Below are 121,896 nucleotides of genomic sequence, written 5' to 3' on the forward strand. Positions count from 1 at the left end.
CTTTAAAAAAAAAAAGAAGTACTCTAGACGATGCCATATATGGGGAGTGGGGGTTCAGGGAGGGAATTCCAGCACTGCCCACACAATTTTCCACTCTAACAATATTAAAATGTTTGCAGTTCCACAAACATGTAATGGTCTCTAATCATCATGATCTTTCTACGTGCTCTTTCTACATGTTCTTTTCTCTACCTCATCACTCACTCCCACCCTATTCTGTTTAACTGCTTCTCAAAAACTCAAGGGTTGCCTTTCAAGATGTGATCTATTTTGTCTTCCCCACCCCCCACACACCTCAAGTTCATCTCTCTTAACATATTTGTCATGCTGTCCTAGAATTACTTGCATTTTTATCTCTTATATGACTTAACCAAGCACTCCTCAAGTACAGGGACTATATTGTGATTATTTTTGTTTTGAGCTTCTGTTCCTATCATAGTACCTAACGTACAGTAGATATTATAAATATTAGTTGAAGGAATCGATGTAAAGTGATGAAAGAACTGGTGATTTGTTTTTCATTGGTAAGCTTTAGAAAGCACATTTAGGAATTATAGTAAATGTTGTTAGTTGCTTACTCAGTAGCTACTTCCCCTTCTTTTTTATCACCAAAACTTTGGACCACAGCCAGTACTACATTGTCTATTAAATACAGATTTGGGGTCTTTTTGTGAGATGATTCAAATGTGTGTCTACATCTTAAGACCCAGAAGCTGTGAATGTGACCTTATTTGGAAATAGGGTCTTTGCAGATATAATTGAGTTAAAGATCTTAAGATCATCCTGGATTATCTGGGTTGGTGCTAAATCCCAGTGATAAGTGTCCTCAGAGACACAGAGAGGAGAAACACAAGGGGAAGAGGATAAAATGGGCACAGAAGGAGGAAATATGGAGACAGACCAGAAATTGGGATTTTGCAGTGATAATCCAAGGAACATCTGGATCCACCAGAAGGTGGAAAGGTAAGAAAGGACCCTCTAGAGCTTCTGAGAGGAGAAGCCCTGATGACACCTTGATTTTGGGCTTTGACTGCCAAATTTATGATAAAATTATGTTGCTTTAAACAACCCAGTTTGTGGTAATTTGTAATAGCAACCTCAGAAAATTAATGCAAATTTGGTTGCAACCAGATATCTTTTTTTTTTTTTTAAGATTTATTTATTTATACACGCACTGGGTACAGTCAGAAGCGTGGGAGAGTGAGAGGATTCACCGGAGCCTGAGCGAGGAGCAGAACAGGCAGAAGGACCGAAGTACACTGCTGAGGGGAGCAGCGGGCGGCAGGAGAGGTCTGTGTGCCATGTGGGACCCTCCTCCGGTGGCCGGGGAGTAGCCGGGGATCGAACCGGCACTGCAGAGGCTGCGGGCAGCTTTGCAACCCAGCACTCAACCGTCGCGCCACCGGGAAGGCCTGCAACCAGATATCTTAACTAATATAATGGTTTTTAAAAGTTCAAACTAAATATATGAAATAAAAATATAGGTGATAATTCAGGAAATGATCCTGGATTTCCTAAGTATTCTTTCCATAGTGCTTCAAACTAAGTTCAATACTAATGTTCAGGGTGGGTGGGGGGGAATAAGAATACATCTTTGCACCTTTATATGAAAAATATGGGACATTCATGTTCAAACTAAATAAAATTCAGCAATTCTGGGAATCCATTAAAAAAATAACCAAGTGCACAAGGATAGAGATAGATAAATGAAGATATAGATGCTACAGTAAATATCTGTATTAAAAACAAACTTGGCGACCGCACTAATTATTTTTACAGATGTTCTCCTTTCTAATTAACCATTAGTAGGAGACTGAATATTTTTGTTGACCAGAGTATCATAAACAGTGATACTCTATGCCAAAAATACTATGCGATCTTCTGTTTTCCAACTTTATAGCATCTACTGATATATAACATTTGAATTCAGGATGTACAATGTGATGATTTTATACACATCTATATCATAAAAAGATTACCTCCATCCACTCACATAATTGCTTTGTGTTGTGTGTGTGTGTGTGTGTTGGTAACTTATTTTCTGAACTTTCAAGTATATAAGTTGTTATATATTTATATATTTATATATATTTCAAGTTATATATTTCAAGTTATATATTTCAAGTATATAACTTTCAAGTATATAAGTTGCAGTATTGTTATAATCACCACACTATATGTTAGATCCTCAGCACGTACTTATGGAAATGTGTACCCTTTAACCAATACTTCTCCATTTTCTCTACATCAAGCCCCTGGCAATCACCATTGTATTCCTATTTTTTTGAGTTCAGCTCTTTTAAATTCCACATATAACTGAGAATATACAGTATTTATCTTTCTTCCTGGTTTATTTCAGTTGGCATAATCCTCTCAAAACCTTCATAAGTTTTCTCAAAAGGCAGGATGTCCTCTTAAGGCTGAATAGTATTCCATTGCATATGTTGCACATTTTATCCATTCATCCATTGATGAGTGTTTAGGTTATTTCCATGTCTTGTACTATGTGACCTTTTCAAAGTGGAAAATTGGTGTGGGAGGTAGGTGTACCATAGAACAGGATGTTTACCATCTTTTTGTCAAATCAAAACCTATTATTCAGGCGTGAGCCCAGTTCCAGTGATGAGGCCACACCAGTTACAGCAGTGGTGGTGGAGTCAGTGCTCCAAGTTGTGGACAAGCTGCATGCAAGCATGTCCAAGACTCTGGACCCAAGGAGTTTGGTTTAGTGGCAGTGGTAGAATCAAAGGAGAGTGTTAGTGGCACTCTGGGGCAAGAAGAAACACAGGCATGATGCCCACAAACTTGTTGAGTCCCTCCTTGCCCTTTCCAAGGACTCTGGGATGGATGTATTCTGGGACAATTTTATTTTCTTCTTCTTTTTCCTTTTGTTTTTTGCAGACAGAGACAATAGGACAAGATTTAGGAGAAACAGAGAAGGGACTTGGAAAAGAAATAGGAGAAGGGACCTCCCCTGGTGGCGCAGCGGTTGAGCACTGGGCTGCAAAGCTGCCCGCAGCCTCTGCAGCGCAGGTTCCATCCCCGGCCACCGGCAAGGGTACCACATGGTGCAACAGACCTCTCCTGCCATGCCCGCTGCTTCCCTCAGCAGTGTACTTCGGTCCTTCTGCCTGCTCTGCTCCCCGCTCTGGCTCTGGTGAATTCTCTCACCCTCCTGCCCTTTTGACTATACCCAGTACATGTATAAATAAATAAATAAATCTTTAAAAAAAAAAAAAAAGAAAATAGGAGAAGCAAAACTTTAAGAGTAGAGTCAATGTGCTTACTGCAAGGAAGAGGAAAATTGGAAGGACTGGTGTCCCAGATTAGACCAAGAAAGGTGAGAAGGAATGAGAAAGAGGGAAGGAAAGAGGGAAGCAGATGACGGCACAGAATGAGGACGTGGGTTGCTGAAAGGAATAGAGAGTAGGAGGAATGAAGAATCAAGGAGGAAAGAAAGTAGTAAGAAGGTAGTTAAGAGTGGGGGTTCAGATTAAGAATGGGGTGCCCAGGAACTCCCTAATCTGAATTTAAAATTAGTACACTTGATCAAAATTTTAAAAGAAAATGAAGTGGACTGTCTCTCTGTCTGTTTTTGTATCTTTTTCCTCTCAATGGTAATATTAGAATTTATTCATATCATTGGTTTAAAAATGGTACCTATAAAAATTCTAATAAAATGAAAATGAACGTGAATCTTTTAAATAAATAGTGATCTAGGATAATTTTTGGTTAATGAGAATCATTAACTAAATCATTATCAAAATCTAATGGTTCAGTGAAAAGCATGTTGTCTTTGGGATTGTAATAGTGGGTGCTAATACTTTCATTTTGTGTTTAAATATGTTTGGATCATGATTGGGTCATGGTATTCCTGAAGGAAGGACAGCTGACTTAGTCTCAAAGTTTCCTGGCTAGCACTAAAGGAAACAGGCCCAATATGGAGTTATTTGTGTTAAGCCTAATGTCAGAAATGACAGCCTGAAAATAGAAGTTTGATGTAAAGGTTTAAGCAAATGTGATCGGAATCTTTGGCAATTATTAGTCTTACACCTTTTTTTGTAACTTGAAATCTTAGAACCAGGTTAAATTAAATAATGGGTTGAAGTAAAAAAATAGTGTTATTCCAGGGGAAAAATAACTTTACTCGTTCAATTTTAGATTGATTAGGATAATTTTCTTCTTCTTCTTTTTAAAAAGATTTATTTATTTATGCATACAAGAACTGGGGTACAGGCTAGAGGTGCAGGGGGCGAGAGGATTCATCAGAGACAAAGTGGGGAACAGAACAGGCAGATTGACTGAAATACACTGCTGAGGGCAGCAGCGGTAGAATCAGCAGAGGTCTGCTGTGCCATGTGGGTGGCTCCCTGGATGGGGATAGAACTCCTACTGCAATGGCTGCAAACAGCTTCATAGGTTGCATCTTAACCCTTTGCACCACGAGGGAGGCCCCTGATTGGGATAATTTTCAAAGGAATACATCTAAGCAGTTCAAAAACACACAAAACACACCTAGGCTTCCATTTCAATCTGTCAATTTTGCTGCCTTTGTGGAATTTGCTCTCTTGGCCATTGACTACTGGAGCGCCATACTTAACCTTGGAAGTTACCTTCGGGATCAACATGCACTGACAGATGGTGACAAAAAGCCAAAGAGTCAGAGTCAGGTGAGGAAACTGAAGCAGAACATTTGATATAATTTGCTCTGGATCTATATGACTTAACTGGTGGAACAAGAATCTCATCCCTACCATCTGGCCTGCTTTGTGTAGGCAGAGAGGGCTGCAGTGACCAGAGAGCACCCTCAGGCAAAGAACACAAACTGAAATGGCAAGAACCAAGGAAATATGAGAGAAAGCATTGGCAGTGTCACACCTGTGACAGTGTGATAATAGCATTGTGGCTTTATTAAAAAGTATCCTTTCTTGGGCCTCCCTGGTGGCGCAGCGGTTGAGGGCTGGGTTGCGAAGCTGCCCGCAGCCTCTGCAGTACTGGTTCAATCCCTGGCCGCTGGGCCAGGGTCCCACTTGGCGTGCAGACCTCTCCTGCTGCCCGCTGCTCCCCTCAGCAGTGTACTTCATCATTCTGCCTGTTCTACTCTCCGCTCTGGCTCTGGTGAATTCTCTCACCCTCCCGTGCCTCTGACTGTACCCAGTGCTTGTATAAATAAATAAATAAATCTTAAAAAAAAAAATAAAGTATCCTTTCTTTAAAATTGTATACTGAAATATGTAAGGTTGAAATGATATCTGAGATTCGCCTTAAATTACTTTTTTTTTTAAAGATTGATTTATTTATGCATACAAGAGCTGGGGTGAGGCCAGCCATGCAGGAGGGTGAGCGGATTCACCAGAGACAGAGTGGGGAGCAGAACAGGCAGATTGACTGAAATACACTGCTGAGGGGAGCAGTAGGCGAGGCAGGAGAGGTCTGCTGTGCCATGTGGGTAGCTCTCTGGCTGGGGATGGAACTCGAACTCATGCTGTAGTGGCTGCAGGTAGCTTCACAGTGCTGAGACTTAACCCTTCAATCACCAGGGAGGCCCCATGCCTTAAAATAATTTAGCAGGAAAAAAAAAAACACCCAAAAAGGACAGATAAATATGGCAAAACTTGATGCATTATTTAAATTGGTGATGTGTGTGTGGGAGTTAATTATACTAACCTTTCAACTGTGTTATAAGAATGTTTGGTAATAAAAACATTTTTAATGTACACCTAATTAAAATATGTTGATTAGGCTACATGGAATAGGTGGATATAAATCATTTCATTTTAGAGAACATCTGTCAAAAATGTTTTTTGTTTTAAGATAATTCGCTATAAGTTATTCTTTCTAGTCATGGATTTCACTTAGTGTTTTCACAGCAGTACAAACTGGCTGGGATCCAGAAGCTACTCTTCTATTGCTCTTTGGGATAGAGCCAAACAATCAGTGGTGAACCCGACCAAACACATTTTACAGATGTCTACAGCCCAGGGCTGCTGTGGCATCACTAGCTTAGTGTGTCAGGAGCCTTTCCACCTGCTCCTGGCCTCTGTGGGGCACTTCCTTTTCTTTACTACAAACACAAACCCACTAAAGGTCTTGCCTGCTTACAAACAAAAGAAAACATAATACCAGCCCACCGCCTTTGCCCTAGGTCATCATTCATTCCCTGTTCACATATGTTGCTCTTGTTGGTCCCATTGGCCCATCTCACTCTCTGTGTCTAGGTCAACAAGTCACTAAACCTCTAAGTTTGCAAACCTAGTTCAGGAATATTTATCATAACCAACTATTTCATTATAAATTTAGGCTTGGCCCTTTTAGATGCTTCTACCATACCACTTGGCACTGTTTTATAATTATTTGTTCATTATTATTATTCCTTGAGGAAAGAACTATAGTAGGCCACTTTGGTTTGCAGGTAACAAAATCCTGATATGACTATCTTAGGCAAAAAAAAAAATGTGTTGCCAGATGAAACTAAGTCACAAGGACAGAAGAATAGTTAGCAGCATGAGCAGAGGGGACTAGGACTTTTTTATTGTTATTCCTGAAACAAGGATCTGGGGGATGCTTATAACCACCTAACTTGTCTTTTAAATTAAGGATCACCTCTCCCAGTCCCTCTGTGCTACCCTCACTGGCAGCCTAATTAGGTACAGCACAGATCATGGACTGATCTTGGAGATTAGATTTCCAAGTGAGCAATAGAATTCAGCTGAATTCAGTTCTTCAAACATCCCTATTATATGTCAGGTTCTGTTAGGTTCCTGGGTGCAATTATATAAAGGACATGGTCCCTGTTCTCAATGGGAATCTCAGTCCTAACATGATCCCAGTTACCACTTTAAGGAGTCATTTAATTAATATATTTTTAAAGAGTTATTTTTTTTTATTTATGCATATAAGAACTGGGGTATAGGTCAGAGGTGTGGGGGCTGAGAGGATTCACCAGAGGCAGAGTGGGGAGTGGGGAGGAGAGCAGGCGGATCTACTGAAACACACTGCTGAGGGGAGCAGCAGGTGAGATAGTAAAGGTCCGCCACACCATGTGGGTCACCTCCCTGGCCAGGGATCAAACTGATGCTGCAGTGGCCAGTGATAACTTCATAGTGTTGTCTTAACCCCTTGTGCCACCAGGGAGGCCCAAAATAATTATTTTAAACATTGTCATTTTTAAGTTTTCTCATTTCAAAATATTTTTGTTTTTGTTAATCCATTTAAAGCATTTTCTTGTTTATCTTTTTTGTTTATTCCTGTGTTAGCATAGGCTAGATTCTGTTGTAGTAATAACCTCAAAATCTTTGTGGCTTAAAACATATTTCTCTCTCATGCTGTATGCCCATGTTGGGTTAGCCAGGACTCTGGTCCATGTTGTTCTTAATAAAAGATGCAGATTGACAGAGCTTTGACAAGCTTAAACATCCTGGGAACCATTGTATAGGGATGAAGGGCCGACTGTGCAATAGATCTGAAAAGCTTCCTCCTGAAAGTAACACTCATCAGGGCCTCCCTGGTGGCGCAGGTGGTTGAGCGCAGCGCTGTGAAGCTGTCCGCAGCCTCTGCAGTGCCGGTTCGATCCCTGCCGGCCTCAGAGCAACCCACATGGCGAGCAGACCTCTCCTGTCTTGCCCACTGCTCCCCTCAGCAGTGTCTTCAGTCAGTCTGCATGTTCTGTTCCTGCTCTATCTCTGGTGAATCCTCTCACCCTCCCACCCATCTGGCCTATACCCCAGCTCTTGTATAAATAAAATAATTTATTTAAAAAAAAAGTAACACTCATCACTTCTCTTCAGTGTTATTGGCCAAAACAAATCTCATGGCCACTTCTAACTTCAAGGAGGCAAGAAGTATAGTCTTATCATGTTCCCAGAAGGAAGAAATCAGAAATTGTTGGGCAACAACATTTCCTTCTGGTTACCAAATAGTCATTTCACTCTTTTTTTTTTTTTTTTTTTGGCATGCAAAATATATTCCCCCACCTTCCCAATGTAGACAAACCAAAATCTCCATCTAGGGAGGACATCTAGTTCAAAACTCAGATGCAATCTCTACATCAAGTACAGACATGGCTCCTTTTGTAAAAAGACCTATGCCTGAAAAGACAAGTTATCTGTCCCCATGGAGGGGATAACCAAAGTAAACATTCTACTTTGGAAGGAAACACATAGCGGAGGCAGAGATTCATCTCTGGCAATTTTGGAATCTTATTATGTAGATACTTTGAGGACTCTTACTACCTTGGGGAACAGGGAAAATTTCTTCATTAAACCTGATTGCTCCTCAGAGGAGACTCCCTTGTTCAATGTTCTCTATGGCTCCTGATTCTGTGTGTGACTGATATTTCCTTTTTCATTATTCTCCTTGGTCACATCTATTAATCGAATAGGTTTTGGGGGAGAAATGCCTGAGAAGCATTCTTAGTCTGCTTTCTGCCCTCAGACAGTTGAAGTTCTAATGGTAAACTGTCATGATCTTCTTTAGTCCAAGCTAGTAATTATTTTGGATGTGCAACTCTCAGGAATATTGTAATCAGGAGGCGGGATAAAACCCAAACTACTTGTTTTCATAATTTCTCTAAGCCACTAGCCACCACTATTGTTCCTCATAAGACAAAATTCTCATTGGGTATAATTTTTCATTTTCCAGTCTCTATTCATTCATATTCTCTCTCTCCGGAAGCTTGTTGGGATTTGATGAGAGAGTCACTTTTCCTTATTTTCTTTTTATTTCTTTTCCCTGATCCATTGTGTCCAAACAGCCTTAGTTGGGCCATTGATGTAGGACTTATTTATTTGGAGTTTTAAGTAAATGGGAGTACAGCCATTCTCTTAATTTGATGTGTTGTCTCCTGGCTGAGCTTTAGCTATTCTTTGTCATTCCAAGCATTTCTCAATTTTACTTTTAACTGTGTGAGGTTGAGAAGTCATTTCCTATTTCAACTCTATAAATCCTCAAATTGGTGGACTTTTAATCTCTACATTCTTGCCTGCCAACAGATCAATTCTCTTTTCAGCTCATTTCTTTTTTGTAATACTTTGCCAGAGGCAGCAAATAGCAACAAACACACAACATTCTGCATTCTAATCTTCCCCTTAAGCTACAAATTTATTGGGTACGTGGCCTGTCTTTCAAGGTAACTGTAGAGAACAGTTTTATGAAATGTTTGACCACTGCATAACATAGATTGCTACCTTTCTATGCTCTGAAAACACTTTTCTTGCTGTCTACAATCTATCTCATAAACATTTGGGTTCTTGTTATGGCAGTACCTCACTTTAGAAAATTGCTACTTTAAGTGAAGATGACCTTAATTTTGTTGCAATAACAATTGTAAATTGTCAATGACTTACCGCAAAATAAGTTTATTACTCATGTTATTTGTCTTCACAACCATGAATATGGATCAGAGTTCCTCAACTGTCCAAAATAGACAAAATAGTACTTCTCTCAATTATTCCAAAAACATGAATACTTACCCTCTGAGACACCTGGAGACTTTTTTAGTATACACAGGAAAGATAATTTTTAAGGAGTCAATTTATAGGTCCTCAATTAAAATATGCACTCTTTTAAAAAATTTGCATGTGTTTGAGCCTGTGATGGAAGTATAGATTATTCTTTCCCACAGCTCTTTCACAATTGCTCATTTCCCATTCCGTAAAAACAAACCTTGTCCATCCCAAATTATCCTGTATGCATATGTGTTTCCCCATGTGTTAAAAATTTTCATGTCATAGGGCCTCCCTGGTGGTGAAAAGGGTTAAGTCACAGCACTGTGAATCGATCTGCAGCCACTACAGCATGAGTTCGATGCCCCGCCAGGGAGCTAATCCACATGGCACAGCAGGCCTCTCCTGTCTCGCCCGCTGCTCCCCTCAGCAGTGTATTTCAGTAGATCTGCCTGTTCTGCTCCCCATCTGTCTCTGGTGAATCCTCTCACCCCCCACATCTCTGTCCTACACCCCAGTTCTTGCATGCATAAATAAATAAATCTTAAAAAAAAAAACTTCATGTCATACAAAAAGAAAGTTTAAATATTATTGAGATAGAGAACATAAATGACTGGGTAATAAATTCTTTTGCAAGTCTGTGGTTTCAATTTCTTTTAAGCTTTCAAAAAGTTTAAAGGAGAACCTAACTGAGTTGTCAGCAGATAAGTAAGTGAAAATGATTTTTGGATTCCAGCAAGTTGGTGGGAGAATGAAGCCACTGGCTTGCCGCCTCCAGATGTACACAACAAAACTAATACAAACCAAAGTCAAAAATCCCTGAGGAAAAAACTGATTATTAACACACACAATAGAAGCATCATACTAAAGGACCTAAAGGGGATAAGGAAAACTCTAAGTGAATTTTGTTTAAAGTAATAGCAGGAGGAGGGTCCTCCTTGTGCAAGGGGTTAAGTCGCAGCACTATGAAGCTATCTACAGCCACTGCAGTGCGAATTCGATCCCGGGCCAGGGAGGTGGCACAGCAGACCTCTCCTATCTCTCCCACTGCTCCCCTCAGCAGTGTATTTCAGTCAATCTTCCTGTTCTGCTTCCCACTCTGTTTCTGGTGAATCTTCTGACCCCCCTCCACATTACCACCCCACCCCACACCTCTGGTCTACATCCCAGCTCTTATATGCATAAATGAAAAATAAATCTTAAAAAAATAAAGTAATAGGAGGAAAGTACAAACTACCAGAGGAGGAGTGCTGTAGTTGATCTTCAATCCTCAAATGGAGATGGTGTATTTGAGCCCCAGACTCCCTCCCTGGCCATTCTGTTGGCAAGAATGTGGTAAAAAAGGAACTTGCATCCAGTGTTAGTGACAATGCAAGTTGGTGTAGCTTCTATGGAAAACTGTATGGAGATATTATAAGAAAATACAAGTGGGACCTTTGTAGGATCCAAATATTTATCCTAAAAATATGAAAACTCTAATTCAAAAAGATTTATGAATGTCTACATTAATAGCAGCACTGTCCACAATTGCCAAGCCATGGAACCAATTTAAATGCCCTTCAGTTGATGAATAGAAAAAAAGAATTGTGGAATACATACTCAATGGAATACACACAGTTGTTAAAAGGATGAAATAGTAATTTTTGGGACAAAATGGATAGTTCAAGGTGGTTATAGTAAGTGAAATAAGTCAGAAAGTGAAAGATATATTGTACGGTTTCACTCATCTGTGGAATATAAATAACCAAAAAAAAAAAAAAACCCACAGTATGGAATAAAGCTTGGATTTAGTGAAATTTAACGGTTAACAGAGGGAAATGGGGGAAGGAGTGAGGGTGGGGGAGGCAGGCAGAGGGAGGACTGGCATGGGTGGTTTGCTGGAGGGTGAGGAGAACATATGCACATATGGAAGAGCAAAAATGTAACCCCAAAATTAAAAATAATTTTTAAAGAATATAGAAGAGGGCCTCCCCGGTGGCGCAGCGGTTGAGCGCTGGGTTGTGAAGCTGCCCGCGGCCTCTGCAGCGCCGGTTCGATCCCTGGCTGCTCCCCGGCCACCGGAGGAGGGTCCCACATGGCGCGCAGAACTCTCCTGCCGCCCGCTGCTCCCCTCAGCAGTGTACTTCGGTCCTTCTGCCTGTTCTGCTCCCCGCTCTGGCTCTGGTGAATTCTCTCACCCTCCCGCGCTTCTGACTGTACCCAGTGCTTGTATAAACAAAACAAACAAACAAACAAATAAATAAATAAAACATGCCTCTATAAAAAAAATAAATAAAATAAATAAATAAAAAAAAAAGAATATAGAAGAATAAGGAGCGTCACTGAAAAACAAAATGTAATTCAACACCAAGCTGCATGTGAAAGAAATCCTAAGAGAGGGGCGGAGCAACATGGCGGCGAGGAGACGCTGCGAGTAAGATCTCCCATTAAAAAAAGTTAATAGGGAGGAAAAGCGGCAGGTCCCAGTGAGAAATGGGACACGGAAGATAAACGGACGACTCCAGCAAACTGCCCGAAGAAGAAAGTTGCCATAAAAGAGGACGAGAAGGGAGGGAAGCGCAGAACCCTGCTCCCCTCCCCCGCCCACAGAGGCGGCACTCTCCGACCGGCAGAGAGGAGGAAAACAACAAACCAAAACGCCCAACAAGAAAAACGGATGCAGCAAGCGGGACTGTGAGTGGAAAGGAACTATTTCAGCCACCACACCCCGTGAACGGGAGCTGAGGCGAACCCTGCAGGATCCGCCGCGGAGGTGAGCTCCAGGCGCCATTAAAGAGAGCCCCGCCCCCCAGGAGGAGACCAGCACCAGCACACAGCCCCGGCCGCCCGGTAAGCTTGCGCGAAAGCGGCGCTCGGATTGCAGCTGCCCAGGTCCCCGCGCCTGCGACCTAGGCTTGCGGGGAGACGGCGGAGGCCCTCCCTGAGTGAGCAGGAACAAGGCGCCCAGGCAGGGGAGCGGGATTCAAAAGGCGCCATTCCCGCGCCACTGATCTGGGCTACAGCCTGCGTCCTGGAACTGAGGGCTTTGGAACTGAGACCCGGGGCACGAAATTAGGGGCGTGGGTTCCCCACGACGGTGGGGCACAAGGCAGACAGCACCCCAAAGCCGTTGAGGTGTACCCTACCATCCCCGCTCTGCTCCCTGTCCCACGGGGTGGAAAATCAGCTCCCCAAGGGCTCTAGGAGAGATCTCTGGCGCCACCTAGCGACTTGACCCCAGCACAGGCTACTGAAGGAGCTAGTGGCCAGCTGGGGAGTTAGCCCACACCGGGCCCCTTCCGAACAAGTAGTCTGAGCCCACAGGGAGAGCGAGCACCCACAGCCGGGGCAGACCAGGCGCGCAGAAGAGTGTGCCTGAGACCAGAAGCGCAGGGAGTGTGTCCCACATCACCATTTTAGAACAGGGACATTTCTTCAGTAAAGACTACCTGCAGAAGGCTTCCTCAGGAGCCAGAGGTGAGCGGGGGAAGTTCGCCCACGCCAGACCCCCTCTGGCCTGCAGTCCAAGCCCAGAGGGGAGCAGGAACCCACCGCCGGGGCAGACCAGGCGCACAGGGGTGTTTGTCCCCACATCGGCATTTTAGAACAGGGACCTTTCTCCAGTAAAGGCTGCTTGAAACTGACAGATGACTCCTGGAAGAACCAGAGGGGAACAGAGAAGCCCAACCAAGATGCCGGCCAGTCCCAACAACACAGTGTCCCAACGCATACGGCAAATTAGAAAACAGACAGTAAGGAGGAGAAGAACCACACGCAACCTAGCAACTCTCCAGAGAAAAAGCACACCACAAAAAGAAAGCCAGCCCCCAGATTGCAACGACAATAACTTGGAAGAATTTCTGAGCCTTCCAGAAAGAGAATTTAAAATTGCCGTGATTAAAAAACTGACAGAAGTCATAAAGGAAAACAATGATAAGGGAAAAATAATCAACGATCAGAAGAATGCAATTGAGTCCCTAGAGAGGGAAAACAATGGTCAGAAGAAAGAAATTAAGTCCCTAAAGAGGGAAGTAAAAGAAATGCAGGAGATCAAAGAATTAATGGAAGAACTAAAGAATTCTGGGAAAAGCAATGAAAGCAGAATAGATGAAATGGAAGAACGAATAAGTAATCTTGAAGACACAGAAATAAAAAGAACCAAAACAGAAAAGGAAAGAGAAGTACGAAGGAAAAAGAACGAAGAAAGACTTCGGGAACTATCTGACTCCATGAGGAAAGGAAATATAAGAGTTATAGGAATACCAGAAGGAGAGGAGAGAGATGTAGGAACAGAGAAAATATTCAAAGAGATAATTGAAGAGAACTTCCCAAATGTGAAGAAGGAGCTGAAAATTGATATACAAGAAGCAAGAAGAACACCAAACTTCCACGACGAAAGGAAAAATACAGCAAGACACATAATAGTAAAGCTCCCAAGAATCCAGGACAAGGAAAAAATAATGAAGCTGGCAAGAGGGAAGAAACAGATAACATTCAAAGGAAAACCAATCAGGCTGACATCAGACGTCTCCGAAGAAACACTACGGGCAAGGAGAGAGTGGAGGGACATAGTCAACAGACTCCAAGAAAACAGATGCCAACCAAGAATACTCTATCCCGCAAAGCTCTCCTTCCTCTTTGAAGAAAGAATATGGACCTTCCCAGACAAACAGAAACTCCGGAATTTCATTGCAACTAAACCCCCACTCCAAAAAATACTACAAGGAGTCCTAAAGCCAGAACCTCAGAGTGACGAATAACAATGAAAGAAGGCCAAAAAAAAAAAAAGTTATTAAAAGAATAAATAAATAAAATCAAAGGAAAGACAAACACAATGGCAAATACAGATGTTAACATATCAATATTAACTCTAAATGTAAATGGACTAAACTCTTCAATAAAAAGACACAGAGTTGCAGCCTGGATTAAGAAACAAAACCCAACCTTTTGCTGTCTCCAGGAAACACATTTAGCTACAAAAGATAAAAATAGGCTCAAAGTTAAAGGATGGAAAACAATCCTACAAGCAAATGGACCAAAAAAGAAAGCAGGAACAGCTATACTTATATCAGATAAAACAGATTTCAAAACTCAAAAAGATAAAAAGAGACCCCAATGGTCACTACATTATGATCAAGGGGACAATACTTCAAGAAGAAATAACACTCATTAACATATACTCACCAAACGAAGGAGCACCAAAATATATCAGACAACTGTTGTCCTCTCTGAAAACAGACATCAGAGAAAACACATACGTAGTGGGAGACTTCAACACACCACTATCAACAATGGATAGATCAACAAGACAAAAAATAAGTAAAGAAACCAAAGCTCTAAATAAAGACCTAGAGCAATTGGGCTTAACAGACATCTATAGAACACTAAACCCCAAAAAAACGGAGTACACATTTTTCTCAAGCGCACACGGATCATTCTCCAGGATCGATCACATACTGGGGCACAAGACAAACATCAACAGATACACCAAGATTGAAATCATATCAACCATCTTTTCTGACCATGAAGGCATCAAACTAGAAATAAACCATAAAAAGAAGGCAAGGAACTTTCCTACCTCATGGAGATTAAAAACCACACTACTGGAAGACCATTGGACTAATGAGGAGATCAAAGAAGAAATTAAAAAAATTTTTGAATTGAACGACAAGGAGGACACCAATATCCTAAATGTATGGGATGCAGCAAAAGCAGTAATAAGAGGAAAATATATAGCAATAGAAGCTCACATCAAGAAACAAGAAAGAACGCAAAGAAACAACCTAATCTCGAAGCTCAAAGATCTAGAAAAAGAACAACAAAAAAACCCCAAAACCAGTAGAAGAAAAGAAATAATAAAAACCAAAGTAGAAATAAATGAAATTGAAACTAAAAAAACAATCCAAAAGATCAATGAAACCAAGAGCTGGTTCTTTGAAAAAATCAATAAAATAGACAAACCCCTAGCCAGGCTCACAAAGGAAAAAAGGGAGAAAGCACAAATAAACAGGATCATCAATGAAAGAGGAGAAATCACAACGGACACAGCAGAAATCAAAAGAATAATCAGTAACTACTATGAACAGTTATATGGAAACAAGTTTAACAATCTAGAGGAGATGGACAAATTCCTACAACTCTACAATCACCCAAAGCTAGATAAAGAAGAAATAGAACACCTAAACAGACCAATTACAATTAGCGAAATTGAAATGGTAATCAAAAACCTCCCCAAAAACAAAAGCCCAGGACCTGATGGATTTACAAATGAATTCTACCAAACATTCAGAGACGAATTAGTGCCTATCCTTCACAAACTCTTCCAAAAAATTGAGAAGGAAGGGACAATATCAAACACGTTTTATGAAGCCAACATTACACTAATACCAAAACCGAACAAGGACAACACAAAAAAGGAAAACTACAGGCCAATCTCCCTAATGAACACTGATGCAAAAATCCTCAATAAAATTTTAGCTATCAGAATCCAACAATGTATCCATAAGATAATTCACCACGACCAAGTTGGATTCATTCCAGGGGCACAAGGATGGTTTAACATCCGAAAATCAATCAACGTTATCCAACACATCAACAAAAAGAAATATAAAAACCATATGATAATATCAATAGATGCTGAGAAAGCTTTCGACAAAGTGCAACACCCATTCATGATAAAAGCCCTTGAAATTCTTGGGATACAAGGAACATACCTCAACATCATAAAGGCCATCTATGACAAGCCAACAGCCAGTATCATTCTCAATGGTGAAAAGCTGAAAGCAATTCCATTAAGATCTGGAACAAGACAAGGATGTCCACTCTCACCATTGCTTTTCAATATAATACTGGAAGTCCTAGCCAGGGCAATAAGACAAGAGAAAGACATCCAAGGAATCCAAATAGGAAAAGAAGAAGTCAAACTATCACTATTTGCAGACGATATGATATTATACATAGAGAACCCCAAAAACTCCACAGAAAAGCTAATTCAACTCATCAATCAGTTCAGTAAAGTGGCAGGATACAAAATCAACACGCAAAAGTCAGTAGCCTTCCTATACACAAACAATAAATCTGAAGAAGAAGAAATCAAAAAGACCATCCCTTTTGTTATTGAAACAAAAAAAATCAAATATTTGGGAATAAATCTAACAAAAGAGGTAAAGGACCTATACAAAGAAAACTATAAAACACTGTTAAAAGAAATAGAAGAAGACACAAAGAAATGGAGAGACATCCCCTGCTCATGGATTGGAAGAATAAACATTATTAAAATGGCCATCCTTCCAAAAGCAATATACAGATTCAATGCTATTCCAATCAAAATTTCAATGTCATTCTTCAAAGAAATAGAACAATTATTGATGAAATTCATATGGAATCACAAAAAACCCCGAATAGCCAAAGCTCTCCTGAAAAAAAAAAGAAGGGAATGGAGGCATCACACTCCCAGACTTCAAACTATACTACAAAGCCATAATCATCAAAACTGCATGGTATTGGAACAAGAACAGACATACAGACCAATGGAATCGAATAGAAAATCCAGAAATAAACCCACAGATTTATGGTCAACTAATCTTTGACAAAGGAGCAAAGAATATGCATTGGAGCAAAGAAAGTTTGTTCAATAAATGGTGCTGGGAAAACTGGGTCGCTACATGCAAAAGAATGAAGCTTAACCACCACCTCACACCATACACAAAAATCAACTCAAAATGGATTAAAGAACTAGACATAAGACCTGAAACCATAAAATATATAGAAGGAAATATAGGCGAAACACTACGTGATTTGCACATCAAAGACATCTTTACAGACACATCACCCAAAGCAGTGATAGTGAAGGCAAAGATAAACAGCTGGGACTACATCAAATTAAAGAGCTTTTGCACAGCAAAAGAGACAATAACAAAAACAAAGAGAAACCCCACCAACTGGGAGAACATTTTTGCACCCAACACTAATGATAAAGGACTGATCACAAAAATCTGCAAAGAGCTGATGAGACTCAACAACAACAAAGAAAATAATCCAGTCAAAAAATGGGCAGAAGAGCTTAAAAGAAACTTCTCTGAAGAGGAAATGCAAATGGCCAACAGGCATATGAAAAAATGTTCAACATCACTTGTCATCAGGGAAATGCAAATCAAAACTACCATGAGATACCATCTTACACCAGTGAGAATGGCACATATTAAAAAAACTAGCAACAACAAATGTTGGCGAGGGTGTGGAGAAAAAGGAACTCTTCTGCACTGTTGGTGGGAGTGCAAACTGGTCCAACCACTGTGGAAAGCTGTGTGGAGATTTCTGGACCTACTAAACATAGAGCTTCCATATGATCCAGCAATTCCACTCCTAGGTATTTACCCAAAGGACACAGAAACATCAATTCCAAAGAACACCTGCACCCCTATGTTTATAGCAGCACTGTTTACAATAGCTAAGCTTTGGAAACAACCCAAATGCCCAAAAATAGATGACTGGATCAAGAAGATGTGGTACATATATACCATGGAATATTACTCAGCATTCAAAAAAGATAAACACATGCAATTTGCTGCAACATGGATGGCGATGGAAGGGATCATGCTCAGCGAAATAAGCCAAAAAGAAAAAGAAAAATACCGGATGGTCTCATCATAGCAGGAATCTAGAAAACTTAAATAAGGGACCAGGAAAATGAATAACTATAAGAAAGTGAAAATCAAAATCAACAAAAAACTATGAACCAGAGACACTTTTAGGGGGGCGGGGGCGGGAGGGGAGGGATTGGGGTCAGAATGGGGGGCTGCAATTGTATGGGGAATATAACAATAAAATTTATAAAAAAAAATAAAACAAATGATAATATTTAAAAAAAAAAAAAAAGAAATCCTAAAATAATTATTGTAATGCAACCGAACAATGAATATCGAGGCAAACAACACCTACATTACTTAATATGGAGGAGGAAGGCGAAAATAACAATATGACTCAATAGAACCAGCCTAAGACTATACTATCCAATGGGTCACACAAATATTCCATCTCATACCAACCACAGTAGGACCTGCAAACAAAAAATAATAGAAGTAGCACATAAGACTATGGAAATAGAACATAACAAAATGTAATAGGAAGCCTTCAAAAAATCATAAAAACAAGAAGGCCAACCAAAAACAAAAGTAACTTGCAATTGCAACAAACACTGTATCTCAATAATCACTTTAAATGTAAATGGCTTGAACTCATCAGTCAAAAGATAGCATGGGGGCCTCCCCTGGTGGCGCAGGCAGTTGAGTGCAGCACTGTGAAACTGTCCGCAGCCTCTGCACTGCTGGTTCTATCCCCACCCACCTTGGAGCAACCCACATGGTGAGCAGACCTCTCCTGTCTTGCCCGCTGCTCCCCTCAGCAGTATATTTCATCAGTCTGCCTGTTCTGTTCCCCGCTCTGTCTCTGGTGAATCCTCTCACCCTCCCGCGCATCTGGCCTGTACCCCGGCTCTTGTATAAATAAAATAAATCTTTAAAACAACAACAACAAAAGATAGCATGGCTGAATGGACTTCAGAACAAAACCAAACCTTCTGTTGTTTATAAAAAACTAACAAAGACAAGAATAAACTTAGAATTAAAGATAGGAAGACAGTTATAAGCAAATGACAAGCAAAAAAAATCAGGAATAGGGGTGGCACAGGGGTGAAAGAGACAATGCTATCAAGCTATCACCAGCCACTGCAACATGAGTTTGATCCCTGGCCAAGGGATAAACCACATGGCGCAGCGGAGCTCTCCTGTCTTGCATGCTGCTCCCCTCAGCAGTGTATTTCAGTCAATCTGACTGTTCTGCTCCCCACTCTGTCTCTGGTGAATCCTCTCACCCTCCCCCCCGACACCTCTGGCCTATATCCCTTCTTGTATGCATAAATAAATAAATCTTTAAAAAAATTAGTAACAACTATATTTACATCTGATAAAATATACTTTCAATCAAGGAAGATAAAAAGAGATAGAGGACACCATTAAGGGTCTAATACAAGAAGAAGAAGTAACACACATACAAAAAATAATAGAGCACCAAGATAAATAATACAATAACAGAATTAAGAGATATTGATAATAATATGATAACACTAGGGATCTTAATACCGCACTTACAACAATGGACAGGTCAACAAAACAAAGTATAAATGAAGAAATGACAGTTTCAAATGAAGATCTAGACCAAACAGGTCTAACAGGTATCTAGAGAACTCTTAACCCAAAAACTGCTGCATACATCTTTTTTTTCAAGTGCACATGGAGCATCTTCAAGAATATCTTGGGACACATATCAATTTTCAATAAAACTATGAGGAATGAAATCATACCAAGCACCCCTGAACACAATGCTATAAAACTAAAAATCAACTATAAGAGAAAAAAAAACAGGATAAATTTATTAATACATGGAGATAAAACAATATGCTGCTTAATAGCAATTGGATAACAAGGAAATCAAAACTGAAATTTAAAAAATACCTTTACTTTTTTTAAAAGATTTATTTATGCATACAAGAACTGGGGTACAGGCAGGAGGTGTGGGGGGTGAGAGGATTCACCAGAGACAGTGAGGAACAGAACAGGCGGACTGACTGAAATACACTGCGGAGGGGAGCAGCAGTCAAGACAGGAGAGGTCTGCTGCACCATGTGGGTCACCTCAGTGGCTGCTGATAGCTTCATAGTGCTGGGACTTAACCCCTTGAACCACCATGGAGGCTCCCTGAAAAATTTAGACAAAAGGAAATGATGATACATGTTATCAGAATATATAGGATGTAGTGTTAAGGAGGAAGATAATTACAATTCAGGACCATATTAAAAAGAAAAATCCAAAATAAACAACCTAATATTATCCTAAAGCAGCTCAAAAAAGAGGACACAAAGTTAGTAGAAGGAAGGGAATAACAAAAGTAATAGCAGAAATAAATGAAAGAGATCAAAAAGGCTATACAAAATCAGTGAAACCAAGAACTGGTTCTTTGAGGTGATAAACAAAACAGATAGCCCCCTAGCTAGGTTAACAAAAAAGAAAAAGAGAGAAGCATTAATAAAAAATTATAAATGAGAGAGGAGAAATCACAGAAAGTACAGAAATAGAAAAGATTATGAAGAGTTTACCTATGAACAACTATATGTCAAAAGCTTTCATAACCTTGGAGAAATGGATACATTTCCAAATCAACATAATCTACTAAAACTAATCCAGGAAGTGGATTAGTGCAGCAGGTGATATGAACAAACTAATTACAAATATGCAAACTGAAACTAATAAAAATACCTTCCAAAAAACAAATGCCCAGGACCAGATGACTTTATAAACTAATTAATTTAATCCAACTTTTAAAGAACTGATGTCCATCACTTCTCCGCCTTTTGGCTAAGATCAAGTGTAAAGAACTGATGTTCAACTTGTTCAAATTGCTTTTAAAATATAAGAAGAAATCCTCCCTAGTACATTTTATGATGCCAATGATACAAGTCTGCCAAGCCAGAGCAGAAGAAACTTATAGATTAATATCTGTGATGAACACTAATATGAAAAATTTTAGCAAAATACTAGCAAATTGAATTCAACAATATATATTTTTTAAAGATTTGGGGCCTCCCCTAGTGGCACAGCGGTTGAGTGCTGGGCTGCGAAGCTGCCTGCAGCCTCTGCAACATCAGTTCATTCAATCCCTGGCCACCGGCGAGGGTCCCACATGGTGCGCAGACCTCTCCTGCCGCCTGCTGCTCCCCTCAGCAGTGCATTTTGTCCGCCTGCCTGCTCTGTTCCCCGCTCTGGCTCTGGTGAATCCTCTCAACCTCCCGCGCCTCTGACTGTACCCCGGTTCTTGTATAAATAAATCTTGTATAAATAAATCTTTAAATCTTTATTTCTATATTTACAAGATTTATTTATATAGAACCGGGGTACAGGCCAGGTGCACGCGAGGGTGAGAGGACTCACCAGAGACAATATTTCATAAAGATTATATACCATGATCAAATGGGATTCATCCCAAGGATGCAAAGATGATTTAATATACATAAATCAATTCATGTAGTAAACCATATTAACAAAATATACAAATAATTTTATCAGTAGATGCAGAGAAAATATTTGATAAAATTCAACACCAAGTTATAATGAAAATGCTAAGCAAATGGAAAAATAAGGAACCTGCCTCTATGTAATAAAAGCCATATATCGCAAACCAATAGCCTATATAGTACTCAATGGTGAAAAATTGAAAGCTTTCCCATGAGATCTTACACAAGACCCATTGTCATCATTTCTGTTTAACTTAGTATTCGGTTTTGGCCAGAGCTATCAGACAAATACACAAATGAAAGGGAATCCAAATAGGAAAAGTGAAGCTATCACTATTTGCAGACTATGTGATATACACAGAAGATCCTAAAGGCTCTATCAAAAAGTTATTAGAAACAATAAATGAATACAGCAAAGTGTCAGGCTACAAAATCAACATACAAAAATCCACAGCTTTTTTTCTGCGCAGTGAATAGCCAAAGATATTCAGAAAATCACACCACTTAATAATTGCTTCAAAAAGAATACCTAAGGGGGCCTCCCTGGTGGCTCTGGGGTTAAAAACAGCGTTGTCAAGCTTCTGCCAGCCACCACAGCATGAGTTTGATCCCTGGCCAGGGAGATACCTACATGGTGCAGCAGACCTCTCCTGTCTCACCCGCTGCTCCCCTCAGCAGTGTGTTTCAGTAGATCTGCCTGTTCTGCTCCCCACTCTCTCTCTGGTAAATCCTCTCATCCCCAGCACCTCTGGCTTACACCCCAGTTCTTGTTTGCTTAAATAAATAAATCTTTAGAAAAAATACCTAAGAATGAGTTTAACAAAGGAGATAAAAGACTGCTTTTCTTTCTCAGTAGGTTCTTTTGGTACTCTTTTAGTAAGAGGCAACATTTGAAAAGAGCAAACGTTGGAGATTTTTTTTTAATGTGAATATGAATAAGATGATAGATGATATCATGAAATTATTAATTTTCTTTGTTATGGTAATAGAGTTATACATGAGAACATCCTTAGTCTTAGGACTCACTTATTGAAATACTTAGGGGTAAAGTATCATGGTGTGTGTGACTTATTTTTCAATGGGTGAGAAAAAGAAATACAAATATGAAAAAATGTTAATAACATCTATTTTCGGTAGATGGAAGTCTCTTTTCTAGATCATAGCTTCCTTTATAAAAAAAGAGGATTAGATAAGATGGTCTCCTTAGCATCTAAGCACAAAAATATCCACCATCTTAAAACTCAGGAAAATTTTCACTTCTATATGATGTTAGAAATTTGAAATATTTTTATCCTAAAAAGAAAGATGGGTCTAATGAAAACTAGAAGCAATATATATTATCTTCTAATTAATCATAGCTGACACTTGCAGAGTACTTCCCAGCTCACCAAATGCTTTCACTCACATTATCTCAGACTCTACCTCACAATGCAGACACTGATGATAAATATCTTGGTATTATATATAATTCATGACTTTAAAAGCTGAGATTATTTGATTAAATATTCTTCTGAATAAGTTAATGATCTGTAGCCAACTGGGGGTGGGGGGAGGGTTATGTATAATACAAATACATGTGTTATGTATAATACAAATAACAGCCTAGATCTCATTTTGTCTTTGTAGGGAAGTTTATTATGGGTGACTCTATTAACAAAATGTTCACTGAATGACAGCCTGCAAATGGTTCTTAAGTAGAAATAAGGAAGAGTAAATTAAATCCAAATTAGACAAAGAAATGAAGAAATAATAATTAGGGCAGAAATTAATGAAATAGAAAAAAAGCAAAAGAATATCAATGAAGTCAAATGCAGGTTCTTTGAGAAGATCAATAAAATTGATAAATCTCTAGCATGACTGATGAAGTACAAAAGAAAGAAGACACAAATCATCAATACCAAGGAAGAGGGACATCACTAGAGGGTATATACATTGAAAAGATAACAAGGAAGTAATATGAACAACTTCACACCAATAAATTCAATTTAGATAAAATATAAAACTATCAAAGCTTACTCTAGAAGAATTAGGTAATTTGAAAAGTTGTTTCATAGCTATGAAAAAATCAGATCTTTAATTTAAAAGTTCTCAAAGATAACTTCTGGTCCAGGTTGCTTTTCTGTTGCTGTCTATTAAAATATAATAGAAATAATGAGAATTTGTTTAGAATATTTCTTCCTAATTTTCTTAATGAGACTAGCCTTAACCTGGTACCAAACAGTGAAAACAACAGGCTAAAATAGAACTAAATGCCAATATTCCTTATGAACATAAAGGCAAAACTTAACACAATTTTAGCAATTAAAAAATTAATAATATGTACAAAGGATAGGACATGATGACTAGGGAATTTTATCCAGGAGTGCAAGACAAAAGAACTATACAAATCAATTAATTCACCATTTTCACACACACACACACAGACAAATGCATTTCAATAGAGGCAGGAAAAACATTCAATATACTTTACATTAAATCCTAATGAAAACTTTTAGCAAAGTAGAAATAGAAGGGAACTTTCTCAAACTTACAAAGGTCATGTATGGAAAAGTTACAGCTAGAATCATAGTTAATCAAATTAGACAATTTTCTTACCTCTTAAGATTGCAAACAAAACAAGAAATGTCCAAGCTCTTTTATTCAACATTGTATTAAGATTGTTAAAAGAAGTAAAAAAAAAATCACATGGATTATAGAAGGAAAAATTTGTTTTAATTTGTGGATAGCATAATCATCTATGTAGAAAATCCAAAGATCCCATTAAAAAAAAAGCCTACAATAACTAAGAAGTGAGCTATTGTTGAGGTAGGTAAGTATATATTATTGAAGTTAGTTATTATTGAAGAAAACATAAAAATACTATTCATAATAAGTAATCATCTAAAATCTATGCTAATTTAATAGCAATGAAAATATGAAATATTTAAGAATAAATTTGATGGAAGCTGTTGAAAACCTGTACATTGATAAGGACAAAGAAAATTAAGGAAGAAAAGAAATAAATTAAGGAAGACCTAAATAAATGAAACGGTACAAAAGACTCAATATTCTTGAGATGACATTTCTCCCCCATAACTCTAATTTAAAAGATGAGCAGAATTTTTTAATAGAAACTGATAAGCTGATTCTAAATGTATATGCAAATAATAAAAAACAGTCAAAACAACTTTGAAGACTAAAGTTGGAGGACTAATACAATTTTATTCCAAAACTTAAAAATTATAATAACCAAGGGTACAGTACAAGTGACAACAGACAATGGAACAGGGTAGAGAGTTTGGAATTAGAGCACATACATATGGTCAATTGATTTTTCACAAGGAATCAATGCAATTCAATGGGAAATGACAAACTTTAAAAAAATGAAGCTGAAACAATTGTATAGCTTCATGTGTCAAAATGCACCTTGCAATATACACACTCTATGTACTCTTACCTCACAGTATATATACTATACAAAAACCAACTCAAAATGAATCATAGACTTTCATTTAAAAGCTAACATCTTAAAATTTCTGGAAGAATACAGGAGAAAATCTTCCTGACCTTGGGGTTTGGCAACGATTTCTTAAATAGGACACAGAAGCATGCCTAGGAGGTCAGAAGTTCAAAATCAATCTTAATGGGCTAAAGACAAGGGTTTGTTTTGTTTTATTTTGTTTCGTTTTGATAAAAATGATTCCTCCTGGAGTATCAAGAGAATCAGTTTTTTTGTCTTCAAACAAAGAAAAACAGGTTGGATTTGATGAGGAACAGAATGCAGAAGAAAAGAAAACTAAAAATTTTTTCATTTTTCTCTCCTTTTTTGTTTTTCTTAGAAGTTGTTGAAACCCACCAAAAGGATTGCTAGTTGTCAAAGGGCCTTTCTTGGATTCTGTCTAAGGAAATTATTGCTTGCTTTCAAAGTATCTAGTAAATATTAGCGGTTCAAAAGTGTTTAATCTCACCTGAGAGTTTTCTGCATTTTTTAGTTGCAGATTTCATTAGTGTGTGTACCTTCTATATGAGACTATACCAACATGTCATATAGGCCTCTGCTTTCAAAATCCCACTGAAAAACTAGGGCCAAGTAGAAAGCTGTATGCAGCACATTAATCCAATGCTTTGTACGGAGCACTGCTTATATTCAAGGAATTGAAATATTAAGTCTGTTTTTCCTTTTGGATTTTTATGGTAAGTTAAATATATATTATGTTGCTGCCTGATTTGTATTTTTAAAGATTTATTTATGCATACAAGACCTGGGGTACAGGCCAGAGGTGTGGGGGTTGAGAGGATTCACCAGAGACAGAGTGGGGAACAGAACAGGCAGACTGACTGAAATACACTGCTGAGGGGAGCAGTGGGCAAGACAGGAGAGGTCTGCTGAGCCATGTGGGTTGCTCCCTGGCTGGCCGGGGATCAAACTTATTCTGCAGAGGCTGCGGATTGCTTCATAGTGCAGTGCTTAACCCCTTGCACCATCAGGTGGAAGGCCCTGCTGCCTGACATTTGCTGTACTAAGTGGGCTGTAATCTGTAAGGACTATGAAGTATGGTCAAGTGAAAGAATAAAAATTCTAATAGGATCATGAATTTCTTACACAAAGAAGAGCAAAATTCTGCTTTATTTCAGATTTAATAATCCTAAATGAATGCCATAATATCCATCACGTGCTAATATTTGCATGTCCAAATATTGCATTTTGTATTTATATCATATCTGCAGAAAACCACATATCTGCAGATAATAAATTCTACAGAAAAGTAATCATGCAATTTGTTCTCAAAATCAATGTTCTTTTTTGCGCACTGCAGAGACGAGTTATTGGCTTCTGGATAGTGTAGCGTTCTTGCCATTAGATGGCAGTCAAAACTAATGCAATGATTAAACTCCTTTAATAACAATTTGCATAAATACAACTATGTTACTTAGCGGACATGTTTCTGAAAAGTTCTGTGGAAATTGGAAACCATTGTAAATGGTTTTGAATGCTAAAGGAATGATCCAATATTCCTTTAGCAAGCCAGAGTTATTTTGTAAAGTAAGTATCCCTATGAGATCAGTTATTTAAAAAAAAAATTCTGAAAATTGTGTAGGGGCAGGATGGGACACAGCAGGACATCTATGATGGGCGCAGACGGGGTAATGGATCCCTCTGTGGCTTTCTAAGGCTTTTATTGAGCTTTCACAAGTAGTGCAGCAAACAGGTACATGGTGGGAGGCCGGGGGTGGGGGTTGGGGGGGTGGAATAGGAGGCCAGCAGGCCCCCAAGCCCAGGGCAAGTCTTCACTCTGGGCTTTTCTGGCATTTTTGTCCCCTTCTTTCTCCTGCCTCTCTCCTGCCTCCGCTTCTCCTGGCAGATATCTCAATACTGCACTCAAGGCCCACAGAAGTAAACAACACAACTTATAGCAGTGTAACAAATGCAGGTGCCCCATCAGGCATGCAATCCTAATGGTCGGAGGGCAGAAAACCCTGAGAATCATTTACCCTACAATTGAATTATAACATACATTCAAAATGCACAAACCTAAATATCACCAGTTTGAAATATCACCACAAAGTAAAAACACCTGTCATAGCATCACCCAGACAAAATCAAAGAACATTTCTAGCATCTTAAAAGACCGTCTGTGCCATCTTCCAGTCATTACTGTCTTCCTTCTCTGCAGAGATCGTCCTGACTTCTAACAGAAAATTTAAGGTTTTCTGTTTTGAAAAATTTAATGAATGTATTATATAATTTTTATGTCTGGCTTCTTTCAATGTTTCTTATTGCTTTTGCTTATCACTATATCTCATTATTTTTCTCTGTGGTACTGTATTGTCATGTATTTTGACTATCTGCTTTTATCCGTTCTACTACTGAAGGAAATTTGGGTCGTTTCTTGTCTTCAGTTGTTTGAGTAACTGGGGCTATGAACATCCTTGCACACGCTTCCTGGTAAACTTATAGATGTATTACTTTTAGGCATATCTGGGAATTGACTTTTTGGGTCATATAGTATGTGATATTGCCAAATATTTCTCCAGTTTATATCAAGTCATACTTCCACTAGTGGTGTGTGAGAATTTCCATTGTTGCACATTTTCGCCACTTGTTATCAATAGTTTTAATTTTAGCCATACGTAGAAATATTTTGTTGGCGCATTTAATGTACATTTCTCTGATATTGAATATGGTTATCCACTTGTAAAGTTACTTGAATATTTTCTTATGTTAAATACTGACTCATGTATTTCACCAATTTTTTATCATATTGTCTATCTTATAGTTTCGTAGGAGCTCTTTAAATATTCTAGATACAAGTTCTTTGTTGGGTATATATATTGCTAATATATTTTCCCATTTTGAACTTACCTTTTCATTCTCTTCCAAGCACTTTTTGATATATTTTTAATATGCCCTAATATATCATTTCTCCTGGGGCCTCCCTGGTGGTGCACGGGGTTAAGCACCCCACTATGAAGCAATCTGCAGCCTCTGTAGCACGAGTTCGATACCCGGCCGGCCAGGGAGGTGACCCACATGGTGCAGCAGACCTCTCCTGTCTCCCCGCTGCTCCCCTCAGCAGTGTATTTCAGCCAATCTGCCTGTTCTGTTCCCCGCTCTGTCTCTGGTGAATCCTCTCTGGCCTGTACCCCAGCTCTCGTAGCATGAATAAATAAATCTTTTTAAAAAAATATATCATTTCTCCCTTTATCATTAGTGCTTTCTGAGTCTTGATTTAAATTTTCATGCCTACATCAAAAGGAGGAAGGTGATCTTGTAGGTTAGGTTCTGGAATTGTCACTATACATATTTTTATAGTTAGATTTAAATGTTGCTTGGAATTGAATTTTGTATATCACCTGAGATAGGAGGTCAAGATTTGTTTCCCCTATGGATATCCGGTTGATTTATAAAAGTTGATCCAGTACTATTTGTTAAAGAAGTTAATACTTTCATATTCCATAATGCCAGCATTAATGTTGCTTAATGTTCCAATTTTTTATGACCATATCAGGTTTGTGTAAAATAGAACATATGCACGTTTAGCAAAAGTTTATCATTTGGTAGAGTTTTTTCTTAAAATCCTTTCATAAGTAGACAGCTGTGTGGTTTTGACAAAACCTGAACACATAATCAAAAATATGTTACATTTTCTGGGTTTTTCCTTTCTCGGGGAATTTAAAGTAAAGGATAAACAATTTGCTTGAAGTGAGCAGATTATATAGGCTTAGAGATATCCTGCTGGTACTTTAAAATCAATTAATTAAAGTCAAAGCTTCTATTAATCTACCTTGTGACTGACCTGATCCCAAACTTTGAAGATGTTAGCATTGAGCTGGGGAAACATGAACACATCCAAACAACAATATAAAATTAAATGTTTCCACTGTTAACTCTTTAGGCTAGGTAAAAGATGAAAATAAACAAACCATGAAACTTGTCCCTCCATATTGAAAAAACTGTATTTGTGGTTTTTAAACTCTAATGTGGGGTTTTAAACAAGAGGTGCTGTATTCTAAAATAATATCTATACTTCATAACTTATATTTGAATATAGATGAACTTGCTTACCATTTCTTGAATTTATGATGATAGCAGGTTCTGGAGTAAGTTGTCTTGTTAGACTCAGTTTTGTTTCAATGTTAATGAAAAAAAGAAACTCTCCTGCATAATGTCTTAAAGTCACAGTTTCCAAGAATTGTGGAATTATTTTATATATTTTCATATTTGGTCTTATCCAGCTGTCTCTCTATTCAAGTTTTGCCAAATTATCCCTTATATTTAAATAAGTTAACATGTACTATTTTGATTAATTATATTATATATCAACAAGTATAATTCTTTAGGAAAGCAACAATAGAAAGGAGAGCATATTAGAAGTCAGGAAGTTATTATTGAATTGGCTTTCTGCATCCTTTAGAGAAAATCAGCTTTAAATTTCCTTTCCTTTTCTGGATTATTCTCTCTCCCACATTCATCTAACCCACCTCTGCTGAACTTTTGTCAGGAATTTGCGAGTCTTGTTTGCTTTGAGCTTTCTGAATTTCTCTTACTAATTTTTTTTAAAGATTTATTTATTTATACATACAAGAGCTGGGGTACAGGCCAGAGATGTGTGGGTGAGAGGCTTCACCAGAGACAGAGTGGGGAAGAGAACAGGCAGATTGACCAAAGTACACTGCTGAGGGGGGGCAGCAGGCGAGTCAGGAGAGGTCTGCTGCGCCATGTGGGTATCTCCCTGGCCTCCTGAGGATTGAACTCGTGCTGCAGAGGCTGCAGATTGCCTCATAATGCAGTGCTTAACCCCTTGTGCCACCAGAGAGGCACTTACTAATTTTTTTAAAATGTATTTTAATGTGAATTTTGAAACAAATTCTAAAATGGTAACTAACATCATTTTTATGTGTAATTTCAAAAACTTTCAAGTTTGAGGGATTTATTCACTTAAAAAATTTACGAATTTTTTGTGTGTTTTACAAATCTAAAATTATTAGCTCTCGCCAATACTTTTCTTCCCCCTAAAGAGTAAAATTAAGACTATTATTTCATAAATAGTTTCATTTTAATATTTCTTTTTCATCTATTTGGTTCTAGTTATTTCAAAAGCAAATAAGATTGGGATAATACATACTTAGGGTAAAAGAATCCAAGAATCAGCACCACAATATTTTTTCTAATTTTTTAAAGATTTATTTATTTATGCATACAAGAACAGGGATACAGGCCAGAGGTGCCGGTGGTATGCGAGAGGATTCACCAGAAACAGAATGGGAAACAGAACAGATAGATCTACTGAAATATGCTTCTGAGGGGAGCAGCAGGTGAGACAGGACAGGTCTGCTGAGCCATGTGGGTAGTTCCCTGGCCAGGGACCAAACTTGTGCTGCAGAGGCTATGGATAGCTTCACAGTGCTGTGCTTAACCCTTTGCGCCACCAAGGGGGCCCAGTCCCAGAAATTTAATTTATCTACATCTATGGTCAATTTTAAAGCAGTGCAGAAAGTTAACTTTCTTTTATTATTTTAGAACTTTTGATATTTCATTATAGAATATTAATTGAATGCCTATTCCATGTCAGGAATAGTCCTTTCCTAAAGGAACAGTCAAGTCAAAAGACCATTTGAATTGTCTGCAATTTTTATAATTTCTATAGAAAATACAGAATTCACAGTTCTGTAATGATACTTTTTATTAAAAATGAAACTGACAGATCCTAGAATGACCATCCTGGATTCTCTAACTAACACCCTATTTAGGACTATCAAGAGAAGTTTTGGATCAGTCTCTTCTGGAGGATAAGTGAAATACTCATTACGTCCTCAGAAATGACCAAATTAGAAGCTGAAGAAGGGATGCTAAGCACACCCAGCACTGATAATACCAGACACTATTTTCTGGTATATCGGTTTAAAAAACTCACCAGTTATTTCTGTGAATGAAATGCATTGCATACATTTTGGTAGAGTCATGTCATTTGCGGCATTCCTTTTCTTTGGACACAATGAACCACAAAAAGAACACTAGATAAATGCAAAAAATTATTTTTTTCTCAGATTGTTCACTTATGAAGAAATTCTTTGCTGCCAATTTTGCCGACATGAAGAGGAGCATGGGTGAAGAAGAAACACCATTTTTTCAGGTTGACTTCAAGAGACGGAATCAGGCAGTAGTTAGTATTCTAGCACATGCGGCTGGGGGCAGGTGTTTTCTTTGTAGATTTCAACGTGATGTTCACTTGTAGAACAATGAATGCTCTTTGCAGGGTAGTGGGTAGGATGAGGTAGATTGTAAACAGGTTGGGGCTGTCTCCTTGAACCAGGCTGGGCAAATTCCTATGACGCAAAATGAAGGGGAAGAGTTTCAATAGTGGCAGGTCCTTGCCACTCCTGGCCCCACCCACAAAAGTGTGCAAGAAGCAGGTTACTTAATAGAAGGATTGGCAACCACCCAGTGTATACTCTAGTGGCCAAAAACATTAATTAGGGTTCTGCTGAGTCTCCTAAGCCATCAGTTGATACGCTGAGCAGTTTCCTCTCTCACCACTGGAGAGTGAACTGCTTTGACTCACCCCCTACCTGTTTTAAACAGAGCCTCTCCAGACTAACTTAAGAGAGTCATTCATTTTCTAATTCTCTCCTGTAAGATACAATGGATAGTGTGTGTATTCGTGGGTGTGTGTATTTGCGAGGTCTTTTGGGCAAGTCTCAGTGTGTCTCTGTGAGATTTCAATATAGAATCAAAGTATATTGTGGAGTTTAAAACAAACATGGCCCAATCACTGGGAATTTAGAAATTCTGACTGAATAGGCCTAGAGTAAGGCCTAGGCACTATTGTTATTTTTGTAATTTTAAACTTTTTAAATACATAAAAAGCGGGCAATAAAATAATTAAAAAAAATTTTTTTTAATAGAGGCATGTTTTATTTATTTATTTATTTGTTTGTTTGTTTTATTTATACATGCACTGGGTACAGTCAGAAGCGCGGGAGGGTGAGAGAATTCACCAGAGCCAGAGCGGGGAGCAGAGCAGGCAGAAGGACCAAAGTACACTGCTGAGGGGAGCAGCAGGCGGCAGGAGAGGTGTGCGTGCCATGTGGGACCCTCCTCCGGTGGCCGGGGAGCAGCCGGGGATTGAACCGGCGCCACGGAGGCCCCGGGCAGCTTCGCAACCCAGCGCTCAACTGCTGCGCCACCGGGGAGGCACCGGGCAATAAAATTAAATGGTGCAAAAAAGTAATAGTGAAAAGAAAGTTTTCTCACTCCAGTATCCTAGTTTTCTCCAAAGGTAACCACTACTTCCAGTTTCTTGTGTGTCCTTCCAGAGATAGTTTGTGGAAATATACAACAAATTCCTCTGTTAAACAAAAGTGATAGAATCCTATACTTACTGCTCTGAACCTTCTCAGGTGCAGGTTTTTAAAAAGCTTCCAAGAGGGCCTCCCCGGTGGCGCAGTGGTTGAGCGCTGGGTTGCGAAGCTGCCCGCGGCCTCTGCAGCGCTGGTTCGATCCCTGGCTGCTCCCCGGCCACCGGAGGAGGGTCCCACATGGCGCGCAGACCTCTCCTGCTGCCCGCTGCTCCCCTCAGCAGTGTACTTCGGTCCTTCTGCCTGCTCTGCTCCCCGCTGTGGCTCTGGGGAATTCTCTCACCCTCCCGCGCTTCTGACTGTACCCAGTGCATTTATAAATAAATAAAAAATAAATCTTAAAAAAAATTAATTAATTAAAAAAAAGGAAAAGCTTCCAAGAGATTTTGAAGTGAACTCTTCATTAAAAACCACTAGTAAAAGCTGTGCTTCTGTTTCCCAGAAAAACCCCACAAACAAATCTGTTAAAAAATCTTTTACATCCAGCTTTAGGTATTCATCAGCTCCCTCAAGCCCTTGATCTAAATTCATCTGATTAGGAGTCCCTGACACAGGCGGTTTAATCTAAGATCATCCTGAGTGTTGTCAGATAAAATATAGGATGCCTAGTTAAATTCAAAAATTTTTAAAAGATTTATTTATTTATTTATACAAGCACTGGGTACAGCCAGAAGCGCGGGAGGGTGAGAGAATTCGCCAGAGCCAGAGCGGGGAGCAGAGCAGGCAGAAGGACCGAAGGACACTGCTGAGGGGAGCAGCGGGCGGCAGGAGAGGTCTGAGTGCCATGTGGGATCCTCGCCTGTGGCCGGTGAACGAACCGGCACTGCAGAGACTGCGGGCAGCTTCGCAGCCCAGTGATCAACCGCTGCGCCACCAGGGGAGGCCCTAAATTCAAATTTTTGATAGACAACTATTTTTCTTTTATGTCCCCTGTAACATTTGCAATGTCTTTAATTCAAATGTAACTGAGAGCCCTGCATTTTTATTTGCTAAACCTAGACCTTACAGAAAAGTTTGACTCATTGGGAGCTGTTTCTTTTTTTTTTTTTTTAAAGATTTATTTATTTATACAAGAACCAGGGTACAGGCCAGATACGCAGGAGGCTGAGAGGATTCACCAGAGACAGAGTGGGGAACAGAACAGTCAGACTGACGAAATACACTGTTGAGGGGAGTAGTGGGCGCGACAGGAGAGGTCTGCAGCTCCATGTGGGACCCTCGCCTGCCGGCGGGGATCGAACCAGTGCTGCAGAGGCTGCGGACAGCTTCACAGTGCCCCACTCAACCACCTGCGCCACCAGGGAGGCCCTCATTGGGAGCTATTTCAACTAATTCTTTCTACAGTGTTCTCTATTAGAGATGACCTAGGTTACAATTATAGGACCAGCTTCTCCAGGCAAAAGTCAAATTCAGAGTTTAACAAGAAATTGGATATTTGTTGTCTTAATTAAAATTAAATGACTTTAAGAGTAAATATTGTATGTAAAAATAATCCCCAACAGTTTCTGATTATCTAAATAATCAACAGCCTTTTAAGTTGCCATGTTGATAGTATGTATTTGTGTATATGACTATATGAGTATGAAACATCTCTGGGAGCCTCCCTTGCGGCCTAGTGGTTGTCTCTGCCCTACTACACTGACAGCCTGAGTTCAATCCCTGGTCAGGGAGTTAACCCACATGGCACAGCAGACCTCTCCTGTTTCACCCACTGCTCCTTTCAGCAGTATATTTCACTAGATCCACCTGTTCTGCTCCCCACTGTCTCTGGTGAATCCTCTCACTCCCCCCCCCCCACTTCTGACCTACAACCCAGTTCTTCTACTAAAAATTTATTGTTTTGTTGTGGTATTTTCACTTTTTAATCATTTTTACTTAAAGACTTTATTAAGTAGTGAATTTTAATATTGTAGACAAATTTTGTAAATTACAAATAATTATTTAATGGAGAGTTAAACTAGTCATGTGAATTATATTTAAATTTATAGTAATATGGAAAAGAATTTTCCTAACATTTTGAAGAGAAATGAGTTGTTAAAGGATGGAGTGCTGTCCAGAAACTTTGAAGAAAATGTTCATGTAGAAGATTGTTCAGTTGGGGAATTATGTAAATAGGATGGTTGAGGATAGTCTTTAATGTAAATGGTATTTTACTTTTTCAAGGGGGAAGCATGTAATTTTGGCTTAAATTATGTTTCATTTGTTTTAACATTAATGGCAATACTTAGATACAATTAATCTTAGTATTGCAATTGTTCTAAAAATAAGACATCAATTCAATACATGTATTTTCCATTACAAATAAATGTTACTGGTAATTACTAAATACATTCATGATGTCTGTGGAGTGAGGCAGAGAGAGGGGAGGTAAATGTTAGATGATATAACTTGAAGGAATTCTACTTGAAATGGAGGCAGTAAAGAATATTAGAAAGTGTTCAGTCAATTCTTCCAAGTTTTTTCAATTCATGGCACACTTAAGCATTTAAATAGTGGTCCGAACCCACTTGGAAGAGAGTATTTGTATGCTCAAGCTGGGCTTAGAGAAAAGCGACAGAGAATTCAGCAAGACTGGCGACTGGTCTGTTAGGAAGGCTCATGTTATTTGCTTCAACCCCAAGGGAGAACAGCTAGACAGGGACAAGGATTGAAGCGGAAGAGGTTGGGGCTTAGGAGCAGGTCCTAAAGGGGAGGAGTTTCAAATGCTGACAAGCAATAGTGAGAACTAAAGACACCCAGCTGTAGTGTCACATATAGGAATACTTTGTGACTGGATTGTGTGTGCGTGTGTGTGTGTTACACAAGTAATTAATGCTAAAGCATAAAGCATATGTTAAGGACTTGCTAAGCGTACTTGATACCTAGTAGCACCAGCCAAACTTGCTGATCAGTTAATGATTGCTCAGAAAGGCCGGGAAATAACTCCACAGAGGAAAAAGGAAATGGTGGACCTGCCGCCCAGCTTCAGCTACTGAGAGATCTCTGATTAGGCTCTTGGTATTTCCAAGGAGTGTGGCTTCCATTTCCCTCCCCTCTACCCCCTCAAGGAACACATTTCAGAAATGGGGTTCTCTTCTACAGGTGACAGTTCGGCTTACATTTGTCTATGGTCTTGAATCTCGTGTCATGGCAACACCCCAAAAGGAATGCTGCAAGATTTGGCTCTTTTTATGATTTCCTGACAGAGCTTACAAAATTAAAATGTTTTATTAGAAACAGAATTGGGGGGCACATTGCATTCATATTTGACGTTTCATCTCTACCTATCTGGTGATTGCCAAGATCGCCTCAACACAGCCACACCTTTTTTCTTTCCAACAATTTTTCACATTCTAAACCCAAGGATTTGGACGAGGGTTCCTAGCCAGGTTTCTCCCCAGTGGAGCAGGTAAGAACAGGAAGGAAGGGCGGGTGACTGGAGTTGCCTCGTCTGAGGGGGCTCGGGGTGAAGAAGGGCGGTAGGCATTTTCTCTCCTCTCCTTTTCCACACTGGAGACAGAATTTCGAGCGGGGCCGTGGACAGTCGAGCGGGCAGGGACGGGCGGGAACGGAGCCAGCGGGAGAGGTACCTTCGCGCAAGTGGACCCTGCGGGCCGCGGCCCGGCGCGAGCGGGTCCGCCCCGATCCCAGGGTGCACCGCGCCGCCCCCTCCCCTCGCCGCGCCCCTCCCCCGAGCCCCCTCCCAGCCGGCTCCGGGAGGCGGGGACGCGGCGGCGGCGGCTTCTCCTCAGTCGCGTCTCTCTCGCTCACTGGGGAGCCCCGCGGTGGCGGTGCCTTCGGAGCCGGAGCCGCGCGTCCGCCCGCTGGCCAGAGGGAGGTCGACTGGACTGACGGCCGCGCCGACAGACCGACGGACGCGGGCAGCTGGACGGCCGCCCGCCGGGAGTTCCGCCATGAGCTGGGGCACGGAGCTGTGGGTGAGCGCGGGGGGCGTCGCGCGGCGGGGTCGGGCTGGGCGGGCCCGAGCGCCCGTCGGGCGGCCGGAGCGCGTCGGGCCGCCGCAGCCCCTGGCACTGGCGAGGGGTGGGGACCCCGCGCCCCTTTGTGTGCGGACCCCGCGGCCGGGGCGCCCGCGGCTCTGCGCTCGCGCGCCCGGCGGCGGCGGCGGGGCCGGGGGAGCGCCGGGACCGTCCGGGAGCGGCCCCCGGGCGCCCGCGCCGCCGCCCTCCTCGCGCGCCCGCCCCGCGCCTCAGCCTCCGCCTCAGCCTCGCTCCCGACGCCCGCTCGCCGCCGGCCTCGCTGCCTCCCCGGCGCCCCGCTCGAGGCGGGGGGGGGCGCCCATTGTCCCGAAGGGGCGCCGCTCGCGGGCGGTTTCGGGGCCGTCGCGGCCCCCAGCCGGGGGGGAGTCCCCGGGGCCAGGGCGGCGCCGGGCCGGGGCGGCGCGGGGAGCCTGGCGACGCCGCCCGCGCCCGCCCCGCGCCCCAGGTAGGGGGGAGCCGGCGGCTTTGTTCCGAGGCCGCCTCCGGCCAGCCAGGCCCCGCCGCACGCCCTTTCCCCTCCCCGCGCCCCGCGCCGGCCGCGCTCCGCGGGGTCGTCCCGGCGGCTGCCCTCGGGCCGGGCGGGGCATTGGGTTCGGGTGATCGATGGAGAAGCCGGTTTTGCCCAAAGGAGCAAATTGCTTTATCCTTCCCTCCCTTCCGTTCTTTATTCTCTGCTCCTTTCATTTTTCCTCCTTGCCTTTCTCGGGCACGGGAGGCTCCAGACAATGCCCGCTGCCTAGCCAAGGTGCGGGTGGAGTGCGAGAGGGCGAGGAATTCCTCGCAGCGTCGCCGCGCAAGGGTGGAGGTGTGGGGCGCAGTGATTTCCCAGGTGCCGGAGGGACAGGGGGCGTGGGGGCGCTGTCCCGCAAGCCTGCCGGCCTCAGCCACTCCCCTTTCCAGCCCACCTGTGCGTGTTTGCCTTGCCTTTTGTTAACGAGGAGCTCCTGAAATCATTCCCCGGGAAGGGAAGAGAACTTTTTTTGTCTGTGTAGCTACGAGCCGTTAGGATGGGAGTGAAGGCAGGTGGGTTAATTGAAGGGCAGAATGTTTTCTTATTTTTCACACATCACAAATTGGGAGTTCTCGGACTGAGGATCAGGCTCGTACTCAGCCGGCCCAGGAATCTCCTGCAGCATTCTGCACAAGTGGTTTGCCATGTCTGTAAACACACCACCCAAGAGGAGATATCTCAGGACTCTCCCCATTTCTTTTCTTAGATAGCATTAATTGCTCTTTACTGGGTAGGATTTTTTAGTAAATGAATTATATACAAATTGACCTCTGTTTTGTTTAGATTCTCAGGCATTTTCACCCCCCCACCCACGTTCTATGATTGATTTCAGAGTCATCTATTAAAGGAGATGAGTATAGTTTGATTTTCCGTTTTTATAATAGAAAATATTTTTGTTTTTACATATTTCAATAACCACACTACAGAGGGACATAACTAGTAGTAATAGGCTAAGTGGATTGTGCCAGATTTTTGTTGTGTAGTTGTAAGGGGATAGGAATTAACTGATAATAAATTTCAACTGTGCTTTAAGGGCTTTCCGGTGCTCCAAATGAGCTTTTTAAGACTCAATTCTGGATTCAGACAAAGAGATGACAGCTGTCTTCTTTAACATGCAACATAATTATAAGATAGCATTTCAGGTGTGTTGATTTCTTTATAGGAAGAATGGTAGGATCAAAAAGCATCTAAATATGAATTAATGATTGCACAAAACAGATTGGTAATTAACTTTTTTTTTACAATTAAGGAAATCAGAGATTGAAGTCTTGTTTTTATAAATAGCATTATTAGGAGAAAGCTTTTTAAGTTTTTTCAGGAGTCAAAGTTCACAGGAAAAAAATCTGTTTATGGATAGTGAGTGTATGTCTAGATATGAAAACAATATGGTTGAGCACATCGCATTCATATCTGATTTTAAAAAAAATTTACTACCCAAGGGAAATGAGGTGATTAGACTAGAAGTTAGAAAATAGCTTCAAATGTCTGACTTAATATGTAGGGTCTTCTAACCCTTTCTGTGACTTAGTTTCATGATCTGTGTGATTTTTGCCTTTAGTTTTAAGAGAGAATAATTTAAAAGCCACTGTTATTTTAATCCTATTATTAAGTGCATCTGACAACTCATGCTGCCTCTTTGGAAGAAATGGAAACCTGTGCATTGTATGATAGATTCAGTGGATTCTTTCTGTAATACCCCAATCTGAGTCCTTCACGCTCCCTTCTAGATGACACGTACATTGTAAGTGTGCTAGACTTTTGAGTCCTTATGTGTAGGAATTGGGTTAATCTTTTCCTTTGTTTTCACTGACTAAAACAATGCCTGTAGGTGATAATGCATGTTTTGCCCAATTGAGTTAATAGTTCACTGCATTACCGTGTAGACCTTCTATACCTACTATACTCTAGGTATAGTAGAAAGGTGGTTTAAGTAACAGTTCAAGATGGAACAAGATTGTAGGGTAAGGTAAAAGTATCAGGCTTGTCTGCCCTCCCGCCTTTAGGATAGATGACGGAACCCTGTGGTCCGGAATGCGTGCCTGATGGCGGGCACCTGGAGTAGTGTGTGGGCATAGGTAGATGGGATTCACCTGGGCTAAGACGGGGCTTTTAAGGGTGGCGTCACAGGGACGCCAGCAGAACCCCAGAAAGGAGCAGAGAAGCTGAGAGAGAAGCAGAGCCATAAAAAGAGCAGAGAGAACGTGAGAGAAGGCTGGAGAGCCCAGAGTGAAGACTTGCTGGGTGCTGGGAGGCCTGCCAGCCTCCCGGCCGCCCAGTACCCCTGCCTGCCGTGTGCCTGGTGAATCCCAATAAAAGCCTGCAAAAGCCACTGAGGGCTCCAGGACTCCTCCTTTACCAGGTCTGCTGGATCAGAAAACCTGCCCAGTGGCCCGTCCTGCCCCTACAAAGATGAAACAAAATCAACTAAACTAGAGGTAGTTCTTGTGAATTTACCTGATAACTTGGTGATGTGACTGAAAATATTAATAGCTGGTAAAGTCTAAGGCCACATTATTAATATGTCTAGAACAAGGGAATTTGTTTCGATTGTAGTCTGTAATAGACCATATTTTAATATTGACTTTAGTTTTACTTCAGGTTTTTTAGCGGGCACTTACTTTAAGAAGGTTGACAAACTATCTCTCTGAATTTTACTCCTTTTTTCAAAGGCCATGAGACTGCCTGTAGGAATTACCTAAACAATAGTGTTTGTTACAGGGAAGCACTTTGCAATATGTGGTGACTTAACAAGGCTTAATGTCCATTCTCCTGTGAAGAAACTTGAGTCATATTGTAGTGATACTGTTTTTCTAAGCCCAAAATACTGTCCTACATTGATATCACTGTCCAGAATGTCCTCTGTTGACCAGTTCCTATTAGCTCTCTTTCTTCAGACTCACAGTTGGAAATTATCTTTCTTATGGGACTACCACCTTATAGTTATTTATTGTACATTTTATCTTTGGAAAATTGTCCTGGTATAAATACAGCTTACATTCCTTTTTGTTGGTAGACACTGTCATGTTCAATATTGTACTACAGACATTTTTTTAAATAATAATACATAACAAATGAGGCGTAGTTCATTTGGATAACAGGTCTCAGTGTATGTTTACGATGTTCAGGCACTATTTTTTTTTAAAGATTTATTATTTATACAAGAGCTGGGGTACAGTCCGGATGCGCGGGAGGGTGAGAGGATTCACCAGAGACAGAGTGGGGAACAGAACAGGCAGACTGACGAAATCCACTGCTGAGGGGAGCAGCGGGTGAGACAGGAGAGGTCTGCTCGCCATGTGGGTTGCTCTGAGGCCAGAGGAGATCAAACCTGCACTGCAGAGGCTGGGGACAGCTTCACAGTGCTGCACTCAACCACCTGCCACCAGGGAGGCCCTCAGGCACTATTTTTATTTATTTATTTCTTTATTTAAAATAGAGGCATGTTTTATTTATTTGTTTGTTTTTGTTTATACATGCACTGGGTACAGTCAGAAGTGCGGGAGGGTGAGAGAATTCACCAGGGCCAGAGCCGGGAGCAGAGCAGGCAGAAGGACCAAAGTACACTGCTGAGGGGAGCAGCAGGCGGCAGGAGAGGTCTGCGCGCCATGTGGGACCCTCCTCTGGTGGCCGGGGAGCAGCTGGGGATCAAACCGGCGCCTCCGAGGGGGGCCGCGGGGCAGCTTCACCCACTGGGGAGGCCCTTAGGCACTATTTTTATGCATACAAGGGCTGGGGCACAGGCCAGAGGGGGGGGGCGCAGGGAGTGGGTGTGTGTGTGAGAGAGAGAGAGAGAGAGAGAGAGAGAGAGGATTCACCAGAGACAGTGGGGAACAGAACAGGCAAGGCAGACTGACTGAAATGCACTGCTGAAGGGAGCAGTGGGCAAGGCAGGAGAGGTCTGCTGTGCCATGTGGGTTGTTCCTTGGCTGATCAGGGATCAAACTCGTGCTGCAGAGACTAGGGATCAAACTCGTGCTGCAGAGGCTACGGTTTGCTTCATAGTGTGGTGCTTAAACCCTTGGGTCACCAGGGAGGCCCCCATAGACGACATTTGTTAGAGAGGGTGAGTGTTACCAAGATACCTCCTTATGCCACCATGTGGACCTGACTAATAAGGTGGAAGCTGGAGAACTGCCTGTATCCACTCCACTGCATTCTTAACTTTTTTAAACCCCTAATTTCCATTTCCCTTTTTCTTAAAACATTCTTTCTCCTTCACCCAGCCTAAAATGTGTAGGTTTGTGTGGAAGCTTGAAAACCTGTTCTACCTCCTTTTCCCTATATATCAGACCCTGTTTGCAGGCAGAAAATAGGACAAGAGAATAGTAGTGGTTTATCTTATGGAGGACCTTCTTTGTATACCTGCGTATGGTATGTTATCTAATAATCTTCAGTGTTTAAATATTTTCAGCACAAGAGCAAAAAAAGAAGTTGTTTTGGAAAATGTAATCATACCTGCAGTATATTAAAAATTAGTTGAAAAAGATTATATGAAGGTTTTGTTTTATAGGAAGCAAAGGTTATATCATCTATTCATGTAGGCTGCATATATCAGACATCAAAGATACTTGGTGTGGGCTCTAGAATAAATAATTTTTCATATGGGGTTTCTAAGAAGTTCCTAGAGGTCAGAGATTCTGTCTTATTCATTGCTTATTCATTGTTTAATTCATTGTTATATCCTCAGCTGTCAGCATACTGCCTGGCATAGAGCCTGACACTTCCAGGATCTTCAATAAATGTTTGCTGAACTGACCTGGATATAGTGATTAACTTTGACATGAATTTGAGTGTAAAATGCCTGAAAATAGTGATAAAGCATAGACTGGGACCAGGCTCAAAGGTTGATTTGGTTGAATGCTGTGTGTGCGTGCCCACGTGTGTGTTTGTTATGTATTAGCATATAATTTATTCAGTTTTTAGACCACTTACAATCCACAGAAGGAAATCTTTTTTTTTTTTTAAAGATTTATTTATTTATTTATACAAGCACTGGGTACAGTCAGAAGCGCGGAAGGGTGAGAGAATTCACCAGAGCCGGGAGCAGAACAGACAGATTGACGAAATACACTGCTGAGGGGAGCAGTGGGCGCGGCAGGAGAGGTCTGCGCACCATGTGGCATCCTTGCCAGTGGCCGGGGATCGAACCAGTGCTGCAGAGGCTACAGGCAGCTTCACAGCCCGGCGCTCAGCTGTTGCGCCACTGGGGAGGCCCCACAGAAGGAAATCTTAGTTTGTGTTAATAAAAGGGGTTATTGCTTCCTTTCTCATCCTTTAGTGGTGGGAGGAAGAATTCCTATGGGTTTTAGGAGATGAAAGTTACTTTGCCTTTTTTTTTTTTTTTAAAGATTTATTTATGCATTCAGGAACTGGGGTACAGGCCAGAGGTGCGGGTGGTGAGAGGATTCACCAGAGACAGAGGGGAACAGAACAGGCAGACTGACTGAAATACACTGCTGTTGGGAGCAGCGAGCAAGACAGGAGAGGTCTGCTGTGCCATATGGGCTGCTTCCTGGTAGGCTAGGGATGGGGATCAAACTCCTGCTGCAGAGCCTGTGGATTGTTTCATAGTGCTGTTGCTTAACCCCTTGCGCCAAGGAGTCCCGGCCCTACTTTGCTTTTTTTTTGTAAACCTCTGCAAGAGTATATGAAGGATGCTGTTTCCTTTAATAATATGTTACTGATTCTGTTATCAGTTTATTTTTTAAAATGTGTTTTTCCTGCAGTGTGTTTGTACTGTTCCCCCCCCCACATCTATTAATATTTTTACTTTCATATCGGTTTAATTCCAGTGCTAATTTTCTGAGGGTGTTCCTTTGGAATTTCAGTTTTAATCGCTGTTTGGTTTTTTTTTTTTTAAGATTGATTTATTTATGCATAAAAGAGCTGGGGTACAGGCTGGAGATGCAGGGGGGGATGAGAGGATTCACCAGAGACAGAGTGGGGAACAGAACAGGCAGATCTACTGAAATATATGGCTGAGGGGAGCAGCAGGTGAGACAGGAGAGGTCTGTTGCGCCAGCTTCCCAGTGCTGTGCTTAACCTCTTGCGCCACCAGGGAGGCCCCTAAGTTTTGTTGTAATTACTAGTTTTCATAAACTGGTTTATGAGTTGTTTCTCATATAACAAAGATATTTTGGAATATTTTGAGGTAGCACTTCTTAATTAGTGATAGAATGAATGATACTTTAAAATTGCAAATTTTGCTTAAAAATCTGTTGGGGTTACGCTAATTTTAATGTTGTTTGCGCATCTGAGGAGGTGTGAACCTATTCCCTTAAATCATACATATTGTGAACCAATGTTACCTCAATAAAGAAAAAACAAAACTGACATTTGCCAATTTTCACACACAAAATATTGTCATTTGTGCTTTTCGGTATTTTTCTTTTTCTATAGTTGTGTTACTTCTGTGATTATAGAGCTTTTATTTACTCTTTGTTTGAAACCACCCCTTTTCACACCGTGGAGGTGGGGTTGCTCTCGGGATTTGTAAGATTATCTGAACTGCTTTTTGTAATGTGAGAGTCAGCATTTAGAATTTAATAATTTTTTTTTTTTATAGAGGCATGCTTTATTTTTTTTATTTGTTTGCTGGTTTGTTTGTTTGTTTTGTTTATACATGCACTGGGTACAGTCAGAAGTGCGGGAGGGAGGGTGAGAGAATTCACCAGAGCCAGAGCGGGGAGCAGAGCAGGCAGAAGGACCGAAGTACACTGCTGAGGGGAGCAGCGGGCGGCAGGAGAGGTCTGCGCGCCATGTGGGACCCTCCTCTGGTGGCCGGGGAGCAGCCGGGGATCGAACCGGCGCCGCAGAGGCCGCGCGCAGTTTTGCAACCCAGCGCTCAACCGCTGCGCCACCGGGGAGGCCCAGCATTTAGAATTTGTATCGAACCCAAGAGAAAGGAATCTATAATAAAAAGTTTTGTAAAATGTCACTATTGACTCCAAATTAGTTAATAAAATTTGGAGTTTTAGAGCAATTTTTCCTTAAGTTTTTTAAACAGAGCTAATCATGAGACTAGCACTACCTCATGAAATATGTGAAGTGTCAGTATTATATATTACAGCTTAGAAAGGCATAAATGTATAGATTCAGATTTTCCTTTTTATGGCACATTACTATTTTGTTGTTTCTGGAGAGTGAGAAGTCATCTCTTTTATCCCTGTTGTATTCCTAATTTATACAGAAGAAATAGGCATATAATCACTGGAATATTTGTTGAATGGGGGAGTCATTGAATTGGTATAATGATTATCAAGTTATGTTTTGCATACGAGGGTTAGGTTTTTTCCCCCAGCGTATGTACTTTTCATCTTGTTGAACCTTTGGAATCCTTTCTATTATTTGGAAATCTAACTTGTGCCTTTTGGTATGAAAATTTTTATTTAGGTTTGGAATTCTTATTTCTTTGATTATTTGAGTAAAATTATTATCTTTAGTGATCGCATATTTTATTACCCATTAACGTCTAAGAAAGTAGTGAATGTTCAGTTTGTTACATTAACTTTCCATGGATGGTAAATACATACAAATAATATAAATGTAAGTTGTCTGATAATGAATTGGAAAAATATAAAAGATTGCTTTTCAGGGAGTACAAGTGTGTTAAGGTGCTTCTGAGAGATTTTTAAAAAATGCTAATGGTGATTTATTGAGTTTCTGGTATAAATTATAAAAATCAAAGTAATTGAAATAGCCATGATAAATAGCTTTTAAATAAACACAGAAGCTATTACATTTAAATCAACCTTCTGGACTTGAGACCACCAACTAAATTAAGTTGACGTCTTTTATTACTTGCCAAGGCCGAATATAATTGACTTTTTTAATCTGAAAATTTCTTTTTTAATTATTAAAAAAAAAGATACAACATTGATACATTAAAGTGTATAAATGTTTATGTAGCACATTAAATTTTTATTTTTAAGATTTATTTATTTATACATACAATAACTGGGGTACAGGCCAAAGGTGTGGGGGGGTGAGAGGACTGACCAGATTTAGAGTGGGGAACAGAACAGACAGACTGACTGAAATATGCTGCTGAGGGGAGCAGCAGGTGAGTCAGGAGAGGTCTGCTGCGCCATGTGGGTTGTTCCCTGGCTGGGGATTGAACTCCTGCTGCAGAAGCTGCAGATAGCTTCCTAGGTTGCGTCTTAATCCCTTGTGCCACCAGGGAGGCCAGTAGCACATTAAATTTTAAAGAGAATACACTCCTCTAACTCCCACTAAGATCAAAATACAGAAGTTTCTTTTATGCCATGCCTTGCTGATAAATGTCCTCCTCAGAATGTAACAACTGTTCTGACTACTGCCTTTGATTAACTTTGTAGATTTTTAAATGTCTTCATATAAAGCATACCATATATGTTCTTTGCATCTGAGTTCCACTTAACATGGGTCTGTGACAATCATCCTGTGGCTAATTTATAATATTCCATTTTATTAGGTTTATGTTTTCTTGTTCCTGTGGTCACTTTTACTCTGGCACCACCTTTAACGAAGTTTGGGTTATTTCTTGTGAATAATGCTGCTATGAGAATTTTTCTATAAGCTTTTATGTAGACATGTTTTTATTCCCCTTGTTCACATTCAGTCATGTGTTGCTTAATGATGCTTGGTAAACACTGGACTGCATACATGACAGTGGTCCCAGTAGGCTATACCATATAGCCAGGAGTAGAAGGCTATGCCATCTAGATTTGTGTTATTACATTCTGTGACATTTGAACAACAGGAAATCCCTAACGTTACATTTCTCAGAACATATCCCTGTTGATAAATGATAATTAATAGTACTTACCAGTGGAATTGTTGAATCATATGGTACTTTATGTTTAACTCTTAGAGGAATTGTGAATTGTGAATTGTTTCACATTTTCACATTCCTACCACCAATGTATGAGGGTTCTGATTTCTGTACATTTTTTCCAAAACTTGGTATCATCTGACTACTTTATTATGTCACCGTGGTGGATGTAAAATGGTATTTCCTTGTGGTGTTGATTTGCATAATGATGATAAACGACAAATGATGTTGAGCCACCTTTTCATGAGCTTATTGTAAATTTGTATTATCTTTGGAGAGATGTGTTCTTAGTTCGTTTTTTGTGGGACCCTTGCCTGCAGCTGGGGAACGAACCGGCGCTGCAGAAGCTGCGGGCAGCCTCGCAGCCCAGCACTCAACTGCTGTGCCACCAAGGGAGGCCCTGTTTTTTTTTCCTTTTTAAAGATTTATTTATTTATGCATACAAGATCTGAGGTACAGGCCAGAGATGTGGGGCGGGGGGTGAGAGGATTCACCAGAGACAGAGTGGGGACAGAATAGGCAGAGTAACTGAAGAAATACACTGCTGAGGGGAGCAGCAGGCGAGACAGGAGAGGTCTGCTGTGCCATGTGGGTTGCTCCCTGGCTGGGGATTAGCTTCATAGTGCTGTGCTTAACCCCTTGTGCCACCAGGGAAGCCCTCTTCTTAGTTATTTCTTAAATAATGTTTGCCTCAATTTCCCTTGGTGTAGTATGTATTAATAAAATATGAATCCAACCAATATTAATGGCAGTTGTACTGTTTTGAGAAAAGGAGATATTTAATTGTAATGTTAAGAAGATTCTTGAATTTGATATTTCTTCTCGAAATTGTCAGCTACTCAAACTAAGGATATGTTTAATTTTGGCATTAAATTAGAGAAACTTAGACTCCAAGTGTAAATGTTAGTTATTCTTTTACTTTTGTGAGGAAAGTTTTAGCTAACTGGCACTTCACTTTGCTTCCCTTACCTCTGTGACAGCAGCCCTTGTTATCTAGGTCTAAAGCATTTTTATGTTAGATCTCAGTAGTTTTAGCTATGAAAGGCCAGGAAAGGGGTGGTAAAAGAAATTTAAAAATAATAAAAACCTGCATAATTCTTATGGCCTTCAGAATTCTGAATCTTAATGCATAATTTAGTTAATTCCTGTAGCTAAGGTATTTTGGCTGTTTTTCAGTGCTTGTCTAAGAAAAATGGCAAATCGTCTAAGAATAATGGCAATATTCTTTATGCAAGATTAGAAATGTTGCAGTTACTTATGCATTTATACTGTGGATAGAAAGTTATGTTAATCAAAGTCACATCTTTATTTTCTCTTTTTAGTATTTAGACTGTTATCTGGGTCTATAGCCTACTTCTCTTTCATCTAGTTTCTTGTTAGGTAAAATTTTGGTCTGTTCCTGTATGCAACTTCTAAAAGTGTAGAGGTTATTGATTTCTTTTGTGGGTTTTATATTCCCATTTAACAACTGCTCTCACTGCAGTTTGCTCATGGTCATTTGGCCAGTTTGACCTGGATATTCTGATTTATGTTCTAGAGGTGTTAGATGGCCAGCTTTCTGGAGTTTTTGTAAGACTTTGTTGAAGCTTGTGTTTCTTACCCCTGGCTCAGAAACATTGCTGTTAACAAGCAATTCTCAAATCTGGATAATCTCTAGAATCATCTTGGGAATTTAAAGGCAGTAACAACAAAACAAACTCCCAAGCCCTAGCTGACCTCTTGAATCAGAATCTCTGGGAATGAGTCCTAGGATTTTGTATTTTTGATAAATACCCTACATATTTTGATAATACCAAGGTTTGAAAGCCATTGCTTTATATGCTCTAAAATCTATGCTTATAAGCCAGGGCATTAGGAAACTTTTTGTACTTGGACTGCTTTAATATTCCCTTTCCACTCCCATTGAGTTGCTTTTTGTGATGCTGCTAAGAATAATCTAATGATTTTTAAAAACTTTATTTGAGGTAGTGTATCTCACTTATTGGGTTCAGAGAGGTTAATTATCCTGCCCTAAACTATTTGATAGTAAGTGGCAAAACTAAAATATAAATTCAGGGCTTTCTGTATTCAGAGTCTTGACTTTTTTTTTTTTTTTTTACCATGGCATTCCTTTTATCGAGTTGCTTTTGTTGAGAAACCAGCCATATATGTGAGAATTTTTTAAAAGAATCTAGCAATTTGTCAGTTTACTATGAGGGCTTTGTTTAGGATATTGCTCACAATACTATACTATGTTCTCTAGGAGACCCATGGGAGAAATTTCTCCTAAGCTTTTTTGTTGTATAGAAGTTGTTTCTTGGGCCTCCCTGGTGGTGCAGGGGGTTAAGCACCGCCCAATGGGGCAATCCACAGCTCTGCAGCAAGAGTTCGATCCCCAGCCGGCCAGGGAGCAACCCACATGGTGAGGCAGACCTCTTCTGTCTCACCTGCTGCTCTCTTCAGCAGTGTATTTCAGACAGTCTGCCTGTGTTCTGTTCCCCACTCTGTCTCTGGTGAATCCTCTCACTCCCCTCTTCCCCCACCATATCTCTGGCCTGTACCCCAGCTTTTGTATGCATAAATCTTTTTTAAAAAAAGTTGTTTATGACTATTTGCATTTCCCATTTTGAATTTGCTGTAGGAAAATTATACAGTCAGGTTTCTGGTTTATGTTTAACAAGTGTATGGAAAGTTTTGTCTGCATTTTGTTTACAGATTCATTCTTGCTATCATTTAAAATTTCTCGTTTTTTTCCCCATCTCAAAATTAATTTTTCTTGCTGTGTTATCTTTACACATCATTTTAAAGGAAAGTTAAGTAAATTAAGTGATTTTGAGCTATCTTACATATCACTTTTTAAAAAAGATTTATTTATTTATTTATACAAGCACTGGGTACAGTCAGAAGCGGGGGAGGGTGAGAGAATTCACCAGAGCCAGAGCGGGGAGCAGAACAGGCAGAAGGACCGAAGTACACTGCTGAGGGGAGCAGCAGGCGGCAGGAAAGGTCTGCGCGCATGTGGGGACCCTCCCCCAGGAGGCCGGGGATTGAACCGGTGCTGCAGAGGCTGCGGGCAGCTTCGCAACCCAGTGCTCAACCGCGGCGCCACTGGGGAGGCCCTGTATATCACTCTTTTTGAGAGTTGATTTGGGAAAGGCAGGACCATAGAATTTGAACTTGTGTCACAGGCAATCCAGTAGGTGTTTTTTGTTTTTTTTTTTTTTTCAGCCAACTGTGTGTTAAGTGGTGGTATTCCCATTTCATAGAATGTGAAACAAAGGTTAACTCTCTGTCATGCAAAGCTAAATTTGAATCCAGGTTTGAGTGACTCTAAAGTCTATATACGTACTTTTTGTGCCTGTAATGGATCTATTTACCCAACAATTTCTTAACCTTCACTGCTGTGGTCAATCATACAGTCAACAAATATTTGTGGAGGACTTATTTGGTGGAAAGCATCATGTCTAGTACTGCCTTGTAGGAATTGCCACACCGATTAGATTGCCTTATCTTGAGTTTAGCATGCCTTTGACTGGACATTGTATTGGTCAGGGCCCTGGTAAAAAGTAGCACATTTAATATATTCATTTGAGAGAATTTGATTAAGACATGTTTTATACAGGCGTGGGCCTCATCAGTGGAACCAAGGTAGTAGTGGAAGCGACTGTTAATTACTTATGCAAGAAGGTTATCACACTCCTAATAAGAAGCTTTAACATAGGGACACTTGATAAGATCTCTGGCCTTCAGTAGAGCAACCTAGGGGATTTGCAGTTACCTGGCAGGGAGAAAATTGGCAGAATGAAAACCATGAGCTCACTTTCAATCTGTTTGTGCTGCCCATTGACTGAACCCAAGAAGTTAGGGAGCAAGGGAACCCAATCCATTGATAAAGTTTACTGGGTACATGGCAGTATTGATAAAATTTGGTGGCTCTGGAGGGGGAAATTGTAAGTAGCACAGACAAGGTGCTCCTACTCTGAAGGAGCTTACCGTCCAACTTGCAGGATAAGTATTGAGCAAATTATTAAAAGTGTGGAGTGCTAAGTACGGGGTGCTGTGGAAATGTGTAGTAGATGTACCTAAACTGACGAGTCATAGCAGACTTTTCTGTGGAAAATTCTTCACACATCCTGGTTATTTTAAGCTAAACAACACAGACATTCCTGTTTCCTCTTCCAGAGATAATTGATTTATTCTGTTTGGGATTGGAGACTGTTTTGAAAGAATCTTGCCCAGGTGATTCTGTCAATCATTTGTTAGGGCCTTGAGAGGCCAAGGATGCCTAGGACTTGAAGGTTAGGTATAACATAAAGCTAGAAAGATGATGAACAGAGTCTTGTAAATCACTCTTCAAAATTTTGGACCTTGTTCTGAAATAATAGATTGATTTTGGAAATTTTTTACCCAGGTTACCTTGCTAATTTTATGTAGTTGCATCTGCCTCTCTCCAACAGCACTTCTCATTCCCACACCTGATTTATTTTCTTTAATTCCCCTCTGTGAACCTCCACCTGGTCAGTAGGAAGTAGATATCAAATAGATAGGAGAAATAAAAGTGATAACAGTAGCACTGTATTTCTTCTGAGGTCTCGATTCGTAACTGCATTCTAATCTCGGTAATTTCCAGTTGAGGAATAGAGCTTAAGTCATTTTGGATTTTCTCAAGTGAGCAGAATCTTTAATGACCTCTACCCATTTAATTGTTTTCTCATCTAGAATCATGATACTCATAAACCCAAAAACTATAAAATATTCAGAATACTCTAGTTGCAGTTTGAAATGAGAGACGTAAATGTAAACGTACTTATAACTTGAAGAAACTCTAAAAGATTGAGATTCTGGGAAAATATCTCATTACAGTATTTTGTGTAGTGAAGATATATTCATCACATTTGAAGGAATGTTTGTGTTTTGCCTCAGTACAAATGAGAAATGGTAGGTGTAAAGTCAGTTCAGTTTCATTTCTAAAGGATAAGACCTGTACACAAGAAATTGTGCATAAAAATACAGGCATGCCACATTTTATTGTGCTTCACAGATACTACGTTTTATACAAATTGAAGGTTTTTTTTTTTTAAAGATTTATTTATGCATACAAGAACTGGGGTGTAAGTCAGAGGTGCAGGGAGTGAGAGGATTCACCACAGAGAGTGGGGAGCAGAACAGGCAGATCTACTGAAATACACTGCTGAGGGGAGCAGTGGACGAGACAGGAGAGGTCTGCTGCACCATGTGGGTTAGCTCCCTGACTGGCTGGGGATCCAACATGTGCTGCAGTGGCTGTCTATAGCTTGATAGCACTGTCTTTAACCACTGCACCACCAGGGAGGCCCACAAATTGAAGGGCCTTGCTTGCTATGATTTTTGCAACAAATTGTGCTCATTTTGTCTCTGTGAGTCACAATCTGATTATTCTTGGCAATATTTCAAACTTTTATTATGATGATCCGTGATTAATGCTCTTTGATGTTACTATGGTTAATTGTTTTGGGGTGGCATGATTTACACCTGTGTAAGACAGCACACTTAATTGATAAATGTTTTGTGTGTTCTGACTGCTCTACCATCTGGCTGTCCTCTTCCCAGGCCTCCCTATACCCTGTTAACAAAAATATTGAAATTAGACCAGTTAATAACCCTACAATACCTTTTAAGTGTTCAGGTGAAAAGTACAGTGGCATGTCTCTCACTTGAAATCCAAAACTAGAAATGATTAAACTTACTGAGACTGGCATGTTGAGAAGAAGAGGGTCTAAAAAGCTAGGTCTGTTGCACCAGTTTGTCAAATTGTAAATGCAAAAGAAACATTCTTGAAGTAAATTAAAAGTGCTACTCCAGTGAACACATGAATGATAAGAGGTGAAACGCCTTTTTTATATTTATTTATTTATTTTTTGTGGGACCCTTGCTGGTGGCCTGGGATCGAACTGATGCTGCAGAGGCTGCGGGCAGCCTCGCAACCCAGCGCTCAACCGCTGCGCCACCAGGGGAGCCTTTTTTTTTTTTAAGATTTATTTATGGGCCTCCCCTGGTAGCGCAGCGGTTGAGCGCTGGACTGCGAGGCTGCCCGCAGCCTCTGCACTGCCGGTTCATTCCCCGGCCGCCAGCGAGGGTCCCACAAAAAATATATATATAACTGTTTATTTATACAAGAACTGGGGTACAGGCCAGATTCACGGGAGGGTGAGACGATTCACCAGAGACAGAGCAGGGAACAGAATAGGCAGACTGATGAAATACACTGCTGAGGGGAGCAGTGGGCAAAACAGGAGAGGTCTGCCCCGCCATGTGGGACCCTCGCCGGCCGGCCAGGATCAAACCAGCATTGCACAGGCTGTGGACAGCTTCACGGCGCTGCGCTCAACTGCCTGCGCCACCACAGGCGGCCCTGAAACAGCCTTATTGCTGGTAAGAAGAAAGTTTTAGTCGTCAGGCTAGAACATCAAACCAGCCACAATATTCCCTTAAGCTAAAGCCTAATCCACAGCAAGCCCTAACTCTCTTCAATCCTGTGAAGGCTGAGAGGTGAGAAAACTGGAAAGAAACAGAAGCTAGCAGAGAGATTGGTGCATGGGGTTTAAGGAAACAGTCCATTTCCACAGTTTCACAGTGTAAGTGAAGCAGCAAGTGCTGATGTATAAGCCACTGAAGACAGGAAGTTATTCAGAAGAACTCGCTAAGCTCATACAAGGAATGACTCTATCAGACAGCAGATTTTTTTTTTTAAGATTTTTTTATTTTTATACAAGAACTGGGGTACAGGTCAGATGTGCGGGAGGGTGAGAAGATTCACCAGAGACAGAGCGGGGAACAGAACAGGCAGACTGACTGAAATACAGTGCTGAGGAGGGAGGTGGACGAGACAGGAGAGGTCTGCCGCGCCATGTGGGACCCTTGCTGGCTGGCCGGGATCGAACAGGTGCTGCAGAGGCTGTGGACAGCTTCACGATGCGGCGCTCAACCGCCTGCGCCACCACAGAGGCCCCCATAGCAGATTTTTAATGTAGAAGAGACAGCTGTGTAGTGAAAGAAGGCATGGAGGACTTGAATAAATAGAGAGTAGAAGTCAATGCCTGGCTTCAAAATATCAAAGGATAGACTGATTCTTGTTAAAGGCTAATGCATCTTGTGACTAAGTTGAAGCCAGTGGTCAATTAACATTCTGAAAATCCTAGAATGATGCCAGATCTACTGTGCCTGTAGCTCTACATATGGAGCAACAAAGCCTGGAGGATAGCACAACTGTTTTCAGCACAGTTTACTGAATATTTTAAAAACATTGTTCAGACCTACTGTTCAGAAAAAAGGATTCCTTTCAGAATATTGCTGCTCACTGGCAGTATACCTCGTTACCCAAGAGCTCTAATGGAGAAGTGCACGTAGCTCCATGTTGTTTTCTTGCCTGCTAACACAGCATCTGTTCTGTGGTCCACGGATTAAGGAGTCATTTAGACTTGCAAATCATGTGATTTAAGACATATTTTGTAAGATTGTGGCTGCTATCATTGATAGTGATTCTTCTACTGGATTTTGGCAAGGTCAGTTGAAAACATTCTGAATGTTCAGCCCTTATGGATGACTTTTGGAGGTTCAAGACTTCGGCAGATGAAATAACTACAGATGTGGTAGAAATAACAAGAGAACAGAATTAGAAGTAGAGCTGGAAGGTGTGACAGATTTGCTGGAATCCCATGATAAAACTTGAGTGGATAAGGAGTGACTTTTTTTTTAAAGATTTATTTATTTATACAAGCACTGGGGTACAGTCCAGATGCGCCGGAGGGTAAGAGAACTCACCCGAGACAGAGAAGGAGCAGAACAGGCAGAAAGACCAAAGTACGCTGCTGAGGGGAGCAGCGGGCAAGACAGGAGAGGTCTGCCGCGCCATGTGGCCCTCTCCCTAGCAGGCCAGGAATCAAACTGGTGCTTCAGAGGCTGTGGACAGCTTCACAGCGCTGTGCTTAACCTGCTTCGCCACCGGGGAGGCCCAAGGAATGACTTCTTAGGGATGAGCAAAGGTGGTTTTTTTGAGACGGAATCTACTGGTGAAGATTTTGGAACACCACTGAAATGAGGACAAAGGTCCTAGAATATTATTTAAATTCAAGTTTCAAGAGCAGTGGCAGAGTTTGGGAGGACTGACTCCAATTTTGAAAGGAGCTCTCCTATGATAAAATGCTGTCTAACAGCATGGCATGCTATAGAGAAATCTTTTGTGAAAGGAAGAGTCATTGGATGTGGCAAACCACATCTTCATCTCATTTTAAGAAACTGTCAGTCACCCAACCTTCAGCAACCAGTATACTGATCACTCAGTAGCCATCAGTATTGAGTCAAGATTTGGGCCTCCCTGGTGGCACAAGGGGTTAAGCAATGCACTATGAAGCAATCCTCAGTCTTTGCAGCACAAGTTCAATCCCCAGCCGGCCAGGGAGAAACCCACATGGCGAGGCAGACCTCTCCTGTCTTGCCCTCTGCTTCCCTCAGCAGTGTGTTTCAGTCTGCCTGTTCTGTTCCCCACTCTGTCTCTGGTGAATCCTCTCATCCCCCCCACACCTCTGGCTTGTACCCCAGCTTTTATATGCATAAATAAATAAATCTTAAAAAAAAAAAAACTCCACCTGTAAAAAGATCACAACTGGCTGAAATTCAAATGATGGTTAGCCTTTTTTAATAATAATATATTTTTAATTAAGGTAGGTATGTTTTTTAAAGACATAATGCTGTTGCACACTTAGACTATCGTATATTGGAAACATAAGTTTTGTGTACACTGAGGAACCAATTGAATGTACAGTATTTCTGAAGTGTGCCTGTACTTAAAATAACCAAGTTAGGGGCCTCAGCCAGGGAATGAAACAGTGCTACAGAGGCTGCGGGCAGCCTCACAGCCCAACGCTCAACCGCTGCGCCACCAGGGGAGGCCCCGCAGCACAAATTTGATCCCCAGCCAGGGAGCTACCCACATGGCACAGCAGACCTCTCCTGACTCACCCGCTGCTCCCCTCATCAGTGTAATTCAGTACATCTGCCTGTTCTGTTCCCCACTCTGTCTCTGGTGAATCCTCTCACCCCCCACACCTCTGGCCTGTACTCCAGTTCTTGTATGCATGAATAAATAAATCTTTTAAAAAAAAAAAAGTTCTGAAAAGAAAAAGCATCCCTGACAACTCTAGCATTTGAATTATTCAGTTCATTAAAAAGAAAAAAACAGCCTGATGCTAACTCTAGTCTCTAGTTTATGGTTGTGAAATAATCGCAAAATCAGAAACTCTGATAGTTGTATATATTAAAGTGATCTTTTCCTCCATACTCTGTACCTTTCTGCTCTAATTCTTTTTTTTTCTTTTTGTAGTAGTCTTTGTCATTCTTGAGTTTTCCAGGTATTTTAAATCTAAGATCTGCAAATAGTTATAGTCTGCAGTCTCTTTTTGCAATGTTGATATTGCTAATTTCTTTCTCATGTTTTTCTACTTGTTTGTTAGTATATTAGTGTGTCAAAATATCATATATCAGGTCAAACACCAACAAGGCAGTACTAATGCACAGATAATATGTAATTGACTATATGTTCGCTTACAACATATATGCAGCTCTTAGTAAACTGTCAGCTCTAATTGCAGGTTCAGTTTTAATTCTTTGTATCTCCCACCTAGTCCAGTATCATTTCCTAGCTCTCAAGACCAGTGCCTTAATTTTAATTTGTAGAAAAAGAGTAATTATAGCTGCCATCAAGTGAGATTAAATGAGAAAATACATAAAACCACAACACCATGCCTGGTGCAGATTGCAGTTACTCATTTAATTCAACACGTGATTTGTTGAGCTAAGCGCTAAGGGTAATAATTGTGTGAGAAAAAAGGAGCATGGTGAAAGTGGAGCTATTAATCAAATAGTTGCACAAAGGAGTATGTACTAGGAAGGAAAGGAACAACATTCTTAATGAGTTTGATATACTTCGGGGGCTCACTCCAATGGAAAGGAAAACAAAAGAACAGTAAACAAATGGAACTGCATCAAACTAAAAAGCTTTGTACAGTGAAAGAAGCTATCATTAAAACAAAAGGACACCCCATTGAATGGGAGAAAATATCTGTATATTGTACATCCAGCAATGGGCTAATAATCCAGTATTTATAAAGAACTGATACAACTCAAAAAGAAAACAAGGAACTCATAAAAATGGGCAAAAGAGCTAATAGACACTTCTTCAAAGAAGACACGCAGATGATGAACAGGTACATAAAAAAATGTTCAGCATCTGGTAAACTCATGGTGGTCAGTATATGTAATATGACAGATAAAAAATAAGGGGTGAATGTGTGTATATCCATCTTTCTGTGTGCATGTGCTCTAGATCTGTCTGTTGAGAGGGTTTTGAAGTAGTGATGCATCAATAACAATGAATATACTTACTGTTTAGCTTCTGAATCTTTGTCCATTAGAAGGAACCAGAGTTTCTTGGAGAAATAGCTGATTTCAGGGGTCGTCCTGGGAAAGGACAAGATGAGCAAAAAATGTCTTATGCCAGAAAGGAATGCAGTGCTCACGGAATAAGGACTTGTCAAAATAGACTCCAACTTAAGGAGGCTTTTACTGGTCAAATGTGGGACAGTTTGAGCATCAAAATAAGTAATAGTTATAAATGATGGTAAGTGGAATAAAATAGGAACTTAAGAGTCCTTTCCGATTAAATGAATAAATTGAAAGTTTGATAAAAATATTTCACAATTTGAAATTAATCACAAAGGGAAAAGAGTTACTTTACACTGGAGATGCCTGGCATTTATCATGTTTGTCAGTTGATCAGTTAGCATCACCAGTAATAGGCTAATTGGAGTCATGTGCCTCTGGATGCAATGGTTCCATTTCCTGCCAAAGATTCATAATCTGAATCATGGGGAAATAACAAATTCAAATTGGTCACTCTGCAAAGTAACTAGTTTGAAACCTTTATCAAGGTGAAAAATTGAAGGATACTGAAGAACATGACAGTACTTATAATACATTTTTTAGACCCATTTCTGTTCTAAACAATGTAATTGGAGCAATTGACAAAACTTGAATAGGATATGAAAATTAGATGGTAGCACTGTATTACAGTCAGTTTACTGATTTTGATGGTTATATGTTGTTATGTAGGAGAATGTCCTTGTTGGTAGAAAATACAGGCTAAAGCATTTGGAGGTAAGGAAAAAAATGTAAATGGGAAATGTGAGAAGCAGAAAGAGCAATTATACAACTTAGAGAAATGTGGCTAGATAGAAGCATGGGGTAAGAACTTTTTTTTAAAGCATAGATGGTGTTACAGGATGTATGTTTGTGTGAGAAAGATCTGGAGGAAAGAGAAAATGGTTAATACAGCAGAGAGTACAATTTCAGAAGAATTGCACTTGAGTATGAAAGAGCGTGGAATCAGTGAACAAATGAAGGAATTGATTTTAGGAGAGGGGCCAGTGGAACAGAAGGTAGAGTACAGGTTTGAAGGTTTAGTGATGTGAAGATGAGGTAATTATTGCTTCAGTCTTCCTAGTGAAAATAGACTAAATTAACTTACAATGTGAGAAGGAAAGATGGTATTGGAGGTTTCATGAGAAAGAAGTGGAAAATAGTCATTGTAGAGTAGGAAATGTACAAGGAAAATATAGGATTGAAGGGACATTCTGAAGCCCCTCATCAGGTTTGTGGTCAGAAATTGAAAAGTGAGACCAAACAATATGGATGGGTGTTTTTCTCCATCCTGTTAAACTGATTGGATATTCAGGAAATATACAATTGTATATAATTAGGGTTGGGGGATTTTATCAGACATACAGCAAAGTAAGAGAAGGGCAAGGAAGTTGGAGATACTTGGCAAGGGACTGATTATTAGAGTAGACAAAAGTGAGACTACTCAATATTGACTCTCCTTTTGATGTTATATCAGAAATGGGGACTTAATTCTCATTGGCTTATTTATTTATTTTAAAAGATTCATTTATTTATACAAGAACTGGAGTACAGGCCAGATTCGTGGGAGGGTGAGAGGATTCACCAGAGACAGAGCAGGCAACAGAACAGGCAGACTGACAAAACACACTGCTGAGGGGAGCAGCGGGTGAGACAGGAGAGGTCTGCCCCGCCATGTGGCACCCTCGCCTGCCAGAGGCTGCGGACAGCTTCATAGCGCTGCGCTCAACTGCCTGCGCCACCTCGGGAGGCCCTGGCTTATTTATTTCTGAGAATCAAAAAGAAGTAACAAGTTTGGTTCTCTGCAGCAATAACTAAACTAGAATTCCCACGAAGTGCTAATTGTATTAAAATTACTTTTATTCAGTATATTAATTAATGCCTGGGAATCCAAAGAACCACTTCCCTCCCATAGCCTTTATCCTCAGGCAGAAACTTAATTGGTATCTCTGGATGTAATATAATTTTGAAAACGACAGCAGGATTTTTGATATATTGAGTGTTTGCTATAACTTGCCTATTACTGTGTATGTGATAATATCATGGAAATTAAAATTTTTCTCATTCAATTAAATAGTCAGAACGTTCTGTGAAACTGTAGTCGATATTTGATCTAAGCTAGTAGAAATAACGAACATCAACCTTTTATTATACATGCTTTATATAGTCATTTACTTTTTTTTTTTTAATTTTCTAGAGGCATGTCTTATTTATTTATCTATTTGTTTGTTTGTTTGTTTGGTTTATACATGCACTGGGTACAGTCAGAAGCCGGGAGGGTGAGAGAATTCACCAGAGCCAGAGCAGGGAGCAGAACAGGCAGAGGGACCGAAGTACACTGCTGAGGGGAGCAGTGGGCGGCAGGAGAGGTCTGCGCGCCATGTGGGACCCTCCTCCGGTGGCCGGGGAGCAGCCGGGGATCGAACCGGCGCCGCAGAGGCTGCGGGCAGCTTCGCAACCCAGCGCTCAACCGCTGCGCCACCTGGGAGGCCCTATAGTCATTTACTTTTTATGAAACCTCATGAAATAGGTATTCTCCCCTAATTTACATATGGGGAAAGTGGGATACAGAGACTAGTTTGAGCAGAGTCCAAGATCCAGTATGAGATGGCATTCGAACTAAAAGCCAGTCAGTCTGGCAATGGAATGTGGACTACTCTGATAATCTGTATCCTATTTTGCTGGTAACACATATTCAATCCTGAATTAACCTTCATCTGCAAGTTTCCCGAAATGAGCAGGTTTGTAAACTGAAGAAATGCACAATACAAATGTCAGCTGAAGAATATATTTGGGAAGTTAATCTGCTCGAAGAACTAAATAGACACTTCTCCAAAGAAGATATACAGATGGCCAGAGGCAGCTGAAAAAAAATGCTCATCATCACTCATTAGGGAAATGCAAATCAGTCACAATGAGATACCACGTCGCACCTTCAGCATGGCCCATACCAAAAAGACCAGATGCAACATATGTTGGCAAGGGTCTGAAAAAAAAAGGAACCCTCCTACACTGTTGGGAATGTAGACTGGTCTGGTCCCTATGGAAATAGTATGGAGGTTCCTAAAATATAGATACACCATATGATCTAGTGATTCCATTGGTAGATATCTATCTGAAGAATGCAGAAACACAAATTTGAAGGAATATGTGCACTCCTGTGTTCATTGTGGCACTGTTTACAATACTCAAGTTATGGGAACAACCTAAATGCCCAATGACAAATGAATGGATTAAGATCTGGTCTAGGACCTCCCCTGGTGGCGCAGCGGTTGAGTGCTGGGCTGAGAGGCTGCCTGCAGCCTCTGCAGCACCGGTTCGTTCCTCAGCCACCTCGTTCCTCAGCCGCCGGCGAGGGTCCCACCAAAAAAAAAAAAAAAAAAAAGATACGGTCTGTATACTCAATGGAATGATACTAAGCTAGTAAGAAAAAAGATGAAATCTTGCCATTTGTGATAATATGGATTGAACTGGAGGGGATTATGCTTTGTGAAATAAGTCAAGAAAGACAAATAATGGATGCTTTCACTCATACATGGCATATAAAGAAACAAAACAAGGGGAAAAACCCTAGAAATCTCACCATGGAATTGAGGCTACTAGGTGGGAGTTGGGGAGTAAAATGGGGAGGGACTCAGTGAACTGTGGTGGAGGACTATAGGCATTTGGTGGTAGGAGTGGTAACATACATCTGAGGAGGTATTGTAAGCCACCACCTCAGAAAATAATACAATTTAAAACAAAAACAAAGAGAAGAAAGTTAATCTGCTATAAAAGTTTAATGTTAACTGTGTTCCAGCATCAAGTGTTGAGGACTTCATTAACAGTACTATTGTGTATTATGTATTTTTGTTCTGAGTGCTTTTACAAGGAAAAGGATTTCTGTGCTGAAATCATGTGTGTAATACATTAAATCTATTTTTTTTCCTTTTTAAAATTGTGTATATTTCCTAAAATCTCAAAAACTTTTTCAAAGCATGTAAAAAAATACAGTTATAAAGTTTTAAAGTGAAAATTTACTTTATTCAACATATATTCAATTTTTGAATTTTTACTATGTACTGATATTGTGCCAAGCACTTTCTTAGCTAATCCTTACAGAGCTTTAAAATTACAGGGTTTAAAATAAATTGCATTCTCCAAACCTGGCACTGAGTGTTGGAGTGTTGGTAACTAAGTAACATTGCCCTTTATGTTGTAGTGGTCTAGTTAAAGAGGTAGGTTTTTGCCATAGTTTCTTCTTGGTTATCTTATTTCTCTGTCTAGTATTTTAATCCCCTTGGAGAGGGCTCTAACTACCTTTGCCTACAAACTCCAGCTCTTGGCATACAACTGTTCTTAGTATGCTTCATCCACTGAAGTGAAATAAATTCTTCTTAGCACATCTGCCAAATAAACAGCCATCTGTTGGGGCTGTTTAGCCCCAAGCACACCACCACTTGATTTCCCAAAAAGTCTTTCTCCTGGTGCTTTTGTTGCCCAGAACTGCCTATATCAGATGTATGTTTTATATACTCTGGACCAATGTCCCCAAGACCACTCTACATCCTGGGCATCTAACCCTGGAGATTGCTTTACTTAGTCTAGGAGCAGGATTCATAATTTTTCAAGCTCCCTAAATACTTGTTAACTCAGGATCAATGTTTGGGAATCTTTGCTTTGGATTCTTGATTCTTAAATGAGGGTTCCACAACAAATGTTTCCCTAATGAGAAAAATGAGTACTGAATAATGATTTTTAAAAACCACCACTCACACTAATAATTTGGTGGTGGGGTTTATATCTTCCTGGTTTTTTGGGGTGGAAGGTTACATTGTTTTATAAAGTGATAGTAAGTGGAAGGATTAATTTATGTATTTTATTTTTATTTTTTAAAGATTTATTTATGCATACAAGAACTGGGATATAGGCCAGAGGTGTGGGTGGTAAGAGGATTCACCAGAGACAGAGGGCGAAACAGAACAGGCAGATGTACTGAAATACACTGCTGAGGAGAGCAGCGGGCAAGTCAGGAGAGGTCTGCTGTGCCATGTGGGTTGCTCACTGGCCGGTCAGGGATAAACTCGTGCTGCAGAGGCTGCAGACAGCTTCATAGATTGTGTCTTAACCCCTTGTGCCACCAGGGAGGCCCTGTATTTTTTAAATCTGACAAATACGTGGTTGATAATCTTGTCAGCCCTCAAAATATAATTTGAAATTGTACTAGTCCATGAAATTCAAAAGTCCAATATCCCCTTCGTTGCCTTAATTTGCTCAGCTGCTAGGTTAAGTACCAAAGCTGGTCAGTTTCCCCGGGTTACAGTTTTCCCAATTTAACTTGTCTGTTCATTCTTCCTGCTTTCTACTCCAGGCAGGCTTAGATTTATGCCCTGTGTGCTAAGGTATCTCACTGGGACCCTCTGAAACCTTTGATAGTCCGCACCCTTATATTTATACAATTTTTCCTGTGCATAAATATGATAAAATTTAATACGTGACATCCATGGTAAGAGATTAACAACATTAAATCAGGACAGTTTTTTTTTTTTTTAAAGATTTATTTATTTATACAAGCACTGGGTACAGTCAGAAGCACGGGAGGGTGAGAGAATTCACCAAAGTGGGGAATAGAACAGGTGGACAGACGAAATACACTGCTAAAGGGAGCAGCGGGCAGCAGGAGAGGTCTGCGCCCCATGTGGGACCCTCACCCAGCGGCCGGGGATCGAACCGGCACTGCAGAGGCTGCGGGCAGCTTTGCAACCCAGTGCTCAACCGCTGTGCCACCGGGGAGGCCCAAGTCAGGACAGTTTTAACACTATGTTGTGATAAAGGCTGGGTGAATGTCGTCTCTCTCAAAATATCTTACCGTATATATAAATTTTGAACACTGGTTGACTGCTGGCAACACAAACCATGGAAAGTGAAACTTCGGGGTTGGGAAAGGAGATGGGGCTACTGTACTTTATAACATTTGGTAAGTGACCCGTGACGAGGCAGTCAATTTCTCCTAAATGAGAACCTCATATTAAACTTGATGTATATAGGTCATATTAATATTTATTGCTAATGATCTTTAGACTAAATTGAGATAAATGAATTTTTGTAATTTTTAAAAGCATCTATTCATATAAAAATGAGAGACTCAATACTTTGTATAGGCTTAACCATTATCGAGAATTAAACATAAAACAAATCCATGCTAAGATTTAGATAATATATCTTTCAATTTTTATATTAGCAGTTTTATGAAAGAGTATGTACTTTCCAAGCCAAGTACACAGAATTTAGGTACTCAGAAATTTCAGGGGAGTTTTGAGATTTACATAGTCATTTCCAGATTTCCCGGGAATACTTTTTTTTATGGGAAGTTTAACTTGGACTTGTTTTCTTTAATCATACACTCATACTGACAGGAAAGATAATTGATGACTCATTATCTTGAGGTTTGCATCTAGAAGGCAGCCATTGACATTTAAAGCAAGATTCATATATCAAAATTTGTAACTTTTCTAAGTGTCTTTTATTTTCTCCCAAAAGCACTGCAATTTGTAACAGTTTGACTTTATTGAAGTCAGTACAGTTCTTTAAGGAGATACCAGTAAACCTTTCTTACCACTTATTTGTGCACATACCTGCCTGCTACTGCCTTGGGCAAATCAGTGCTTTCGTCATTTTCCTGCAGTGTCAAATGGAAAGACTCCCAACTCTGTCGTCTTTTTCCTGCAGTGTCAAATGGAAAGACTCCCAACTCTGTCCCCGTTAGAATTACTTACCCTCTGAGAACTCATTTCTGTTTCTCAAAATAAGCATAATACCATTGACATCATAGGATTGTGGATCAAAATTAAATATGATACATACAAAGTTCTCCACAAAGGAACTGGAGTGTATTTATCTCCATTTGTCTTTATACTTTCATGCTGATGATCCTGAAGTTCATACAAGTTGGGTTTTTCAGGGTCTTTTAATTCTGAAACCACCTAATTTAAGGAAACCACTTAACAAGCTTCCACATATTAGAGTTTCCAGTGTGTATTTCAACCATTGTAATTAGCACAAGAGCAAATAATGATTAAGATAGAATTGTGGGGAAAAAATAGTAATTCTGATCACTTCCTCCAATGCATAGTTATTAATTTTGTGTTACCGTGGAAACTCTCCAGATAAACTTTGCAGTAGAAGAAAGTACACAACCAATAAGTAGCTGAAACTTACCCCCTTTGGTTGTAGGTGTTCCTCCATACCATGGAATGGACGTCTTAATTTCTATACAGGCAGTTAGGTAGTCTTTAGAGGTTTTTGTGTGCTATTTTGGCTAAAAATAGTAGGCAGCTGGTTGTATACTACTCTGAATATTTTTATTTTTTTATTTTAAAGATTCATTTATTTTTGCATACAAGAACTAGGGGTACAGGCCAGAGGTGTGGGGGGTGAGAGGATCCACCAGAGACAGAGTGGGGAACAGAACAGGCAGATGTACTGAGAAATACACTGATGAGGGAAGCAGCGGGCGAGTCAGGAGAGATCTGACCATGTGGGTATCTCCCTGGTCAGCGATCCAACTCGTGCTGCAGTGTCTGCTGATAGCTTCATAGGTTGCGTCTTAACCCCTTGCGCCACCAGGGATTTTTTTTTTTTAAAGATTTATTTATGCAAGAACTGGGGTACAGTCAGAGATGTGGGAGGGTGAGCAAATTCACCAGAGACAGAGCGGGGAGCAGAACAGATAGATGGACCAAAGACACTGCTGAGGGGAGCAGCAGGCGAGGCAGGAGAGGTCTGCTACACCGTGTGGGTTTCTCCCTGGCAGGCCGGGAATCGAATCAGCACTGTAGAGGCTGCAGACAGCTTCACAGTGCGGCCGTCAACCAGCTGCGCCACCAGGGAGGCCCAACCAGGGAATATTTTTAAAAAGCACAATATTTACCAGCCTATCAATGCTAATTTGGTATTAACAGTATATAAGAAAGGAAAACAAGTGATTTCTTGAAATGTTTTGAGGAAACTAATAACCCATTAAATGTGGGATTAAAATTTAAAAAAAAATGTAGTTTTTACATCGTTCTTCATTTTTTTTGCAATGTATGCTTTCTCATTTTGGTTATTGTCCCCTCCCTTGAAATTTCTACCACCAGTTCACCCATGTAACATCACCATAGTCCCTTGTGCTCTTTCCACCCCTTTTTTTCCCCCAAAGATTTACTTATGCATACAAGAACTGGGGTACAGGCCAGAGATGCGGGGGGTGAGAGGATTCACCAGAGACAGAGTGGGGAGCAGAACAGGCAGATCTACTGAAATACGCTGCTGAGGGGAGCAACGTGCGAGTCAGAAGAGGTCTGCTGTGCCATGTGGGTCACCTCCTGCAGTGGCTGTGGATAACTTCATAGGTTAACCCCTTGCGCCACTAGGGAGGCCCCCCCCACCCCATTTTTGATTCTCTTACCCCACCTGCAGAATGTCTCTGTTTTATAGTTGCTTGTTGATTTTGATTTTTACTTTATTATAAAAACATCCCCCCCCCCATCCCTTATTTGGATCCTCTACATTCTTCCCATAAAGTGAAACCATCCGGTATTTTTCTTTTTCTTTCTGGCTTATTTCTTTGAGTATGATCCCTTCCAGCTCCATCCATTTTGCTGCAAATGGCATGAGTGTATCTTTTTTTGAGGCAAGTCAAAATTTTGAATCATTTATTAAGTGACACTTTACGCCTCTAGTTTATTCTGTGCTAAAATAAAGGCATAGTAAAATTCAAGAAAAATGTGGTTCAAAATATTTCACTTCTGAGCTGGGAATGCAGCAAAAAGTAATAGAATTCTGCTCAAATTATAATACCTTTTGGCACTGAATTATATTTCTTTGCCATTATTGAGTAAATAATCCAATTCTGTAAAATTGGTTGTTGTCCTCACTTCACTGTCCTGAACGAAAAATGGTAAAAGAAAAAGTATTGCTCCATATGTAAAATTTCATTCTATTCCATTTGAAAAGGGATTAACCTAAAAACTTTTTGTTTACCTTATTTTCACCTCATCTGTGAAGCTTTTAACACGTATGTACTTTTCCCCTAGTATATCTTTTGTTATATACATATGCAAATAGTAATCTTGTAAATGAAAGAATGCAATGTCTTTTCTACTGATAGCCATCTAGCTATAGATATTAAAAGATCTGGGTATGAGTTTTAATAGCCTTTTAAGCTTATTTCACAGCTATAACACTTGTACGTACAAATATAAGGTTTACTCCAGTGTGATTTTTAGGCGTAAAGGAGAATGAGTCTTAGCATGAAGTTCTTTTAAAAAGTCTGAAATTATGTACTCATTTAAAATTCTATGCACAGTATTGATATATGGAAATAAAAGCAAATAAACACCTACCTGATCATAAGGCAGTTTTTGAGGTTGAAATAAGAACTACATAGAATCATATGAATAGGCAGAGTGGTCATATGATTTTAAACTGGTATTTTTTTTTAAGATTTATTTTTATTTATGGATACAAGAACCGGTGTATAGGTCAGAGGTGGGGGGGTGAGAGGATTCACCAGAGACAGAGTTGGGAACAAAACAGGCAGATGTACTGAAACACACTGCTGAGGGGAGCAGCCAGTGACTCAGGCAAGGTCTGCTGGGCCATGTGGGTAGCTCCCTGACCTGGCATTGAACTCCAGTTGCAGTGGCTGGTGATAGCTTGATAGTGCTGAGAATTTAATCCCTGCACCATCAGGGAGACCCCTAAATTTAAACTGGTATTAATTATGCCTAGTTTGTATTAATATGCAAGAGAATTCATTTGACCATTTCCCTTTCACTCACTGCCTCCCACTTTTATTGTAATTGTATACAAGAAAGAAAGAAGAGCTAAATTATATACATATTTTTTGAATATTCTTGCTTTTGGATATTGGAGGCTTTTCTCATTAATGTACATTAATGAGTATTATATAAATTTATATGAGCATTATAATTTCTTATTTTTTAATATTAAGATTTTTCCAAATCTTATGAAAATAAATCATAAATGTTCATCTGAGCCAGCTCTACTTCTCTCAGAAAATAGTAAGAATATGTGTAGATACAGCTAGAGTTAAATTATCTGTGTTTAAGCCACAATTATATGCTAAGAGTAGTATAAGGTCATTCTTTGTGGAGTTATTCACATAAATATACCAACTACTAAGTATCTCTTTATGTTAGATTAAAGCCATGAAGCCCATTTGCTCTCTAAATAATAAATATAGTCTGAGAGTATTTACTTAACTGTGTGTACTGATTTGAAGGAACAAAACAGGAAAAACTAATTAAGACATCTGGATTCTTGATTCACTGTTACTTAGCTTGTTACCTTGGGCAAATAGTTTAATCTCTGGGCTTCAGTTTCCTTGTCTGTAAACAGAGGCTAATCTCGGAAAATCCTTCTAGCCATAAAAGCCTGTGATTAGATTTCATACTTATATTTCACTCATCAAGTAGATTAAGACTCACATGGCATGGTGGGGGAATGGGATGGGAGAAGAGACTAGAGTTAAGAGGAGAATGAGCCTGGGGGTGGAGAGAAAGTCAAGAAGTCAGATTGTCTTTAGTACTGTTACTGAGAATTTCATGTTAAAAATACATATACATAAAGACGGGCTCTGCTCTTGACTCTCTTTTTTGGCTAATTATGTTTTATGATCTCAGGACAAATAAAATGTCAATTCCAGCAAAATGATACTGTATTAGTGTGAGGGCAGAGGATCAGTGGCAGCAAGTAACAGTAAAGACTATCTATAAAGTAGTTAATCCCAAATTTCAGTATTCCGCTAACCTATGAGCTCAAGTTTGGCCTTTGGGAAGCAGAGCAGTGATGAGCAATAGAGAAGCCAATGTGAACAGGTGAAAATTAATCTATAGGATCCCCAAAATGAAATGAGAAGGACAGTGGGAAGATGTATCTTCCCTGTGGATGCTGTGGTATTGTCAGAAAATGTAGAATTTAATGCCATGTTAGGTAATATACTGGTGAAGACCTTGATTCACCCAACAGGCATGTTTGTAATATGTCAGTTTGTTTTGGATGAATAAAATGTGCTTAGATGCATACTATTTAAAGGACTTTTACAGAGTCCAATCATCCAGTAATTTAATTTTCTTATAAATACAGCTATATTGAGTTTGCTTGGAGATATAAAACCTGTAGTGTAATCAAATGTAAGAATGTGGCTGCTAAAAATTGTTAACTATCACTGCTTTATTTAATATTATTGAGATTACCAGCCAATGATATTAAAGTGAAACTGAATATTTGATTAGTAATACTCCTTCCCACTAAGTGCATATACATATATTTAAATTTTACTGTGTTTTATTACTAACCCATACATAATTGTCTTATGATTTGTTGAAACAGTAGGTCAGGCAGCATTTGCAACAGTAATGGCTGTCAAAGTGGCTGCCCATAAAAGCTCCAGCACCATATTCATCAGATGGGCATTCCTGTTGAAGTTGACTGATTTTACCATTCTCATCCACCTTATATTTCAGGATAGCCAGCTTAACCTTCTTTCTCTTATGTTCAGTTTCCTTGGGTGTGATGTAAGACATCTTCCTTTAGCATTGCCACATAGCCTCAAGACAAGATGAAAAGTGGACTCCTTTTGAGTGTTGTAGTCAGACAAATTAAGCTCATCTTCCAGTTGCTTGCTTGCCAGCAAAGATCAGTCTTTACTGATCAGGAGGAATTCCTTCCCTATCCTGGATTTTGGCCTTTACATTTTCTATTGTGTTTGAGGGTTCACCTTTGAGAGTGATAGTCTTCCCCAAGGCAGTTCCACCTGAGGGAAAGGAAGAGATGGGTTAGGGTTGGGGACACAGCAAAGTGTGGTTGCTAGGCAGCTGGCTGAGGAGTGACCAAAGAACATGTAGTCACCACAGCTCTCAGTATATTATTACTCACATTATCCATAGTGCCCAATTCAGTATTCACGTATTCAATGAAATAAATAATAGCCACCAATACCAAGCACTGCGTAGATGCTTTATTTACATTTCATTTAATATTCTCACATTAAAGGCATATAATTACTTATTTTTACAGCTGTGGAACATGAGGCTCTGTAATCAAGAACTGGTAAATGATACTGGGTTGGGTGGGAGATAAAAAGAATTGTAAATAGATCCTGTACTAGATTATAAGTAGATCTAGTCTATTAAAAATAACCTGAATACTTAAACGAACATAGAAAACATTAACTTATTAGTTATGCATAGTTATTTCAGTATTGATGTTTGGTATGCGATACTGTGTTTCTGTTTAATATTTTTTTTGGAACTCTTTGGGCTTCTTTGATCAGGATGTCTGGATGGTTTCCTAGGTGGAGATGATAACCAGCAATGGTTTCTTTAAGATTTTTTTTTTTAATTTATTTATACAAGCACTGGGTATAGTCAGAAGCGCGGGAGGGTGAGAGAATTCACCAGAGCCAGAGCGGGGAGCAGAGCAGGCAGAAGGACCGAAGTACACTGCTGAGGGGAGCAGCAGGCGGCAGGAGAGGTCTGCGCGCCATGTGGGACCCTCCTCTGGTGGCCAGGGAGCAGCCAGGGATCGAACTGGCGCTTGCAGAGGCTGCGGGCAGCTTCGCAACCAGCGCTCAACCGCTGCGCCACCCGGGAGACCCGAACAATGGTTTCTTTAAATAAAATTTCTATGCCTTCTCTTTCTTGCCTCCTTCTGGGATCCCCATGAAATGAATGTTTTTTTTTTTTTTTTCTCTTTAGGCTATCCCAAAAGCCTCTTTTACTATTTTCATTTTTTTTTTTTAAAGATTTACTTATTTTTATACAAGAACCGGGATACAGGCCAGCGGTGTGGGAGGGTGAGAGGATTCACCGGAGTGGGGAACAGTACAGACAGATTGAAGAAATACACTGCTGAGGGGAGCAGCAGGCGAGACAGGAGAGGTCTGCTTTGCCATGTGGGATTCTTGCCGGCCAGCTGGGATTGAACCCGTGCTGCAGAGGCTGCAGACAGCTTCACAGTGCGGCGCTCAACCGCCTGCGCCACCAGGGAGGCCCACTTCTTTTAACTTTTGATAGTACTTGACAAAGCTGATGACTTCTCCTTGAAGTAATACATTATTCATTTGGCTTTCAAGATACCACACTTTTCTGGTTTTACTCATACCTCACTGCTCACTCCTCAGTATCCTTTGCTTTTACATCATCAGTTCCTTGATCTTGAAACATTGATGTATGATAGAGCTTAATTGAGATTGCATTCAGGCTCATATCTTACCATATATTTTCAGAAGGATGACCATTTCTGTTGAATCCCATACATGTTTATTAAACTGCCTACTCAACATATCCATGTGGATATCTCAAACTTAACCCAAAACTTTTGTCTCCATTTAACCAAACTTGTTCACTGAATTGTCCCAGTTTAGTTTAAAGCAACTTTGTCATTATAGTTCTTGTGGGTCAAAATTAATGTCTTTTGGGCCTCCCCAGTGGCGCAGTGGTTGAGCGCTGGGTTGCAAAGCTGCCCGCAGCCTCTGCAGCGCCGGTTCGATCCCGGGCTGCTCCCTGGCCACCGGAGGAGGGTCCCACATGGCGTGCAGACCTCTCCTGCCACCCACTGCTCCCCTCAGCAGTGTACTTCGGTCCTCTGCCTGCTCTGCTCACCGCTCTGGCTCTGGTGAATTCTGTCGCCCTCCCGTGCTTCTGACTGTACCCAGTGCTTGTATAAATTAAAAAAAAAAAAAAAAAAAAGTAAATCTTAAAAAAAAAAGATAAGGTTTTTTAAAAAAAAAATTAATGTCTTTTCTTTCACACCCCACATTCAAATATAGGAAATTCTGTTGACACTGCTTTCAGATTGTATTCAAAGTCTTAGTGCTTTTTGCCACTTTGCTGCTTCCAGCTTGGGCTGATCTTTCATCTGAATCTTTGTCTTAGCAATAGTTTTTCCCAAAAAAAGTCTCCCTTGTTCAGCGTCAGTTTTTTAATCAACATAGAAGCCAGGGTGCTATCTTTAAAAACTTGTGTTGGGCCTCCCCTGGTGGCACAGGCGGTTGAGCGCCGCGCTGTGAGGCTGTCAGCAACCTCAGCGCCGGTTCGATCCTGGCCAGTCAGTGAGGGTCTCACATGGTGCCGCAGACCTCTCCTGTGGTGCCCGCTGCTCCCCTCAGCAGTGCATTTCAACGGTCTGCCTGTTCTGTTCCCTGCTCTGTCTCTGGTGAGTCCTCTCACCCTCCCGCCCATCTGGCCTGTGCCCCAGATGGTGTATGGATGAATAAATAAATCTTAAAAAAAAAAAACCCAAAAAACTTGTGTCAAGTCATGTCAGACTTAGCTCCAAATCTTCCAGTGCATTTGCAAGGTTCTTATGGTAGCTAATATGTCATGTGTAGTCTGCATTCTGAGGCCACACACCTGTTTCACCTTCTCTTCCTCTCCTTTTACTGTAACTTGCTTACTCGATTCTTGTTCTTCCTGGAATACGTTAAGCATCTGTAGACTCAGTGTCTGAAACAACACTAGTTCTTCAGATAAGCAAAACCACTAGGGCTTATCCGCAGTAACAGGCAAGAAGGCAAAATATAATCACATAGGTGTTTGTGGTAAACATAGTGATGGAGAATGAGGAATTATCTTTTGATTTTTCTCTTGGTGAAGTAGGAAATGAGATGATGAGCTGAAAGTGAGATGGACAGCAGGTGGTTTAAATTTAAAGTGAAAGAAGCAGCTGTGTGGTAATTGTCTAGGCTAAGGGATAGTGAATGTGTTTAGCCTAAATAGCATTAAAGCCTATCAGCTTAATAGGTACAAATTTTAAAGTATAACCATACAACATGGTTATTTGTTTCTGTTATCCCTTTTTCCTTTTCGTCAGCAGCATAGGAAAGGTGGGTGAAGAGTTGAATATAAAAATAGAACTGAAATTTGGCCTGGGAAAGCAAGAGCAGTGAGGGTATTTGCAAGAAGTGATTATAATGATGGCTTACAGAACCCTAACTATGTTAAAGAAGGAAATGAACTGGAGAGGGTGAGGAATAATAACTGTGTTTCAGGATCAGTGGATTGAGACTCTGGTGGGGAAAAAAAAGTACTGGCCCTGGGGTATGGAGTGAATGAGCTGACAGTCACGGCTAATCATCAGAGAATGAGATTCTTGAAATTTATTGGGAGAAAGGATGTTGCAGTTATTGTCGATGACTTCAGTGGGAGGTACCCACTGAAGTGAGTAGTTGAGGGAGAGTAGAGGAGAAAGTAATGGGGACAGATGTAGAAAAGCTGCAATAGGATATTAATTAGAAGGATGATATGGCTAGATTTTGAAGTAATTAAAAGTTTAATTTAAATTCAGATTTTAATTAAAAAATAAAAGATAACAGGTGAGTTTCTCCAGAATACAAATTTGCCTCTGTGCTTCAAAAGAACAAAACTAGATTTATGAAAACAAATTCAAATAATTAAGTTGATTTTTTTTAAAGATTTATTTATTTATACAAGAACCGGGGTACAGGCCAGATGCATGGGAGAGTGAGAGGATTCACCAGATACAGAGTGGGGAACAGAACAGGCAGACTGACGAAGTACACTGCTGAGGGGAGCAGCGGGTGAGACAGGAGAGATCTGCTTTGCCGGCTGGCCGGTCTTGAATCCATGCTGCAGAGGCTGTGGACAGTTTCACAGTGTGGTGCTCAACTGCCTGCGCCACCAGGGAGGATCTAAGTTGATGCAGTATTCCTCAACTTTGGGAGGACATATTGACCCTGAATTGTAAATTGATTTCTTAACTAAAACAAAAAGTTTCTGTAGCCCCATATGAATCAAAGATTGAGAAAAGTCAATCTTATTATTTCTTAAAAATGTTTTTGGTACTTACTTTGGTATTCAGAAGTGCAAGAGAAACTTTGGCAGAAAATCAGAGCCAGAGAGTAAGCCCAAACTAGGACAGTAAAGTCATTATTCTGCTTTTTAGTGAAGAAAGTCTTTTTTTTTTTTTTTTTTGAACATTTGTTCCCCTTGGTGTGTTACCAAAAATACTTTATTGGGACTTAATTTGGATGCAAGACTGTGTTAAAGTAATTAGAAAAATGATCAAATATTAGTGACTTCTAAAAAAATTCTAATACTTTGTGATATATAAAACACTTTGTTAATTAAAATATGAATATATGGATTAAAGTGTTTTATTACCACACTTACATAATTACCACACTTATTACCATACTATACAATAGAGGCTTATAGCAATCTATGAGTAGAGTGGACATTTAAGTTGGTGTTGATGCCAGCTTTAATTGAGAATGTTTTTCTTGTGTTCACAAATGAATAAGCTAAAATAACTGAGCATTTTACAAAATTAAAAAAAGAATGCTTGAAAGAAACAGAAAAGACCTTTTGAGTTTAAATATGAGATGATAAGATTTAAAGTACGTTACTGACGGGGAGATTCTTTTCACAGAAGTTGTAAGAGTGAATATGTTGGAAAAGGAAATAAGGGGATAATAAAGGCAGGAGAAAAGGAAAGACGTTATATTCAGCTAGTAATTTAGAGTAAATTCACAGAAATGAAGAGCAGCGCTAAAGTTAGAAGGAAGAGAGGATAAGTTGCTTATCTTATTTTTTTACTTTTTTTTTGATAAAACACTTTTTTTAGCTTTAAAAACAAAATTTGTTATAATCATGAAGGACCCAAAAAAATTACATCCTGCTTTTGTCACCTTGATAGAACAGTAATTTTTAAGTTCCTCAAAATACAGGTTGCCTCTTTTAGTGACTTTATACTCTTACTTATTTCTAATCCGTGGATGGTTTAAAAATATTACTTATTTTTACTTCTTTAGTTTGTCTTGATTCTTTTTCTGACCCTTTCTAGACTCTAAGGTATTTGCTAGTAGAGTAAGGGATAAGTGTGATCTCAGGATTTGAAATGAAAGGGATTGGAGAGTGTTAATTTTGAAGAATTAAGGCTTCATGATTTTGATACAGATTTTCAAATTTTAATTTAAGAGCTTTCTATTGTAAATTGTTGTTATAAAACTCATTCCTCGACTTCCAACCATCTTCTTTCATGCTTCTAAAGTTATTTTGATCACTGGGTATGGTATGACCACTGTAGAAAGGCAGATAAACTTATCTGGACTGTTCTAAGGAGAGTGTAAGCATTCAGTTTGTGTTTGTATTATGCAATCTCAAAATTTGAGGTTTTTAATTTGTTCCTTTTATCAAGCTCCTTAGTGTCTAACACTTTTTCCAGGTATATATTTCTTTCCTGGTCAAAGAAATGTATTATTTTTAATAACCATATTTACAATTAATTCCTTGGAATACTAAAAATATAAATTTGGCAGTGAATTTAAGAGATAATTTATCTAGCCCCATCCCATTTTGGTTGTTAGCCAGCCATGGGCAAATCTCTTAATTTTGGGCACCAGCTTCCATATTTATAAAATAAAGGGCCTGGGATCATTATTTACTAATAAGCATTAATTACTAATTTAATAATGGTATGTTGTAGTAGAAAGTAAATGAAATTTTAAAATGGTTGAATGCCTTAATTTCAGAAACTTAGGGCATTTTACAAATGAAAAAACTATTCTACTGCTAGTTTTTTAATTTGGTGTATATGTATGTGAAAACACTTTGTGAAATATTGTACAAATAGAATGGTGATTTGGTTAGCAAGCATGTGCGTTGTGTGTTTAAGCTGCCTGCTAAAGTATATTTTGTCATCTCTTTTGATTTAAAATTTATTAAGTCATTGAATTCCATAAACTTTAAAATCATTGTGAACAAATGAAACTACTCCAATTATTGTTTGGAAACTGGTATATAAAATGAGAAAGAAACTTGGGAAAGAAACTTTACTTTGTTATCTAATGTCTCTTGGATTCAGAGTAACGAGACCAAGTTTATGGTGAGGTTCTTTTGCAGTATCAAAATTGTTGAATTCTGCTGAGGAAAAAAAGTAAAATATCTAGTAAAACTACAGAGTTAAGAGGAAATTTTTTAAAAAGATTTTTTTTAATTTATGCATACAAGAACTGGGGTGTAGGTCATAGGTGCGGGGATTGAAAGGATACACCAGACAGAATAAGGAGCAGAACAGGTGGATCTACTGAAATACACTGCTGAGGGGAGCAGTGGGTGGGATAGGAGAGGTCTGTTGTGCCATGTGGGTTAGCTTCCTGGCCTGGGATGGAACTCATGTTGCAGTGGCTGGTGATAGTGCTGAGACTTAACCCCTTGCACCACCAGGGACGTCCTAAGAGGGAGCATTTGTTCATTGAATATTTTAACATGTCAAGCATGAATCTTGTTTGGATGTCTTATTATTTACCTTGCCTTTTTATGAATATTGCTAAATTAATTTCTCTAATCACTTTCAAAACATAAATCACTTGTAGAATTGAAATAGTTTACTGTTTCTTGATTTATTATAGTTAATAAATCTAGCTAAAAAATTTCTAACATCTGTATTGTTTCCTAGATTCTGATTCAATAATGAAGTATATCTTGGAGCTATTGTAGTTTTTATTCTCGGCCACCACTTAAAGTGAATATTGCAATAAGCAAATCGTAGGAATTTTTGGATTTCCCAAAGTATATAAAACGTTTATTTATATTATAGGATAGTCTATTAAGGTATAACAGCATACATCTTTAAAAAAACACACATACCTTAATTAAAAACACGTTTTTGCTAAAATTGTCATGTTAACTTGGTGGAGGGTCTTGCTTCAGTATTGATGGCTGCTGAGTGATCAGAGTGGAGGTTGCTGAAGGTTGGGATGACTAATAGTTTTTTAAAATGAGACGAAGGTGAGTTTTCCCACATCAGTTGACTTCCTTTCACAAAAGATTTCTCTCTAGCATGCCATGCTGTTAGACAGCATTTTATCATAGGACAGCTGCTTTCAAAATTGGAGTCAGTCCTCTTAAACCCTGCCACTGCTGTAGCAATTGAATTTATGTAATACTCTACATGTTTTGTTGTCACTTCAGTGGTGTTCACATCTTCATCAGTAGATTCCATCTCCAAAAAACCACCTTTGCTCATCCATAAGAAGTCACTCCTTATCCACTCAAGTTTTATCATGAAATTGCAGCAAATCTGCCACCCCTTCAAGCTCTACTTCTAATTCAGTTCTCTTGCTATTTCCACCACATCTGTAGTTACTTCTGCTGAAGTCTTGAACCTATCAGAGCCATCCATGAGGGTTGGAATCAACTTCTTCCAAACTCCTAGCATCTGGAATGCTTTGACTTAAAGGAATGTTGTGGCTGTTTTGATCTATCCAGACCACTAAAATGTTCTTCTTATCAGCAAGAAGGCGATTTTGCTTTCTTTTGTGTGTGCACTGGAGTAGCACTTTTAATTTCTTCATTTTGGTGCTGTTCACTGTATGCCAAAACAATTAACAATAGTTACATCATAGATCATTAATCACGTATCACCATATAATGAAAAATTTTGAAATATTGCAAGAATGACCAGAATGTGACTTAGCTACAAAGTGTGTATATTCTGTTGGGAAAATGGCACCAAAAAGATTACCACAAACCTTCACTCTGTATAAAATGTAGCATCTGTGAAGCACAGTGAAAGCAAAGTGAAATAAAGTGAAATATGCCTGTATATTTAGAAAAACTTTTTTGTTCTAAAGGAAAGATGTGTTGATTTATTTTCAACAGTAAATGATTTAACAAAAAGGGATTCAAAACATAACCACTGGTAAAGTGGTTGGTACATTGACTGGAATTTAAAAAATAAATTGGGATATGGTTACAGTTTACTCACGTTGTCTTTATATGTAAGTAAAGAAAATAAAGCCAGAAGTCCACAGCATATTATATTTTTGTTATGGGTGCTTTATTTTTCTAAAGATTTATTTATGCATATAAGAACTGGGGTGTAGGCCAGATGTGCTGGAGGGTGAGAGGATTCACCAGAGACAGTGGGGAGCAGAACAGGCAGACTGACGAAATACACTGCTGAGGGGGAGCAGCAGGCGCGACAGGAGAGGTCTGCAGCGCCATGTGGGACCCTTGCTGGTCGGCCAGGATCGAACCAGCACTGCAGAGGCTGCGGACAGCTTCACAGTGCAGAGCTCAATCTCCTGTGCCACCACGGGAGGCCCTGGGGAAATCATTTTGATGCATATTTGGAAATGCACCCTCATTATGTAACTTAGTTGCTAAAAATAGTTTGTCACCTACAGATATATCTGTGCACTTAATAGCAACCAGAAACAGAAATTTCTTGTTTTAGTCAGTGGATTCTGCTCCCTCAGAGAAACAGAACCAATGGGGAATGGGGGTGGGGTGGTGGTGGGGTGTGTGTGTGTGTGTGTGTGTGTGTGTGTGTGTGTGTGTGTAGGGGGCGAGAGAAATTGACCATAAGGAATCAGGTCACATGATTTCAGATGCTTGTCTAGTCCAAACTCTGCAGGGTGTATCCAAGGAAGAGTTGCAGTTCAAGCTCAAAAGACAAGTCTGTTGACAGAGTTCCTTTTTGCAGATGGAAAGTCAGTTTTTGTCCTATTAAGGCTATTAACTGATTGCATAAAGGCCACTGACACTGTGGAGTGTAATCTGCTTTATTCCAGATTCACCAATTTAAATATTAATATATAAAAAATACTTTTACAGAATGACCAGGGTAATATTTGACTATCTGGGCAGTGTGCCTCAGCCAAATTGACACATAGAGTCACGTCATAGTCAATTTTAGTGTAGTTTGAACCCATATATATAAAGATGCAATATTTTCTGATTGGTTTTAAAGGACATATATTAGCTAAATTTTCACATCCTTTGCATGTTTGTGTCTGAAATTGAAATAGGGATTGGAAACTCATTGTCAGAAGTGAACTTTTTCTGTTTGGTTCTTTATATCTTCAGTAGATGTCATTTTTTACCCTAACTATGATAGCTACTAAAAAACTAAATGTCACACTTTTAAAACCAAGACCTTCAGTGCTTTGCTATTAAATACTAAACCAAGATTTTAGATATAATGAAGCATATTGAATTCATTGCTCTCACTGAGATTGTTAAGCTTTTAAAAAGGCATAGCCCAGGGATCTCCCTGGTGGTGCAAGGGGTTAAGCATTGGCTCTATGAAGCATTCCACAGCTACTACAGCAAGAGTTCCATCCCCGGCCAGGGAGGTGACCCACATGGCGAGCAGGCCTCTCCTATCTTGCCCACTGCTCCCCTCAGCAGTGTATTTCAGTCACTCTGCCTGTTCTGCTCTCCACTCTGTCTCTGGTGAATCCTCTCACCCCCTGTAACCCAGTTCTTGTATGCATAAGTAAATCTTTAAAAAAAGGCATAGTCCTGGGGTCTCCCCGGTGGCGCAGCAGTTGAGCACTGGGTTGCGAAGCTGCCTGCACCCTCTGCAGCGCCGGTTCGATCCCTGGCTGCTCCCCGGCCCGGGTCCCACATGGCCCACAGACCTCTCCTGCCACCCGCTGCTCCCCTCAGCAGTGTGCTTCGGTCCTTCTGCCTGCTCTGCTCCCCGCTCTGGCTCTGGTGAATTCTCTCACCCTCCCGCGCTTCTGACTACCCAGTGCTTGTATAAATAAATAAATAATTTTTTTTTTTTTTAAAGGCATTATCCTAAGGCTTTTTTTTATTAAGTAAGTTAAAACTATTTTAAAAGTGTATTTTTCACTTTTTTTAAAATTTATTTTTGTGGATTTTATAATTATTTAATGGTATTCTATAATTTATACGTGTACATGTAATAGAGGTATTCAGATTTTTTTACTGATGGGGTTTGTGAGAACAATTTGGAGATTCATCTATAAAGATAAAGGTGTATAATACAAGATCAAGAAGCTGATGGGAAGAAGCTTTTGAAGCATTTTGGAAAAAATGAATGATTGTTTTAACTTCAGGCTTTTTGGGGGAATGATCTTTTCATTGATAGCTTTTCAGTTTGAAAGAATATAATGGAAACTAGTACTAATAAACCAATTAAGTTTACTGAAAAGTTTTTTTTGGAGGGGCTGTTTTCAAGTCTACCATGGAAGCAAAACAATAATGAAAAAATTTCATGGAAGACTAGAATTAGAGTGGTAGTGTAAAACTCTGGTAGCAGATGAATTCTCTGCTGTTTAGATAGAATTTACTGCAATTTTAGAGTGATTTAAATAACACATGTGACTAAACCCTGGGGAATTTAGAAAAACGAAACAATTGGTAATATAGAAAGGGATGAATTGATTATTTTATTAGCATTATAGACTTCTTTTTTAAAGATTTATTTATGCATACAAGAGCTGGGGTACAGACCAGAGATGCGGGGGTGGGGGTGGTGGTGGTGAGAGGATTCACCAGAGACAGAGTGGGGAACAGGCAAACTGACTGAAATACACTGCTGAGGGGAGCAGTGGGCACGACAGGAGAGGTCTGCTGCACCATGTGGGTTGCTCCCTGCCCGGCCAGGGATTGAACTTGTGCTGCAGAGGCTGCAGATTGCTTCATTGTGTGGTGTTTAACCCCTGCGCCACCAGGGAGGCGCAGCATTATAGACTTTTGATATGGAAAGAGCACTACATTATTCCATTTGGAGATTTTTTTCCTGAAGGGTAGGAAATGATGATTTCAGGTAACATGTACAAGGAAATATTTTGTGAGTCCTCACAACACAAGGTTGCTTTATATGTATCACGTTTACTCAATGGTGTCACCACAGACTATGAGATGGTTAATGGGACTCCCAAATTATGATGGTCAAACACCTGGTAAATGAAGAGCCCAGAATTTGAACACAGATAAATTTCTTTTTTGAAAGATTTATTTATGCATACAAAAGTGGGGGTGTAGGCCAGAGGTGTTGTGGGGGGGGTTGAGAAGATTCACCACAGAGTGGGGAACAGGTGGATTGACTGAAATATACTGCTGAGGGAAGCAGCGGGCAAGACAGGAGAGGTCCACCACACCATGTGGGTCAGCTCTCTGGCCTGCTGGGGATTGAACTCGTGTAGCAGTGGCTGTGGACAGTTTCACAGTGCTGCAACTTAACCCCTTGTGCCACTAGGGAGGCCTGATTTTTTTCCTTTTCTACCTTTTTGCTTGTCTGGTCAAATATTAGGAGCTGGTTAAAATATTCGTAGATAAAATTCTATATTTTCAGTGTGTTTTTTTCTTTTCTAGGATCAGTTCGACAGTTTAGACAAACATACACAGTGGGGAATTGACTTCTTGGAAAGATATGCCAAATTTGTAAAAGAGAGGATAGAAATTGAACAGAATTATGCAAAACAATTGAGGTAAGTTAAGTGTTTTTTTCAATTCTTAAAAATGAAATTACATATTTAAGTAGTTGGATGTTAGATAAATGTAATATACTAGAGGTTAAGTCCTATGTTTTTCATCAGAATTGTATTGAAAACTCTCCTGTTTCAGTGATCAGTTTAATTAAATCATTGCCTAGTGCCATAAGAAATACTGGTTTGATAGATCATAAGTAGTTTTGTTCCAGAAAGTCACTTAGAGTTTCCAAGACTTGAAAATTGAGTGCTGAGTTTCTTTAAGAGACCAGATACATATTACTGATGAATTATTTTGGAATATGTATTAGAAGTAAAATTTTACTCTTGGCCATCTATCCAGAAAATGTGAAACCATCAATGCACAAAACTGTATGTTTTTCAGTGTTCATAGCGGCATTATTTACAATAATTGGGACATGAAAATAATCTAAATGTTCATCAGTAGATGATTAGATTAAGATGTGATATTGCCACACTTGGTAATTTTCAGCCATAAGCTACACTATTCAACCATAAGAAAAGATGAAATACAGCCATTTCCAACAAAATGGAGTGAATTTGAGAGAATAATGTCCAGTAAAGCAAGTCAGAATTAAAGATAAACATTTTATTTTGTTTTGTTTTGAGAAGACAGACATGGACTCTTTTCAGAAAGTCCTTTTTTTTTTTTTTTTTTTTAAGATTTATTTATTTATTTATACAAGCACTGGGTACAGTCAGGGGCGGAGGGTGAGAGAATTCACCAGAGCGGGGAGCAGAGCAGGCAGAAGGACCGAAATACACTGCCGAGGGGAGCAGTGGGCAGCAGGAGAGGTCTGTCGCGCCATGTGGGACCCTCCTCCTGTGGCCGGGGAGCAGCCAGGGATTGAACCGGCACTGCAGAGGCTGCGGGCAGCTTCGCAACCCAGCGCTCAACCGCTGCGCCACCGGGGAGGCCCAAGATAAACATTTTAAAGGCATAATTTTAGTCTTAAAGCATATGAAACTAATTTTAAGATTATGTCAAGATTATGTTAAATCATCATTAGACCACAGCTTGACAAGTAGTTTTGCTGGAAAGTTTTCAATAAAAATGGTGCTTGAAGTCTGAGACTAGATACCAATAAAAGAGTCTGGCTTTAGGGAGGGATTAGGACTCTCAGTGTTGCAAGTGACAAAAGTCCAGCTGAAGCAAGCCAGGAGTCAAATGTGTCCAGTTCCCATTTCTCCTTGTTGTCTTTATCCTCGAATTCTGTTTAGTATCATCCTCTTTACTCCCGTAGCTCTACATTTTATATCTTCACATCCTACATTGTGGGAAAGAATGATGGTCTTCTCTGTTGTACCTTTGGGGGAGGAGAGAGGAAGAAAAATGGGAAAGAAGAAAGAAAAAAAAGGGAGTGGGGGCCTGTGGAAGGAAAGCAGCTCTTTCCCTCAAGAAATCTGAGCAGAGATTTTTTTGTCATGCTAACCCTGATTAGTTTATAGGCTTATCCTGAACAATTTACTGAATGAATATATTGGATTAACTTATACCTAATGATGGAGGAGGGATAGTTACTCAAAAGAAATTTAAGGTAGTAGGGCTCAGAAGGAAGTATCATATGTATACTATGTAGTAGTGATTTATGAAACCGACTGGGTGTAGTGATGGAATAAACTAGTATGATGAATGGATTACAGTTGGCCTTTGAACTATGTGACTCCACTTACATGTGGATAAATAAGTGATGTAAACTTACGGTATTGGTAAATAGTGCAGTACTATTAATGTATTTTACTTTATGATTTTCTTTTTTTTTTTTTAAACAAATTTTTTTTTTTTTTAAAGATCTGTTCATTTATAACAGAGCCAGGGCATAGGCCAGGCGCGTGGGAGGGTGAGAGAATTCACCAGAGACAGAGCAGGGAGTAGGACAGGCAGAGGGACCGAAGACGCTGCCATAGCTGTGGGCAAGGCAGGAGAGGCCCGCCACGCCATGTGGGAATCGACCGCGCTGCAGAGGCTGAGGATAGCTTCACAGTGCCATGCTCAACCCGCTGCGCCACCAGGGAGGCCCAAATTTTTTTTTTAAACAAAACTATATATATATATATATTTTTTTAAAAGATTTATTTATTTTTATTTATACAAGCACTGGGTACAGTCAGAAGCGCGAGAGGGTGAGCGAGTTCACCAGAGCCAGAGCAAGGAGCAGAGCAGGCAGAATGACCAAAGTACACTGCTGAGGGGAGCAGCGGGCGGCAGGAGAGGTCTACGCGCCATGTGGGACCCTCCTCCGGTGGCCGGGGAGCAGCCGGGGATCGAACCGGCGCTGCAGAGGCTGCGGGCAGCTTCGCAACCCAATGCTCAACCGCTGCGCCACCGGGGAGGCCCCCCCAAATATATATATATATATATATATATATATTTTAAGATATATTCATGAATGAATAAATATCTATTCATTTATACCAGAGCCGGGGCACAGGCCAGAGGTGTGGGAGGGTGAGAGAATTCATTAGAGACAGAGCGGGGAGCAGAACAGGCAGACGGACCGAAGATACTGCTGAGGGTAGCAGTGGGCAAGGCAGGAGAGGCCTGCTGCACCAACTTTGATTTTTTTTTTAAGTCTACTTTATTGTACAAATATAGTATATAAGACATGTACAGTTATAATACATGTACATGTAAAATACATGTAACATATGCTGTATTACTCAGCTGTTTGTTATCAGTAAGACTTCCAATCTGCAATAGGCAACTAGAACTCAAGTTTTTTTGGGAATTACAGGTTACACACAGATTTTTGACTGCATGGAAGTTGGCATCCCTTACGCCCCTGGGTTGTTTAGGGGTAAACTATAATATGTGTAAATGATACACATATTAGATACACATTTACTGCAATAGTGGCATCATGCTAATTTCCTGATTGATTTTCTTCTTTTGTTCTTTCAACAGGGAACTTAAGGGTACATTAATAATACTAGTGATGATATTTCATCTATCCAAAAATTAAGATTTTTAAGAATCTAGAAGCATAAAGGACCTCCTGGAAGTTAAAAATAGTAATCAAGAAATATACTCACATATGAATAATAAAAAATTTCTCTCATGTAATTTTTAATTTGATCTTAATATTAGCACATTAAGTGTTCGAGTTGCCAACTTCTCTGATAGATGTGAGGAAAAGAACTACTACTGATATTACAGTGATGGCAGTATAAAGAGACAATAAAGAACAAGATTAAAATATTATGAAAAACAGATGAAAAAATGTCTCTAGCCTAAAAGCACCTATATCAGTTAGTAAGAGAATGATGAAAAACATTGAGGTATATGCATTTTAAATAAGTCAGGTGTACTAGCATATTTAAACTTTACACAGCTTTTCAGTAAGTGTAAAAAACAGCTTGCAGAACTAAATGTACAGCAAGAACTCCTTGCTTATTTGAGTTTGTGTATATAGTTAGGTATAAAATGTGTATATGTTCTGAAGAGCTACCCCCCCGCAATTGTTTTACACTGGTTATCCATGGGGATGCAAATAGGGAGATGAAAAGGGCAGAGACAATTATTTTACTTACGTTTTTGAATTGTTGAAGCCTTTTCAATGATAATGTTTAAAAACACTTGTTCCTAAGCAAAGAAGATGGTATACTTCTAAAGAGAATCCTATCACAAATTACAAAATGAAGATTGGTAATTTGTGAGCTAAAACTTCAGCTATCTAGAATATTTAACTGTCAGAAAAGCTTGGGCCTCAAAGGTTTCGGGGTGACCAAGATCTTACCAGAGTATTAGGACTCTAATCAAAGAGCAGACTTGTTTTCTGTTGTTCTGTGACTTATACTAGACTTTTCACTTATGTGCAAAAAGAGATTAGAACACTCCTACATTGAAGTAAAGGTATAATTTTGCAGTGTGAAAATAGGTTTAATTAGGTACAGATGCTGTAGATCAGTGATTTGCATCTTTTTTTCTGTCCCAGTACACTAAAAAAAATTGACACATTTCCATCCTAACAATGATTTTCAGTTGTAGTGATTCTCTATTGAAATTCCAATAAGAAAGAGTTGGGCAAGAGGCATGTGGAACTTAAAAATACCTCTTCCTCTGCATTAGGATTTACTGCTTTGGATGAATGCTTCATAAATGATTGAGTTATTAGATGCTCTTTACAGTATTTCTTTTGTCCAAAGGGAAGAGGTTTGTCATGTTTGTTTTTCTTTAATGGGAAAAATTCTTTTGGTTAACTCCCTTCTGTTTTTGCTACTGCAGAGGGCAATATCTTTTATAAGGAGTCAACTCCCCCCCTTATTAATAACCATAATTAGAATGTTAAACATTTACCTTTAAATGTATTGCACATTTAGACTTTCTCAGTCATTGATAACCCTCATTTATTTTATTCTTCTGTTCATCTATTTTGATGACTTTGGTTTGATTTTTTTTTAATTTTTGGTATTAGTATGAGGATGGGAATATTAAAGCACCTAGTCTTGTTTGGATACATAGTTATTGACAATTGAATCATGTCCATTTGGATGTTAAGTGGTAACTTCATTATCTCTTGGTAGGATGTTTTTTGTTTGCAGACATAATTTTAGTTAATCTTACAATATTTTGTGGCAGGGATTAAAATTTCTAAGATGCTTATAAACATGATAGATAATTTCTTTTAAGTAAAATTAGTAACAGTAAATTCTGGCATAGAGTTTGTTATGTGAAATTATGTCCCCCTATTTCCACCCCAAGCTATTCCTTTCTTGGTTAAAATGTGGCTGTGTGGTAAACTGTAAGAGAAGTCGATTGGACAACAGGAAGTCTGCAAACTACCCTTAACCAGAGCAAAAATGCTCTCCAAATTCCTTTTGATCAAAGACTGTCTTACGTTCATTTCTGTATTGTGCCAAGCGTGGCAACATAGCTGGTGCCTCTGAAGAGTAAATGTCAAGTGAATGAGTAAATAGTTTAATAATACAAGTTTTGGTTTTAGCTTAGAAATTAGGATGTCTGATCATAAGCTAAACCTTTGACTAAGTACTACATTCTCTCCATACTACTATTTGTGTCATGTATATTACAGTGATGAGGTTGTTCTACTAAGAATAATCCAAATAAAACCAATCTCTTTTCTAGTCAGTCTTTAATGTTTTATGCCTCTTTCTTAAGAATTTTATTTCTTTTCACTCTTTAGTCTCAGAAGAACCCAGGAAGCTCATCTTTGTACTGACTTTTTGAAAGTGGGGATTACTTTCATTCTTTGCTCAACCATTGTTTAACCTTTGCTGCTTTGGCTTTCTCTGAAATTTTTGATCAACTGCTTAATGTAGTAAATTCTAATGTTACCATAACTGGCCTGTTATCCATAATTCCTTGTCTTTGCCCTGTTCTTGCTCTGCTCCTCTTTATCTTTTCTTGCAGACAAAACCAGAAAACCAGGCAAAACTAGAAACCAAGATGGAATTAAAGTAAAACAAAGGTTAAGCCACAACCTTATTATCATAGTCAGAATAACCCTATCAGTATCTGGACAGATCCAGTCAAGACCAAATGTGAAAGAAAAAGAGGCATGAATGCAGTTCTTGGAAAATTCTGCTTGTTCTCTGAAATCCTGGTGTAGTCCCTTTAGCCTCTCCTCCTCCTCCTTCATACTCACTTATATAAGTGCCTGCTTCCCCTCAGTTAGGAATATGACTTTTGTCACAGTAGTCTTCCATGTCCTCAAGTTTGTTGGCACCTGATTAAACCTGATTTCCTTCATAAGTTTGGCTTTTGAGCAATGAATAGTATACCCCCCTAAAAAAATTTTATAATAATAGTGGCCTCTGGATACAGGCAGGAGGAACGGTTCTCTTTATTTTGAAATTTAAATTCACTTCATAGAATTGGATCTTATGGAAGCTTGTTCATTCTTGTCAGTCCCCAGTAGTTAATGAATCTTTCTGGGTACAGATGATTTATTGGCTAAATAATTTGACTTAATTCTAGAATATATTCTCCCTACTAAAATGTAAACTACAGAAAGGGAAAAAATTTTTGTTTTTTAATGTGTGCTGCTTGTTCCTGATTTCTAGAACAGTGCCTGTCATAGAGCAAGCACTTTTTTTGTACTAACACTTATGTAGCATTAAAGTATCAGCACTCTTCTGAGTACTTTTATATAATTAACAGATTCTGTTTTCATGAAAACCTAAATGTCACTACTGTTTTGTAGACTATATTTACCTTAGCATTCAAATCTCTGACTTGTAAAACAAAGTAGTGGCGGTATTTCTTTGAAAATACGGGTTTTTGTACCTTGACTTATTTTCATATACTGTATTCTCATCTTCCTCTTACCTCTTTTCTTATTTGATAGCATGGTCAAATTGTTATGAAAATTTATATAAACTTAGAAATCACCTTTCACTCTACAGGTAGCAGTATTTTAAGAACAAAATATAAGTAAATACAAGAACAAAACATTTTAAGAATGAAACATAAATGTAATATATATTTAACATATGTTAATGGCAGTGGTTGAGTGAAGTTGAAAACTTAGAGTATTTCAGTTAATAACAGTATCTTTAATAAAATAATCATCTTCCCATAGAAATCTGGTTAAGAAGTACTGTCCCAAACGTTCCTCCAAAGATGAAGAGCCAAGGTAAATTATATACCTGTTTATTATTCTCATTAAAAGTTTTTTGACTACGTAGATTTTTGTTATTTAGTAAAATATATTTGTGTTGTTAGATTTTTATAACTATTTCAAGTTTGTTACAGTTAAAGGTTCTTTTGAAATAGGAAATTATATTCTGGGACAAAAACTTCAGTGGACTTTATCAGTAGCTGATCAGCTATTCTAAAGTAGCTGAAATACAGGTTTCCAAGTAAGATGTAGACTAAGACCCCACGTTAGTGATTTAGTCTCCACAAGAAAAAGGTGTTTTTTTTCTAGTTTATTTTATAGTTGTCGGCTTGTTAGATTCTTGCTTTTCTTCTCACATAGTTAAATAATTTGGTTGGTTTAAAAGGATAATGAAAAGGAATGAGGTTTTAAGGGTAATTTGGAACCCTATATAAAAGATTAGGAATTGCCTGTGAGCTTTTGCATAGTTTTAAACAGATATATGGATGGGTATAAACTGTAGAAACAAAAATAAACATAAAGCAAAGAAATTTTTGTTGTCAGTTGTTAGGAGTCTCAGGTTTAGTGTTATTAGAGTCATAACTGAGCTCTGCCTTCAACTGCTAAGTGTTTTGGTAGTATTTAAAGTAAATCTATACATTTTAATACAGTGATTCTGTTTTCCCTCCTCTCCACATACACTTTTAAATTCTTTTTTTAAAGATTTATTTAATTATGCATATAAGAGCTGGGGTACAGGACAGAGGTGTGGGGGGTGAGAGAATGGGGAACAGAACAGGCATATTGACCAAAGTACACTGCTGAGGGGAGCAGCGGGCAAGACAGGAGAGGTCTGCCTCGCCATGTGGGTTGCTCCCTGGCTGGCTGGGGATCGAATTCATGCTGCAGAGAGCTTCATAGTGCAGTGCTTAACCCCTTGCGCCACCAGGGATGCCCTCCACACACACTTTTTACCCTTATTTTTGCCCCTTCTTATCCTCCTTTGGTGATGACCTTAATGGCAGTGGTTGAGTGACATTCAGGACGTGGGCAGATACAGGCAGCTGTTTCCAGCGCTGAGAGCAAAGTTGTTCTGTAGATTAATCATCGAGATCCATTTGAGTGTTAAGATTGGCAGGTTCTGTCCTTGAGAGCAAGCACGTCATCTCTGCAACAGGTTCAGCTGCCAAGCCTAGGAATCCACAAGTTCGTTCTCAATCTCACTCAGGCCAGTCATTGGCAACTTAAAATATTCCATTATGCCAAAAGAGCCTGCAGGTACTATTTTATTATTTTTGATCCCAAATATTTCTCTATATATTAAGACTACTTGAAGATACACAGGTGCAACTTGAGCATAATGCAAGTTTCTTGCCAATACAAAGTTAATTTAGGACTAGTAGCTGAGATTTAGGTTGAGTATATTAAAAATTGTTGAGTTTTAGGTATAAGCCATACTGCATTTAAAAAATTGTAATAAAAATGAAATCAAATTTCACCATCTTTTTCTTAATATTTTTATCAGGTTTACCTCGTGTATAGCCTTTTTGAACATCCTTAACGAGTTAAATGACTATGCAGGCCAGCGAGAAGTAGTGGCAGAAGAAATGGCACACAGAGTTTATGGTGAATTAATGAGATATGCTCATGATCTGAAAACTGAAAGAAAAATGGTAATCCTTATCCTTTTTAATCCAGCTAGAATGTAAATATTTTTACAGCTTACTTGCTTTTTAAAATAATATATTTTCAGTGTAAATTGATTTTCTGTTACATTAAATTTCTTCTTCCTAAAAATTATCTTTTTTTTTTTTTTTTTAAGATTTATTTATTTATTTATGCAAGCACTGGGTATAGTCAGAAGCGCGGGAGGGTGAGAGAATTCACCAGAGCCAGAGCGGGGAGCAGAGCAGGCAGAAGGACCGAAGTACACTGCTGAGGGGAGCAGCGGGCGGCAGGAGAGGTCTGCGTGCCATGTGGGACCCTCCTCCAGTGGCCGGGGAGCAGCCGGGGATCGAACCGGCGCTGCAGAGGCTGCGGGCAGCTTCGCAACCCAGCGCTTAACCGCTGGGCCACCGGGGAGGCCCTAAAAATTATCTTAAGATACCCTTGCTAATTTGTGATCCTCTTGGATTGAACACCAAGATTTGGCAAAATCTATAGCCTCTGGGCCAAATCTAGCCTACTGCCTATTTTTGTTTACTAGTTCCCACAAGCTAAGACCAGTTTCTACATTTTAGTTGAAAAAATCAAAAGAAAAATAATATTTCATGACAAGTGAAAATTATATGAAGTTCAGATTTCAGATTTTGTTGACAAAAAATGAAGTATTATTGGAAAAACGGACTGATACTCACTTAAGTATTGCCTGTAGCTGCTTTTCTTTTACATCAGCAGAATTGAGTATTTGTAAGAGACTATGCAGCTTGCAAAGCCTAAAATACTTATCTGAACCTTTATAGAAAATGTTTCTTAACCCCTATTCAAGACAATATTTATCTGGAGCTTATATCTTTTTTAAAGGTTATATTTAAGTTATTCAAATAATATCCTGTAAAATACATTTTAGAGGGTTTTGTTTTGCTACTATGAATTTCTTCTTAAGTGTTGATATGATTATATAATTAATTAGCACCTTGAAAAAAATTAAGTGAAAAGTTTTCTTGGAACTTTAAACTTAGTATTTAAATATAATTTTTTTTTTTTTTTTGGTTGTTAACGATCTTTAGCATCTTCAAGAGGGACGAAAAGCTCAACAGTACCTTGACATGTGCTGGAAACAAATGGATAATGTGAGTTATAATGTTTTCATGGTTAATATAAAATTTTGCAAGCCAGTTTTAACCTAAATTTAACCTAAATAGTTTAACCCTAAATTCTCTTATATTTCACATCTATTTGAATTCAGTGTTTATCAATGGATTATACATAATTTGACATTGATGTGAATAGAAAATGTGAGAGTATTTTGTCACACGTCCCCTCTTCCCCATATAGTTCAATACTTGTACTAACTCTCTAATCTTTATAATGTTTAATTGTAAACATTTGGAAAGATTCTTTTTGACTTTGCAGCAGTTAATATAAAATATTGATAAAGGGTAGAAATAATAGGAAAACAGTGGTTATATCTTAGAAAACCATTCAATTGAGCCTGAGAAAGACCTCTATTCTAGTTCTATCTCCTTTTAGCATGTGATTACTGTTGACTTAATTTTTAGCATATGAAAATGGAAGAGAGTGGACTAGATTATATGAATGTTGCTTCTAGTGCAGTGATTCTCTAATAATGTGAATGTTGCTATTACTGAGCAGAGACTATCCTATTGTATGTTGTGGGGCAAAATTATTAAAGTGTAATAATTATTTACTTAAAAATTGTCCAAGAGTGTGTCTATTGTGTTTGTTTGTTTTTTTAAAGATTTATTTAATTACACATATAAGAGCTGGGGTACAGGGCAGAGGTGCGGAGGGTGAGAGGACTCACCAGAGACAGAGTGGGGAACAGAACAGGCACTTTGACCGAAGTACACTGTTGAGGGGAGCATTGGGTGATCCAGGAGAGGTCTGCTGCACCATGTGGGTTGCTCCCTGGCTGGCTGGGAGAATCGAACTTGTGCTGCAAAGGCTGCGGACAGCTTCATAGGTTGCATCCTAACCCCTTGTGCCACCAGGGAGGCCCCTACTGTGGTTTATTTGTAGTGTTCTGCAATATAGTGATTTGAAAAACAAGAGGTCTGCATGAAACACTGTCATCTCCTTTACTTAAAATGTTCTCTCAAATAATGTTCTGTAGTGTAAAATTGATACTTTTTGAACTCTCAGGATAGTGAACAGTTTATTCTTTGCTTGCATATATTTGTATTGGAAAGTTCCTTGAAAATTATGGTGGAGTTTTTCATGTTAATCAGTTTATTTTGTGGTTGTTGGAAAAAAGATTTATACTTGAGATTTTAAAAAATCTCATACATGTGTGTGCATTGTTCTCAGTCTTTTTAAATATTTAGTCAAAGCTTAGGATAAAATGTTTACTATATAAATATCACTAATGTAAGATTCTAATCACCAATGCTGATTTAGAATTCTTAAGTATATTAAGTTTGTTTTGTTTGTGCTTTGATTTTCTTTCTAATTGGTTTCAGAAGGACTTTTAAGGGAGTATTTACTTACTAAATTTTAAATTCCCTTAGCTAGCACCTTACTATGTGTTCCTAATGAGTGTATGTGTATTTGTGTGTGTTTTTATTTGCAAAAAAATAACAGACTCCTACACTCATGAGTCACCAGTCCCTTTAAAAATTGGTGTTGGCACAAATCATTCCTGTTAATATGTGCTGACTTGCCTGTAGAACAATTGACAGTTTTTAAACAAAAATTATGGGTCATAAGAAAGAAACATCAAAAAAGAAATGCAGGAGAGATTTCTTTAAGACATTTAATAATACCATGAAATAAAGGTGAGCTCAATTCAACTCCTGCTTATTGAAGGCATGCTAGACATGCACTGAGTCTAGTAGGTACAAGTGTAGAATATGATGTAGTTCTGGTGTTTGTGGAACCTGCAGTCTAGTGAGGGACACAAACATACGATATTTATGTAATATATATAAATATATGCAGGATCTCATTTCCTAGTCCACATATTCCTGTTTGATTAAAACAAAATGAACTTGTGGAATTTCTGACATGTTTGAAATAATTGAGAGGATACTTAAAGAACTGGGAGAGACAAGTTAAATTAATGACAAGTATTAAAAACTGAAAAAAACTTTTAAAAGACAATTTTTAGTTTCAGGTTTAATGAAATAGGCAGCAGTAGCATTTAAGATGAGGACAAAGAGAGCCTGTGAAGATTTTGAAGAAATTGATAGCAATTAAGAAGATAGAAGCATCTTAGATGTTCAGTCTGTAAGTTAGGCAGTTCTATGTAACACAGTATACAAGTTTATGAAAACTGGGCTTGTAAATGGAGCCAGGTCCAAGAGTTGATCAGTAGCTCAGTGGTGTCACCTAGGTGACCTCTTTTCTGTCTCTCCATTTTTGCCATCTTGGCCATGTTTGCTTTTCTGTTTATGGTCAAGACACTTAAGCAGGGCCTCCCCGGTGGCGCAGCGGTTGAGCGCTGGGTTGCTAGGCTGCCCGCAGCCTCTGCAGCACTGGTTCGATCCCCAGCTGCTCCCTACCCACCGGAGGAGGGTCCCACATGGTGCGCAGACCTCTGCTGCTGCCCACTGCTCCCCTCAGCAGTGTGCTTCAGTCCTTCTGCCTGCTTTGCTCCCCGCTCTGGCTCTGGTGAATTCTCTCACCCTCCTGCCCTTCTGACTGTACCCAGTGCTTGTATAAATAAATAAATAATTTTTTAAAAAAAATTAAAAAAGAAAAAAAAGACACTTAAGCAGCCAAGCACCACACTGTCATTCAGCTGCATTGAGAAGCAGGAAAAGGAAACATTTCTAACCCAGCTGCGCTTTTTTTTTTTAAACTAGGAAAGGAAAACTTATCTAGTATATTCCTTCATGGGTCCCTTTTATAGAATTAGATTACTTGACCATGTCCGGGCTGTGGAGAGGCTAGTAAGGCAAATATCAGCTATTTTCAATGTCTATACCAGGAGGTGGACTTTTCTAAGAAAGGATGGAATAGAAGTCCTCTTTATTATTCTGCCACACAAAAGGATGCAGAAAGAGGCTTTTCTGAAGTGTATTTCTCTATTTGTATAACATTAGAGGATATTTCAGGGACGGAGTGTTTTTATTATACCAGTGGTTTTATTATACCAGTGGTTTTTTTGCTATTGCAAGGAAATTATTAGGTAGTATTCCCCCCCACCAACAGGTACTAAAACATCTAACATAAAAATACTTTATCTAAGTAGCCTCAGTTTGCACCAAAACTAGTAACCTATAGTTTCTCAGTTTGAAAACACAGCTCTGAACTGAGTTTCAAAATTAAATGTGGACGTTTAATCTGTCTTTATAGGAAAGTGACATTTTGCATGTTACACAGATATATTTATGTGCTTATTAGTGTCAGTATCTCATTTGATGTCTCATACTAGCCAAAATAAGTACATTTGAGCACAGTTATTTGCTGTAAATCATTGGTATGTCTAGTTCTGGATACATAGCAAACTGAGCTAACTTAGAAACCTTTGGGTTAACCTAGATAGAATAACAAAATATTTTTGTTATATTTTAAGCTCTTAGCAGAGGTACCTGAAAGAAAGGGAAATCTATAACTGCTAAAAAGTAAACTAGAAGCTAGATCAAGAGATGTAACTGGTAGTTGTATTTGGAAAAATGGGGGCAGAGGTGTTGGTTCAGTGGACCTTGCTTAGGACTTAGGTTTTAATATTCACATAAGGACAGAGATTAGGTTTTAGCTCCAGATATTGTGGAGGGTTTGAACCTTTGGAGAACTAAACCTTTAGTGAAAGGTGGACTATAAGAACTCTACTCATTGAAGGGAAAGTATCAGACACCTGTCTGTTTGAAGCTCAAAGGAAGAGAGATCCTGTGAGAAATTTAAACCTTTTGATCTTGTAGTTATGAAATTTAGAATCCAACTTTGCAATATCTATGTAGTTTTGTAATCCCCAAGACAAAAAAAATAGCATCTTAATTTGTTCTAATGTGGGAGTTAGTTAAACAGAAAATGTTGACATCCTTTTCCGAGGGATTCTCAGAATATGGATAACAGGGAATATATTTTCCAGTTGAGGAGTCGGAAACATCTTTTGGGGAATCTAACTTGATAGGAAAGGTACTGATACCAGGGTTTCTCTAAGGAAACTGCCTGACCATATCACCTTCGAGGAAAAGAGTAAAACCTACCTACTTGTAGAGCTTTCAGTTGGCTTTTTAAATAAGACCAGACAAGCAAGGGGACCTCCCTGGTGGCGCAGGCGGTTGAGTGCAGTGCTGTGAAGCTGTCTGCAGCCTCTGCAGTGCCGGTTTGATCCCCACTGGCTGTGGAGCAACCCACATGGTGCGACAGACCTCTCCTGTCTTGCCCGCTATTCCCCTCAGTAGTGTATTTCTGACAATCTGCCTGTTCTGTTCCCCCGCTCTGTCTCTGGTGAATCCTCTCACCCTCCCACACATCTGGCCTGTACCCAGTTCTTGTATAGATAAATAAATCTTAAAAAAAAAAAAAAGGGCCTCCCCGGTGGCACAGCGGTTGAGCGCTGGGTTGCGAAGCTGCCAGCAGCCTCTGCAGCGCCGGTTCGATCCCCGGCTGCTCCCCAGCCACCGGAGGAGGGTCCCACATGGCGCGCAGACCTCTCCTGCCGCCCGCTGCTCCCCTCAGCAGTGTACTTCGGTCCTTCTGCCTGCTCTGCTCCCCGCTCTGGCTCTGGTGAATTCTCTCACCCTCCCGTGCTTCTGACTGTACCCAGTGCATGTATAAACAAAACAAACAAATGAATAAATAAATAAATAAATAAATAAAACATGCCTCTATTTAAAAAAAAAAAAAAACAAATAAGCAAGGATGTCTGGGCATTTAAAGAAAACATCTAATGTGAACACCAAAGGTGAAAACTAATAAACAGCAAAGAAAGTAAGTTTGATGCAACAATGACTATGAAAGGAAATGGGAATTATAAACACAAAACAAAACACTACTGTTAATACTGTCAAAGGGAGTAAAGGAACATTGAGGACCAAGGAATTTGATGAAAGGAGAAATGAAAAACTTGCTAAAAGAATGAAACTGAAGAAATCTCTCAGAAAGTAGAGTTAAATGACAGATTGAAAATAGGAAAGTGGAAAGAAATTTAGAGGACTCATTGTATTCATTTATTTTCAAAATAATGAGCACCCTCTAAAAGAGAAAACATAGGAAATGGCCAGGCAAAATAAAGAAAATTTCCCCAGAATAGAAAGAAACAGTTTTTAGGCGGTGAGGATTTTGCCTGTGTCCAGCATAGTGGATCCAGTGCACGACACATCTTTTTTTAAAAAAGATTATGTATACAAGAACTGGGGTACAGGCCAGAGGTGGGTGGGTGGCTGGTGAGCGGATTCACCAGAGACAGAGTGGAGAACATAACAGGCAGATTGACTGAAATACACTGCTGAGGGGAGCAGCGGGCGAGATAGGAGAGATCTGCCGCGCCATGTGGGTATCTCCCTGGCCGGGGATTGAACTTGTGCTGCAGTGGCTGCGATAGCTTCATAGGTTGCGTCTTAAGTCCTCGCGCCACCAGGGAGGCTCAGCATGACATATCTTTATGAAATTTCAGAGCAATTAGGAGAAAGAACCTGTAGCCTCTTAAGAGGAAAAACAAAACTGAAAGCAAACATACTTTTTTATGCAAAGGATCAGGAATCAGAGTCAGATTAGAAAATAATCAGACAAGATGCTAGACAACAGTGGAGTAGACAGTACTTTCATATATCTGAAGGAAGACAGTTTTCCACTGAGTCTCATAGCCAAAGTTTTTCAGTTAAAAATGATGGTATGGCAGGGAGGTGATGGGAGAGGGACCAGAACAGGGGAGGAAAGAGCACAGGAGACTGGTGATGGTGCACGGGTGAATTGATGGTGGGAATTCTATGGGGACTACACCTGAGAAAAGAAAGCAAACATTGTACAAAAATGAACAATGAGGGGCCTCCCTGGTAGCATAAGGGATTAAGTCGCATTTCTATGAAACTATCAATAGCCACTGCTGCACGAGTTCTATCCCAGGCCAGGGAGCTGACCTACGAGGTGCAGCAGACCTCTCCTGTCTTACCCACTGCTCCCCTCAGCAGTGCGTTTCAGTCAGTCTGCCTGTTCTGCTCCCCAATCTGTCTCTGGTGAATCCTCTGACCCGCCTGCACCTCTGGCCTATACCCCAGCTATTGTATGCATAAATAAATAAATCTTTTTTAAAATGAACAGTGATGTAATTAATTAATTAATTGAATAATTAAAAAATAAAAATTGGGTAGTTAAAAAAAAAGATGGTTGTAAAGTCTATTTTTAGCTATGGAGACTTAAAAAATTATCTCCCACAAACCTCTTTTGAGGAAGTTACTGCTCAGTGTATTCCAACAAAATTAGGAAATGAATTACGAAAGGGGAAGGTGTGAACGAGGCATTAGATTTAAATCAAGGGAGAGGTGAAAGGAATTTCCAGGATAATGGTGAAGGAAAATCACAAAGTAGCAGCTAAGCAGTAGATCTAATTAGGAACCAGTACAAATTTCACCGGGGCAGAAGCTTCTCAGCAGGTAAGATTTAATCAAGAAATAAAATTGATAGCATTCAGAATGTGTTTGAATTGACTGGAAAGAGATTTAAAGTAGGAGAAGCTAGGGCTGAACTGGAGAAAAATGCAGTGAAAACAAAGTAAAATTAAAAAGTCATTAATCCAGGATTTTAAAAAAGTATGTAGGATTATAGTTGCTTGTTGATTTTGATTTTTACTTTATTACAATTAGTCTTTTTTCCTGGCCCCTTATCTAGGTTTTCTAAATTCTTGCTATGAGTGAGACCATCTGGTATTTTTCTTTTTCTTTTTGGCTTATTTTGCTGAGCATGATCCCTTCCAGCTCCATCCATGTTGCTGCAAATTTCATGAGTTTATCTTTTTCAGTTTTGAGACACACTACGGGGTGGTGAGAGGAGGGGAGAAGGGAGTAGGATCAGAACAAGGGGGTGGGAATTGTATGGGGACTATAACCAAGATGAAAATGCATACATTGTGCAAAAATGAAAAATGATGTAAAAAAGATACAAAATTAAAAAAAAATTAAATGTATATAGGAAAGGAACCATGGCACATGACTCAGTTGTGAATAGCTTTTACAAAGTCATTGTTACTTGAATAAAAAATTTAAAGGCCTTGTTCTGGGACGCCTGAAAGAAATATCATAAAACTTCTTTGGAGGGACATTTTCATATCCCAGGCTACTGGAAAGAAAAAAGAAAAAGAAAAACAGGCAAGTGTTCAAACCAGCCTACCAAACACAAAAATATACTGCTGAAGATAGGCTTATAATAAAGAAATTACAAAACATACAATTTTTTCTTTCTTAGGAAGAAAGGAAATATATAATAAATATTAGTCATGCATGTGTTTTTTCTCTTTTGTCTGTAATTAGTGCCAGATGTTTAAGGTACATGGATTAATTATAGTAGTAAAATTTTTTAATTTAGAAAATTTTTACTTTCAGTTTTCAATTCTTTATAGTACACAGTGGCAACATTTTAGTTATTTTTTTAAAATGTGATGTAATTTTATTTCTGAATGTGATATTTTAATTTTCTTAACAGAGTAAAAAGAAATTTGAAAGGGAATGCAGAGAGGCAGAAAAAGCACAACAGAGTTATGAAAGATTGGATAATGATACTAATGCAACCAAAGCAGATGTTGAAAAGGTAAATAATTCAAACTGATTTTGATACCAAAATTTTAAGTTGCATATAGAGTAGTTATGGTATTTGATTGGTATTAGTTTCCCCAAGAGATATATTGCATCTAAATCTATACTATTCAACTATTTGCCTACTTAAAATTGTTCATACTTTTCTGGGAAAGTAATTAATATGTGTTAACTTACTTTATTTTAATGTCCTAACTGCATTTAGAATGCATAAGAAAGAAATAGTTGCTGTTGGGAATGACTTTGTAGTCTGTGGGGTATGCAAGTGGGGTTGGGTTGTGTGCATTCCCCAACCTTACAGTGGGGAAAACATGGATGTAACTATAAAAAGTATGATATTAACTGTTTGATTATTCATTTTGAAAACTGAATCCTCATCACACATTAACTGATGCTGGGACTAATTGTCTGCTAGAATCAGCCCTGTAACTACTGCTTAGCGTTACCTTCTTGCCTGCTATGCAATCTCTCTCTTAGAACATTTGACACAGTGGCAGAGTTGAAATGTGATTTTGAAATGTAGGTGAACCTTACTCCTCCACATTGTTGGTATATATAAAGGCCCATCATTCTCAGAATTTTGTAATTCCCTACATAATCAGAACAAGAAAAAAGAGAGACGGAAAGATAATTTATTTTCTGTCATCCATTTTTTTACCAATTAAAAATGAAATCCTCAAATCATATAAATGCCATATTACAGTACCATAAAGGGCTTTTGGTATAACTTGTGATGCTTACATCTTGTTTATCCTATTTTTAATGACTTGTACCTCTAATAATAGGTCATTGAAATTCACAGGCTTCAGGCAGTCTGTACACACACACACACACCCCCCCACACACACCCCCACCCACCCATATTTCTTTGTATTTACCCCACGTGTCACCCTGCTTCCTTTTAGTTTCTTTTGTATACCATACAAAAATAAGAACTCTATTTTTTTTCTCATAACAGCCTTTTAAATAGTTATAGCAGATTATCTACCCTAAAATGATTTATTAAAGTTTCTTTATTCCTATATGAAATAGTTTTAAGTTACCTTTCATTGTGACTACTTTGATTTGGATATCCTTTAATTCATCAATATCACATTTAAAGCATATTACCTCAAGTTGGATATAATATTCCAGGTATGGTTTGATCAGATCTGAGTTTGATAACTCCTTTGTTTTGAATACTAACTATAGCCTAAATGTATATTGACTTCTGGGGCAACCACATTGTTTGTACTGACTCCCCTTAAATTTATGATTAATTGAAATCCCTATGTGTTTTCACACATAGGTGTGGTATGAGAAGATTTGTCTCAGACAGAACTTGTACCTTGGTTTTTTAAGTGCTTATGTATATCTGTATCAATTATTATATTTAATCTTGCTTTTAAGATTTTTGGATCTTGATTTTGATCATCCACCATAGTTTTTTTCATAGCATCTTGTTTTACACATAATGTGTTATCATTACTTGCTGTAAAGAAAATGTAGGCAATACCACTTGTAAACAACATTGTTTGGGAAACTTCCTTGCTGATTGATATTAACTCTTTATGAATACATTTAATTTTCTATCAAACATGTTGGATATTACCTATCTAAAAACCCCATTTTAAATCATTTGGTTTCATTGTAGTTCTGAATTAGATATAAGTATATCATATAAAAGAAATGTTTACTGTTTGTCTAAAATATTCCTGACGCTGTTACTGTCTTCTGATTTAAAAGCTTAACTGTTTGAAGCAATAATGTCATTTACTTAATTCTTAAGAATCTGGACTTAGTAAGTAACTTTATTTGAATGAATTATTGTAAGGGGAAGACTATTATAGTAAGAGAAAGGGAATATTAGATTGTTCTGGCTGCATGACCTGCAAACTTCTCCTTAAATTTTAAATGGTATCACTAGTTAGGAAGAAAACTAGTTTTGGTATAGCTTTTAGAAAAGTGAATTAGCTATGATACTGGTTTTTTTTTTTAATGCTGATTTGGACTTCTAGGCTAAACAACTCAATTTGCCTCTAGGCTAAACAACAGTTGAATCTGCGTACACATATGGCTGATGAAAATAAAAATGAATATGCTGCACAATTACAAAACTTCAATGGAGAACAACACAAACATTTCTATGTGGTGATTCCTCAGATTTACAAGGTAAAATTTATATATATGAAATTAATAGAGCTTTAGGAAGAACTAGTCTTTAGATGTAAAACTTAAATTTCAGGCATCGATCAGAATGTTTCTAGAATCACTAGTCATCGGAATGACATGAGATTTCTTTGTTGAGGATTTGAGTTAAATTTTCATTACATTGGAAATCACAAATTTTCCTACAGGTTTGTTATTAGCATAATAAATAGTCCACTAAAAGGGACATTTTCTGGATACATATTAACAATAAGTCATTATGTAATAGGGTGAATTCACTGGAATTATATAGTGTAATTTGGTCACCTAGAATTGGGATATAGCTTTTTGATACTATACTAGAATCATTGACATTTGTTCACATGCAGAAGTAAATCTTACAATGGGCTTCCCTGGTGGTGCAAGCTCTATGAAGCTATTGGCAGCCACTACAGCATGAGTTCAATCCCCAGGCAGGGAGCTAGCCCACATGGCACAGCAGACCTCGCCTATTTTCACCTGCTGCTCCCTTCAGCAGTGTATTTCAGTAGATCTGCCTGTTGTGCTCCCCAGTCTGTCTTTGGAGAATCCTCTTACGCCACGCACCTCTGATCTATACCCCAGCTCTTGTATATATAAATCAATAAAATGAATCTTAAAAAAAAAGACGTATTTGCTAGCTTGGTTTAACCTGCTTGTCTTTGTAACTTCCAGATCATATATAAAATTCAGGCCATTAGTTTATCTATAAATCCCATCCAGGATTACTTGATAGCATTTGTCAAATAGCCTCAAGTAAAGACCCAGAATTTATATGAAGGTTAATGATGTTACTGCCTGTTCTAGAAAGGAGAAATAAAAGGATTTAGTGAAACCAGTGTTGAAAGTAGTAGTATCTGGAAGAACAGAACCTATGTGGGAAGAGGGTAAACCCAGATGTATTTTTTTATTTCCTTGTAAGGCAAGTTAGAAGCACAAAGGAAGCATAGTGAGAGGTGATGCACTAGATGGGTATCAGATTCCAGTCATTTAATCCAGAGTTCCAAGCCTGCCAGTCCTCATTCTGTGCTGTTTTTCTGGGTTTATGAGCCAAAAGCCTCTGTATTCTGGGGAGACCTTAACTGTGAGATCAACTACTTTTTGTGTTCTGGGATTTGATCCTTTTGCTTGGACTTTGCTTTGGAACAATCTTGCCATTTTGGAGATAATTCTTTTGTGAAAATGCAAATCTTTTTTTTTTTTTATTTAATTTTTGCACAATATGTCATTTCTCCCCCTCAGGTATGGTCACTGTATTTCTCCCACCATCCAAAACTTCCATAGTCCATCACCATATCTGTTGTATACTTCCCACTGTGTTTTCACCCCACCCCACACACTCACCCTCTTTGTGGATGCCTCATATCTATGATCAGCTTTCAGGGTTTGTCTTTGACCCTTTGTTTGGTTTCTCTATATTGCACATTTAAGTGAACCATCTGATATTTATCTTTTTCCTTCTGACTTAACTTTGCTTAGTATCAACCTTTACAGCTCCATCCATGTTGCCTCCAATGGCATGAGTTTATCTTTTTTTGATCACTGAGTAGTATTTTATTGTGTATATATAATACCACATTTTCTTGATCCATTCATCTGTTTTGTGGCATTAAAGTTGTTTCCATATTTTGGCTTTTATAAATAGTGCTGGAATAAATGTAAAAGTGCAGATTTCCTTTCGTATTAGTGTTTTTGTGTTCTTTGGGTAGATTCCTAGGGTTAGAATCACTGAATCGTATGGCAGATCCATTTCTAGTGTTTAGTAGTGACATAGTAGTCTAGTTTCATTCTTTTGCAATGCAGCAGTCTGATTTTGCCAGCACCATTTGTTGAAGAGGCTTTCCTTGTTCCAGTGTATATTCTTTGCTCCTTTGTCATCTATGTCATATTATTTCTGGGCTTTCAGTTGTTTCAGAAATTGCAAATCTAAAACTCCCCAAACTTAGGAAATAATTAAAGAGGAAAAGATGATATGGAGGATATGTTGCAGTATAGTATAGGAAGTATAGGAAGCAGTATAGGAAGCAGTGTAGTTGCTTCCTAGAGGAAAGAAAGGTTGGTGTTGGCAAATAGGAAGCGTCAACAATGCCCCTCAGTAATTTGGCTTAGTGTGTCTCAGCATAGTTTTTAGTTGCATGTGCCAATGAAATTTTAAATTGTTGGGAATTCTATATATGTATCATTTTTACCTTGTGGCTTCTCTTTTCCTTTGTATCACTCTGACCTATAGACTGTGGTGGGTCAAGGTACCTAGTGGTATACAGTCAGCCATGGATCTTTGGTCTGACCAGATCTTACCCAAATAATCTGAACTAATATAAAGGCTTAGAAGCCTCAGACTTACATATGTTTTAGGCCAGTTGCTTTAAAAGAAAAAAAAATCAAAAATATGTTTTCAAATGAAATTTTTCCTGAAAACATAAACAATTGTTCTTACTAAAAATTGAAAGATGAAGATGGATATATAGGCAGAGAGCTGTTAGCTCTAGCGAGTCCCTTTTAAAGGATTGCAAATCAGTGTCACCATTTTTAGGATGTCTCTAAAAACCTTGTTTTTTTTTTTCTTTTTCACAAGTCTTTAGTTTGAAGTATTGTATGTCTATAGTTCTTGTTAAAAGGTATTAACAGCAGCACAACTATTAGAATCTTTAATTGCTTTTGAGGGGGTTGTTTCAGAATGAAAAGAAATTCAGCTTTATCTTATAAAAATTTTCTGATTATTAGCAACTACAAGAAATGGATGAACGAAGAACTATTAAACTCAGTGAATGTTACAGAGGATTTGCAGACTCAGAACGTAAAGTTATTCCTATCATTTCAAAATGTTTGGAAGGAATGATTCTTGCAGCAAAATCAGTTGATGAAAGAAGAGTAAGTGCTATATTATCATATTTTAATAAATGTTTTTGTTTTAGATACATTAGTTAATGAAATGAGTTGGGAAGGAGGTGAAGTAGTTGATGGGTTGTTAGTTTATTCTAAATTATATTCTGTAGAAAATAATCTAGCAATAGATTAGACTCTTAATGGACTCTAAGGGCTATTCTAAATACCAGACTTCTAATTGTTTAAGAGGGTTTTTCCCCTTTCCTCTTATACTCCACTTATTTTGCAGTAATACTCCAAAAGTATAACTAACCTGTCAAGCTATATGTTACAAACCGTATTATACTATTAGTCTACTGAAGGTTTAGAGAAGGAAATGGTCAGACAGATCTGGAGTTGCCTAGATGCATAGCACTTGAGCTGAATTTGAAGCACGCCAATGTATGGAATGGCCAATGTATGGAATGATGACTCATGGGAAATTTAAAGGAGGGCATTATGAGCAGGAGAGACAACATAGTCCTGCTCCCCTTAAGTAAATGTATCTAATCATATTATATTTTGATCAGGGTCTAGCAGAGTCTTGTTATCAGATCATTTCTCAGACAATGTTGTGATTAAACAAAAAAGATAGTTGGCAAAAACTGGGGCTATGATTGTGAAGAGCATGAGAAGAGAACCAGTATTTGGGGAGTACTAAATATGTACCACCTTTTAGTCTTTACAGCAAGTTGATATTACATCAGTGAGTATCCTTCCTATAACAGATAGAAATCTGCCATAAATTTAAAAAAAGGAAAGAGGATTTAGGCCTCTTAAATTGGAATTCAAAGATGCATTTATATTTTGGTATAGCTGACTCCAAAGATTATAAACATAATTCAACCCCTCTCATCCTTAGCCTTTAGCAAAGGATTGCTGTGGGTGGCACTAGTGATGCATGTAAGGCATGACTTAAGGATGATTTTTGACTAAATGGCAGGCAAAATGTACTATTAACAGAAAAGGGAATAAAAGAGAAGGGGTGCTTAGGGGTTGGGGAGGAGTTTGTAGAGATAAAGCATTCAGATAGAGGTATATATGTCCAAAACCAATATATATATTTAATGTGAGCTTGAAATTTTTAAGTTTTAGGTGAGTAATACTGAACTCTATATATTTTCAAAGTTGCTTTTTTTAATCACTACTGTTTGTGAGATGTTTTGTCATTGCTCTGTTGACAATCCTGAGGATATCATTAGTATGTTTAATTTATATTTTCTCCTGTTGGATGAAAGAAAGCCTTTCTGTGTTTCTCTTTTAAAATTAGATATCCTTTCCTCTCTTTCAAAGGTGGTCGTCATCTTTAGAAAAGTAAAATAGGCCTTTTTTTCTTTAAAACTTCTTAGAAATTCTACTTGAGAATAACCTTTTTGTATATTTCTTTTTGTTATTTAGCTCGTTCTTGTCAGTTAACTAGTCCTTGGATGAATTTCAGTGAGTTAAAACTATCAGTGAAAATATTCATGCGTATCATAAATTAATAAAGTGGAAACTTGTTTGTAAATTAGTATGTTTCTGTTGGGATTAAAATATTTCAGGGTTATAATTTCACAGGAATACATTATTTCCTTTAAACCTCTAATGATTAGAATTCTTTTGAAAACTAATTTGGAATTATGAGCAAATTAAATGGTTTAAGCATGTTTCTTGTGTACAGGACTCTCAAATGGTGGTAGATTCCTTCAAATCTGGATTTGAACCTCCAGGAGACTTTCCATTTGAAGATTACAGTCAGCATATTTACAGAACCATTTCTGATGGAACTATCAGTGCGTCCAAACAGGAGAGTGGGAAAGTGGATGCCAAAACCACAGTTGGAAAGGCCAAGGGCAAATTGTGGCTCTTTGGAAAGAAACCAAAGGTAAAACTCATAAAATACCTGTATGCTAATAGTTTGTTATTTAAATCAATATAATTATTAATTAAATGGGTAATGGTTTACTAATAATGGAGAATAAATATTTTGATTTGAGTGATTTGATTAACTTTTCACTTATTAGACAATTTTATACCTCAAGAGTAAAAATTATTTCTGGATTGAACAGTAGACCACCACTTACTAATGAATAGAAATATTAAATAAGTTGTTAATATCTATTACAGGTTTTTTAGATTTCATCTGTATGTAGTTTTAATCCAAATTTTTAGGGAAACCTAATCCTATTTATAAAACCACTAAAATTGCAATTCTCGATGGAATGAATGACCATATCACTTGTAAATGTCAGATTAGGTCTGATCATTAATAAAATTATTTTTGTCAAACCATTGGATATTTTATGGGAAAGGCTCAGTGTTTGGTAATTTGAAGTTTATGAAAGCCTCTAGTTTATTAAGACAGTCTTACTCTTGTTGAAATTTATCTTTTGATGTGCTGTTTATTTTGGATAAATCTAGTCAGCAAATGAGCAAATGGAATAGATAACTGCTAGTCTTTCAGTTTAGTAATTATGATAGTGACATTGGTAGGAGAATGGATATATGCTTTTAATCTATGCTGTATTTATTGAAGTATGTGGTTTTAATTCATTTATCTGATCTTGACTTAAGAATATAGATAAAATTTTACTCTAACTTATAATGTACCTATAAATATCTTTAAAAGCATGATTATAATTAACTTGGGCGTAATTCAGGCTTTTTATTAATACTGTTCATGTGAGAGGTGATACTTTTTTAAAGTCAGATCAGAGTAGCTAAGAGAATTTAGAAAAAAAAAAGGAATACAGAAATTTACCCCAAAATGAGATGCAATAAGGATGACTGTAGAAATAGTCTGAGGAAAGCCACATATATAATGAATTTTTCTGCCTATTTATGAATAATCAGTTATATTCTTACTGTTTTATTTTAATAGCTATTGCCTGTTTAGATATCTTTGTAGCTACTGCCTTTATCTCTGACAAGTAGAGGTTGAGGATAACTAACTAGGTGGTATTAATATTCCAGAAATCAGAATTTTTTCTAGGTCATATTGCTCTCTAAAATAATTTGTGTGCTCTGTATGTTTTTAATCTGTCAGTTTGTAGAAAAATCAAATGAAATGGTACATATTTAAAGGTAAATTTCACTTAACATGACAGTTTTGGCAAAGTTATGTTAACTTTTTAATATTTTTATTGAAAACTTTGACATATATTTTGTGAAAAGTATGTTGCCAAAAATAGAATTTTCATTTAGGAAAAAACTATGCACATTTGGCTTATTGATTCCTTTCTTTATTTCCGTATTAGCCACAGTCCCCACCCTTAACCCCTACTAGTTTATTCACATCCAGTACTCCTAATGGGTCCCAGTTTCTCACATTCTCCATTGAGCCCGTGCATTATTGTATGAATGAAATAAAAACAGGGAAGCCCAGAATTCCTTCTTTCAGAAGCCTCAAAAGAGGGGTAAGTTTAATAATGGGTTAAAATGCATGATGGCCTATTGTGTGTGTAGTGTGGCTTTTAATACTCTCCACCCTCATTATAAGGCTCTCTCCTATAAATATGTAGTTTAAAAAACACCACAGAATTAAGAATAGCTGCCCACAAGTTAAAAATAACTCCTCTATAGAATATTTGAAATACTCAACCATAAAAGAATGGTATTATAAAGAGGGTGCTGGGTACAAGCATATTAGCTATTTTTTTTGTTTATGTGAAATCATATGTTCACCATTGTCTTGTAATGTATTTACATTTTTAAGACTTTCAGTAATTTGTCTGGAGTTACTCATGTAATAATTTGTCACTAATGACTTCTGCCAATTTATAAAGTATTCTAGTGAGAAGAAAATCATGTTCACCTTAATTGCCCTACTTTTAAAAGCGTAAGACACAATATCCAGTAATTAATAAAAAAAAATAGGAATGTTAAATATCAAGATTGTAGATCAAAGTAAAGAATGATATTTTGTAAATCGTAAAGAAGAAAAAGATACTAGATGCTATTGAGTAATATTTGTACTTTTTTTGGAAATAACAAATTCTTTTGTTCAAGAATTTGTATTCTTGAACAAAAAAGTGTATTTTTTACTAGAATTTTTCCCTTTTCAAAGAAATTGGTCAACAATTGACATTTACTTATAACTAAATGAAAAATTGTAGACTGGTAAAAACCAAATGTTAACCTGTTTCTAACGATTGTTATTACTACTGACAAATATTCAATTATGTTAGGCTAATTTCTCTTCATGTTTGATTTTTTTAGATTTATTTTTATTTATGCATACAAGAGCTGTGGCGTAGGCCATAGGTGCAAGGGAATGAGAGGATTCACCAGAGACAGTGGCTAACAGGACAGACAGACTGACTGAAATACACTGCTGAGGGGAACAGGGGGCAAGACAGGAGAGGTCTGCTGCACCACGTCGGTCAGCTCCCTGGCCAGGGATTGAACTCCTGCTGCAGTGGCCGTTGATAGTTTCATAGTGCTGCGACTTAACCCCTTGTGCCACCAGGGAAGCCCTCTTTATGTTTGATTTTAAATTTTTGTCACATTCATAGCTTATCACTTAGATTCATTTATGAGATATTTATTCCAACATTTGTTTGGGTGTATAAAAAAACAGGTATGATAACCCACAGATGAGAACTCAGTCTGTCGGTTATAAGCGTAATAATTACTGTAAGACCCTGTTGTTAGGCTTGCTTGCTCTTTTTCTTTTCCCTTTTCCCTACACCACCATCTTTCTTTCTCTCTCTCCCTCTCTCTCTCCCTCTCTCTCTCTCTGTTCTTCTGTCTAGTCTTTTTAATTTTTTTGTAGCTTTCTATTTTCATTCTTTTTTTAATGGCAAATTTATATTACCTACATTTCCATGAAAACAAACTTAGAAGATGTCAGTAATGTAGCAGAGATGTTCTAGTTTATTATGTCCTTTTTTGGACTTCATTTTTGCCAATAATGAAAAGAACAACTTTGCTGTCTATCTTACCTAATCATGTAGATGATATTATGGATAGTTAATGACATTTAGAAAAGTTTCTGTGAATGAGTCTGTATTATACCTGTATGCATTACAGGAACCTGTGATCTCTTTCAAAAGCCTGTAAGAAATCACATTTGGGATTTCTGTTGCTTAAGTTAGGAGGGTAGAATTAATTTATATCTCTCTAGGATTTAAAATACATTAAATATTATGTTGCATAAATCATGAGAAATCACAATTTTTGTAATTGTTTATGTATCCCACACATTGGGTCTACCAGGCCTAGTTAGAATACTCAACACAGTATAGTCATAGAAATATGAAATAAATATAATTCTGTGAAGCAGTGTTTCGGCAGTTTGAACTGTGAGCGCTGGAGAAGAAAGTGTAAATATGTGACATCATTATTACTGAATAAATGTGTAGGTAGAATTTATAACTATAGAACTTAAAATTATCTGCTTGGTTATTATTTGTCTTATTTCCATATTGTTTTAGTTTTAAAATAACCAATACATTGTTTTTTAGAGGATCTAGCTCTGGAAGCCAGAATTCTCTTATTTTTCTTATTATAATGCGAGAGAAGGCAGCAATATGCAAGATAGGAAATACAAACAAATTAGAGGACTGGGGGATAGAACAAGAAAAGGAAAGTTTATTATAATCTTGGTGTTGAGAACATTCTTTCTGTTTCAGTTGATATTTGATAGTTTACTAGACACTATTTCAAAATTGACCCACTGAAATGTTTTCCTTCCACTTAAGAATTTTTTTCAATGTAGAAAAACCCAAAAATGAGATGGTATAATAAATCAGTTTGTTTTTAGATTTATATGTAAAATTAAGTACTAAGATTTCTTAAAATTGATCAGTTGTACCATTTAAATCAGAAAGTTGTTTTAAACTATAGTTGCTTTACATAATTTTCCGTAAAATATCTGTCTTTTGGCATTTCTAAAAAGAATTTTTTAAAGCAAACCTAGAGAATACTTTTTCCCAGTCTTTGAGGATATGAGAAATGTTTTATCAGACCAATGTTTTTGTATTTGACAGTGGTACCAGTCAAATACCAGACCTTTTCTGAGTGGTACCGGACATTTTCTAAGGGATGAGAAATTTCCTTCTGTGATGTCAAGATCTAACCATTAATAAATATTTGGTGCACACCAAAACACAACTACTTAATATACAAAGCAGTAATTTTTACTCTATAATTACTTTGTTTGAACTTACTGGGGGTGTCCTCGTTTTGTTTTTTAAAAGATAGATTTATCTAGCAATAACAAGACCATGTTTTCTGTCTAAATTATTCATGGGCTTATAGACTTCTAGAGTCATTTTTGTAAGCTTTTATCTATAGAGAGTACAGTTCTCAGGATTTTTCTAATTTTAAATGAAGTACATCTAATTTCAAATGTCTTTAACTGATTTCGTTTTTAGCTTCGTTGTGTATTTATTAAAGTGTAGTGGGTATATGAAATTCACTAGTTACAGGTATGTGATGATAATATATGAGGGTAAGTTTTGTATTGAACATGAATAACAAAAAATATATATAATTTTTTAAAAAGAAATGAGGTTTTTTTGTACCTCCAAATTAAAGGGATAATGAACTATAAATTTATCTTCCTATTAATAGTGAAACTAGGTTGGCCAAAAAAGTGAAACATTTGGTACTTCAGTTGTAATTACCTTAATATTTTCTCTAAAACATGTTAGAAACTGGAAAAATAATTTGCGTTACTTAGAACTTTAGCTGGTGAAAACTATCATAAAAGATAAATCAAATTGAAATACTTTACATTTTGTTTCTTGCCCTATATATAATTTTGTTTTAGTAACATTTAAAGAGACCACAAATGTCTTTTAAAAATTTATCCTTTTTCACCTCCTCACAATGACTTTTGTCATAGCAAAGTAAGTTGTGGTTTTTATTCTTTGAAACTACTGACAGTCTAAAGAATGTTAAGCATATTTGGAAAGATAATGAATAGCAAATGTCATCTTATCATAACCATTATTATATATGGCTAATTCATCAGAGATAAGGGGTAGATATTTTTTGTTAGCTATTTATAAAATTCATATTTGTTATATAAAATTCAATCTGATAATCCCCCGTGTCTAAAACATCATGATTTAGAAAACAAGGAAAATAAAAATTTGAGGCAGCTAACCAAATGTAATTGAGTGTGATGAAGATACACATTGTAAAAACTCTACTCTGTATTCTGGGTCACAGGATGTGTGTGCATGAGTGTGAGTGCATGTGTGTTCAGTTGGGATGCTGGATAGATGCAAGGCCAGTTACAGAATTCCATATATATATGTATATACACACATATGTATATGTATATATATGTAAACAGGATGTAACCTGTATGAGAACACTCTGGCCTTTTCATATTTTCAGAAAGAATAAATTTTAACCAATTTTCTAAAAATTGAGGTATTTTTGGTCTTGCTTTTAGAACACATGAATTTTAGAATAAAAACTAAAAAAAACAGAAGCTGTGTCTTCAGAGCAAAATTCAATCCATATATATGTTGTCTATTAGAAAAAAATGTTTGGCTAACTTGACTCTCATGATTCATTTACTTATTTTGATTATAAAGTGTTTTTAATGTGTCTAATTTTTTAAAAGCACCTTAAAACTAAAGTGGAAATTTATCTTCACCTACACATGATTTATTTACATCCAAAACAGTTTTTTGAATTGTAATATTCAAGTAATGATGTTTTGTTTAATGTATTGGAAAGAGTGTTGCATTTTTAAAAATAAGATTTCTTTAAAAATGGCTGATATTAGATCTTTCATATTCAACTTTTGAAATATTAGTGTTTTGAGAATGAAGAACTATATAAGTGCAATCCACTTATATAAAAATCCCCTTGTGTGAAAGAAAAACATAATTACTAATAGAATGATTGCTATTTACTTTTGCGCTCTAGTTGCATGTAGAAAATATCTGCCCATTATCATCAGTGTTTTTTTTGCAAGTTATTTACTTTTTCAAAAATGTGCTTAAAATTGTTTTTCTGGCATAATTGTTTGGATTGTGAAATGTACATGATTTTAAAATTGTAAAAAGGTATAGAGGTTATTGCATCTTCTATATTATGGTTTCATGTGAATAATTTACCATTTCTTTCTGTTTTCCATTGAACAATTCAGTGGTCGGTGAAGATGGTAAGCCTTATGTGCTGATCTATATATACTGTGCCAACATTAAGTAATCTCAAAACATTGTTTTGTTTATTTCAATACAAATAGTAAGGTACATCTCCACATTTTCACCTTGTATGTGTCATTTCTTTTTATAATTTAATCCATAGTCCAACATAAACCAGTACCTCTTGATGTCATAAAATTTGAAAATAATGTGGCTAACTGTAATCAGCTTACTAAGTTCTTAAATGTTATTTGGTAGAGTCCTTGTCGTTATTACAGAAAATAAAACTGTAGTTAAAATTATTTTTAAAAGTTACATGGTATAACAAAAGCCCATGTTTTTATAGAAGAAAAATTGAACAAAAGTAAGTTTTCTTAACACTCTTCAAAAAGATGAGATAAATTTGACTTGTAGTTTATCACAAGAATCATTAAATATCCCCAAGAAAGAAAATATCCCTACAAACTTCATTATTGAGTCAGTGCTTTCTTTTGTGCTGTTGAACAGAAGTGAAAGCACAAATACGTCACCTTAATATTGTGTGTGTGCGCGTGTGGTGTGGTGTGTGTTCCTTTATACATTTATTTCAAATAATTTAATGGAACTACATTGTGAAGACCTAACCCAAAAATTATGGTGTGCTTGTATATAGCTTCTCATTTTTGGAGAATAGAATATTTCTGCAGTTTGGTCTTTTATAAACTCCCTTTGTAGTAGAAGAGGTTGTGAAATTCCTTAGATGTTTTCTTTACCTCCATGGAAATACTGAATTTAGTTCTCTATAAAAGAATGGGTTATATGCCCAAATGATACATTAGAAATGTAAGGGCCTAGGTACCTATTGTTAATAGATTTAAGAAAAAGGATTGATTAAGGACAAGTGAATATCTGGCAGATATACTGATAGGTGATTGTAAGTTTATTATAATACCATCAAAAAAACACATTGAAATGCATTTCTGTACTTCACCAAGTTTTTCAAAATTTTAGGAAGTATTTTAAAAAATATGAATTAGGAAGTTTTATCTTTGGCACATATATAATAGGTTTTAAAACTTGTACCACAAATTAGATTGAATTTGACAGTTGTTATTGACCACTAAGTTTAATAGGAAATTTTGCCATGTGTTTATTTTAGGTTAGATTTGTTTTATTGACAGATTCTTAATTCTGGTGATTGGTACTTTTGAAAGATACCCTGCCTTTTTTTTAAGCCAGGCTTGTTTAATGTCCCTTATATGCAGGCCTTTTGGGATTTATTCTAGATGTTGTTATTATTTGAATGTGATATTTTATCATAGCATCCTGAAAGTTTTTTCTCATTTTTTAAAAAGTGGGGAATCATTCTTATTGATGGTGAAGTCAAAATATTTAACCTGTGTTACAAGCATAATATTCTATGTTAAAACATTTTAGCAAATGAGTTAAAATCAGACTTGCATGTTCTTAAAATCACCATTTTAAAAAGAAAATTGAAGAATGATAGGTGTCATCAGTTTTGGGGGGTATATAAAAACATGTTAATATGGGTTACTTATTATAAATATGGGTTTATTTTAAATGGAATCAGTAGTTGCTAATATTCATTCTGTTGTATAATCTCTAATAATATAAGTCATGTGATGTGATTTCACATTTAAGAGGAGAAAATCATTTAACTCAGACTTACTTTTTTTTTTTCTTAAGTGATAGTTTCTTGAATATTAAAGCATTAAAAATTTTTCAAATATCAAGCATCCTTATTAAAGAAAGATTATATCTTTGTTTGGATTATATCTTTCTTTCAGGAACAACTGAGGTGTATTTGATTATACAAAAGGATAATTTACAATAGACCCCTTATTGGAATATAATTTCTACTTAGATTTCACTCAGTGGATAGTTCTACTTTTTGTTTTTTAATGACCAGGTATGTTTTGGTTTTCCAAAACATGGAATGTTCTAATAAACATAAACATTCAGAGACTTTTATGCACTATTAGAATACATTTCATTAATTATCTTGTCTTTCTGAGGTAAGTTGCTTACTTAATTATATATAAACTCATATTTTGAGTCTGAACATTTATAATCTCATGGTAATGGGTTTGATATGGTAATATGTTATATATAAAATAGTAATTTGTATAGATGAGAAATGTTATGTGTTTCCATTTTGTTGTTGTTGCCGTAAGAAGATTTGTGTGTATTTTTAAAACTCTGCCAACACCTGAACATAATGTTGATACTGGTCATCGCCAATTATCTGTATTTGCTGATATTTTTACCTATTCTGTTTCGTGATTTTATAACCTAACTGGAATTTGAGCTCTTCTATATATTCATTTTAATTAACATATAGATAAATATGTAGTTTTTTTTTTTTTAAGGGCTTGTTTGGGGCTAATTTTAAATTAAACTTAAATTTGATATACTTCTTTTGTAATGGGTGTATTTAAAAAAACTGAACTTTCCTGAAAGTGATTTTTTTAATGATTTAGATTCTCTTTTCAGGGCCCAGCACTGGAGGATTTCAGTCATCTGCCACCAGAACAGAGACGTAAAAAGCTACAGCAACGCATTGATGAACTTAACAGAGAACTACAAAAAGAATCAGACCAAAAGTATTTTTACATTAAGTCCTCTCCACTATTTTTATTCCAATTAGGGTCTGCTTTGAATGATGTATTTAAATATTTTGTATAAAAGGTTTAAAAATCATATATCCTAATTGAAACATCTTTTGAGGGGAAAAATATACAACTGAACTTGGAAATTTTTACGGTTGTGGTGTGATTAGAGTTTTTTAGGTTGCAGATTACTTATTGGATGCTAAAAGTATATTTTTATGCGTTCCATGAATTTGCAAAATAGTTTGATGATTTATTATCAAGAGTAGTTTCACCAGCACTAACCATCTCATATACTATGATGAATTTTCATTTTACTTTGGTGTATAAATGAAGTACAATAGAAATCTATGGCTGTACTCATTTTGTTAGCAGCAAAATATATTGGCAAGCAGTGCTTGATAACTTAAGACTTCAGATTCATTCACTCAGTTTTAGTTTTTTTTTTTTTCAATTTTACAAAAGGTTTCCTTTACTTCAGCTTTTTTTAAAAGATTGATTTATTTATGCATACAAGAGCTGGGGTACAGGCCAGAGATGCAGGGGTGAGAGGATTCACTAGAGACAGAGTGGGGAACAGAACACAGGCAGACTGACTGAAATACACTGCTGAGGGGAGCAGCGGGCGAGACAGGAAAGGTCTGCTTCTCCATGTGGGTTTCTCTCTGGCCAGACAAGAATCGAATTCGTGTTGCAGAGGCTGCGGATTGCTTCATAGTGCAGTGCTTAACCCCTTGCGCCACCAGGGAGGCCCTGCTTCAGCTTTGTTTTAGTGGACATAGAGAGTTGTGATGAATAGTTATTACAATGGTTTGATGACTTGCTGTCTACTTTTAAACTGAAGGTAAAATTGGAACTTAAAACTCTGGCACATGTGTTGAAAGTTTTGATAGTAAGACTTGTGCATCAAATGGGATGGGGTGCTTAATCATAAATGAAATATTGCATACAGTTGATTCTTACTATTTTTGGTAATTGTAGCTTGTAAATTCACTGTGAACAATGAATTAGCATATATTGAAATGGTAAATATAGGTTTGGGTTCCAGTTTAGCCTCTGGTCACAACATTTTCATCAATCAGTATATAATTTTGTTTTATGTGTGTAGAAACACATAAAGGCACATTATTTAATATAGTTGAATTATTAACTTGAACTCAGGGGCAGTAGCACAATAACTCATGTCTGAACAAAACTTATCTAACACATGTATTTTCTGTAAGGCATCTCAGAGTCTTCTTGAGCTCTGGTTGCTGTCTGGTCCCACATGGAGCATAGACCTCTCCTGCCATGCCTGCTGCTCCTCTCAGCAGTGTATTGCGTCGGTCTGCCTGTTCTGTTCCCCGCTCTGGCTCTGGTGAATTCTCTTACCCTCCCACACTTCTGACTGTACCCAGTGCTTGTATGTATAAATAAATATTTTTTTTTAAAAAGAATGGATTATATAGGAAATACATTGAGTCAGGGAGATCATTTAGGTAGGGGCCTTTATAATATCCAGGTAAGGGATGCAGAGGGCCTGAATTAAGACTTGAGAATAGAAAGGAAGACTAGATTTAAAAATCATTTCAACGACTAAATAGGTCAGCATTTATACCTGGTTGGATGTCTGAGAGGAGAAAAATGAAGGCATTGAAAAAATATCGGTCTTCTAGTTCAAAAGAATGATAGACTTAATTGAAACAGAGAAAAATTAATAATTGTATTTATGTTGATTTTTTTAAATATGTGAAAAATCCACATGGAAGTAGCCAGTTGGTTTTGGAAATTAGATCTAGAACTTAGACAAAGAGGACTGGAGATATATTTTTGAGAATTATGTGAATATAGGTGATGTTAAAATAATGTCAATTGTATCTCAAAACTGGAGAGAGGAGGAAATGAGTTCATCCTCATAAAGGAGGAATGTAGGATGAGATGAGAAGAAACATTCATCATTTTATGTGCCCCCACACACAGAGGAACCAGTGAAGGAGTTATAAAACAGTAGAGATGAGAAGGGAAAACAAAATGTACTCTCTAGGAGATAAAGAAGGAAAGGAGATTTAAGGCGTGCTAGTTGATAATGTCAGATGTAAGAGAGGGAAGGAGAGCTGAGGCATAACTTACTGTAATGTGATTAGAGAAGTGAAGAGGAGATGAATGGATTTTGAGGGAGAAGGGCAGGTGAAAGATGGCATTCCTATTTCTAGCATGATGAGTGGGAGGAGGAGGATGCTGTGAACTAAGATAAGGAACACTGGAATAATGTGCTGGTGGGCATAGGATGAATTTGATTTGGGACATGATAAATTTAAGACTATTGAGAAGTATTCTTCTAGCCTTTGATTAAAAGATGTGTATCTCTATATAGTCTCACTTAGGAATCAAGAAATGAGAATTACATATTTTTTAATATTCCAAATGTTTTAAAAAGACTCCCCATACATTACCAACTCTACATTACCAACTTTTTTTTTTTAAGATTTATTTATTTATTTAAGATTTATTTATTTATTTATACAAGCACTGGGTACAGTCAGAAGCGCGAGAGGGTGAGAGAATTCACCAGACCAGAGCGGGGAGCAGAGCAGGCAGAAGGACCGAAGTACACTGCTGAGGGGAGCAGCGGGCGGCAGGAGAGGTCTGCGTGCCATGTGGGACCCTCCGCCGGTGGCCAGGGAGCAGCCGGGGATCGAACTGGCGCTGCAGAGGCTGCGGGCAGCTTCACAACCCAGCACTCAACCGCTGCGCCACTGGGGAGGCCCTTAGTTTTATTGATTTTTTTAACGATTTATTTATTTATTTATACAAGAACCGGGGTACAGGCCAGGGGTGTGGGAGGGTGAAAGGATTCACCAGAGACAGAGCAGGGAACAGAACAGGCAGAGTGACGAAATACACTGCTGAGGGCGAGACAGGAGAGGTCCCCTCGCCATGTGGGACCCTCACTGGCCGGCCGGGATCGAACCCGTGCTACAGAGGCTGCGGACAGCTTCACAGCGCGGCGCTCAACTGCCTGTGCCACCAGGGGAGGCCCCCAACTTTTTTTTTAGAAGATTTATTTATTTATGCATATAAGAGCTGAGGCACAGGCTAGAGATGTGGGGGGTGAGAGGATTCACCTGAGACAGAGTGGGGAACAGAACAGGCAGACTAACTGAAATACACTGCTGATGGGAGCAGCAGGCGAGATAGGAGAGGTCTGCTGCACCATGTGGGTTGCTCCCAGGCTGGCCGGGGATCGAACTCATGTTGCAGAGGCTGCGGACTGCCTCATAGTACAGTGCTCAACCCTTTGCGCCACCAGGGAGGCCACATTACCAACTTTATACAGGTGATCTTTAATCATGTAATGTTTGACCAAACTTAGAAGAGATACAACTCTAAGATTAGGCTGCATGCTAAAATCAGATGAAGCTCTTACCTAGTAACTTAGGAAATGAATATCTAATTCTACAATTTTCTTATTTTCAGAGAAGCACTAAACAAAATGAAAGATGTGTATGAGAAAAATCCACAAATGGGGGACCCAGGGAGTTTGCAGCCTAAATTAGCAGAGACTATGAATAACATTGACCGCCTGAGAATGGAAATCCACAAGAATGAGGTAGATTTGTGCTTTAGCAGTTATCTAAGATAATCCATTTTTATAAACTATTATGATTAGTTTTTCTTGGGATTACCTTGAAAAATTTAATTTTACGATTTATGATTTAAAAGTAAGATATCATCGTATACATAATCTTTAGAATTAGTATGTTGGCTTTTTTTTGTTTAAAACTACATTTATACTATCAGCTGCAAAGTTGATCACTAGCCAAATTGGAATAAAGGTTTTGCTGAGAATTACATAATCATAAAATCTTAAAGCACGTTTTAAATGTAGAACATCTCATGGTCTTTCAAAAATACTTGCTTAGCTCAGTTTTACTTATTTTTTCCCCAAGGCTTGGCTCTCTGAAGTTGAAGGCAAAACGGGTGGGAGAGGAGACAGAAGACATAGCAGTGACATAAATCATCTTGTAACACAAGGACGAGAAAGGTCATTTTATTTGTATATTGCATTTATTTGTATATTGCATTTTATTTGTATATTGTCTTTTACCCAGATTTTCTTCCACTGTTGTCTATAGCTTCATACAGTTCTTCTTTCTTTAACAAGTTTGTCTTTTCTTCTATTTCTTTATAATCGCTACAGGTGAAGTGTGAGATTTCATATTGTTACTCAGTTGTATTATATTATGCATCTGAAAACAGAAAATTATTAAGAGTTACAGTTTGGGAGGATAATTTCCTCAGATCTGGGAAGGTTTAGATGGAGCTTGGTAGCTTATGCTGAAGAAATATTTAATTGTCACATCGCTCAAAATTTGGTGAAGAAAATAATGTGTGTTTAGTTTGAACCACAGCTTCCAAAAGCCATTTTGCTGTTTTCATACTACTTGTGGCATTTTCTCTCTCATATAATGTTTTTTTTCCCATAATCTAACAAATTAGGATTCATGTTAGAGAAGAATATTTGAAAGCTCTAGTATTAAAGTCTTGGCTACTAATAAATTACGTGTAATTTGCAGAAGTTCATTTTTAATGCTTTTCAGTTTCCTAAAATATAGAGATTAAAATACTCATAGGATTCTTCATATATTATAAAGCATCTAGTATTAAAATACTTGGTAATAGTACTTGCTTGACAAATGTTAGCTCTTCCTTCTCTTCCTTTCTTTTATCACTGTTTGAAAGAGTACATACGTTCACTATATGGAGATACTTACAAGTACACTGTTTTTTTGTTTTTTACTTTTTAAAAGGACAGGTTATCTGTATAGTCACAGGCAGGCAGGAGAACTGAGTTTTGCCAGTACCTGCTTTTTGTTATTAAGTAATAACCTATGTTAGAATAATGTAGTCTTTCTGGTTTGTATTATTTAAGAACATGGCTTTTAGGCATACTGAAAGTGCTGCTAAATCTAATCATGTAGATTTTCCCTTATTAAATCTTATTCGATTGTTTGATTCCTTAGCAAAATTAAAATTTTTCTGTCTGATTTAAAAAAAAAATAAGAAAAACTTTGGATTACCTGCTCTTTTTGGTTTTCTGTTACTAACTTCCCTGATAACAAGATTAGTTGGAAATTAATTTTTAGTGACTGACTGAATACTACTTCTGTGCTGGCATAAACAAAATCAGGATTTCATCAGTTGACTTCAGGGAGTGCTTGATCTCTAGGAGCTCAGGTTATATCCCCAGGCTTCAGTTTCTCTCCCTCTCACAGTTCTGCTTTCTACTGTTTTGGCTTCATTTAAAGACTCCATATGGTGATGTCCCAAAGGTCCAGGCTAATATTCCTCCAGGATCAAGTCCAGTGGAAAAGGCAGAGAGCTTGTCTTCCAATAGTCCCAAGCTAAAGTTTTTGGCATTTCTTGTGTCTAATTGGGTTATAGGTCTACTAATAAATTCTGGCCATGTGAGTGTTTTGCTACCATGGGCCCTATAGAAACAGGACTAAGCAATTCCACATGAAGCTTGTGAACTGGACATAACCCTGGGTAGTTCCACCCCTTAAGGGATTGTAGGGTTCTTCTGCCAAAATAAGGAATGATGAATCTGGGATTATGAAAGATAAGCACTGCCTACCACATTTTTCCATTTTATCTTTGGATCTAGTGATAGACATTTATTGAATACATGCTATGTGCTTAGAATATTGTAATCTTCTGATTTTTTAATTTCAGGAAATTCAACAAAAATACATTTATTTTAGAAATAAAAATATATACACAGACAGGGCCCCCCGTGGTGGCACAGGCAGTTGAGCGCCGCACTGTGAAGCTATCATAGCTCAGTCTCTGCAGCACCGGTTCCATCCCACATGGCGTGGCAGACCTCTCCTATCTCACCCGCTGCTCCCCTCAGCAGTGTATTTCGTCAGTCTGCCTGTTCTGTTCCCTGCTCTGTCTCTGGTGAATCCTCTCACCCTCCCACGCATCTGGCCTGTACCCTGGTTCTTGTATAAATGAATAAATCTTTAAACACACACACACACACACACACAGTTCAAGAACATAATGGCTAAATTTGGAACTGTGTCAATAGTTGATTTGCTAAATTAATTCTGATGAGATCAGCTTATAGATAATATAAAAGGTTGCTGTGTTTGTGGTACTTGATTAGAGATAATTTTGTTTTACAGTCCTGAGGGAAGTTACACTGATGATGCAAACCAAGAGGTCCGTGGGCCACCTCAACAGCATAGTCACCACAATGAGTTTGATGATGAATTTGAAGATGATGATCCTTTGCCTGCTATTGGACACTGCAAGGCTATATACCCTTTTGATGGTATGGTTTTCTTAATATATTTTGATAATATTGATACCTAAAATTCTACATATATTGAGTCATAACATTTTAGTGTTCTCAGATAAATAATATAGGCAGAAATTTATAATCCTAGCTCATTAGCATAAATAGCTTTTCTTCCATATATGAATGTGAAAAAAATTGTAGCATCTTAATATAGTTTACTATTTAATTATCAACTTTGCATAATACAGGACTCCCCTAGAGATACTACTCATTTTATATGTATGTACTTAATAGAGTTGAATCAACTTAAGCATGTATTCCAACCCAGGAAGTCAGAGACTAGTAGATGTCACCTCATGTTCTTCCTTGCAGCTTGCTAACATTGAGAGATAGATATGGGCAAATGGCATAGCTAAATGCCACCACCATATCCTGATTCTCCAGGCCACATTTTCAGGTGGTAGGAAAAAGTGGTAGCTTGTGACTATGCTATCTTTTTCCCTGTGATAGTTGAACAGCCTTGTGAGCAGAGGAAGGTATTATTGTGACCCTCCTATACATTTTTAGTCAGCCTTCTCTCAGACTGTGAAAAATCCTTTTCCTCAACTCACAGAGAAGCAGAATAATAATGTAATAATGTCACCGGTGAGGTCTAGTAAAATGGTAAATGATAAGATCCTCTTGTTTTTGCTTTAAAATTTAAGTTTTTATTTATTCCTCATTCTGAAAAATTCCATTAAATAGGATCTTGGTATAATGGAATCTGGAGAGTTAGGGAGGAATTTAACATATGCTAAATGAAGATGCATTTGTGAAAATTGTTACTGCTAACAATTTTGGGGATGGGGAGGTAAGGGAGCCCTCAGATTTTGAAGGAAGTTTATGCTTTGTGGCTGTGACCATTCTCCTTCTGCCAGAGTTGAATTTGTATTTTTCTCGCTGTTCTCTCTTTAAGCTGTTTTCTTTCTTCCCACCCTTGCACAGTTACTGTTTTCCTGATCCATAAATTTTTTAGATAGCATCACCACTTAAATTTAGAAAAAGAGCTAGAATAATGAAATGGGAGTACCCTGTCAAATCATATAATGTCATTGTGGCTCAGATCCTTCATCTGTTACATGAAGGTGATATTGAGGCCAGCCTCACCGGGTTATTGTCCAGCTCAAATAAGATAATGTATATGAAAGAGCTGGGTAAACCACAAAGCATCATAAAGAGTCCGTGCGCTCATAGTTCTTAGGTACATAGAAATCTAATAGGCTTGCATGTTATTTTGTGTGTTGTATTTGTAACTTTTATTTGAAATTACTGATAAGCTTAAATTACTCTTATGCTATGAAAACTCTCATCTAGGACATAATGAAGGCACTCTGGCAATGAAGGAAGGTGAAGTTCTATACATTATTGAGGAGGACAAAGGTGATGGGTGGACAAGAGCTCGGAGACAGAATGGTGAAGAAGGCTACGTTCCCACGTCATACATAGATGTAACTCTAGAGAAAAACAGTAAAGGTGCAGTAACTTACATCTAAACTAACCAGGCAACTTTGTGACTTGTATGAAATAGGAATGATAACTTACAATTAAAACACATTCAACGGGTAGAGAAACATAAGAAAACTTAAAGAGCACCCAAGATTTATTGTTCACTATGTGAGCTGAGTGTAGGCTTGATCTTAGAGATGTGAATAGTACCACAAGAAACTGTTGTCTTGATGCTTTACCATTTTGAGTGATGTTGGTGTGAAGCTTAATTGATGCCTTTTGCTCTATGTCCTTGCTTAAGTCTGTGTGACAAATTTGTGTTTTTCTGCCTGATAAATCATAGAATTTGATCTGTTGGGCAGAAATCCATAGATAAATTCCCTGCCTCTTGCTGCATCCCCCACCACAACCATTTTGCTTCAAAAAATAGTGATTATAGTGAATTCAAATAAGTGAAACTGCTCTGAAATGCTGTAGGAAGCTGGCTCCCCAAAGAGCAGTTTGGTGTAGGAGTTTTAGTAGTAGCTGCAATTTCCAGGAAGGAAAGTAATAGTTGGCTAATTGGAAAAAATAAGAAAATAATCGCTTCATCTTTCTCCCTATACTTAACTTTGGTTTCTTAAAGGAAGAAGACAAGTGCCTAGTACATAAATAATCTGTATAAGTGGTAGATTAGTCAAGAGTTCTGCAAAATCAACCTAGTCTAGTTTTTATGTGAGTAAGGCACCTTTTTATGAGACCAGAAAGTATTTTTAGGATAGTGATTTTCAATAGCATATAAGCTTCTTTCCAAATTAATGCCTTTGTTTTTATCTTGAAAATCTTTTGGGAAATAATACTTTAGCCGCTATTTAGCATTTATACATAGGAAGTAGATTCTAAATAAACTAAGAGAAATCTAGAATGTAGGAACAGTACTGGCAGATTTTACTTTGAGCGGAAAAAAAATCGACTTCTGTGATTGACTGGGCAGGAGGAACATATATCTACTACCACTTAGGGTACGTCCTCATTTTTACTGAATAACCAATTATCAGGAAAGCATTCTTTCCAGTTAATTTTAATGAGCATTTGTTGGAAATATATACAATCAATAATTGTGCAGTGCCAGTTGTATGGGAAAGTGAGAAAGCAATTAAGAGACTGGCCTCTAATTTTGCTGTTGTTCCAAGTTTTTCTGGTATTTTCAATGACTAACAGTAAAAAATGATTTTAGAGACTTGGGATGGACACTTTAAACTGAACACCACTTTTGGTGTTACCAAAGGTCTTCAGTAATTGTTCTTTTCTTTTTCCTCCTGGACTACAGGTTCCTGAAGAGGGTTTCTGAGGAAATGGGCAAGATGTTGAAGGAGGTTACATGCAGCTGCTTTTAGGGGGAGGGTATAGAGTTGTCAGGCTCAAACAGAGTGAGAGAAGCAAGTTGCATGAGTGCATGCAGACATGATTATTTTTTACTAACTTCATTAGCATTTCCATACATTGTTTTAAGAAAATCATAATACAAATCCTTAATTTTCTCATTCACATTTATTCACATGAAGGAAAAAAAGCCAACAGTGGCTAACCCTTTTTCCATTTACTGATGTCCGAATCAGAAAGAATGCAGAGCTGTCATTAAATTTGTTTTACATTTGATGGTTTGAACAGAACTGTCTCCATCTCAGCTCTGTTTTAATTGGCTTTTAGACCCTTTGTGTGTTAGAATCCTTACCATTACCATTTGTCAGTGTCTGCCTGTGCCACCTCTGTGCTTGCTTAACATCCTGTTGCATGTGTAGAATGATTGGGCTAGATTTTTCAGGCATGTCTTTATAATCCCTTGTTCCTGTCAAAGCCTTTGTTTTGTTTTACATTTGTAGTGCAGATTACTTTGTCAAACATTTCAGCACTAATGTTTCCATCCTAGTATTCATGTATGCTGCTATAACTTCCCCACTACAAAACATTCCAGTTTTGGCATTATGAAGAAGTAGTTTGTGAACCTGAAGTATTTATGATAAGAAAAAGAAAACACCTCTGCTCTAGTCTACAGCCCAGTTGAAAGAACTCTTTGAAATGTGATACATCTTCAGCACCTCAGTCTGGGAAGAATCTATAGTCAGCACTGAAATCC

At 38.3% G+C, this 121,896-nt stretch overlaps 1 protein-coding gene across 1 annotated transcript; it reads left to right on the forward strand.

Annotated features, from left to right (window-relative positions):
* Positions 1–36,221: 36,221 nt before the first annotated feature.
* On the forward strand, positions 36,222–119,827 carry FNBP1L (formin binding protein 1 like; the record flags this gene model as incomplete). The annotated part of the gene is made up of 16 exons (XM_084243081.1): positions 36,222–36,245; positions 79,204–79,319; positions 85,883–85,936; positions 87,426–87,573; positions 88,630–88,692; positions 96,167–96,271; positions 98,299–98,427; positions 101,167–101,313; positions 102,968–103,171; positions 104,544–104,702; positions 109,400–109,414; positions 111,891–112,000; positions 115,463–115,595; positions 115,936–116,030; positions 118,180–118,328; positions 119,649–119,827. 16 exons carry the CDS (start codon positions 36,222–36,224, stop codon positions 119,825–119,827), a joined length of 1,830 nt encoding a protein of 609 aa, XP_084099207.1.
* Between the last annotated feature and the right edge of the window lie 2,069 nt (positions 119,828–121,896).

This window comes from Talpa europaea, assembly GCF_964194135.1.
Source record: "Talpa europaea genome assembly, chromosome: 9".
NCBI classification, from domain to species: Eukaryota; Metazoa; Chordata; class Mammalia; order Eulipotyphla; family Talpidae; genus Talpa; species Talpa europaea.